The following is a 144,179-nucleotide window of genomic DNA, read 5'->3' as shown; positions in this document are numbered from 1 at the left end:
CAGCATGTCGCCCTTTCCTCTCCTCGCACAACTGTACTACCCTTGCTAGGACCCTGGTTATGTCCAAACTTGACTATTGCAATGCATTGTACCAGGGCACTAATCAGGGTAACCTAGACAAGCTCCAAATCATACAAAATAACGCCATCAGGGCAGCCCTCAATATCCCCAGATCCGCACACATTTTGGAAACCAGGAAGAACCTTCATTGGTTGTCAGTCACCCAAAGGATCTCACTAAAATCGCTTGCCCTTACCTACAAATGCATGAACAACCTGGCCCCCACTTTTCTCTCCTCACGATTCACGTTGTACACTCCAGTTCGCTCACTTAGATCTACCCTCAACCAGAGCCTACTGATACCTAGATACAAGCTCCAAACAGCTGGTGGTTCTAGCTTCCCAGTCCTGGCAGCCAAATTGTGGAACGCTGTCCCCTTGACTATCAGAAACCTCCCCTCCTTCAACCTATTCAAACACAGAGCCAAATGTTGGCTAGTCACTACCAATGCCCAAGCTACATTCTGAAAACGTGATGCAATAACCTATGTATGGATGTACTATTCGACAAACCATGTATCGTTGTACTACTTACCTATGCCTATTTCTATGCTATATTTATTGATTGATATATAATCACTGTATGCATTTTATGTAACCATTGCTCTCAAGATATGCGCCCGGTAGCCTCCGGGCCTGGTCTGCGCTATACAAATAAAATAAATACAAATACAAATACACAAACTATTATCCCGGCGGCTCACATCGTGGGAACCTTGAGTAAACTACATGTGTTTGTGGATGTGCAAAAGGCCATGTCGACCCGGGAGTTGCGTGACTGGTGCACCTCGGATACCCGACACACATTGATGGACAGGCTCCCGTACCACTCTAATGCCCTATCATTTCCCACAGAAATGCTGAGGAAGGAGGCCCTGCATTGGTGCCGCGATTCCTCACTGGCCAGACACCCAGAAACTGCTAAACCACAGAAATTGGTGGCTCAGCACTTCTGATGGCCCACCCTACAATGGATGTGCAACTTTACGTGTCTGACTGTGGGGAGTGTAGCAGGCACAAAGTAGTTATCATAAATCCGCAGGGCTACTTCAACTGCATTCCGGTATACGAAAGAAGGCTATGATCCTTTTGCAGGACAACAACAAGGAAGGCAGAAACAAGGAGGACAGAGACAAGTAAGTTTCGGAAATACGTTGTTCAGCTCTGGTAGTTTGAGTAACAACAGCTTTTCCCACCAAAGAGGTTACAAAGGCTCCCGGAATCGTGGAAGGAATTAAAGAAGAACTGGGCGGAATACACGGAACAGGAGAAATTTCTATTCAAGTAACCAGGGTAGTACAAGTGGAGGTGCACCCCAACAGCAACACTTTTTTTTAGAACAGCGCCAAGACTTGGATAATTGGGACGAGGCACCGAGATTGCTCCGCAGCAACAGACCCTACTAGTAAATTTGTCCTCTCACTCTCTGAATGGGGAAGAAGTGGCTCTAATAAATAGAGGTTTTGGTTTTGGACCAACGGTTCAATACGACAAATTTAGAACTCATGTTGAAATCGAACAATTGTTACGAAAAAGACATCTACAGCAATACTTTTTTTGGAACACTTATGATGATCAGTGTACGAGAGTGGGTTTAGGAAAAAAATCTACATTTGATCCCCGGCAGGAAGTTATACTCCGGAAGCTGTAGTGTTTACCAAAAGAATTTGGCACGATTTACATCAGCTAGAAACACAATATCAGAAACGCCTGTTCCAAAATTTGAATAATTCTGAGAAAGCAGCTGTGAGAAGTCTAGCTTCTAACCCCGATATCATTTTATGTAACGCTGACAAAGGAAGTGCCATGGTAATGTTGAACCGACAAGATTATATAACCGAATGCCTTCTTCAATTGGAAGATAGAGAATTCTATCAACCAATTAAAGAAGATCCGACAAATAGACTGTCTTTACTAATTACCACCAAAGTAGAGAATTCCTTGACAAGGGGATGGATTTGCCAACAAGAGAGTATTACTTAGTGGTAAAGAATCCAAAAATACTGAAGTTCTGTATCCTCCCCAAAATTCATAAGGCATTAGTCAACCCACCAGGTCGTACGATTGTTTTGGGAACAGTAGCGCTTCTAGAACCACTGTCTAAGTTCACAGATAGATATTTGAAACCATATGTGTCAACGATGTACTCTTTTGTACAAGATACCACCAAAATCATCAATATGGTTGAAGACATGCAGTTTGACCCAAATAAACAACTTCTAGTGAGTCTCGATATTGTGTCTCTCTACAGATGTATACCTCAGCAAGAGACTCTACAAGTGTTAGAGGAGATCCTACTCTCTAAAAGAATAGAGGGTAAGACACCAAATAGTTTTATCTTATGGTGTGCCGAGATGGCATTGACCAAAACTTATTTTGTTTTTAATGGCCAATTATACCATAAGTCCCATGGGATAGCAATGGAGTCATCTGTAGCTCCATCAGCAGCGAATTTGTTTGTTGAAAGTTTTGAACGACTGGTAATCTATAGCTCCACAAACCCCTATTTTTTTAAATTGGGTTTGTATCGCCGCTATATCGATGATATATTGATTGTGTGGAATGGCTCTTCCTCTCTATTTAATGAATTTATGGAGTCGATTAATTGCCAAAACCAGTATCTCAAGTTTACCTCCACACAGAGCAATACAGAAATTAGTTTTCTAGATATCACAATTTGGGTTGACACTGGTTCAAATATTCTCCGAGTTAAACCGTTCCACAAACCCACTGACCGCAATTTTCTCTTGGTTTTTGACAGTTGCCATCCATGTCATACTAGGGAGAACCTTCAGTTCGGAAAATGTTTGCACCTGAAATGAAATAGTTCAACACAAAAGATTTTTCAGTCAGAAGCTAAAACCTTAAGTTCTCAACTTAAAGCTGAAGAAAATAATAAGACGGGCACTGAAAAGGTCCACGAACAATAACCGAGAGGCGCTTCTGGAACACCATGACAGAACCGAAGAGAAGAAAAATATTGTTTTTGTAAGCACGTTTACTCCCCTGGCCAATCAAGTTGTTAAAATCATTAGAAAGAACTGGCATATTCTAATGGGTGGAGAATGTCCCTTGGAACCCTCATTATGTGCGCTCAAGAGAGGACCTAATTTAAAAGATCTCCTCACGAGAAACAATGTTTCTAGAGCCATTCCACAACAGAGGAGCGTCACAGAGATGTGAGGCCTACCGAAATTATCAGGACATGCACCCTGTGGGTATTGCATGAATTGACATCTAACAAGAAGAACCACACAAGTGGACCTAGGCTTCGCAAAACTGTGCTCACAAATGACGCTTACCAATTGCAATACCAGCAATGCAATATATGCAATATGGTTCCCATGTAAAACATTGTATTTAGGGATGACAAAATGCAAAATTAAGCTGAGAATTTCGAAGCATAAAAGCTGTATTAAAAACAAGGTGTTGACTGACAGCCCCAATGGTTAATCATTTCTTTCTAATGGTGGACCATGGAATGAACGATTTTAGATGGACAGTGTTACCACATGTGTCACCATCTCGTGATGGTGAGGCTGTAATTATAAGATTACAAGCGAAAGACCTATGGTTGATCTTTTTGTGTAACTCAGCAGTGACAGGGCTGAATGAGGCCATTGATTGGAACTGCTTGGTATGAAATACGTATCCTATAAAACTCTGGGTTATTATCAATGTATCCTCGTGTATGGTATTGATGCAAAGAGGGTAAATAGCTTGTGGCCAAAAGAGACATATGTTTTGCATTTACGGAATATAAGAGAGCCTGATCTAAGTAGTTTGCCCAATTGGACAGCCGAAATTAAACTACAAACGCGTTAGTATGAGGTCTAGTGTTGGAACTTGCTCAGGCTAAACATTGTTTTCTTCTTGATGGCTCCGGCATCAATATAGGGAAGGGACTTAAACACCTGTGCACCCAGCAGGAAAGCTGCTGGGTCGAAACTGATTAGATATGAACGAGTGACTGTCTCACCTGTGTATTTAGCCGGGACACTATCACGACATCACGTGTAAAGCATCATGAAGATCATCTGTCTTAGATAATGATGTTTGTTTAGTTTATGCAATAATCGTGTGCAATGGGGCATACGCCTTCAATTGTAAACAGCTGCACAGGTTTAGTCGCCGTTACAAACACTCCTGCCGCGTTACACCGCATGATCAGGCAGGTGAAAGCGACGTGACACCCGAGAAGCTGTGCCAAGCAAGCATGGAGCCGGTACTCTGCTAGCCAGTACCCTGCTAGCCAGTATCCTGCTAGCCAGTACTCTGCTAGCCAGTACCCTGCTAGCCAGTACTCTGCTAGCCAGTACCCTGCTAGCCAGTACTCTGCTAGCCAGTACACTGCTAGCCAGTACTCTGCTAGCCAGTACCCTGCTAGCCAGTACCCTGCTAGCCTACCCTGCTAGCCAGTACCCTGCTAGCCAGCACCCTGCTAGCCTACCCTGCTAGCCAGTACCCTGCTAGCCAGTACCCTGCTAGCCAGCATCCTGCTAGCCAGTACTCTGCTAGCCAGTACCCTGCTAGCCAGTACCCTGCTAGCCAGTACCCTGCTAGCCAGTATCCTGCTAGCCAGTACTCTGCTAGCCAGTACCCTGCAAGCCAGTACTCTGCTAGCCAGTACCCTGCTAGCCAGTACCCTGCTAGCCAGTACTCTGCTAGCCAGTACCCTGCTAGCCAGTACTCTGCTAGCCAGTATCCTGCTAGCCAGTACTCTGCTAGCCAGTACCCTGCTAGCCAGTATCCTGCTAGCCAGTACTCTGCTAGCCAGTACCCTGCAAGCCAGTACTCTGCTAGCCAGTACTCTGCTAGCCAGTACACTGCTAGCCAGTACTCTGCTAGCCAGTACCCTGCTAGCCAGTACCCTGCTAGCCTACCCTGCTAGCCAGCACCCTGCTAGCCAGCACCCTGCTAGCCAGTACTCTGCTAGCCAGTACCCTGCTAGCCAGTACCCTGCTAGCCAGTATCCTGCTAGCCAGTACTCTGCTAGCCAGTACACTGCTAGCCAGAACCCTGCTAGCCAGTACTCTGCCAGCCAGTACCCTGCTAGCCAGTATCCTGCTAGCCAGTACCCTGCTAGCCAGTACTCTGCTAGCCAGTATCCTGCTAGCCAGTACACTGCTAGCCAGTACCCTGCTAGCCAGTACTCTGCTAGCCAGTACACTGCTAGCCAGTACCCTGCTAGCCAGTAGCCTACCCTGCTAGCCAGTACCCTGCTAGCCAGCACCCTGCTAGCCTACCCTGCTAGCCAGTACCCTGCTAGCCTACCCTGCTAGCCAGTACCCTGCTAGCCAGCACCCTGCTAGCCTACCCTGCTAGCCAGTACCCTGCTAGCCAGTACCCTGCTAGCCAGTACTCTGCTAGTCAGTACCCTGCTAGCCAGTACTCTGCTAGCCAGTACTCTGCTAGCCAGTACCCTGCTAGCCTACCCTGCTAGCCTACCCTGCTAGCCAGTACCCTGCTAGCCAGCACCCTGCTAGCCAGTACTCTGCTAGCCAGTACTCTGCTAGCCAGTACACTGCTAGCCAGTACTCTGCTAGCCAGCACCCTGCTAGCCAGTACCCTGCTAGCCAGTACTCTGCTAGCCAGTACTTTGCTAGCCAGTACACTGCTAGCCAGTACTCTGCTAGCCAGTATCCTGCTAGCCAGCACCCTGCTAGCCTACCCTGCTAGCCAGTACCCTGCGAGCCAGTACTCTGCTAGCCAGTACTCTGCTAGCCAGTATCCTGCTAGCCAGTACTCTGTTAGCCAGTATCCTGCTAGCCAGTACTCTGCTAGCCAGTACACTGCTAGCCAGTATCCTGCTAGCCAGTACTCTGCTAGCCAGTACCCTGCTAGCTAGTACCCTGCTAGCCAGTATCCTGCTAGCCAGTACTCTGCTAGCCAGTACACTGCTAGCCAGTATCCTGCTAGCCAGCACCCTGCTAGCCTACCCTGCTAGCCAGTACCCTGTTAGCCAATACTCTGCTAGCCAGTACTCTGCTAGCCAGTACTCTGCTAGCCAGTATCCTGCTAGCCAGTACTCTGCTAGCTAGTACCCTGCTAGCCAGTATCCTGCTAACCAGTACTCTGCTAGCCAGTACTCTGCTAGCCAGTACACTGCTAGCCAGTATCCTGCTAGCCAGCACCCTGCTAGCCTACCCTGCTAGCCAGTACTCTGCTAGCCAGTATCCTGCTAGCCAGCACCCTGCTAGCCTACCCTGCTAGCCAGTACTCTGCTAGCCAGTATCCTGCTAGCCAGCACCCTGCTAGCCTACCCTGCTAGCCAGTACCTGTCACGACTCGCTCCCTTCGCTCCCGTTCCCACCATTTGGGGGCATGATTTGGGGTTTATTCCCTACTGGACTTTTCCTCCGAACTTTATGCTACAGTGCTGTGATGATTTGGGAGCGCTAAATCCCTATTTTCCCAGCTACTTCCCTTCCGGATCCATTCCAGGTTTTTGGCAGCCAGCATGCTTCTTTAACCAAATGACTATGCTTCCCAGAATGCCTGGCCCACTGCTCCACCTCCACCCTTGCAACACAAGGTTGGGTGGAGGATAGGTAACAGCTGTGGCGGCAGGTGCAGCAATCAGCACACCCGAGGCGTGTGCTCGTTAAGCAGCTTTAAAAGCCTCAGTCTTACTTCAGTCCAGCGCTGGTCATCGATTGCAGTGTTCCTGTTTTTGACTAGTCCCTGGTTCCTGGTTCCTTGCCTTTGTACCTACTTCCTTGTTCCTGTTTTCTTGTTTCCTCCGCCCTGAATTTCGGATTCATGCGCTAATTGATTTCTGCTCCCTTGATTTCCCTTTTTGTCTTCCTCTGTTTGCAGGCAGCTATTCTCAGTGCTTTCCCTTTTTAGATGCAGCCCAGTTTGTCTGTGTTCTATATTTCTTTCACTCTGTCCTTTGCTGCTGTAAACCCGTATGCCTTAGCCTTCCTCTTAGATTAGCTTCCTGTCTTTTCCTTGGAGAGGTAGGGAGAAGTTTGCATTGGTTAGTTCGTTTTTTCCCTGCTCCTGATCCTTACTTTCCATTGGGATCCATTCCATGTTTTCCTTTACACTTCTGCATTTATTTCCCATTTGATTATTAGGTGTGGTGTGCTGTTGTAGCTAGCTCCTGTGTGAATGCTTATGTTTTCCTCTCTAATTTGTAATCACTATTCCAACTTAGGTATTTAGTTTTCTGCGGCGGATCACGCTCTGCTGTCTTCCAGTCTCCGCTCTTGCCCTGCGTACACGCTACATTGCAGCTGATCACGCTCTGCTGCTTTCCTGCCTCAGCCCTTGTCCTCTGGGGCCCCCTGCTCTGCAGTCTACCTCTCTCTGGCAACCTACAGCCCTTGTCCTCTGGACCTTCCTACTTCTCCCATTGCTGTTATAGCCTTTCTGGGTCCCAGTTTCATCAACAGGATTCGTGGGCTAGCTGACATTCAAGAGGTTTATCTCGTCCTTGTGAGTACTGTTCTTTAGTTCCCTTATTTAATACCATCAAGAGTGTTAGTTCACAGATCCTGTCATTGCTTGCCCTCCACGTGGGTTTAGCGCTGTCAGTACCTGTAACAGCAATTGGGGGTAAGGCGCTTGCCGACTTTCCTCGCGGTCAGGTGCTTACCCCACATCTCTTTTCATATATTGGTTTTGTTGTCACACTCTATTTGCACTCCTGGGTTCTAGCATACATGAGTCATTGTTCCTGGGTGCACGTAGTTTAATTCAAAGCTCTTCACTGTGTTATTTAGTGCACATTTCCCTTGCCATATTCGCTGCCTTTGTACTCGCCTGACTAATCCTGACAGTACCCTGCTAGCCAGTACTCTGCTAGCCAGTACACTGCTAGCCAGTATCCTGCTAGCCAGCACCCTGCTAGCCTACCCTGCTAGCCAGTATCCTGCTAGCCAGTACTCTGCTAGCCAGTATCCTGCTAGCCAGTACTCTGCTAGCCAGTACTCTGCTAGCCAGTACACTGCTAGCCAGTACACTGCTAGCCAGTATCCTGCCAGCCAGTACTCTGCTAGCCAGTACACTGCTAGCCAGTATCCTGCTAGCCAGTACTCTGCTAGCCAGTACACTGCTAGCCAGTATCCTGCCAGCCAGTACTCTGCTAGCCAGTACACTGCTAGCCAGTATCCTGCTAGCCAGTACTCTGCTAGCCAGTACCCTGCTAGCCAGTATCCTGCTAGCCAGTACTCTGCTAGCCAGTACACTGCTAGCCAGTACCCTACAAGCCAGTACCCTGCTAGCCAGTACTCTGCTAGCCAGTACCCTGCTAGCTAGCACCCTTGCTAGCCAGTACCCTGCTAGCCAGCACCCTGCTAGCCTACCCTGCTAGCCAGAACCCTGCTAGCAGTACTCTGCTAGCCAGTACTCTGCTAGCCAGTATCCTGCTAGCCAGTACTCTGCTAGCCAGTATCCTGCTAGCCAGTACTCTGCTAGCCAGTACACTGCTAGCCAGTATCCTGCTAGCCAGTACTCTGCTAGCCAGTACACTGCTAGCCAGTATCCTGCTAGCCAGTACTCTGCTAGCCAGTACCCTGCTAGCCTACCCTGCTAGCCAGCACCCTGCCTGCTAGCCTACCCTGCTAGCCAGTACCCTGCTAGCAGTACTCTGCTAGCCAGTACTCTGCTAGCCAGTATCCTGCTAGCCAGTACTCTGCTAGCCAGTATCCTGCTAGCCAGTACTCTGCTAGCCAGTACCCTGCTAGCCTACCCTGCTAGCCAGCACCCTGCCTGCTAGCCTACCCTGCTAGCCAGTACCCTGCTAGCAGTACTCTGCTAGCCAGTACTCTGCTAGCCAGTATCCTGCTAGCCAGTACTCTGCTAGCCAGTATCCTGCTAGCCAGTACTCTGCTAGCCAGTACACTGCTAGCCAGTATCCTGCTAGCCAGTACTCTGCTAGCCAGTACCCTGCTAGCCAGTACTCTGCTAGCCAGCACCCTGCCTGCTAGCCTATTCGCCCCACTCGCTTCCGTCTTTGGGTAGTGCATCTCCTTTAGTCGTGTTTGCCACGTCTCCCACTCCAGTAAAGTTTGAGGTTCGCCGAGCATTATGTCGGAGAACGAATACTGACACTCTCCGTTTGCTTGTATGAAGGTTCGGGCGCTGTGAGGGAGGAAACAGCGCCTTTCACAGCACCCACCGACACAGCATGTACAGCTCTTGAGCACAGACACATCATGACTCGATACCAGCAGGGGCGCCAAGTAGGGGGGGCTCCGGGGCCTGAGCCCCCCACTCCCGGCAAAATCAAGTCGGGGCTGAGCCCCCCCCCCCCCACGCCGGAGAGAAGTGATGCAGCATGGATGGCCCTTTCCATCGATACTGCATCACTTCTCTCCTGCCGGATGTGCGATTAAGCCCCCCCACCCCTCTAGGACTCATATCGGTGTCTGGTCCTGGAGGGGAGGGCTTAGGGCAGCGGTATTCAGACTGTGGGGCACGCCCCTCTTGTGGGCCGCAGCCTCATGCCCAGGGGGGCGTGCATCCACAGTTTGAAAAGAAAAAAAAAAGGATAAATGACCAAAGGGTCGGGCTGTTGCTTCATTAACAAGCAGCGGCCCGATCCACGGCCCCTGCCACACATGCTTAGTGCCAGCAGCCCGATCCACGGCCCCTGCCACACATGCTTAGTGCCAGCAGCCCGATCCACGGCCCCTGCCACACATGCTTAGTGCCAGCAGCCCGATCCACGGCCCCTGCCACACATGCTTAGTGCCAGCAGCCCGACCCACGGCCCCTGCCACACATGCTTAGTGCCAGCAGCCCGACCCACGGCCCCTGCCACACATGCTTAGTGCCAGCAGCCCGATCCACGGCCCCTGCCACACATGCTTAGTGCCAGCAGCCCGATCCACGGCCCCTGCCACACCTGCTTAGTGCCACAGGGGCCGGGCCTTTGTGAGGTCTCAGGCTCCATTAGGAGCCTATTTATGAAGACAAAAGAAAAAGCGCACCCCTTCTTTTGCCTTGATGATGGTCATCGCGCCAAAAGAAGGGGTGTGCTTTTTTTGTCTTCATGAATAGGCTCCTAATGGAGCCTGAGGCCCCACAAAGGCCCGGCCTCTGTCGCTCTATGGGTGGCTGGGCTGAAATCGTCCCTGGGGAGTAAGGGCCGGTTTCAGGCCATGCTTGGGCCGGATTGAAAAAAAGAATTTGGAAAAATTCATTTTTTTCAAAATGTATTTTTTCATTGTTTTTTCTTCAAAAACATTTCATCCTTCTTGGGTAGATACGAGTACCAACACAGGTTGGGTTGTATTGTATGCATATTTGCCTTGGACGTCTACTTGGCAGTATTTTGACAATATGGATCTATACACACAGATATTAATGATACGTATGGTGATCCATTCTTGTATGAAATGTAAATCACCTTAATGAAATCATAACCATATTTTTCGCAGTGTAGTTTATTTAGGAACAATGCTATTTGATGCCACTTCCTATTTTGCCAAGGGGTGAAAGGTTGTGTTTCATCGCTTCCCGGGATGTCACTTTGGTGTAGGGTCAAATTACATCACTTCCGGTGATATCAGAGGTCAAGTGTCGTGAGACAAGGGGTGTGCCACTTTTTTGAGGCGAGGGGTGGGCCACTTTTTTTTGGGTGACCGGGCCCAGTTCTTGTCCCAGTCCGACCCTGGGTGGCAGCAGTGGTGTGGAACTGCCCAAGTGTCACAGAAGTGCTAGAACATATTTGGCAACAGGCACCTACTGTTTTACAAATTAAGCACTTGGTATACACATGCAGTTGCAATTAAATGTTCATTAAAAAATCTATGCCCTCAAGAGTATGCTGTCACAGAGAAACGGGGACCCCAAAGCCAGTTCAACTACCCACTCTCAGGTGTGCTACTGAACAGGTAGAGGTAAGTCGAGAGCCAACCAACCTCTTTCTCCTCTCTGTGCTTGTGTACCATACAAATAAGGGGGAATCGCTCTCCTGCAGCCTCTCTCCCAGTCATCGATTCTTGATGATTTACTGGTGCAGTCACAAAAAAGATTTTTGGGGGGTTCATTTTGTTTACAAAAGTAGGGCATTGCTAAAACCCCCTGGCTGCCAGTTCATTGTCCTTGGAGTGTCCCAGGCTCCCTACCCCCTGAGAGCCATCAACCTTTGGTGCTGTTTTATAACAAATGAAAGACGCAGACAGAACAATAACTGTGTGAGTCAACTGAGAGATGAATGCACTCATGCTCCATTCAGAGAGAGGCTTTAAAAATGTAGCTCTGACAAATCAGAGAATCAGGGGGGCAAAGAAGCACTGCACATCTCCGCTCCCTCTTCATGGGTTTACGGTTGCCACCTGAAAGGTTGCCAGCAGCTAACCTGCCATCCTGTCCCAACTCCATGCCTCGTGTGCTATTCCCTGGTCAACCAAACCCTGTGAACTCATAGGCCGCATAAGACCCACTGAAGTCTTTTTACCGCCCGTCCTGAACGTTTCTTGCACTAGTGCTATAAACGCGTGCAGCTCCAAAGTATAATATTAACAACCAGTGTTTGTGGGTAAAGGGCCGGCATAAAGTCTCTATTTCAGAGCCAGAGACAAATGATAAGGTGCTTGTGGTAGTATGGAGTTCCAGGCCTCTGCTTGGATGCCGGGTTCTGCAACCTTTAGCTCGGCAGATGTGTTGGACTACAATGCTCATCAGCCCCAGCCAGCATAGTCAATGGCGATGGATCATAGGAGTCGTACTCCAAAACATCTGGAGAGCCACATGTTTAAGACCCCTGGCTTTAAGGAACAGGAAGTAAAATAATCCATGAAAGTAACAGGAGTATGACGTTCCTGGATCTACATGGGTAGAATAAAAGTAGACTAGAAGAACAGCCTGGGGGCATCAAGTTTATGTAGGATGGAATGGTGGGGGTCTGAGTCACCTGAGGAGACAGGGGTATTTTACAGGTCTGAAACCTGGTAATCCACTTTACAATAAAAGACAACATGGAGAGAGGTGATGTCTCTGTGTGGCCTGTAAATCTGCCGAGATACCACCAAACTGTACTATCATTACTGCCACTTGGTCTGGCGGTATTACTGCCGGATTACAAGTGGTGTTAGGCACTGTTAGTCCCCATTAATTGGAGTCCATAGGACTCCATGGTGGATTTCAGCAGTATTACTGCTGGTAGTAATTTTGCTGGTGGTAATATCCCAAATTGTTCTATTTTGGGCGGTATGCTGGAGGAAATACCTCCAGCTTCTTGCTGGAAATTTTTCCTCCACCTTTGCCCTCAAACTCATAATTGGGCGGTGCGATAATGTGGCTCTATACAGTATTACCAGTGTTGCCAGTCAGAACTCATTTACCTCAGCAATGTATTCAGTTCTCTGTTTTTTGTCCTGACACTTAAAATGTGTGATTTGCATTACAAGCTGTGTGCCGCAGACTGCTTCCACTCTAAGCGGGGGAGAAGTTAGGACTGTGGGGACTGAGACGGCAGGACTTTTCAACCTTTTTACACGAGGGGCCTTCACTGAGTCTTGGGGGGGCATCACCTCCCACGGGACATGGTACAGTATAATTACCTCATTGCTTTCTATCACTGGTTCATCTACATCAGCCTCTTTCTGACATAGAAGTGTTTACAGCTGTTCAGTGGGCATTCAGTGGTTAAGATCTATGCTGGCCTGCCATCTTGTGATAAACGGCAGCTATTAACCTTAAATTAAGTCACTATTACCCTTTGGGTCTTACTACTTGTGCGAAATAGGCTTTTCAGCATTGGCTTTTTTACTGACTCCTTCATTTATTGACTAAGCGGTGTTTTAAATGAATGTTGAAAACCTGGAAAGTGGGAGTTTTTAAAACATGGAGACAACCATGGCTACAACATTTAGACGCAAGTGCTTCCATCAGTCCCAAACATCACCTGGGAGCAGGGTGAGCCTGGGTAACTGCTTTTTAACATTGTACACTACTTTACCAGAATTACTGGTAAACTACAATGTTAAAAGCAGTTAACACTCTTCCCCCCAAGTCTGAAACCACACTTGATTGCATTATACTTCAGCCAGGATTGCATTATACTTCAGCCAGGAATGCATTATACTTCAGCAGCACATCTGATGTGTCCACTGAAAGGTTTAATATTAAGCTACATCCCTAACTCTATCTGGTTACCCAGAGGTAACATCTTAGCAAATGTCACTTGTGGCTGGCCAACCTACAGCAGCACTATTGTAAGTTTCAATTGTTGATGTTTTACTGAACTATGGCACCACACACGTCTTGCTTGGTAGTTTTTAATCATGAAACATCTTTACTTCTCGTTTCCCTTGAATTGGGAACTTTTCTTTTTTGGTGGTGGTGGTGGTACTCCACCTTGCAGCTGTACCTTCTGTTTAGCAAGCATTTCATTCTCCGATCCTAGTTGTGTTGCTGAACGATTATAGAGCGGTGGAGTAGGGGCAGTGATGTCTTACTGGAATGCAACTCGAAGGCTTAAATCTCCTTCTTTCTTCACTTCAGTATATGCAGTGCATGCTAGCCAATGTTTCCACTGTTCTGCGCTGCGCGCGCCAACCACCAGCCCCCCCGCGCGCCGTTTCACCAAGTTGGCAACTACATGCAAATTTGCGGTCATATAACTGCCAGTGATGTCACTTCCTGCATTTGGGCTCCCCCCCCCGGGAAATTCATAAGTCGGCTCCCCTGTATACCAGGTGCAACTTTTTCCCAATGGTAGAGCGTAGGTTTGCGCATGCCACCAAATAGAGGGTGAGCCTCAGTCTTTAAGTTCCATAACAAGTTCCATAATAAGTTTCATAACAATACTACATCTAAAGAAATTAATTATACGAATGGTTAGTGTTGTTATTGAGCACAGAGATTTCAGTGACATTTAACATGATTACAATTAAGTGCCCAAGTACTCGGTTACTCTGTTATTGTCAATGGGACAGAACAAAGGGGTTTGCTTTTGCATAGACAACAGTCAGTATGAGTGGCAGATGTCACATTCAAATTAAGTCTTAACCACTACAACTGCTAAGTTTATTGCTGAAATTAGTAATAATTTAGCAGGTTTGACGTAGTATTGAGGAAATTAGGACAATTCCTTTATTTTTTGGTTGGAACTAGAACGGCATGGTTGGTTCTGATTGGTGTGTTTATATCTACAGATCACCTGTCTACAGTGAAGACGAGTCTACATATCTGTTGAAGGTGTTAGTAATGAATACCACCACAGTGAGCCAGTAGTAGGAGATTTTTGGTCCCACGTTTTTAAACTTTACTTCATAGTAAACAGCGTTATTAATTGCTGTTGTTTTATGTCGTTTCCCCTAAGGTTTATGAAGAATATCACAGAGAAGACTTGTTTTAAGAGTGTGAAGACCTATTATTGATAAATTGTTTTTTTTTTCCCCTGAAGAAGTTCTTATATATTTTTGTAACCATTGATAAAAAATGAAACATGTTGGGTGTATTAGGCTGTTGTACAGTTGCCAACATGTCTTAATGAATTATTGAGTTTAATTGAACCACATGATTGTACACATGATGATTTGTTTATTAAGGATATTAGATGTTTTAAGAGAGTAACCTGCAAGATAGGAACTGTCTTTTGTACTTAACAGAAGTGTTTATCACTATACGGGGTCTTTGGTAGTTTTAGATAGTAAGGAGGTGAGCAAAGTGGTTCAAATAAAGTTTCTTTAAACTTTATTCTAAGGGATAAGAAGTTAGAATCTCATTTTATAGATTCAATTGCACATTTTGGGATAAAAAGAAAAAGAAACAAATCTCGTTTTGTAACAGAAAAGTATTCAGCAGTTTGGTTTTAAATTGTATGAATTGTGTATATTTTTGATATAATAAAGTGTTACAATTAATTGTTACAGTGTATGACAAAATTGTTTTAAGTGCTGCAATTGTCCAAAGGGTAGTGTTTTTCATTCCTAGGGGGGTAACAACATAGAGGCAACAAGATTCTCTAGTTTAGAAGCTGTCGCAAGCCTTGCTTTGGGGATGAATCTCGGGGCCCTTTAAGTTCTCCCCAGAGTCTTTCTTTTGTTATTTGGTGCTACTTCAACTGCTATCCACACCATCGGCAACTTGACACACGGTCACTATAGATCTTATAGTGGACCTACCTCCTCTACAAAAGCATACCTCCATACTAGTAGTCATTGACTCAATTACTAAAATGAGCCATTTCATTCTGTTCAAGGCTGTCCCTGGGGAAGTCACTGAGCTTTTTCTACAGAACGTGGTGCGATTACACAGCTTTCCGACCCGCATTTTCTCAGACAGAGGTCCACAATTCACATCCTGATTCTGGTGCTGGTTCTGTAAAATGATAGGGATGGATGTTAGTCTTTCCTTGGGTACCATCCGAAGACAGACGGGCAGACAGAGAAGGTGAATCAGGGATTAGAGCAGTATCTGCGATGCTGTGCCACCACCGCAGAATCATCCTGGGTTTAATATGTTTGGCCAGTTGAAATCACATATAATAACGCAGTACAAAGTTCCACAAAACACCCCCCCTTTTACTGCGTGTGTGGGTTCCATCCATGGGTCTTGTCCATTGCTGCAACACCCCCACAACCAGACTTGCCCACATTAGTGGGACAATATGCAAATACTTGAATGGTCTGGTCAGACTTCCAGACCAATTTAAACCAAGCCAAAGCAACCTGTAAGCAATATGCAGACAAACATCGTAAAAGCAGTCCAAAATACAAGGTGGGAGACCGTGTATGGCTATCCACCCAGGACATCCGCACAAAAGGCCTTCCAAAACTACAACCACGCTATCTTGGCACATTCAACATAAATGACAACATTAATCCAGTGGCTGTCTGGCCAAAACTCCCAAGTCAAGTAAAAATACATCTGACTTTCCATGTGTCTTTGTCAAAGCCTGTCTGGTCCACAATCCGCTCTAGCAAACCTCCCCCCATTTTTTTACAAGGTCATCCAGAGTATGAGGTAAGAGCTATCCTTAATTCCCAACTACGAAAACATTGACAAGTGCATTATCTCATTGACTGGGTTGGGTACGGTTCAGAAGACGGGTCCTGGGATCCACCTCACAATATGCATGCCTCCAGATTGGTGCACACCTTTCATAGCAATCATCCATGAACACCCAATCCAAGCCCCTTCCATATAGGGGGAGTACTGTCAGGACTGGGGGCCAGCGTGTGCATGGATTGAGTGTGCTGGGTGGGCATAGAGTGGGTGTAGCAGGGAGAGAGGGCTCAAGAAGCTGACCAAAACAAAAAAGACAAACAAATCAGAGACAAAAGCATTACAAAACCATGAGTCCTTATTGGCCGCTTCTCTTCCCTTATTGCAGGACAAATGCATATAAAACTACATGTCCCAGCAACCTTAGGGCCAAAGACTACACGAATCAAGCCACGCTGGGAGAGGCACGTTGGCATGCATGCACACTGAGCAAAGCGCTGGCTTGTGCTTGAGATCCAGACCAGGCAAGGCACACGTAGAGCTGATCCAGCCACATGGATACATGCAAGGGGCCACGCCCAGCAGGATTATGATCTCGGCCACTTGCAAGGCTAAAATACCTGCTGCAGCACTCATAGAAGCAGTGGGGAAGTGGGGGAAACACACAGGGGGACCAGTCCCGCCCAACTCCAGGCTCCTGCCCCCACCAAGCTAAGTACAGCGCTGGCAGCTGCTGCATACCTAAGCAATGCTGCATTACCCGCGCGCCTAACATAGCCCACATAGACACATCACCAGCAAATCTCAGGATGGAGTACACGCTGTCCTCTGTGAATAACCTCAGCCTGACATACTGAGAACTACAGGCTCACAGACCACTCAGCTGCATGCAAATTAGCCACGTGTGGCTCCTAGAGAATAGTGCATGCAAAAAGCCACATGCACCTGCATGCTCCTGCGTGTTCCTAGCATTCATGTGCCAGTAAACAGACCCTCATAGCCCCCCTCAGCTGCAGACACACACGCTATAAGGCACGTGCTGCCATATTTGGCTATAAGCCACTCTGCCCCAACTTTCAGTGCTATGCGGATGACACTCAGCTCATTTTCAGGCTACCTTCAGCCACCTCCTTTCTGTCCCTCATCTCTGACTGTCTGTCTGCTATCCAGGAGTGGTGTGCCACCAATGACCTCTGCCTTAATGCCAGTAAGACTGAGATTCCCCTCATTGGCACACCTAATCCCTCCTTCCCAGTTGCTCTCTGGCCGGCCTCTCTTGGGCTCTTCCTAATCCCACCTGCAAGGCTAAAAACCTTGAGGTCATCTTCGACTCCATACTCTCCTTCTCTCCTCACACCTCTGACGTCTCTAAAAAGTCACACTACCAGCTGCACCTCCTCAGAGGTATTCTTCCTTTCCTCTCCTTCCCCCAGAAACTCACTGTCTCCAGAGCCCTGGTTCTCTCTAGGCTGGAGTACTGCAACAGCGTATTTCTAAATCTTCCTGCCTCTACTCTCCGCCCTCTGCAACTCATCCAGAACAGGACTGCGAGACTTGTCCTTGGCCTCAAGTCCAGCGATCGTATCTCTCCAGGACCAAAAAAGTCTGCAATGGCTCCCAGTGGCTGCGAGGATTAAGTTCAAAACCCTCTGCATCGTCCACAAGGCCTTCTGGGGCACAGAGCCTCAATACCTTCAGCTCTCTGGTCCTAAATCTCTTCTTTCTCGAGCCCTTTGCTCATCCACCTCCAACTACCTCTGGGTCAGTCCCTTCTCCAAGCAACAAGTTGGTGGTAGATCTTTCTCTTCAGCTGGGGCCTCCCTTTGAAAAGCCTCCCTGCCTCCCTTAATCTTGAGTAGAACCATCTCTGGTTTCGGAAGCACCTCAAAACCTTTCTCTTTGCTTCTGCTTTTTCTCCTCTCCCCTGATGACCATCTGGCTGTAACCAGAACTGCGCTCGGTACCTGGACACCCTCTGAAGTTGTGCCCAGGTCCCCCATCAGTCACACACACTTGCACTGGGGACTGTCTCTGCATCCCTTCTGTCCCCCTACCAGCACTTGACACCTGATGTCAGCACTTACGCTTGCACTTGCCACCTGCTGGCCGATACTGTTACTTATTATACTTATTGTTACTGTTACTTATTGTACTTATTGTTACTGTTACTTATTGTACTTATTGTTACTATCTATTCCCATGTATTGCACTGTCCCTTCCCCCTTCCCTTGCACTTGCGCAATCTGAATGATACCTCGCCTAGCAGAATCGTTGTCTGTCCTCCCTTTGTTCCCCCTCCCTTGCCTCATCGCGCCTTGAAACACTTGTATATAGGCTCGTTATAAATGCCATATCATATCATATTTCATGTGAACTAATAATGGCTCTCTTTCTAGCATTTCAACCTCTCCTGCTGTCCAGTCCAGAGAGCACGCAGGTGGGGAGTTAACAAGGGACACTCCAGCAGCCATACCAACAGCTAAGTGTTTCTTTTTTGTTAAATGTGCTGGTGCATACCAGTATTCCTTGTTAACCACTGCATTGTTTCTTGGTGGCACGTTTGCATGTATGCGTGATGATCAGCCTAGGAGGATGTACTGTATTGTAAGGTTAACCTATCATATGTCCCCTTGCCTATCCAGAACCTCTACCTAATCCTCTTTCCAGATTCTCTCATCCCCCATACATATCCAAGCATTGTTTCCCTAACCCGCCTTCCCTGCTGATGTTGCAGAGGCCTGTGTAAGCACAGACTTGCAGGTACCAAAACTCAGTGGGGATGGTTGGTTTGTGCCACTCCTTCATCTTGGAGCTGTGGATCCTGTCAGATAGATCACGACAGCCTGCGGACGCATCCCACAGTACGGATGACCTAATCCCATACGTGCAGAGGCTTAGGGACCTTCCCAGATGAAGGAAGAGGGAGCCGACAAAGGCCTGTACTGACATTAAAGACACTGCAAGACTGGATCAGCAGATCAGGCTGACACGAGGGGCGAATGGACAGATCGGGTTTACACATTTGCCCGTATTGGAAAAGGAAGGGGGTGACCTCAATACATACCATGGAAGCATTTAGATAAGGAAAACTTGAGGTGTAGGCTACCATTGGTAGCCGCAACTGCGGGGAAATGGACATATAAAATGGAGAGGATGATACCCAGACAGAAATTAGCAGTGGGAGACGTAAAGGGGCAATTAGTGGTGATCATCGTGAAAGCTGATGATGACATATGGAAAAGGGCAGAGTACCCAGGAGTAACCACCCAGTACACAGCGCACAATGGCACGCCATTTTCTATCTGCTGAGTGGCCATATGGCAAGCTCTACGGACACAGTACCCAGACACGTCAGACATTAGTGCAATTATGGCCCGCAAAATGGGTGAAGACGAAGACCCTTACACTACATTCAGACTATTAAAGAGCACTGACACCTTGAAACACAAGAACCGTGGGGCACAACCATGGCATTATTCTATCATATACTATGCCAGGGGCTACGATACAGGTCAAATGGCAGCTGAAGAAGTTGGTGCTGAGGGAAGCAAAACCATGGTCAGAAATACAACCCATTATAGTGCATTACTGCAGATTAATACAAGAGAATGCAAGGAAAAAGCATGAGGAAAGAAATCAGGATAAGGTGAACTTAGTACAGAAGAAGCTATCTAAAGAAGCCTTGGAAGGGGCAGTACTAACAATAACGTGAGGGCTAGGGGCACCACAGATACAGTATGCACCACCACCTGCGGGAGGGGGGTTATAGGGTGGGGGCATGTGCAGCATAGGTTCTGAGTAAAAGGGGGGCCACCATGGGGACATGGGTACGGGCATGAGTTGCAGCAGATCCAAGGTGGATTTCCAGGGGGTTTGAAGGATATGTGCAAGAAATGTAGCAGGGCCCAGAAGGGGTCTCTGGGGCATTTCCAAGGCAAGTAAGAGAACCACCCCAGTGTTGGTTGTGTAGTCAGATAGGGCATATCTGTAGGGTATGCAGATGCAGGGGAGGGACACAACAAAATGGGGGAATGCAATATCAGCCAGCATATCAAAGGGAACTGAATGAATTCTATGTCCAGGACCAAACACAACACCAAGGACAGACACCAAACACATACCCACAGACACACCAGCCCATGACACAGGCAACACAAATACAAGCACCTGTGCAAGAGTATTCGCAGGCACCGCAGATTTCACAGATGCAGGGCAACACACAACATGCATATACGGCACAGCAGATGCCGCAGATGCAGAACAGCACACAACCAAATGATGGGACAGTGGCTCCCACTGACTCCATGACAACAACTCCCATTAGGAAGCTGTGGGGCCACTGTAGTGGGGGCAACCTATTTTTAGGAAACAGAATGTCATTATATCATCAATAGGACAGCCCACAGACAGCCTTGAAGTGTTCCATCTTATCGATTACACCCAACCCTGCGGAGGAACCATGTATAGGGGTGACGATAGGCGACAACACATTTTACTTTCTTGTAGATACAGGGCGACTCAATCCTGCATCCAGGAAGGGAAATGCAGTATGTCAGGTGATGCCATAAATGCTCAAGGGTTCTCTAAGGTTGTTCTTCTTACAGAAGATATTGCACTTTCTATAGGGAAGCATGACTTAGTTCTGCCCCTACTTTATTCCCGATAGACACCTTTTATTTTCCTTGCGAGAGACATCATAAGCAGACTTAACATGACCATTTCATTCCCTGACCAGGGGATAGTGTGTTCCACACCAGGGATACACTTTCTAAATGTGAGGGAAATCATCCAAGCCTATAGTGGACAAAGGGCACAGAGGCAGGTGCCAGTAGACGAGGAGCTGTGCCAGTGTGGGATGGAGATAATAATAGCATGGCTCCCAGGGATACTGGGGAAAATGTGGCGCCTTCCTAATGAGTACTTATTCACATTAGAGATACCATTAGATGAGGAGGAAGGGAAAATAGTGGCACTAGAATTAGAGGCAGTAATAGTGGGGGACGACTGGATAGCAGTGCATGGGACAGATGACACAGGGCGATCATTGTGAGCAGTGATCGCTGTGGCAGAAGGATACAGGTTGACCACAGTCACAGATGAAGAACTATTCAAAGACAACAGATCAGATCATTAGATGGTGTTTGAAATGAGCATCACATATTGTGTGAGGACACAATACAGAGATTACACAGAGGTACCACAGAGAATGGGAATGGCACAGAAAGCACTGCCATCCTTTCTCGAGGAGGACATTACAAAGGTCCCCAGCATCTTATGGACCACAACTTCCTATGATGTGGGGCTTCTGTAGGGGATAAGAGCAGTGAATATAAAGCTGAAACCAGGAGCAATTTGACAACAAGTTAAGCAATACCCACTTTCAAGAGAGGCAGACAAAGATATCTATGAGACCATTGCAGCACTTGTGAAGAAGAGCATCCTATTGTCATCAGAATCACCATGCAACACCGCTGTGTACCCTGTCAAAAAAGTGACAGGGGGGTTGTTGCGTTGTATACAGGACTTCTGCTATCTTAACTATATTGTAGAAGCAGAACATCCTTTAGTTCCGAATCCGGTGACAATTTTGTGTAGCATCCCCATGGAAGCTGCCTACTTCACGGTCATAGATTTGAAGAATGCATTCTTGTCTATACCATTACACCAAGACTCACAGGACTTAACTTCATTTCTATATAGATATAAGAAGTGGAAACATACAGGACTTCCTTAAGGTTACTGTGAATCACCTTCCATATTCAATACGGTCCTCCAAATGAACCTAGGCAACGTAGAGCTGGAGAGCACAGTTATACAGTACGTAGATGACATATTGTTTTGCAGTAAGACACAGGAACAGTGTAGAAATGACTCATGACACATGTTGACAGTACTCACAGAAAAGGGGTAGAAAGTAGACAAAGCCAAGCTACAATATGGTAAGACAGAAGTGCTGTACATTGGACAGATGATATCCTAAAATGGAAGAAGAGTGAGAAAGGGCAGAAGCAATATGCAGGACAGCAAAACCCACAACTATAAGACCAATGCAGCAGTTCCTTGGACTATGTCATTACTGCAGGTCATCAGTATCCGATTACAGCACTTACACTAGGCTCCTATTGAGCGCACTGAATGAAGCACACAGAGGGCAGAAGATAATACAATGGAGAACCGAAATGACTGAGCCATTTGATGAGCTGAAAGAAGCAATATGCACAGCTCCAGTGTTAGGGATCCCAGATTATCAAAAGGAATTCTTCATATTCTCACACTCTGATGGAGTGGTTATGACCACAGTACTGACACAGAAGACAAGCATGGGGCACAAGCCTCTAGCCTTCTCAGTGGGTAATTAGACCCATTCATGAGAGGACACTATCCATACGAACAGGCATTAGCTGCAGTCACATTCGCAGTGGACAAGTCAGCAAGTATTACCATGGGATGCAGCACCACTCTTTACATAATGTTCTCTTTGCAAGGTGTTCTGATGTATTGGGTCAGGAAATGTATGAGTATACAACTTCCTTGATTGCTAGTGCCTCTTTTATTTCTCGCTAGCTTCATAGACAAGAGGAGAGGCCTGAAGCCGGAGAAGGGAGCAATAGTACCAATACCAACAAGGACTTACTTAAGCAGCCACCCTTGTGTCCAGGTGACACAGATCTCCTGCAAAACGTTTCCCGCAATTGGGATGCCCCACTGTTTACCGGCCCGCATGTGTTAGAACTTGTGACTGAGAGAGCAGTGAAATTAGTTGGGAAGACCACTTGGAATCACCTCAGCAACATCAACCCATATAAAGCAGTGATGTGATATTGGAACTCTCCTTTGTACAAATGCGCCAAACTATGTCCAATGGTATCTCCAAAATTAAGATTTATTTATGAATGCCCTTCATGGTAACACGTGTTTCGGCAACACCAAAAAAAGTGCCTTTTTCAAACCAGGGCTATTGAATAAGTTGACAAATTGAACTTAATGTATTATCAAGTGCACAAATAATAGTAAAAAAATAGATAATAAGCATTGAGCAATGATTTCCACATTTTCCAACAACATTATAGTACATGTCACGAGTTTGTAGATAGACAGAGAAGACAAGGGGTGGGTAAAGGGGAGGATATTTGTGGTAGAGAATATGCACAGAGAAAAAGAAAAATGAAAATGAATAAGAATGAATAAGAATCATAATTATGATTGTTAGTTATTGTTAACACATTTTCACTCATCTTTCTAAGCTATTGCCATATACTAAAACTCATATTACAAATGACAGTTTTCAAAAATGTCACACACTGCTACCTTGATTTGCATTTGCGCTTTCTTTGCAATTATTTCACCTGACTTTTAAGTGATAATATATATATTATTCCATTATTGTTTGTGCGTGTCTCAAAGGACACAGGGTACCAATAACTATGTGCAAAACATAATATAAACAGAGAAACATCCAACAGCATTCTCATTTTCTGTTATGGTATTGTTACCTGTTAGCTTGATACAACGTGCTGATAAATTGTCGTCTGTTCTCGATGTATTTATCGGGTTAAATCCCTAAAAAGGAGATAATTCGAATAACTTATTGATATTACTCTATAATTGCTGGCCAATGCTGAGAGGTGCGTGGCATTTTTGTTTTTCTGTGTTTATTTTTCCATGTATCTTTTACCCTAATTAAATCGTAGTGAATGTTTAGTCTCTTTCTCCCACTGATGCTTGGAAGCAGTGAGGGACTGACAAAGTTCCTTAATGTTTTCGCTCTGCTGAACACAATTTGAGGTTTCCTTTGAGTGAAAGATGTCAAGTCTGGGTCTAATTGCAATAAATGCCAATTACGATTTAATATTTGCCTGATCTTGGAGTGGTCATTTGAATAAGAAGTGATGAATCTGACATTTTCAGAATGACTCTCTGTAGCTTGTTTTTAGGGTTTCTGACTGTTTCATCGCTGAAGCTTTGTCAGCTGCTTTTTTGATGTGCTGGATCCTGTAGCCCCTTTGCTTGAATCTTGCTGTCAATAACTCACATTCTCTTTGATACTGCGATTGTTCTTTGCAATTCCGTCTTGCACGTATAAATTCTCCTGCTGGGATGTTATCCTTGACCATTTGTAAGTGGCAACTAGTTGCACACAATGTGGAATTTACTTCTGTTGGTTTCCGAAACGTTTTGGTGTATATTTGATTGTTCTTTATGTAAATTGTAAGATCCAGGAAATTGATTGATACAGTGTCCATTTCTGAGGTGAACTGGATTCCATATTTGTTGGTATTGATCCGTTCTATGAACTGTTCAAGTAGTTCCTTCTCGCCCCTCCAGATCAGGAGAATGTCATCAATATAGCGCGCCCACACAACTACATGCTCGCTATATTGACTGTCACTGTAAATGATGTCGTCTTCCAGCATTCCCATGAATAAATTGGCCAATGCTGGTGCATATTTTGTACCCATTGCCACTCCCTGGCATTGGTGGTAGTAATTGTCCCGGGAGGATAGCTCAGCGGCAGCGTGCGCGTCTTGGAAGCAAGACGACACGAAGCAGCAACAGGTTCGATCCCCGGGTCCGCGCTTAGAAACCTCCGGGTGTTTAAGCGCGTTATAAATACGTAACTAAGACAAAAAAACACAATTACGCAACTAAGAAAAAACAAACAATTCCTGTAACAGCGCCTCGATGCCTGCGGGCTGTGTGAGCGCTTTATAAATGTAAATAAATAAATAAAATAAATAAATAATTGCCATCGAACATGAACATATTCAATTCAAGTGTTGCTTTCAACATTTCTTTTAACATGTGAATTTGCTGAAAATGCGATGCACTGATATCTTTGTACACATGATCTATAGTTTGAATGGCTAAATGGTATTGGATTGAGGTATATAGTGCTCGAACATGAAGCGATGCAAGGATGTTTTCTGGTTGCCACTGAATATTGCTCAAGATCTGTATTGTCTGAGTAGTGTCTTTCAAATATGCTTTGAGTTTGAGTACTTCTGGACTAAGAAGGTTATCGATGTACTCAGATATGTTTTGAGTGGCTCCTCCATTGCCACTAACAATTGGCCTTCCTTCTGGTATGTGTTGGTAAGTTTTATGCACCTTTGGCAAAAAATAAATCGTTGGAATTTGTGTATGTTGAATGAACATGTATTTTCTCTCTTCATCTGTTATATTGCCTTGTTGGTGCCAATTGTTCGATCATTTGCTTTAGTTCAGAGACAATATTTGTATGTGGATTGGATGGTAACTTTTCGTAACAGTCAGGGGTCGATAATTGTTGGTGTGCCATGATTAAATAGTTGTGCTGATTCATGACAATGATGTTACCCCCTTTGTCCGCCTCTTTTATTACTATATTTCTGTCTTTCTTTAGGTTTTCCCATGCTCTTTGTTCAGATGCATTCAAGTTATGAATGCTTTTGATGTTGGTTTTGTTTCTGTGGGCTAATCGTTGAATATCATTAAGAACTGCCTTATGGAATACATCAATAACATTCTCAGGTGCAAATTGAGGGGTGAAATTTGATTAACTCTTAAGTTCTACATCCGTCATGGATCCTGGTACCACTTTCAGTTCTTGCAGCGTGTGGGTAATTTAATATGTTTCTGCCTCCTCAACGGCCCTTAGCAGATGTATATTTTCAATATCCTGCATCGTTAATCGGCTTACCTGTGCTTTCGCTGATCCTGCTAAATGCTTCTTAATTTGTGTGGCAAAAAACTTCCTAAGTTTCAATTTTCGTATATATTTGAACAGGTCTATCTGTAAATCAATAAAGTTGGATCTGCATGTAGGGACAAGCGATAGTCCTTTGTTGAGTATGGCAACTTCTTCACTGGTAAGTTGTTTGTTGGACAAACAGTGGCCTCTCCTAGCACCGACATCGATGGGGCCAACGATCCCCAACAAGAAGAGCAAACCAATAATCTGGAATCAGCACAGCTTAGCAGAGGACACCCAATGGTTACTGGCTCACGGGCTGAAGAGTTAGGGCAAGGACTTTCTACACATCCAGAGTGAGGGCACACTGTTTGTTTGTTATTTTTCTTTCTGCACACATTCAAATGCAACTTTTTTATTGCATTTCTTCCATTCTTCCAGTGATCCTCATCTTGAAAACTTCCAAGGCAAACTTTTCCAATTTGTTAGGAGATCCAACAGCAACCAGAGACGTCAGCCTAATGTGTATTTTCGTGTCTTCATAGCATATCTGGCCCAAGTTTACCCACAAATAGAAAGAGGAAACCCATCTGTCCTTGCAGTACTGCGTGACCCTAGGACTAAAGCTGTGAGGGAGCAATTATTCTTTTTTGCCATGGCTGACTACATGGTCCTCAGGGCTTGAGTTAATAGCATACCAATACTATAACGCTAATTTTTGCGCATTTCAGGTGGCCAACTGATATCTTCAAGCTGCACCGGGATCCAAGCAGCACAGGCAATGGAGATGGTTATTAAAAGTGATTTCCTTTTTTGGTGAATATCCATCTTTGATAGTGGTAATGCTGTATCATCTACTAACACTACCCAAACTCCAGCAGGTGGAACGACCATGATAGTTGGACAGGGGAGCACTGTAAGCACGGTAAGGCGAGGTAAGCACACTGCTGACAAAGACATGGGAGGGTGAACCTATATCTCACTGATACTGCTCGAGTATCTAACAACAGGCGGTACAAACACAAGACCAAAGTAGGCAAAGTAACCACTGGGGATAGCTGCTATGTCTGCTCACTAATCCCCTATGCCATGAGTGCCTCTAGAACATTTAAAGCAACTGAAATACCAGCAGCAATAGCCCAATGCATTATGTACCTATCCATGGTTACACCCCGAGGAAGATTCAAATAGAAAACAGCAACATTGAGATGGATGTCCAAGGCAAAATTTCCCTATGAAGATAGTTATATAAAGACTCTTGACATGATGAACAATTACTGGCAATTAGATCAGGCCATACAATACATGACTGACAGCTCACAGAAAGGAGAGACAAGAACAATAATGCTGAAGGAATTGCGCTGCGCGAAGAGAGGGGTCAAGGAAATAGTAGAAGAACCAGGATGTTGGGAAAGTCCAAACATGCTTGTGTATGGCCAGGTATATACAGCGGAAGGATGGAAGGATGAAGTAATAGGTAGCAAGATTCACACTCTAGTGCAAGCACTGGTAAACACAGTACAAGGAGAAAATGAAAAGTTGCTCACCTGCAATGTCAATGAAGTTGGACCATTGCCCATAATACCACTGCAGAAATCAACATCATGTTGCAAAATTGAGGGTGCAGTAACGGTTGAAGTAAAAGTAGGAGAAACACAGAGTCTAGGTACACAGAAAAGCATCCAGCAATGAAGGTTGGCACAGCAGTATTAATGAATCATTATTGGGCGTGTGGATCCAAGGCATATAAGAAGCTGCCACCCAACTGGGGGGAGTTTGCTTGGGGGTGCACATCAATATGCCAACACTGGTGGTGCCACAAAAGGACATCAAGATGGACGACTTCCTAAAATGGATGACAACAAAAGAAAGAAGAGGTCTGTGGACGTAGCAGAGAAGTAAAGAAAGAAACGGTGAGTAGAAATGAGTAGAGTGAAAAGAGACAACTATTTCTCATCAGAGTCAGAAGCATCACGAGAAGATGTTCCATCTGAGCACAGGTTTCTCAGCAGGACAGAAATGTTTTTTGCGTCAGTGGTTCCAGCTGTACAGACATACACAAATGCAATATGGTTGCAGATAACAATATGGGAGCTTATGCAGACAATAAACTCCACAGTAAATGGCTTCAAAGAGCTCCGAGCAGTAAGGTTGATGGCACTCCAGCACAGATATGTTCTAGACCTCCAAACAGTGATGGAAGGAGGAGTGTGTGCCAAGATCGGGAGTTCCTGTCGCACATTCATGCCTGCAAATGAAGGAGAGAATGGCATACTGACAGAAGCAGTGACAAGATTATCAGAAATGCTTGCCAAAATGGAGGAGGAAGCCAAAGAAACAGGAAAAGACCAGAGCTGGTTGTCATACATATGGTCATGGATGCCAACAGGGTTAGCAGATAGACGGAAGGTATTATTAGGGGTGCTATTATTAGTACTAGTAGGACTGGGTGTGATTAATATCTACATTACACAATATCGCAAAACTACTTAGAAGAAAATAGGGATGAAATTGTTAGTGGATGTAAACATGGAAAAAAAGGACCAGATAGTAGAAGAAAGAAATAACCTGAGAGCAAAGATAAAGGAGTGCAGAATGTTCCCGAATGAGATGATCACATTCACTAATGCCGTTGACAAAAACAGATACTGGGAGAAATGGGTATGGTGCGACCCGGAAGGGGACTGCAGTTATAAGACTTGGAGTTTTGATGACCATGCAAACTACTATGGGGATTTTAGAGGAGTAAGAAAGATATGGCTACCAAAGACTCGGGAGAATAGCTCAGCGGCAACGTGCTCACCTTGGAAGCAAGATGACACAGGGTGACACAGGTTCGATCCCCTGGTCCGCGCTTAGGAACCTCTGGGTATTAAGCACTTTATAAATAGCCGATCATATCATAAAGCAAAAGTGACGAAGTACAGAGGTTTGGTTGACAGGTCACCCAGAAGGGGTCCTGAAGAAAGGGTCCCTGGATTGCTCGCCCTCACCCCCATAAACATGATGGCCTGAAGTTTCAAAAATGCACAAAGCCACTCACTATTAGGACAGCCCCCATGAGGGCCAGTGACATCTATATATGCTGAGAGATATTCCTGTACACAGCCATTCAAACCTTATCCAGTCAATATCTTTATGAATACAGGCATTCCAACATTGGTCATTCACTCAAATGCCTCGATGGATGACATTGACTAATGCTGAGAAACCAATGTCCTGACATCCTTTGTGACAACATGGCCTAGCAACGTTAGTCATGAAGTGCACTCACAGCCATGCACTAAGTTACACAAACATCCACGTGAACACACAAAGAGCATGCTTACACGGTTCTGTGGATAGACGACAGATGAATATACATGCTGTCAAAAGCTTTTATTATTTTCTCATTTGCCAAATACAGAAACAATGAATGCAAGGCGAACAAAGAGATGCAGAGCAAGCTTGCAAATTGGCAACTAACCGTATGGGAGTACAGGATCACATAAGGAGCCCGGCTGGATCAAATACAACTAACCTTTGGGAAACATAGCACGGTATAGAGATGTAGAAATCATACTATAGGTATAAAGAGGATTACATGTGGCCACAAGCTGCAGGATGGTAGATGAGGGAAAGCAGGACCAGGCTGCACAGAACAGCAGGCCAGGGCTCGCGGCCAAGGTCAGAGATGTGCAACACATTCCAAACCTAAAACGAAAAAAAGGGCCATCTGCAGAAAAAGGGAATAGAACCTCATAAATTGCAGACCAGAAGAGCTCAATTTTGTGGTCCTCAACCATGTGATGTAGCCGAGCTAGTCAATGAAGTTTCAATCGCGGAGGGTAGACAAGTGGTTCTCAGCAACACAGACATGAAGCAAAACGTGGAATGGTTAACAATGTTGCAACGTTGAGGGCACTCTCATAGGCAAAAGTTGTACTGCTAACAGATACTTTGGGTACACAGTCATTCTCATCACCTTGAAGAAGTGCACAGAGCGCTGAGAACAGAGCTGGATCCTAGGCATGGGAGACCAGTTTCAGCCAATCGGGGAACAGAAATCCAGGGGTGGGTGGCAGAGGGCAAGGGCCAATGGTAATCCTGTGACCCTGCAAAAATGTAATAGATAGTTTCTTGGGGAAGGTGCAACTACTGCTCTGATCACTGAACCAAAAGGACTGATAGGTTTTTGGGGAACGGCCTATGTTGTGACCCTAGGGGACAACAAAATTGCCCAACAGGGGCTTGGGAGTGGTGACTCTGGGAATATCCAAATGTCCTGTATGATCCATGTCGGGTTGTATAATACACAACAGTTCTAACTTGCCCTTGGCTGACTCCTATGTTTGTTACTGGAGGAGGGTTGTTGGGCCCTGGGAGCGGAACCGCCACACTTATAGTAACCGCAAGACTTTTGGCATACCTAAGCCAACAATACCATCATGGCTGATGACACAGACCTCCCTCCAAAACATGCTGAGATTCTGGCCATTGCATCGGTTTGTCTGGCAGCTATTAGATTTCTTTTTTCCATTTGCTTGTCCCATTTTAGATTTTATGCAAACGTTATCCCCAAATACTCAAAGCTCTCCACCAAATTTGGTGGAGAATTATTGAGATGCAATTTGTATTTGGACCAAAATGGGCCAAATGGGGGACAACACACCATGATCTTTGTTTTTAATGGATTTATCGTCAAGCTTTTGGCTGAACACAGTAACCCAAAGTGTGTCAGCTGTTGTAAACCCTTGGGGGTCTTGGAGAGAATTACAGGTCGTCCCTTGCATTCTATCTTACACAGGCATGATTTCCAGAGTATAGAGACATGATAGTTTTAAGCAGTGACACAGGGACATATAGAGTGATCAGGGCCTTCCATAGTTTGTTCCTAGGAACAGTATTGAATGCTGTCTGGAAGTCGACAAATGCCAGGTAGATGGGCTGGGAATTAAGTGTGACGCATTTTGGCAAAATAATGTCCAGCCTAGAAGCCTGGTCGATAGTCGATACTCCTTTTCTAAAAACTGCCTGTGCATTGAACAAGATGTTATGTTCTTCCGCCTACATTTTGAAGGCACACTCCCTCATATACACGTGTCGTCAGCCAATAAGGACATGAAATAGACAACCCAAAAGGTAATGAGGCTAGGAGACGAGTTGCAAGGATCAACAAACTTTATATAATAGAACTCTGCTGCCTGAGAGCGTCCTGCCAAAAAGTACACGGGCAGCACATTAAAAAGGCATCAAGCGTCATGAGTGACATCATACATAGGTAACACATCAGCAAATTGGATTGGCTGGGTACATATACTAAGCCCAGCTCCATATGGGATGCCTGGGTTCCATTGGTTGGTGTCTTGGTCAGACATGGGGCACATGGTCAGCTGGGCTCATCGTTGCAGTGATGGTCAGGGCAGAGAGACGCTACATGCCTTGTTATCTAAGCTAACCAATAGGAACTGATAATGGAGGAGTAATGACGAACATAAAAATCATGACAAAAATGGGGGTACTTCAGAGAAAGCAGACTAATATAGTGGCATTCCAACCTCTGCCTCTAGGGTTTTAAGGATCCTGGGGTCCCGCTCCCAGGTGTCTTCCCCAGCGGGTTTCGATCTGCCTGGTGGCTCATGATTCACACAGACTTGTGTTAGTCTTAGGGAAAATATACGGCAGAACAGGATTAGCTCTAACATGGGGGTTTTTCAATGGTCAGTGCGAGGGGGTCAGATATTAGATGGTTATCTGCATGAAAGAAGATCGTGGGCTTGGGACCAGTGTTCCGTGGACTGGCAGGGTAGAGACCATGGGGGCATTGGCATGTTAGTGGAGATTGATGGGCAGCCAGGCCTGGGCCTGGCCTGGTCTCACGGTCGGCAGAGAGCAAAGTCACTGGAAATTATACTACACAATTGCAATAATGAGCGGCTGAACTTCCATGTGAACAAGGCTCGCACAGAGCTGACAGCAGGTGCCGGGGGTTTGAACTGTCTGTGCGAGGCACTGGGGAAAAGGGAGAGCTGAGCTTGCCGAGGGATGATTTTTGGGCCTATGGGCAAAGATGGCGTTTGTTGTGGTACAAATTGGAGTCTATGGTGAGGCAGAGAACAACGTTATTAGCATGGATTTCTATGTTATGTCATAACACACTTGTGCCATGTGGGTGGGGTTTTCTCCCCCTATTGGCCTATACATCATCTAGTGACTGTAGGGAGGGCATTAGGAGGGTGGGATAGGACCATTTCCTTCCCAACACTTTCAAGAAAAAGAAGCAAAACGTGTGCATAAATCTTAGCAAGTGAGTAAATTAGGGATATGGGTCTGTAATTTGATGGGTAGCACGTGTGTCCTTTTTATGGATTGGAATTATTGTCGCTCCCTTCTAACTGTAGGGGAGGACAAGCAAACTATGAACTTCATTGAAAAATGGAACCCACTTACTGATATTGCTCTTGAAAAGATCACCTGGGATGACATTAGGTCCTCTAGGGGCCTTGTCAGTACACTGTGAGAGGAGAGCTGCTTCAACCTCAGTCGTGGAAACGTGAAGTGTAGCCTGGGCAAAGGAACCCAGGTGTTTGATTGTCTCTGGCTCAATGGAGCTCATGACCTCCTCCTCCCATTCATGTATGCCTTGGTTTATTGAGTATAGACAACCAAAGTGGTCTACCCGTTCCTCCGGAGGGATGAGGCCCATACTTGGGTTCTTCTTCAAGGTTGGGCCAGATCTAACCAGATGTCAAAACTCCCTGGCTGTTCGCTGGTCCTCCATGTATTTAGAAATGTTGGTGCATAGCAAGGACTTATATTCGTGCCTCAGAAGACTAGCTTCATCGATATTTCTACACTCTTGTTTTTTCATAGCTTTCACAAGAGAGGTTTTTGGCAGTTCTGCATTCTCGGTCAAACCAGACTCACAGAATTTTGTTTCTATGTTTATGGCCCAGATTTCTCTTGGTCAAAAAGGGGGAGAGCAAGTCTACCAATGAGGTATAAAAGTGAATATTGGTAAAACCACTTTTTGAGTTTGCATATTGTTCCAAAACGGGATTTATGGATTGATAAAGTTTCTGGAGGGTTTCATCAACAGAAACTACTGATCATCTAATGGATTTCAAAGCTACGTTATTGCTTGTCTTTGACCAGACTGATCGGGGACATGAGGCTATGGGCGACATCAGTAACCCCCATGAAACTTAAAGACAATGGATTGTGATCTCTCTCAACACGTTCAATTATTTTAAAGTTATCAATTTGGCCCCAGGCGTTGACAGACACCAGGGCATAGTCTATAACACTAGATTTATTTCTGGACTGAAAAGTGGGATGGGCTGGAGAGTTGTCTGCAAATCGCCGATTACATGCCTGAAGACCTAAAGTGCACATAATGAGGAGTATTTCCCCTGAAAAGGGGTGCAGATGATGCAGTGAATGTGGATATAAGGCCTGTATCCCCCAGGCATCACCCTCTAGATCCATATCAGCTGAAGCCACACTATTGTCTTCAAATTGGGCATGTAGGTCTCCCAGCACTATTAGGATACTGTTAGAAGATTTGGCTATAAGTTCGGAGATTTTTGTCAAGGTCAACTGTAAGAAACAAATATATGGTTGTTTTTGTCTGAAACCCTAGTGCTAAGAATGAGTGTGCTTGTTCTAGGTGTAAGGGAATTTACATCATTAGCAGTTTTCTTAGACGCTATGTGTTAAAGTATACATTCAGGACAAAAGCTTTGATAGCCCCCCTGCGACCTAACTCCACACCCACTAGATCCAAGGACTCAATGGGAATCTGTTTACAGGATCACATGGAGCCACATTATGAGTCCACCTTTTGGTCTACCCCTAGACAATCTTGGAGCCAAAAAGTGGAATGGGCCATAGCCCATTCTGTTCATAGGCTCCAGGGACCATGTTCTCTAAAGGTATATTAGCATGTGTTTGTCAATTGTTCCATGCCAATCAGGATTTATATATTTTGTGGATAGTCCATTTATATTCCATGAAGCAAATTCCACTGGTCTTTTATTGGCTACTGGAGAAAGCAAGGAAGGGTCTAGGGAAGCGTGGAGGTTGCCGTGAGATCAAAATCTCATTTAGTCTCTTAATCATGTCTAGCCCTTTTGCAGAGAATCCTTTGTCCTGGGTCGCTCTTGCCAACAAATCACCAACTGGAACTTGGATTTGTTTTTTTGGATTTGATGAACTCTAACTCTTTTGGGTGACACTGTTGTAAGATCCCCTTGGATTTGTCCTGAATCAGCGGGGACAGCTACAGTCACTAGTGTAGGGCGATTGGGTCTCAGGGTAATAGCAGAGTTGAGGGAAGGATACGTTTGATACTCCATGGATAGTACGCCTTGTGTCAAGAAATTTGAGATAAGAGAGACTTCAATATAATTGTATCTCACATTTGCAGGGTCAGGGTACCTGGACACTTTCAATATCTGAGTAAAACACTGACAGGCATCCTTTGATGTGGGCGCATCCAGTGGAGAACTTTGTTTTTAGGAGAGTCCTGTGTTTCTCTCATATGATATGATATGATATGATATGATATGATATGAAGTAGCATTTATAACAAGCCTGTACACAAGAATTTCAAAGAACGAAAAGACAAGGGGAGGACAAAACAAAGATCTGACTTTGACTTGTGTCATTCAGATCGTGCAAGTGCAGGTAAAGAGAGGGGGAGAATCACGATCCTATACAAATGAGTCCCATTTGCTCAGTCCCTCACACATTCTGTGTCCGAGTTTGATGTCTTGTCGAAGTGTCCAAGATTGGTGTGTAAATGGACAACCAATAAGAATCCATCTTGCTATACTGCCCATAGTGAGCAGCACAAACCAGCAAGCTATCAGGGTGCTGATGTAATGACAGTAGTATTTGTAACGGGTTGGGTCCAGGTGGAGCCATCAGATATGTCTAACCCAATCATAGAACTAACACCTATAGACCGTATATGCGATGGTATGATAAGTCATTCATAAAACACCTGTACACAAGTGTTTCTAGGTGTGACAATACAAGGAAGGGAGGACAGAAGGAGCACACAATGATCTTACTGGACCTTGTGCCATCCAGATTGCGCAAGTGTGGGGGAGGCGACAGTGGAGGGGGTAGAATTCAAGTATCTAGTAAGTGCTGCAGGGTGTTGGTGGCTCATAAGTTCAGAGAATCAGGGGACTGTAGGGTTGCAGATACAGTCCCTTAAGTGGTTGGAAGACCCAGAGGCAATGCAAGGGCAACCGGTCGTGCAGGAGCCTGGTCCCATAGGTTCAGTAGGTGGCCAGGTAACCAGTATGCACAGCAGACAGGGACATCAGCAAGGGAGAGAGAATTCAGAAACAAACAGCAAGGTCTTGAGTTGCGTCCAGAACCTTAGGTGGTTCTGCTCAAGTTTGAGAAAGGCAGGGAGGCTGTTCCAGAGGGAGGCCCCAGCCAAGCACAGAGATCTACCCCCCACTCTCTGCCTGAACACGCATCTGACCCTCAGAGAGTTGGAGGTGGATGAGCGGAGGGCTGGAGTAAGAAGATGCGCAGGAAGAGATAGTTAGATGTAGTGGGGTCCCGGCCCCAGAAAGCCTTATGGAAAATGCAGAGGGTCTTGAACTTGATCCTTGCAGACACAGGGAGCCATTGGAGGGATTTCAGGACTGGAGAGATACGATCCCTGGGCTTGAGGCCAAGGGCAGGTCTTGCAGTCCTGTTCTGGATAAGTTGTAGAGGGTGAAGAGTAGAGGGAGGCAGATTTAGAAATAGGCTGTTGGAGCAGTCCAGCATCAGGGTTCTGGAGACAGTGAGCATCTGGGGGAAAGTGAGAAAAGGAAGAATACCCATGAGGAGGTGCAGCTTATATTGTGACTTCTTAGAGACATCGGCGATGTAAGTAGAGAAGGAGAGGGTAGAGTCAAAGATGACCCCAAGGTTCTTAGAGTCACTGGAAGGAGCAGGTAGAGGGCCCAGGTAGCTTGGGGTACTACCCTATTGAGATCCTCATACATTTTGTAATCGATCTTGTAGTATGATGTCATTGATGACGTGTTTTCAATTCATAGACCGCTCACTCTCATTGTAAGAATGAGAGCTTTAAGTATGCTGTACCAGCCGTTTATTCTGTGTTTTGGATAGCGCTGGGTGTTTCTGTGTACTTTGAGTAGTCCATTACTGAGTATTGTGTTTTATGCTATTGCAATACTGGGTCCTCTTTGACAAAAAGTATAGATATCCATGAAAGATCAGCGGCACCCTTGTTTCCAGACCAGCAAACTACGTTTTTGCCTGCCATGACCGCTGCGCCTGACAGGTCTGACCCTGCCGGGTGCAGCGGCCATGATAGCCAGACCCTTCACAGAAGCGCTGGCACCATTAACAGCGGTGCCAGCGCCTCCGAGTCCCCACTCCCATAGGGTCCTATGGGACCTTATAGGAATAGGGACTTAATTTTACCTGTGCCTGACTATCCGGGCCGCCAGACTTGTAATCTCCCGGTGGCACCGGAAAGTCAGGTGCCAGTAAAATTTTACGAGTCTGGTGGCAACCAGCCGGTATCACCGGCAGGGTTACCGTCGGACTTGTAATAAGGCCCATTATCATGAAATAATCTTGAAACCAGTTTTTACTTGTGGAAATTGGCTCAAATGTAAAAAAGGTATCAAGTGCGGAGAGGGTTTTTCTTCTTTCTGTGTGTGGGGCTGTCTTTTCTTGCCACTATCTTTTTCCAAGGTTAGAATTGTCGTTTTTCTAGAGTTAACTTGCAGGTCGTTCTCAGACACATATTCAGATTACCTTTTCAATTGTCTTTGCAGCCCTAGTGCAGTGTGATCCAATAAGACTAAGTTGTCTGCATATAGTGAACGGCTCACATGGGCCCCTCCAATGTTCAATGGAAAACATCTCGATTTTGCCATGAAGGGACCCAGGTCCGAAAGATAGAGGTTGAAGAGGTCTGGCCCTATGGGGCCGGCCTGTTTAACTCCCCTACTATTCTCTATTTCTTCTGTTAGTCTCCCGTCAATGTTTAGACGTACTCTCATGGTAGTGTCTGTATGCAAAGTCTTCAGTTGGGCGACCAGATCTTCCGGACACTTGGAAAGTTGGCAATTTAGTCCACAGGCATTGGCAGTTTATGCTGTCAAATGCCTTGGCTTAATCAACAGAAGCTAAGAAGATTTTACTATTTGTTCTACTGACTGATCCTTTAATAATGAGAGCAACAGATCGGTGGAGTCTTACCGAAACCCCTTACAAAGCCACATGGAAACGAGTCCAGTCGCCCTTCTCTGATGGCCCATTCATTCAGGCATTTCAGTAGAAGCGAGGCATAGATCCTGCCACTGACGTCGAAGAGGGCAATAGGGCGATAGTTCTTTGGGTCATCTCTATTGCTGCTCTTGAACATTGAGATGACATTGGCAGACTTCCATGAACCAGGAACCTTTTGGGTGTCCCTTACGTTTCTATTATCCGAGAGATCATTGTGGCCCATTGTTCCAGGTCTTCTTTTAACATAAAGTTTGAGACACCATCAGGGCCAGGTGCACGAGAAGGATTTGCTTGTTGTATAAGATTCACTATCTCTTTGTGATCTTCTGATACATCCCAAGGAATGTGTGGTTTACTTGATGGGAGGTCGTTTAAGGGAGGGACTATGTATCATTTCTTAAAATGTTCTATCCCTTGAGGATCCCAAGAGGATAGCTCAGCGGCAACGTGCTCCCCTTGGAAACAAGACGACATGGAGCGACACAGATTCGATCCCCGGATACGCACTTAAAAACCTGTGGGTATTAAGCGCGTTATAAATAACCTATCATATCATATCCAATCAGCCTCTGGGACCCCTTTATCTGTACCAGATTTTGAGATGTTCCTGCTGACTTGATTCAGGTCCAGATTTCTGATCAATTCTTTTTGGTGATGGCCCTCATCATTGTTTCTGCATCCTGCTGAATTAAGATACTCTTATGACGTGATTCAGTTCTTATATGGATTTCTGAGGGCTTTGATAATCCTTTCTTTATTTGACTTCCGTTTAGCGTACCTAAATGCAGATCTTATTTCTCGCCTTTTCAAAATGACTCGCTTATGGTAAGCGTGGGGGTGACCCTCATGTCTCAGGCCCGAAAAATGTTTGATCATGAATGGGGCCAAGCTTGGCCTAAGTATAGAATGGCCAATTATCCAGCATCTTTTTCGAGACTTTTTAAAGGCAGCCATTATTAACTCACTCCAGGGGGACAGCCGTTGTTTGTGTTGGGCTTTCATTCCCCTCTAGCCAAACCTTTTTTTGAGTGTTATGGTCACTTGCTCTTGTTGGTGTTATTTCAGAAGACACTATATCGTTAATTAAATCTCTTGAGACAAATATATAATCAATCACCAAGGTTTGACCTCCTCGCTCCCACCTGGGTGGGTACAATCGCCTTTTTCAAAGTGACCATTAAGAATGTGATGGTCTCTTCTGTCCATCAGTTCAATCCACTGTAGGCCCCTCTGTTTCTGAGGGTCTGTCCCACTGACATCCTCTCGAGCTAATATACTATGTGTGCTCATGCATGTTAGGTACATGTCTCTGCATTCAGTAGAGATGGATCTTCATGACTGTACGCACCATCAATCGCCGCTGAGATAGTCTAAGGTGATGTTAGTCAGATATTTCCGTCTCACTTTCTCGCAGATATTGCAGATGGGCTCCAGTATAAGTTGATATTAGTCAGGTATTTCCGTCTCACTTTCTCGTAGATATTGCAGATGGGCTCCAGTATAAGGTGATGTTAGTCAGATATTTCCGTCTCACTTTCTCGCAGATATTGCAGATGGGCTCCAGTATAAGGTGATATTAGTCAGGTATTTCCGTCTCACTTTCTCGCAGATATTGCAGATGGGCTCCAGTATAAGTTGATGTTAGTCAGGTATTTCTGTCTCACTTTCTCGAAGATATTGCAGATGGGCTCCAGTATAAGTTGATGTTAGTCAGGTATTTCCGTCTCACTTTCTCGCAGATATTGCAGATGGGCTCCATTATAAGTTGATGTTAGTCAGGTATTTCCGTCTCACTTTCTCGCAGATATTGCAGATGGGCTCCATTATAAGTTGATGTTAGTCAGGTATTTCCGTCTCACTTTCTCGCAGATATTGCAGATGGGCTCCAGTATAAGGTGATGTTAGTCAGGTATTTCCGTCTCACTTTCTCGCAGATATTGCAGATGGGCTCCAGTATAAGTTGATGTTAGTCAAGTATTTCCGTCTCACTTTCTCGCAGATATTGCAGATGGGCTCCAGTATAAGTTGATATTAGTCAGGTATTTCCGTCTCACTTTCTCGCAGATATTGCAGATGGGCTCCAGTATAAGTTGATATTAGTCAGGTATTTCCGTCTCACTTTCTCGCAGATATTGCAGATGGGCTCCAGTATAGGGTGATGTTAGTCAGATATTTCCGTCTCACTTTCTAGCAGATATTGCAGATGGGCTCCAGTATAAGGTGATGCTAGTCAGGTATTTCCGTCTCACTTTCTCGCAGATATTGCAGATGGGCTCCAGTATAAGGTGATGCTAGTCAGGTATTTCCGTCTCACTTTCTCGCAGATATTGCAGATGGGCTCCAATATAAGTTGATGTTAGTCAGGTATTTCCGTCTCACTTTCTCGCAGATATTGCAGATGGGCTCCAGTATAAGTTGATGTTAGTGAGGTATTTCCGTCTCACTTTCTCGCAGATATTGCAGATGGGCTCCAGTATAAGTTGATGTTAGTGAGGTATTTCCATCTCACTTTCTCGCAGATATTGCAGATGGGCTCCAGTATAAGTTGATGTTAGTCAGGGATGGGCTCCAGTATAAGTTGATGTTAGTCAGGTATTTCCGTCTCACTTTCTAGCAGATATTGCAGATGGGCTCCAGTATGAGGTGATGTTAGTCAGGTATTTCCGTCTCACTTTCTTGCAGATATTGCAGATGGGCTCCAGTATAAGTTGATGTTAGTCAGGTATTTCAGTCTCACTTTCTTGCAGATATTGCAGATGGGCTCCAGTATAAGTTGATGTTAGTCAGGTATTTCCGTCTCACTTTCTTGCAGATATTGCAGATGGGCTCCAGTATAAGGTGATATTAGTCAGGTATTTCCGTCTCACTTTCTTGCAGATATTGCAGATGGACTCCAGTATAAGGTGATATTAGTCAGATATTTCCGTCTCACTTTCTTGCAGATATTGCAGATGGACTCCAGTATAAGGTGATGTTAGTCAGGTATTTCCGTCTCACTTTCTTGCAGATATTGCAGATGGGCTCCAGTATAAGTTGATGTTAGTCAGGTATTTCCATCTCACTTTCTTGCAGATATTGCAGATGGGCTCCAGTATAAGGTGATATTAGTCAGATATTTCCGTCTCACTTTCTTGCAGATATTGCAGATGGACTCCAGTATAACGTGATATTAGTCAGGTATTTCCGTCTCACTTTCTCGCAGATATTGCAGATGGGCTCCATTATAAGTTGATGTTAGTCAGGTATTTCCGTCTCACTTTCTCGCAGATATTGCAGATGGGCTCCAGTATAAGGTGATGTTAGTCAGGTATTTCCGTCTCACTTTCTCGCAGATATTGCAGATGGGCTCCAGTATAAGTTGATGTTAGTCAGGTATTTCCGTCTCACTTTCTCGCAGATATTGCAGATGGGCTCGAGTATAAGGTGATGTTAGTCAGGTATTTCCGTCTCACTTTCTCGCAGATATTTCAGATGGGCTCCAGTATAAGTTGATGTTAGTCAGGTATTTCCGTCTCACTTTCTCGCAGATATTGCAGATGGGCTCCAGTATAAGTTGATGTTAGTCAGGTATTTCCGTCTCACTTTCTCGCAGATATTGCAGATGGGCTCCAGTATAAGTTGATATTAGTCAGGTATTTCCGTCTCACTTTCTCGCAGATATTGCAGATGGGCTCCAGTATAAGTTGATATTAGTCAGGTATTTCCGTCTCACTTTCTCGCAGATATTGCAGATGGGCTCCAGTATAAGGTGATGTTAGTCAGATATTTCCGTCTCACTTTCTCGCAGATATTGCAGATGGGCTCCAGTATAAGGTGATGTTAGTCAGGTATTTCCGTCTCACTTTCTCGCAGATATTGCAGATGGGCTCCAGTATAAGTTGATGTTAGTCAGGTATTTCCGTCTCACTTTCTCACAGATATTGCAGATGGGCTCCAGTATAAGTTGATGTTAGTCAGGTATTTCCGTCTCACTTTCTAGCAGATATTGCAGATGGGCTCCAGTATGAGGTGATGTTAGTCAGGTATTTCCGTCTCACTTTCTTGCAGATATTGCAGATGGGCTCCAGTATAAGTTGATGTTAGTCAGGTATTTCAGTCTCACTTTCTTGCAGATATTGCAGATGGGCTCCAGTATAAGTTGATGTTAGTCAGGTATTTCCGTCTCACTTTCTTGCAGATATTGCAGATGGGCTCCAGTATAAGGTGATATTAGTCAGGTATTTCCGTCTCACTTTCTTGCAGATATTGCAGATAGACTCCAGTATAAGGTGATATTAGTCAGATATTTCCGTCTCACTTTCTTGCAGATATTGCAGATGGACTCCAGTATAAGGTGATGTTAGTCAGGTATTTCCATCTCACTTTCTTGCAGATATTGCAGATGGGCTCCAGTATAAGTTGATGTTAGTCAGGTATTTCCGTCTCACTTTCTTGCAGATATTGCAGATGGGCTCCAGTATAAGGTGATATTAGTCAGATATTTCTGTCTCACTTTCTTGCAGATATTGCAGATGGACTCCAGTATAACGTGATATTAGTCAGGTATTTCCGTCTCACTTTCTCGCAGATATTGCAGATGGGCTCCATTATAAGTTGATGTTAGTCAGGTATTTCCGTCTCACTTTCTCGCAGATATTGCAGATGGGCTCCAGTATAAGGTGATGTTAGTCAGGTATTTCCGTCTCACTTTCTCGCAGATATTGCAGATGGGCTCCAGTATAAGTTGATGTTAGTCAGGTATTTCCGTCTCACTTTCTCGCAGATATTGCAGATGGGCTCCAGTATAAGGTGATGTTAGTCAGGTATTTCCGTCTCACTTTCTCGCAGATATTTCAGATGGGCTCCAGTATAAGTTGATGTTAGTCAGGTATTTCCGTCTCACTTTCTCGCAGATATTGCAGATGGGCTCCAGTATAAGTTGATGTTAGTCAGGTATTTCCGTCTCACTTTCTCGCAGATATTGCAGATGGGCTCCAGTATAAGTTGATGTTAGTCAGGTATTTCCGTCTCACTTTCTCGCAGATATTGCAGATGGGCTCCAGTATAAGTTGATATTAGTCAGGTATTTCCGTCTCACTTTCTCGCAGATATTGCAGATGGGCTCCAGTATAAGTTGATATTAGTCAGGTATTTCCGTCTCACTTTCTCGCAGATATTGCAGATGGGCTCCAGTATAAGGTGATGTTAGTCAGATATTTCCGTCTCACTTTCTAGCAGATATTGCAGATGGGCTCCAGTATAAGGTGATGCTAGTCAGGTATTTCCGTCTCACTTTCTCGCAGATATTGCAGATGGGCTCCAGTATAAGGTGATGTTAGTCAGGTATTTCCGTCTCAATTTCTCGCAGATATTGCAGATGGGCTCCAATATAAGTTGATGTTAGTCAGGTATTTCCGTCTCACTTTCTCGCAGATATTGCAGATGGGCTCTAGTATAAGTTGATGTTAGTGAGGTATTTCCGTCTCACTTTCTCGCAGATATTGCAGATGGGCTCCAGTATAAGTTGATGTTAGTGAGGTATTTCCGTCTCACTTTCTCACAGATATTGCAGATGGGCTCCAGTATAAGTTGATGTTAGACAGGTATTTCCGTCTCACTTTCTCGCAGATATTGCAGATGGGCTCCAGTTTAAGTTGATGTTAGTCAGGTATTTCCGTCTCACTTTCTCGCAGATATTGCAGATGGGCTCCAGTATAAGTTGATGTTAGTCAGGTATTTCCGTCTCACTTTCTCGCAGATATTGCAGATGGGCTCCAGTATAAGTTGATGTTAGTCCGGTATTTCCGTCTCACTTTCTCGCAGATATTGCAGATGGGCTCCAGTATAAGGTGATGTTAGTCAGGTATTTCCGTCTCACTTTCTCGCAGATATTGCAGATGGACTCCAGTATAAGGTGATGTTAGTCAGGTATTTCCGTCTCACTTTCTTGCAGATATTGCAGATGGGCTCCAGTATAAGTTGATGTCAGTCAGGTATTTCCGTCTCACTTTCTCGCATATATTGCAGATGGGCTCCATTGATGTTAGTCAGGTATTTCCGTCTCACTTTCTTGCAGATATTGCAGATGGGCTCCAGTATAAGTTGATGTCAGTCAGGTATTTCCGTCTCACTTTCTTGCAGATATTGCAGATGGACTCCAGTATAACGTGATATTAGTCAGGTATTTCCGTCTCACTTTCTCGCAGATATTGCAGATGGGCTCCATTATAAGTTGATGTTAGTCAGGTATTTCCGTCTCACTTTCTCGCAGATATTGCAGATGGGCTCCAGTATAAGGTGATGTTAGTCAGGTATTTCCGTCTCACTTTCTTGCAGATATTGCAGATGGGCTCCAGTATAAGTTGATGTTAGTCAGGTATTTCCGTCTCACTTTCTCGCAGATATTGCAGATGGGCTCGAGTATAAGGTGATGTTAGTCAGGTATTTCCGTCTCACTTTCTCGCAGATATTTCAGATGGGCTCCAGTATAAGTTGATGTTAGTCAGGTATTTCCGTCTCACTTTCTCGCAGATATTGCAGATGGGCTCCAGTATAAGTTGATGTTAGTCAGGTATTTCCGGCTCACTTTCTCGCAGATATTGCAGATGGGCTCCAGTATAAGTTGATATTAGTCAGGTATTTCCGTCTCACTTTCTCGCAGATATTGCAGATGGGCTCCAGTATAAGTTGATATTAGTCAGGTATTTCCGTCTCACTTTCTCGCAGATATTGCAGATGGGCTCCAGTATAAGGTGATGTTAGTCAGATATTTCCGTCTCACTTTCTCGCAGATATTGCAGATGGGCTCCAGTATAAGGTGATGTTAGTCAGGTATTTCCGTCTCACTTTCTCGCAGATATTGCAGATGGGCTCCAGTATAAGTTGATGTTAGTCAGGTATTTCCGTCTCACTTTCTCACAGATATTGCAGATGGGCTCCAGTATAAGTTGATGTTAGTCAGGTATTTCCGTCTCACTTTCTAGCAGATATTGCAGATGGGCTCCAGTATGAGGTGATGTTAGTCAGGTATTTCCGTCTCACTTTCTTGCAGATATTGCAGATGGGCTCCAGTATAAGTTGATGTTAGTCAGGTATTTCAGTCTCACTTTCTTGCAGATATTGCAGATGGGCTCCAGTATAAGTTGATGTTAGTCAGGTATTTCCGTCTCACTTTCTTGCAGATATTGCAGAGGGGCTCCAGTATAAGGTGATATTAGTCAGGTATTTCCGTCTCACTTTCTTGCAGATATTGCAGATGGACTCCAGTATAAGGTGATATTAGTCAGATATTTCCGTCTCACTTTCTTGCAGATATTGCAGATGGACTCCAGTATAAGGTGATGTTAGTCAGGTATTTCCATCTCACTTTCTTGCAGATATTGCAGATGGGCTCCAGTATAAGTTGATGTTAGTCAGGTATTTCCATCTCACTTTCTTGCAGATATTGCAGATGGGCTCCAGTATAAGGTGATATTAGTCAGATATTTCTGTCTCACTTTCTTGCAGATATTGCAGATGGACTCCAGTATAACGTGATATTAGTCAGGTATTTCCGTCTCACTTTCTCGCAGATATTGCAGATGGGCTCCATTATAAGTTGATGTTAGTCAGGTATTTCCGTCTCACTTTCTCGCAGATATTGCAGATGGGCTCCAGTATAAGGTGATGTTAGTCAGGTATTTCCGTCTCACTTTCTCGCAGATATTGCAGATGGGCTCCAGTATAAGTTGATGTTAGTCAGGTATTTCCGTCTCACTTTCTCGCAGATATTGCAGATGGGCTCCAGTATAAGGTGATGTTAGTCAGGTATTTCCGTCTCACTTTCTCGCAGATATTTCAGATGGGCTCCAGTATAAGTTGATGTTAGTCAGGTATTTCCGTCTCACTTTCTCGCAGATATTGCAGATGGGCTCCAGTATAAGTTGATGTTAGTCAGGTATTTCCGTCTCACTTTCTCGCAGATATTGCAGATGGGCTCCAGTATAAGTTGATATTAGTCAGGTATTTCCGTCTCACTTTCTCGCAGATATTGCAGATGGGCTCCAGTATAAGTTGATATTAGTCAGGTATTTCCGTCTCACTTTCTCGCAGATATTGCAGATGGGCTCCAGTATAAGGTGATGTTAGTCAGATATTTCCGTCTCACTTTCTAGCAGATATTGCAGATGGGCTCCAGTATAAGGTGATGCTAGTCAGGTATTTCCGTCTCACTTTCTCGCAGATATTGCAGATGGGCTCCAGTATAAGGTGATGTTAGTCAGGTATTTCCGTCTCAATTTCTCGCAGATATTGCAGATGGGCTCCAATATAAGTTGATGTTAGTCAGGTATTTCCGTCTCGCTTTCTCGCAGATATTGCAGATGGGCTCTAGTATAAGTTGATGTTAGTGAGGTATTTCCGTCTCGCTTTCTCGCAGATATTGCAGATGGGCTCCAGTATAAGTTGATGTTAGTGAGGTATTTCCGTCTCACTTTCTCGCAGATATTGCAGATGGGCTCCAGTATAAGTTGATGTTAGACAGGTATTTCCGTCTCACTTTCTCGCAGATATTGCAGATGGGCTCCAGTTTAAGTTGATGTTAGTCAGGTATTTCCGTCTCACTTTCTCGCAGATATTGCAGATGGGCTCCAGTATAAGTTGATGTTAGTCAGGTATTTCCGTCTCACTTTCTCGCAGATATTGCAGATGGGCTCCAGTATAAGTTGATGTTAGTCCGGTATTTCCGTCTCACTTTCTCGCAGATATTGCAGATGGGCTCCAGTATAAGGTGATGTTAGTCAGGTATTTCCGTCTCACTTTCTCGCAGATATTGCAGATGGACTCCAGTATAAGGTGATGTTAGTCAGGTATTTCCGTCTCACTTTCTTGCAGATATTGCAGATGGGCTCCAGTATAAGTTGATGTCAGTCAGGTATTTCCGTCTCACTTTCTCGCATATATTGCAGATGGGCTCCATTGATGTTAGTCAGGTATTTCCGTCTCACTTTCTTGCAGATATTGCAGATGGGCTCCAGTATAAGTTGATGTCAGTCAGGTATTTCCATCTCACTTTCTCGCAGATATTGCAGATGGGCTCCATTGATGTTAGTCAGGTATTTCCGTCTCACTTTCTTGCAGATATTGCAGATGGGCTCCAGTATAAGTTGATGTTAGTCAGGTATTTCCGTCTCACTTTCTTGCAGATATTGCAGATGGGCTCCAGTATAAGTTGATATTAGTCAGGTATTTCCGTCTCACTTTCTCGCAGATATTGCAGATGGGCTCCAGTATAAGTTGATGTTAGTCAGGTATTTCCGTCTCACTTTCTCGCAGATATTGCAGATGGGCTCCAGTATAAGGTGATGTTAGTCAGATATTTCCGTCTCACTTTCTCGCAGATATTGCAGATGGGCTCCAGTATAAGGTGATGTTAGTCAGGTATTTCCGTCTCACTTTCTCGCAGATATTGCAGATGGGCTCCAGTATAAGTTGATGTTAGTCAGGTATTTCCGTCTCACTTTCTCACAGATATTGCAGATGGGCTCCAGTATAAGTTGATGTTAGTCAGGTATTTCCGTCTCACTTTCTCGCAGATATTGCAGATGGGCTCCAGTATAAGTTGATGTTAGTGAGGTATTTCCGTCTCACTTTCTCGCAGATATTGCAGATGGGCTCCAGTATAAGGTGATGTTAGTCAGGTATTTCCGTCTCACTTTCTCGCAGATATTGCAGATGGGCTCCAGTATAAGTTGATGTTAGTCAGGTATTTCCGTCTCACTTTCTCACAGATATTGCAGATGGGCTCCAGTATAAGTTGATGTTAGTCAGGTATTTCCGTCTCACTTTCTAGCAGATATTGCAGATGGGCTCCAGTATGAGGTGATGTTAGTCAGGTATTTCCGTCTCACTTTCTTGCAGATATTGCAGATGGGCTCCAGTATAAGTTGATGTTAGTCAGGTATTTCAGTCTCACTTTCTTGCAGATATTGCAGATGCGCTCCAGTATAAGTTGATGTTAGTCAGGTATTTCCGTCTCACTTTCTTGCAGATATTGCAGATGGGCTCCAGTATAAGGTGATATTAGTCAGGTATTTCCGTCTCACTTTCTCGCAGATATTGCAGATGGGCTCCAGTATAACGTGATGTTAGTCAGGTATTTCCGTCTCACTTTCTCGCAGATATTGCAGATGGGCTCCAGTATAAGTTGATGTTAGTCAGGTATTTCCGTCTCACTTTCTCGCAGATATTGCAGATGGGCTCCAGTATAAGGTGATGTTAGTCAGGTATTTCCGTCTCACTTTCTCGCAGATATTTCAGATGGGCTCCAGTATAAGTTGATGTTAGTCAGGTATTTCCGTCTCACTTTCTCGCAGATATTTCAGATGGGCTCCAGTATAAGTTGATGTTAGTCAGGTATTTCCGTCTCACTTTCTCGCAGATATTGCAGATGGGCTCCAGTATAAGTTGATGTTAGTCAGGTATTTCCGTCTCACTTTCTCGCAGATATTGCAGATGGGCTCCAGTATAAGTTGATATTAGTCAGGTATTTCCGTCTCACTTTCTCGCAGATATTGCTGATGGGCTCCAGTATAAGTTGATATTAGTCAGGTATTTCCGTCTCACTTTCTCGCAGATATTGCAGATGGGCTCCAGTATAAGGTGATGTTAGTCAGGTATTTCCGTCTCACTTTCTAGCAGATATTGCAGATGGGCTCCAGTATAAGGTGATGCTAGTCAGGTATTTCCGTCTCACTTTCTCGCAGATATTGCAGATGGGCTCCAGTATAAGGTGATGTTAGTCAGGTATTTCCGTCTCAATTTCTCGCAGATATTGCAGATGGGCTCCAATATAAGTTGATGTTAGTCAGGTATTTCCGTCTCACTTTCTCGCAGATATTGCAGATGGGCTCTAGTATAAGTTGATGTTAGTGAGGTATTTCCGTCTCACTTTCTCGCAGATATTGCAGATGGGCTCCAGTATAAGTTGATGTTAGTCAGGTATTTCCGTCTCACTTTCTCGCAGATATTGCAGATGGGCTCCAGTTTAAGTTGATGTTAGTCAGGTATTTCCGTCTCACTTTCTCGCAGATATTGCAGATGGGCTCCAGTTTAAGTTGATGTTAGTCAGGTATTTCCGTCTCACTTTCTCGCAGATATTGCAGATGGGCTCCAGTATAAGTTGATGTTAGTCCGGTATTTCCGTCTCACTTTCTCGCAGATATTGCAGATGGGCTCCAGTATAAGGTGATGTTAGTCAGGTATTTCCGTCTCACTTTCTCGCAGATATTGCAGATGGACTCCAGTATAAGGTGATGTTAGTCAGGTATTTCCGTCTCACTTTCTTGCAGATATTGCAGATGGGCTCCAGTATAAGTTGATGTCAGTCAGGTATTTCCGTCTCACTTTCTCGCATATATTGCAGATGGGCTCCATTGATGTTAGTCAGGTATTTCCGTCTCACTTTCTTGCAGATATTGCAGATGGGCTCCAGTATAAGTTGATGTCAGTCAGGTATTTCCGTCTCACTTTCTCGCAGATATTGCAGATGGGCTCCATTGATGTTAGTCAGGTATTTCCGTCTCACTTTCTTGCAGATATTGCAGATGGGCTCCAGTATAAGTTGATGTTAGTCAGGTATTTCCGTCTCACTTTCTTGCAGATATTGCAGATGGGCTCCAGTATAAGTTGATATTAGTCAGGTATTTCCGTCTCACTTTCTCGCAGATATTGCAGATGGGCTCCAGTATAAGTTGATATTAGTCAGGTATTTCCGTCTCACTTTCTCGCAGATATTGCAGATGGGCTCCAGTATAAGGTGATGTTAGTCAGATATTTCCGTCTCACTTTCTCGCAGATATTGCAGATGGGCTCCAGTATAAGGTGATGTTAGTCAGGTATTTCCGTCTCACTTTCTCGCAGATATTGCAGATGGGCTCCAGTATAAGTTGATGTTAGTCAGGTATTTCCGTCTCACTTTCTCACAGATATTGCAGATGGGCTCCAGTATAAGTTGATGTTAGTCAGGTATTTCCGTCTCACTTTCTCGCAGATATTGCAGATGGGCTCCAGTATAAGTTGATGTTAGTGAGGTATTTCCGTCTCACTTTCTCGCAGATATTGCAGATGGGCTCCAGTATAAGTTGATGTTAGACAGGTATTTCCGTCTCACTTTCTCGCAGATATTGCAGATGGGCTCCAGTATAAGTTGATGTTAGTGAGGTATTTCCGTCTCACTTTCTCGCAGATATTGCAGATGGGCTCCAGTATAAGTTGATGTTAGACAGGTATTTCCGTCTCACTTTCTCGCAGATATTGCAGATGGGCTCCAGTTTAAGTTGATGTTAGTCAGGTATTTCCGTCTCACTTTCTCGCAGATATTGCAGATGGGCTCCAGTATAAGGTGATGTTAGTCAGATATTTCCGTCTCACTTTCTCGCAGATATTGCAGATGGGCTCCAGTATAAGGTGATGTTAGTCAGGTATTTCCGTCTCACTTTCTCGCAGATATTGCAGATGGGCTCCAGTATAAGTTGATGTTAGTCAGGTATTTCCGTCTCACTTTCTCACAGATATTGCAGATGGGCTCCAGTATAAGTTGATGTTAGTCAGGTATTTCCGTCTCACTTTCTCGCAGATATTGCAGATGGGCTCCAGTATAAGTTGATGTTAGTGAGGTATTTCCGTCTCACTTTCTCGCAGATATTGCAGATGGGCTCCAGTATAAGTTGATGTTAGACAGGTATTTCCGTCTCACTTTCTCGCAGATATTGCAGATGGGCTCCAGTTTAAGTTGATGTTAGTCAGGTATTTCCGTCTCACTTTCTCGCAGATATTGCAGATGGGCTCCAGTATAAGTTGATGTTAGTCAGGTATTTCCGTCTCACTTTCTCGCAGATATTGCAGATGGGCTCCAGTATAAGTTGATGTTAGTCCGGTATTTCCGTCTCACTTTCTCGCAGATATTGCAGATGGGCTCCAGTATAAGGTGATGTTAGTCAGGTATTTCCGTCTCACTTTCTCGCAGATATTGCAGATGGACTCCAGTATAAGGTGATGTTAGTCAGGTATTTCCGTCTCACTTTCTTGCAGATATTGCAGATGGGCTCCAGTATAAGTTGATGTCAGTCAGGTATTTCCGTCTCACTTTCTCGCATATATTGCAGATGGGCTCCATTGATGTTAGTCAGGTATTTCCGTCTCACTTTCTTGCAGATATTGCAGATGGGCTCCAGTATAAGTTGATGTCAGTCAGGTATTTCCGTCTCACTTTCTCGCAGATATTGCAGATGGGCTCCATTGATGTTAGTCAGGTATTTCCGTCTCACTTTCTTGCAGATATTGCAGATGGGCTCCAGTATAAGTTGATGTTAGTCAGGTATTTCCGTCTCACTTTCTTGCAGATATTGCAGATGGGCTCCAGTATAAGTTGATATTAGTCAGGTATTTCCGTCTCACTTTCTCGCAGATATTGCAGATGGGCTCCAGTATAAGTTGATATTAGTCAGGTATTTCCGTCTCACTTTCTCGCAGATATTGCAGATGGGCTCCAGTATAAGGTGATGTTAGTCAGATATTTCCGTCTCACTTTCTCGCAGATATTGCAGATGGGCTCCAGTATAAGGTGATGTTAGTCAGGTATTTCCGTCTCACTTTCTCGCAGATATTGCAGATGGGCTCCAGTATAAGTTGATGTTAGTCAGGTATTTCCGTCTCACTTTCTCACAGATATTGCAGATGGGCTCCAGTATAAGTTGATGTTAGTCAGGTATTTCCGTCTCACTTTCTAGCAGATATTGCAGATGGGCTCCAGTATGAGGTGATGTTAGTCAGGTATTTCCGTCTCACTTTCTTGCAGATATTGCAGATGGGCTCCAGTATAAGTTGATGTTAGTCAGGTATTTCAGTCTCACTTTCTTGCAGATATTGCAGATGGGCTCCAGTATAAGTTGATGTTAGTCAGGTATTTCCATCTCACTTTCTTGCAGATATTGCAGATGGGCTCCAGTATAAGGTGATATTAGTCAGGTATTTCCGTCTCACTTTCTTGCAGATATTGCAGATGGACTCCAGTATAAGGTGATATTAGTCAGATATTTCCGTCTCACTTTCTTGCAGATATTGCAGATGGACTCCAGTATAAGGTGATGTTAGTCAGGTATTTCCGTCTCACTTTCTTGCAGATATTGCAGATGGGCTCCAGTATAAGTTGATGTTAGTCAGGTATTTCCATCTCACTTTCTTGCAGATATTGCAGATGGGCTCCAGTATAAGGTGATATTAGTCAGATATTTCTGTCTCACTTTCTTGCAGATATTGCAGATGGACTCCAGTATAACGTGATATTAGTCAGGTATTTCCGTCTCACTTTCTCGCAGATATTGCAGATGGGCTCCATTATAAGTTGATGTTAGTCAGGTATTTCCGTCTCACTTTCTCGCAGATATTGCAGATGGGCTCCAGTATAAGGTGATGTTAGTCAGGTATTTCCGTCTCACTTTCTCGCAGATATTGCAGATGGGCTCCAGTATAAGTTGATGTTAGTCAGGTATTTCCGTCTCACTTTCTCGCAGATATTGCAGATAGGCTCCAGTATAAGGTGATGTTAGTCAGGTATTTCCGTCTCACTTTCTCGCAGATATTTCAGATGGGCTCCAGTATAAGTTGATGTTAGTCAGGTATTTCCGTCTCACTTTCTCGCAGATATTGCAGATGGGCTCCAATATAAGTTGATGTTAGTCAGGTATTTCCATCTCACTTTCTCGCAGATATTGCAGATGGGCTCCAGTATAAGTTGATATTAGTCAGGTATTTCCGTCTCACTTTCTCGCAGATATTGCAGATGGGCTCCAGTATAAGTTGATATTAGTCAGGTATTTCCGTCTCACTTTCTCGCAGATATTGCAGATGGGCTCCAGTATAAGGTGATGTTAGTCAGATATTTCCGTCTCACTTTCTAGCAGATATTGCAGATGGGCTCCAGTATAAGGTGATGCTAGTCAGGTATTTCCGTCTCACTTTCTCGCAGATATTGCAGATGGGCTCCAGTATAAGGTGATGTTAGTCAGGTATTTCCGTCTCAATTTCTCGCAGATATTGCAGATGGGCTCCAATATAAGTTGATGTTAGTCAGGTATTTCCGTCTCAATTTCTCGCAGATATTGCAGATGGGCTCTAGTATAAGTTGATGTTAGTGAGGTATTTCCGTCTCACTTTCTCGCAGATATTGCAGATGGGCTCCAGTATAAGTTGATGTTAGTCAGGTATTTCCGTCTCACTTTCTCGCAGATATTGCAGATGGGCTCCAGTATAAGTTGATGTTAGTCCTGAATTTCCGTCTCACTTTCGCGCAGATATTGCAGATGGGCTCCAGTATAAGGTGATGTTAGTCAGGTATTTCCGTCTCACTTTCTCACAGATATTGCAGATGGACTCCAGTATAAGGTGATGTTAGTCAGGTATTTCCGTCTCACTTTCTTGCAGATATTGCAGATGGGCTCCAGTATAAGTTGATGTCAGTCAGGTATTTCCGTCTCACTTTCTCGCATATATTGCAGATGGGCTCCATTGATGTTAGTCAGGTATTTCCGTCTCACTTTCTTGCAGATATTGCAGATGGGCTCCAGTATAAGTTGATGTCAGTCAGGTATTTCCGTCTCACTTTCTCGCAGATATTGCAGATGGGCTCCATTGATGTTAGTCAGGTATTTCCGTCTCACTTTCTTGCAGATATTGCAGATGGGCTCCAGTATAAGTTGATGTTAGTCAGGTATTTCCGTCTCACTTTCTTGCAGATATTGCAGATGGGCTCCAGTATAAGTTGAGGTTAGTCAGGTATTTCCGTCTCACTTTCTCGCAGATATTGCAGATGGGCTCTAGTATAAGTTGATGTTAGTCAGGGATTTCCGTCTCACTTTCTCGCAGATAATGCAGATGGGCTCCAGTATAAGTTGATGTTAGTCAGGTATTTCCGTCTCACTTTCTTGCAGATATTGCAGATGGGCTCCAGTATAAGGTGATGTTAGTCAGATATTTCCGTCCGTCTTTCTCGCAGATATTGCAGATGGGCTCCAGTATAAGTTGATGTCAGTCAGGTATTTCCGTCTCACTTTCTCGCAGATATTGCAGATGGGCTCCAGTATAAGTTGATGTCAGTCAGGTATTTCCGTCTCACTTTCTCGCAGATATTGCAGATGGGCTCCAGTATAAGTTGATATTAGTCAGGTATTTCCGTCTCACTCTCTTGCAGATATTGCAGATGGGCTCCAGTATAAGGTGATATTAGTCAGATATTTCTGTCTCACTTTCTTGCAGATATTGCAGATGGACTCCAGTATAAGGTGATATTAGTCAGATATTTCTGTCTCACTTTCTTGCAGATATTGCAGATGGGCTCCAGTATAAGGTGATGTTAGTCAGGTATTTCCGTCTCACTTTCTCGCAGATATTGCAGATGGGCTCCATTGATGTTAGTCAGGTATTTCCGTCTCACTTTCTTGCAGATATTGCAGATGGACTCCAGTATAAGGTGATATTAGTCAGGTATTTCCGTCTCACTTTCTTGCAGATATTGCAGATGGGCTCCATTGATGTTAGTCAGGTATTTCCGTCTCACTTTCTTGCAGATATTGCAGATGGGCTCCAGTATAAGTTGATGTCAGTCAGGTATTTACGTCTCACTTTCTCGCAGATATTGCAGATGGGCTCCAGTATAAGGTGATGTTAGTCAGGTATTTCCGTCTCACTTTCTTGCAGATATTGCAGATGGACTCCAGTATAAGGTGATGTTAGTCAGGTATTTCCGTCTCACTTTCTTGCAGATATTGCAGATGGGCTCCAGTATAAGTTGATGTCAGTCAGGTATTTCCGTCTCACTTTCTTGCAGATATTGCAGATGGGCTCCAGTATAAGTTGATGTCAGTCAGGTATTTCCGTCTCACTTTCTCGCAGATATTGCAGATGGGCTCCAGTATAAGGTGATGTTAGTCAGGTATTTCCGTCTCACTTTCTTGCAGATATTGCAGATGGGCTCCAGTATAAGGTGATGTTAGTCAGGTATTTCCGTCTCACTTTCTTGCAGATATTGCAGATGGGCTCCAGTATAAGTTGATGTCAGTCAGGTATTTCCGTCTCACTTTCTCGCAGATATTGCAGATGGGCTCCAGTATAAGGTGATGTTAGTCAGGTATTTCCGTCTCACTTTCTTGCAGATATTGCAGATGGACTCCAGTATAAGGTCATGTTAGTCAGGTGTTTCCGTCTCACTTTCTTGCAGATATTGCAGATGGGCTCCAGTATAAGTTGATGTCAGTCAGGTATTTCCGTCTCACTTTCTTGCAGATATTGCAGATGGGCTCCAGTATAAGTTGATGTTAGTCAGGTATTTCCGTCTCACTTTCTTGCAGATATTGCAGATGGACTCCAGTATAAGGTCATGTTAGTCAGGTGTTTCCGTCTCACTTTCTTGCAGATATTGCAGATGGGCTCCAGTATAAGTTGATGTCAGTCAGGTATTTCCGTCTCACTTTCTTGCAGATATTGCAGATGGGCTCCAGTATAAGTTGATGTTAGTCAGGTATTTCCGTCTCACTTTCTTGCAGATATTGCAGATGGGCTCAAGTATAAGGTGATGTTAGTCAGGTATTTCCGTCTCACTTTCTTGCAGATATTGCCGATGGGCTCCAGTATAAGTTGATGTTAGTCAGGTATTTCCGTCTCACTTTCTTGCAGATATTGCAGATGGGCTCCAGTATAAGTTGATGTTAGTCAGGTATTTCCGTCTCACTTTCTTGCAGATATTGCAGATGGGCTCCAGTATAAGTTGATGTTAGTCAGGTATTTCCGTCTCACTTTCTTGCAGATATTGCAGATGGGCTCCAGTATAAGTTGATGTTAGTCAGGTATTTCCGTCTCACTTTCTTGCAGATATTGCAGATGGGCTCCAGTATAAGTTGATGTTAGTCAGGTATTTCCGTCTCACTTTCTTGCAGATATTGCAGATGGGCTCCAGTATAAGGTGATGTTAGTCAGGTATTTCCGTCTCACTTTCTCGCAGATATTGCAGATGGGCTCCAGTATAAGTTGATGTTAGTCAGGTATTTCCGTCTCACTTTCTCGCAGATATTGCAGATGGGCTCCAGTATAAGTTGATGTTAGTCAGGTATTTCCGTCTCACTTTCTCGCAGATATTGCAGATGGGCTCCAGTATAAGGTGATGTTAGTCAGGTATTGCCGTCTCACTTTCTCGCAGATATTGCAGATGGGCTCCAGTATAAGGTGATGTTAGTCAGGTATTTCCGTCTCACTTTCTCGCAGATATTGCAGATGGGCTCCAGTATAAGTTGATGTTAGTCAGGTATTTCCGTCTCACTTTCTCGCAGATATTGCAGATGGGCTCCAGTATAAGGTGATGTTAGTCAGGTATTTCCGTCTCACTTTCTCGCAGATATTGCAGATGGGCTCCAGTATAAGTTGATGTTAGTCAGGTATTTCCGTCTCACTTTCTCGCAGATATTGCAGATGGGTTCCAGTATAAGTTGATATTAGTCAGGTATTTCCGTCTCACTTTCTCGCAGATATTGCAGATGGGCTCCAGTATAAGTTGATATTAGTTAGGTATTTCCGTCTCACTTTCTCGCAGATATTGCAGATGGGCTCCAGTATAAGTTCATATTAGTCAGGTATTTCCGTCTCACTTTCTCGCAGATATTGCAGATGGGCTCCAGTATAAGGTGATGTTAGTCAGATATTTCCGTCTCACTTTCTAGCAGATATTGCAGATGGGCTCCAGTATAAGGTGATGCTAGTCATGTATTTCCGTCTCACTTTCTCGCAGATATTGCAGATGGGCTCCAGTATAAGGTGATGTTAGTCAGGTATTTCCGTCTCACTTTCTCGCAGATATTGCAGATGGGCTCCAATATAAGTTGATGTTAGTCAGGTATTTCCGTCTCACTTTCTCGCAGATATTGCAGATGGGCTCCAGTATAAGTTGATGTTAGTGAGGTATTTCCGTCTCACTTTCTCGCAGATATTGCAGATGGGCTCCAGTATAAGTTGATGTTAGTGAGGTATTTCCGTCTCACTTTCTCGCAGATATTGCAGATGGGCTCCAGTATAAGTTGATGTTAGTCAGGTATTTCCGTCTCACTTTCTCGCAGATATTGCAGATGGGCTCCAGTATAAGTTGATGTTAGTCAGGTATTTCCGTCTCACTTTCTCGCAGATATTGCAGATAGGCTCCAGTATAAGTTGATGTTAGTCAGGTATTTCCGTCTCACTTTCTCGCAGATATTGCAGATGGGCTCCAGTATAAGGTGATGTTAGTCAGGTATTTCCGTCTCACTTTCTCGCAGATATTGCAGATGGACTCCAGTATAAGGTGATGTTTGTCAGGTATTTCCGTCTCACTTTCTCGCAGATATTGCAGATGGGCTCCAGTATAAGTTGATGTCAGTCAGGTATTTCCGTCTCACTTTCTCGCAGATATTGCAGATGGGCTCCATTGATGTTAGTCAGGTATTTCCGTCTCACTTTCTTGCAGATATTGCAGATGGGCTCCAGTATAAGTTGATGTCAGTCAGGTATTTCCGTCTCACTTTCTCGCAGATATTGCAGATGGGCTCCATTGATGTTAGTCAGGTATTTCCGTCTCACTTTCTTGCAGATATTGCAGATGGGCTCCAGTATAAGTTGATGTCAGTCAGGTATTTCCGTCTCACTTTCTCGCAGATATTGCAGATGGGCTCCATTGATGTTAGTCAGGTATTTCCGTCTCACTTTCTTGCAGATATTGCAGATGGGCTCCAGTATAAGTTGATGTTAGTCAGGTATTTCCATCTCACTTTCTTGCAGATATTGCAGATGGGCTCCACTATAAGTTGATGTTAGTCAGGTATTTCCGTCTCACTTTCTCGCAGATATTGCAGATGGGCTCCTGTATAAGTTGATGTTAGTCAGGTATTTCCGTCTCACTTTCTCGCAGATATTGCAGATGGGCTCCAGTACAAGTTGATGTTAGTCAGGTATTTCCGTCTCACTTTCTCGCAGATATTGCAGATGGGCTCCAGTATAAGTTGATGTTAGTCAGGTATTTCCGTCTCACTTTCTCGCAGATATTGCAGATGGGCTCCAGTATAAGGTGATATTAGTCAGGTATTTCCGTCTCACTTTCTTGCAGATATTGCAGATGGGCTCCAGTATAAGTTGATGTTAGTCAGGTATTTCCGTCTCACTTTCTCGCAGATATTGCAGATGGGCTCCAGTATAAGTTGATGTTAGTCAGGTATTTCCGTCTCACTTTCTCGCAGATATTGCAGATAGGCTCCAGTATAAGTTGATGTTAGTCAGGTATTTCCGTCTCACTTTCTCGCAGATATTGCAGATGGGCTCCAGTATAAGGTGATGTTAGTCAGGTATTTCCGTCTCACTTTCTCGCAGATATTGCAGATGGACTCCAGTATAAGGTGATGTTTGTCAGGTATTTCCGTCTCACTTTCTCGCAGATATTGCAGATGGGCTCCAGTATAAGTTGATGTCAGTCAGGTATTTCCGTCTCACTTTCTCGCAGATATTGCAGATGGGCTCCATTGATGTTAGTCAGGTATTTCCGTCTCACTTTCTTGCAGATATTGCAGATGGGCTCCAGTATAAGTTGATGTCAGTCAGGTATTTCCGTCTCACTTTCTCGCAGATATTGCAGATGGGCTCCATTGATGTTAGTCAGGTATTTCCGTCTCACTTTCTTGCAGATATTGCAGATGGGCTCCAGTATAAGTTGATGTCAGTCAGGTATTTCCGTCTCACTTTCTCGCAGATATTGCAGATGGGCTCCATTGATGTTAGTCAGGTATTTCCGTCTCACTTTCTTGCAGATGTTGCAGATGGGCTCCAGTATAAGTTGATGTTAGTCAGGTATTTCCGTCTCACTTTCTTGCAGATATTGCAGATGGGCTCCACTATAAATTGATGTTAGTCAGGTATTTCCGTCTCACTTTCTCGCAGATATTGCAGATGGGCTCCAGTATAAGTTGATGTTAGTCAGGTATTTCCGTCTCACTTTCTCGCAGATATTGCAGATGGGTTCCAGTACAAGTTGATGTTAGTCAGGTATTTCCGTCTCACTTTCTCGCAGATATTGCAGATGGGCTCCAGTATAAGTTGATGTTAGTCAGGTATTTCCGTCTCACTTTCTTGCAGATATTGCAGATGGGCTCCAGTATAAGGTGATATTAGTCAGGTATTTCCGTCTCACTTTCTTGCAGATATTGCAGATGGGCTCCAGTATAAGTTGATGTTAGTCAGGTATTTCCGTCTCACTTTCTCGCAGATATTGCAGATGGGCTCCAGTATAAGTTGATGTTAGTCAGGTATTTCCGTCTCACTTTCTCGCAGATATTGCAGATGGACTCCAGTATAAGGTGATGTTAGTCAGGTATTTCCGTCTCACTTTCTTGCAGATATTGCAGATGGACTCCAGTATAAGGTGATGTTAGTCAGGTATTTCCGTCTCACTTTCTCGCAGATATTGCAGATGGGCTCCAGTATGAGTTGATGTCAGTCAGGTATTTCCGTCTCACTTTCTCGCAGATATTGCAGATGGGCTCCATTGATGTTAGTCAGGTATTTCCGTCTCACTTTCTTGCAGATATTGCAGATGGGCTCCAGTATAAGTTGATGTCAGTCAGGTATTTCCGTCTCAGTTTCTCGCAGATATTGCAGATGGACTCCAGTATAAGGTGATGTTAGTCAGGTATTTCCGTCTCACTTTCTTGCAGATATTGCAGATGGGCTCCAGTATAAGTTGATATTAGTCAGGTATTTCCGTTTCACTTTCTCGCAGATATTGCAGATGGGCTCCAGTATAAGGTGATGTTAGTCAGGTATTTCCGTCTCACTTTCTCGCAGATATTGCAGATGGGCTCCAGTATAAGGTGATATTAGTCAGATATTTCTGTCTCACTTTCTTGCAGATATTGCAGATGGACTCCAGTATAAGGTGATATTAGTCAGATATTTCTGTCTCACTTTCTTGCAGATATTGCAGATGGGATCCAGTATAAGGTGATGTTAGTCAGGTATTTCCGTCTCACTTTCTCGCAGATATTGCAGATGGGCTCCATTGATGTTAGTCAGGTATTTCCGTCTCACTTTCTTGCAGATATTGCAGATGGGCTCCAGTATAAGGTGATATTAGTCAGGTATTTCCGTCTCACTTTCTTGCAGATATTGCAGATGGGCTCCAGTATAAGTTGATGTTAGTCAGGTATTTCCGTCTCACTTTCTCGCAGATATTACAGATGGGCTCCAGTATAAGTTGATGTTAGTCAGGTATTTCCGTCTCACTTTCTCGCAGATATTGCAGATGGACTCCAGTATAAGGTGATGTTAGTCAGGTATTTCCGTCTCACTTTCTTGCAGATATTGCAGATGAACTCCAGTATAAGGTGATGTTAGTCAGGTATTTCCGTCTCACTTTCTCGCAGATATTGCAGATGGGCTCCAGTATAAGTTGATGTCAGTCAGGTATTTCCGTCTCACTTTCTCGCAGATATTGCAGATGGGCTCCATTGATGTTAGTCAGGTATTTCCGTCTCACTTTCTTGCAGATATTGCAGATGGACTCCAGTATAAGGTGATGTTAGTCAGGTATTTCCGTCTCACTTTCTTGCAGATATTGCAGATGGGCTCCAGTATAAGTTGATGTTAGTCAGGTATTTCCGTCTCACTTTCTTGCAGATATTGCAGATGGGCTCCAGTATAAGGTGATATTAGTCAGATATTTCTGTCTCACTTTCTTGCAGATATTGCAGATGGACTCCAGTATAAGGTGATATTAGTCAGGTATTTCCGTCTCACTTTCTCGCAGATATTGCAGATGGGCTCCATTATAAGTTGATGTTAGTCAGGTATTTCCGTCTCACTTTCTCGCAGATATTGCAGATGGGCTCCAGTATAAGGTGATGTTAGTCAGGTATTTCCGTCTCACTTTCTTGCAGATATTGCAGATGGGCTCCAGTATAAGTTGATATTAGTCAGGTATTTCCGTCTCACTTTCTCGCAGATATTGCAGATGGACTCCAGTATAAGGTGATGTTAGTCAGGTATTTCCGTCTCACTTTCTCGCAGATATTGCAGATGGGCTCCAGTATAAGTTGATGTTAGTCAGGTATTTCAGTCTCACTTTCTTGCAGATATTGCAGATGGGCTCCAGTATAAGGTGATGTTAGTCAGGTATTTCCGTCTCACTTTCTTGCAGATATTGCAGATGGGCTCCAGTATAAGTTGATATTAGTCAGGTATTTCCGTCTCACTCTCTTGCAGATATTGCAGATGGGCTCCAGTATAAGGTGATATTAGTCAGATATTTCTGTCTCACTTTCTTGCAGATATTGCAGATGGACTCCAGTATAAGGTGATGTTAGTCAGGTATTTCCGTCTCACTCTCTTGCAGATATTGCAGATGGGCTCCAGTATAAGGTGATGTTAGTCAGGTATTTCCGTCTCACTTTCTTGCAGATATTGCAGATGGACTCCAGTATAAGGTGATGTTAGTCAGGTATTTCCGTCTCACTCTCTTGCAGATATTGCAGATGGGCTCCAGTATAAGGTGATATTAGTCAGATATTTCTGTCTCACTTTCTTGCAGATATTGCAGATGGACTCCAGTATAAGGTGATGTTAGTCAGGTATTTCCGTCTCACTTTCTTGCAGATATTGCAGATGGACTCCAGTATAAGGTGATGTTAGTCAGGTATTTCCGTCTCACTCTCTTGCAGATATTGCAGATGGGCTCCAGTATAAGGTGATGTTAGTCAGGTATTTCCGTCTCACTCTCTTGCAGATATTGCAGATGGGCTCCAGTATAAGTTGATATTAGTCAGGTATTTCCGTCTCACTCTCTTGCAGATATTGCAGATGGGCTCCAGTATAAGGTGATATTAGTCAGGTATTTCCGTCTCACTTTCTTGCAGATATTGCAGATGGGCTCCAGTATAAGTTGATATTAGTCAGGTATTTCCGTCTCACTCTCTTGCAGATATTGCAGATGGGCTCCAGTATAAGGTGATGTTAGTCAGGTATTTCCGTCTCACTCTCTTGCAGATATTGCAGATGGGCTCCAGTATAAGGTGATGTTAGTCAGGTATTTCCGTCTCACTCTCTTGCAGATATTGCAGATGGGCTCCAGTATAAGGTGATGTTAGTCAGGTATTTCCGTCTCACTTTCTTGCAGATATTGCAGATGGGCTCCAGTATAAGTTGATATTAGTCAGGTATTTCCGTCTCACTCTCTTGCAGATATTGCAGATGGGCTCCAGTATAAGGTGATGTTAGTCAGGTATTTCCGTCTCACTTTCTTGCAGATATTGCAGATGGGCTCCAGTATAAGTTGATATTAGTCAGGTATTTCCGTCTCACTCTCTTGCAGATATTGCAGATGGGCTCCAGTATAAGGTGATGTTAGTCAGGTATTTCCGTCTCACTCTCTTGCAGATATTGCAGATGGGCTCCAGTATAAGGTGATGTTAGTCAGGTATTTCCGTCTCACTTTCTTGCAGATATTGCAGATGGGCTCCAGTATAAGGTGATATTAGTCAGATATTTCTGTCTCACTTTCTTGCAGATATTGCAGATGGACTCCAGTATAAGGTGATGTTAGTCAGGTATTTCCGTCTCACTTTCTTGCAGATATTGCAGATGGGCTCCAGTATAAGTTGATATTAGTCAGGTATTTCCGTCTCACTCTCTTGCAGATATTGCAGATGGGCTCCAGTATAAGGTGATGTTAGTCAGGTATTTCCGTCTCACTCTCTTGCAGATATTGCAGATGGGCTCCAGTATAAGGTGATGTTAGTCAGGTATTTCCGTCTCACTTTCTTGCAGATATTGCAGATGGGCTCCAGTATAAGGTGATGTTAGTCAGGTATTTCCGTCTCACTCTCTTGCAGATATTGCAGATGGGCTCCAGTATAAGGTGATGTTAGTCAGGTATTTCCGTCTCACTTTCTTGCAGATATTGCAGATGGGCTCCAGTATAAGGTGATGTTAGTCAGGTATTTCCGTCTCACTCTCTTGCAGATATTGCAGATGGGCTCCAGTATAAGGTGATGTTAGTCAGGTATTTCCGTCTCACTTTCTTGCAGATATTGCAGATGGGCTCCAGTATAAGGTGATGTTAGTCAGGTATTTCCGTCTCACTCTCTTGCAGATATTGCAGATGGGCTCCAGTATAAGGTGATGTTAGTCAGGTATTTCCGTCTCACTCTCTTGCAGATATTGCAGATGGGCTCCAGTATAAGGTGATGTTAGTCAGGTATTTCCGTCTCACTTTCTTGCAGATATTGCAGATGGGCTCCAGTATAAGGTGATATTAGTCAGATATTTCTGTCTCACTTTCTTGCAGATATTGCAGATGGACTCCAGTATAAGGTGATATTAGTCAGGTATTTCCCTCTCTCTTTCACCATATTTCATGAGAGGCCTTTTCTCTTTTTATTTAAAGTGTTTGTTGGATGAATGGGCCAACATACTTTGATCTGGCTACTTCAAAATGACTCTCACTCTTAATCAAGGTCTGATTTTTACAGCTGAGTTCAGGAAGGTAACACACCATCCATTGGGGGTTTTGATGTAAGCCAAGTTTCTTGGAGGCATATAAAGTCCAGTGTGATCTGTTTCATGCCCCCCTCTTTTGGGAGGTGTGATCAACCTCTGGTGTTCCATGTGATCAGTGAAAGCTTCAATCTCCTTTTTGTCCTGTAAGCTTAGTCAACGCTTCTTGCCGTTTGATAGTGACGCGGGCAGCCAAGACCACAGTGACGCGGGCAGCCAAGACCATAGTGACGGGGGCAGCCAAAACCATAGTGACGCGGGCAGCCAAAACCATAGTGACGCGGGCAGCCAAGACCACAGTGACGCGGGCAGCCAAGACCATAGTGACGGGGGCAGCCAAAACCATAGTGACGCGGGCAGCCAAAACCATAGTGACGCGGGCAGCCAAGACCACAGTGACGCGGGCAGCCAAGACCATAGTGACGGGGGCAGCCAAAACCATAGTGACACAGGCAGCCAAGACCACAGTGATGCGGGCAGCCAAGACCATAGTGACGCGGGCAGCCAAGACCATAGTGACGCGGGCAGCCAAAACCATAGTGACACAGGCAGCCAAGACCATAGTGACGCGGGCAGCAAAGACCACAGTGATGCGGGCAGCCAAAACCATACTGAGGCGGGCAGCCAAGACCATAGTGACGCGGGCAGCACAGACGACAGTGATGCGGGCAGCCAAGACCATACTGAGGCGGGCAGCCAAGACCATAGTGACGCGGGCAGCACAGACGACAGTGACGCGGGCAGCCAAAACCATAGTGACGCGGGCAGCCAAAACCATAGTGACGTGGGCAGCCAAGACCAAGTGACGCGGGCAGCCAAGACCATAGTGACGCGGGCAGCCAAAACCATATTGACACAGGCAGCCAAGACCATAGTGACGCGGGCAGCAAAGACCACAGTGATGCGGGCAGCCAAGACCATACTGATGCGGGCAGCCAAGACCATAGTGACGTGGGCAGCCAAGACCAAGTGACGCGGGCAGCCAAGACCATAGTGACGCGGGCAGCCAAGACCATAGTGACACAGGCAGCCAAGACCATAGTGACGCGGGCAGCAAAGACCACAGTGATGCGGGCAGCCAAGACCATACTGTTGCGGGCAGCCAAGACCATAGTGACGCGGGCAGCACAGACGACAGTGACGCGGGCAGCCAAGACCATAGGGACGCGGGCAGCCAAAACCATAGTGATGCGTACAGCCAAGACCATAGTGATGCGGGCAGCCAAGACCATAGTGATGCGGGCAGCCAAGACCATAGTGATGCGGGCAGCCAAAACCGTAGATCTTCTTTCTGTGCCTCTGAGGGGCTTTGGTTTTTCTGGAGTATTTTTCTTTGTTTCAGGTCTATTCCTGCACCTTTTATAATTAGGCTAAAGTTCTCTACTATCTGCCTCTCCTCTCTTAGCAGGGACCAGTCGACCGTGCCTGGGTTCGTTGAATCTCCAATTCCCCCAGTGTCATCCTATCAGGTGAGTTTGTGCGGCAGAAGGGGAGGGATCTTCTCTGCTTCAAGGGTCTTACCAGCAAAAGATTGCTCGATTTATAATTTCCAGCCCCTTCTAATTCATCAGCACTGTTAGGTCAAAACCCAAGAGTTGAAAACGTGTGGAATGCGTCAAAGATTAGTTACTTTACTGCCAGTGAACCTAAATGAACACACACAAGGTCCATCTGCTCTTCTTGTGCAAACTCGATTACCAGAATATCTTCAGTAGTTATTTGGCGTAAATTCGGAATTCATTGGAAAAGAGTTAAGACATTGTATTGGTTCAGAATGAAGTCCTCCTCTCTGTCTACAACTCTTTCCAACCTGAGGCATCTCGTGAGGCCCCCTGGCTGGATTAACGTTTCAGGTTCGTGCCCCTACCCCCTCTACCCGCTCCAGATTCCGTTACTCGCTTGTTCTCGTAGCTATTACTACAGTGCCTGCTCCTCATACCACCTTCTAGCGTCGGGCCCCACAGTGTCACTTTCTTCGATGTCAGTTTCTCTGGCAATGCACCCTGTTTATTCGCCTGCTTCTGTCCCATTGGTGGGTGTGTCTTTCTCACCAAGGAGTTGTCTGTCTTCCATGTGGTTCTTCCTCGTAAAATGAGGCCTTTATCCTCCATAGGTTACAGGAGTCATTGTTGTCTCTCTTTTTTCTGTCAAAGTTAGAAATGGTTGCGCAGGTTCCCCACCCCTGAGTAAAACAACTGGGGGAGGTTGGCAAGCTGTTATTGGGGAGCAAAAAGTGTTGTTTTGAGGAGTGTCTAACCGTTCATCCTCCGCATCCAATGATAGGTAGATAAGTTTAGGATTACATCTGAGGAATCCAAAACCAGTTCTGCTTGCACACAATTTAGATTAGTCGTTTTCTTCGACCTCCCTGTCAGGTTTTTTTCACCTTGTCTTTTTTGGCTTTAGGGTCTGTGTTTTCTCCCTCAAAGGAAGTTAATTATTTCCCCAGGAAACTGCTAGAGTCGTTTGACCTAATCCTTGGAGTTAATTTCTTATATTTAGATTGACCAGTCATTTGAAGCTTGCTAGGCTTCTTTTGGCCAAAAAGGGGAAAGAAATGTGTTGTTAATGACACCTTGTTCACACGTGTGTCTAGTGGTATCTTGGCCAGGTGGGGAGAAGGTATTTTGTCCGACGTAGCTATCCCAAGGTCCTCCCCTGGGATCCAAGTTCCTCTGGATCTGGCCATCAGGCGTGATGATTTTAACACAGCAATGCTTTCTTGAACTGCACTATTAACTATGCTCCTACTCTCCAAGGGTCTTGTTATAATAGTGATTGCTCTTCAAGCCGCTCTGGCTGAGGGGGATTTGAGGGGGACTTGGAGTGGTCTTATTTGTTCTTTCCTCATCAACGTCATCTCCTAGGCACTGGCCATCACCGGCACCATTCCTAGCCATGATGAAACCTTCAATGAAAATCGTCTTTGAATGTAGGAAAGCAAGGGTAGCTTTGGGGCAACACGTTTGGAAGCAAGACAATGCAGTAAAACCCAGGTTCGAATCCCGAACGCAGGCTTAGAAACCCCTCGCTGGTATTAAGCGCATTTTAAATCTACAATATGATAAAATAGCATTGCTCTTAATGTTGTTTGATTTTTTAAGGTGTCATTGATACTTTCATATAGTTTCATGAAAGGCGCCATTGTGATGGTAACTACTCACAGCTGACTAAATGGGTCATGTTGGCCTTTTTCCCTTTGTGAAGTCTATTCTCTTTCTCGGTTTTTATTTGTTTGTTTGTTTCTGGAGTGGCACGCCTCAAATTGTGGGACTAAAATAGCAGAGGACAATCTTATAGATAAAGCTGGGAAATTACCACGACCCCTTTCCCGCATTTTTCCTTCCATTTCCACCTGCCATTGCCCAAGCTCAAAAGGCAGATAACTAGATGGCTCAATCTCTGGGGCGAGGCCGCCCGGTTCAACACTGTTTAGCCTGGTGTCGGTCTCAGCACACTCGGCACTCGGCCTGTCATCATGTAGGCCCCGTACATCTAAGGCATCACAGAACTCCTTCATATTGATACTGATAATGTATTTGTATCGCGCTCATACACGCGTTTCAGAGCGCGACGAGGCAAAGGAGGGGAAACAGGGCAGGACAAAAACAACAATCTTACTAGGCCGAGTAAAAGTGAGAACGTGCAAGTGCAAGGGAGAGGAAAGTGCAGGGGGAGGGGATAAGTGGAAAGTGCTAAGCAAGGGATAAAACAACAACAACTGGTAGTGCATCCATCAGGGGGGCAAGTGCATGGTTTAACACGCAGACAAGGGTTGTCTGAAAAGTGCAAGTAAGGGGACTGTAGTGTTACAGATACAGATCCAAGTGCAGGGTTGCAAGGAGGCAGTGCAGGTGAGTGGATGGGTCGGCATGGACTTGGGCCGAGGTCAGAGAGTGACCATGTGCACGGTACCGAGGCAGATAGATTAACAGGGGAGAGGAAGAGCGAAGGCAGAAGAAAGAGGAAGGTCTTGAGGTGCTTCCGGAACCAGAGTTGGTTCTCCTTAAGTTTTAGAGTGGCAGGGAGGCTGTTCCAGAGGGAGGCCCCAGCCGAGGAAAGAGATCTACCCCCAACTTATTTGATCATTTTCCTCAAACTGTCAATCTCTTGTTTTTGTGGAGTAGCTCAGTAGTTCTTGATGGTTCCACATCACCAGAGATCGCTACCTTGCAAATAGAGTCAGCTTTTTCCTTAGAGACTACCATGGGATGTAGTGACCGGGCCTCAGAGATACTGAGCAGGATGTTCTAGGTCTATAGTTGTTACGACTCTTGGATGAGTGTCTTCTTCTGTTGTACCCTCCAGTATTTCAGTGTCTCTCAGTTCTTTTGCGACGACGACTGCACAGTCCCCTTCTCTTTGATTGTTTTTTCTCCAATCAAGAGTGGTACTTTTTCCTCTGCCACCTCTCACCCCCAGATTACAGCCCGGTATGTTCTTTCCTTCCCTGATAAACAGGCTCCCCTCTGCCTCAATTTTAACTACGGGGCTTGCTTCTTTTAAAACTCAATGTTTTGCTTTTCTAGTGTGATATTTCTCATTAATACCTCAGTGAATGGGAACCTTTTTCCACACTCACCTAATCTTTCACTCTTTTATGGGTGTCATTTTTAAGACTCTCCATAGTGTCTTTTTAAAGTTATCATGTCTAACAACCTATTGGCTATAAGTGCCTGTTGTTGCTGGGTTGCCCTAGGGGCTCCCCATTTAACTGTTTTGTGCTAACCTTGAGTGAACTACAGTTCCCAAGGGTAGAAGGATCTTTGGATCCCTTTTACATTTTATTCTGTGAAGCCAACACACCCCACCTTATGTGGAGTGCTGGGGAGATACACTGTATCCCCTTTCACATTAAAACTGTAACAATTCTGTTACAGTGACAATCTTACCTTTAATGGCTGGTGGCAGCGATACCTTTTACTAATTTGGTGCACCTTTACCGCGGGCTGTGATCACAGCGACAGTAAAGGCACCTAAGGGTGTTCATTTTACCAAAATGGCCCCTGTCTTCTTTTTCTGCCATTTTAATGTTTGTTGCCGGTTCAATTTCCTTCCCCTGACATCCAGGGTCAGATATTCCTTTGTGTGAGTTTTGTCTTTAGCGGGGGTCCCCTGCACCCACCCTGGCTCCAGTCAGTCTCTAAGCACAGGAAGTGGGGGAGGAGTCCAAAACTTCCCCATCCTTTGTCTTACGCCTTGCTTCAACTGGGACAAATCCCAGTGGGGGGCTGGCTGTCCTGATTGGACAACCAGACACCCCTTTCTTGTAAAATGCAGGGAGAGAATGCAGAGGTTGTGCTGTAGTTCCTGATAAATACTGGAAACCTGGAATCTGAAGTCATGTCGACCACTGCAACATAAAATCAAAGAAGATGACAAAGCAAAAACGGCAGAGATGATTTCCAGCAACCGGAGAGCCTGCTGTGTAACCCGAGCCTGCTGCAGCCCTTCATTCCAATAAGCCTGGGGTCTCCGAAAATAATGACCCGACCCCAGAGCCTGATGAAACCCACTAAACTCAAGAATTTCTGCATTTTGAGCCATCCAACAGGTTGCTGCGCCCTTGCATTCTTGCAATACCCCAATACCCTGGGACCTCCAGCCACTGTGTGGTGCACCGTCTTCCGAATTCCGAATCTCACTGAAACTTTCGTGGGCATCTTAATGTATCTCGAGAGACACAAATTCAGTCCAAAAAGTCCCCTCACAAGAGTGCTGGACCTTTTAAACGACAAGAATTCCACCGCGATTTTCTGCCTTCTTCTGTGCTCCTTGAAAAGGTGCCAAATCCACAGAACACCATTCAGTCATGAGAATCTTGCCTAGAGCCTTCTTCATCGATCCCTGCTGCAAAGTCCCTTCTGAGGTCTTGTGTTCAGTCTCCAGGACAAGGAATCCACTGACCGGGTATTTGGCTGCAGTGTCTGAAGTTCTCCTGCTGCAATCTCTTCTTCATTACTGAGGTACTGTGTTGGCTTGGGTATATACTTACCTTAAGCCTGTTGGGATTTCTCTGTAGCTTTGGGGTGTTTTCTGTGATTGGGAGGTCCCTCATCCAGCACACCCAGTCCCACTGCTAGAATCCTGCTGGGGTGTCTTCTGTGAAGCCCCTGGACCCTCTTCTAACCCTAGAAGTAAAGTAGTAAAGTATTCACCTGTTTGCCAGTTTTCCTAAGGAACTCTGACTTTTGCTAATAAAGAACTTATTCTAACACTGCCTGTTGGTCACTAGTCCTAGTGACCCCCCTTCTACCACTGAGAACACTCATGCTCTAAGGGAAAGACTTTGAAGGGATTGGGACTTCTGCCTAGAAAAGAAATCAAGTGTTTTACTTACTTGTAAAAAGTTGGTGGGTAACTGTAATTCTAAGAGTGAACAGTTACAAAAGTTCTTACTGATCTTGAATGTGTGATGCACTATTCCTAAGTATGGTTAACATCTTTTCTTCCTTAGCCACTGTTTTACCAGTCTAAAAGAAAGTAGATGTGAAGGTATTTTACTCTCCTGTGATTAGGTCATGCCTCTTTACAAAAGTAATGCGTTAGTAACACCAGATTACCCCTGTGGGGTAATTGTATGAGTGTCCTCCAACTGTTGGAATCACCAGGTTAGTCACCAGGTTAGTCCTGTTAGGATAACTGTATGAGTGTCCCCCAACTGGGTCTTGCTTTCCCTGACTTGCTGCTAGCCTGTCCTTAATAAGTCTACCTTAGGTTGTTACCTACCTGGAATAACTATTCAGTAAAGTGTGACATTTGGTTTTACTTTCCCCTTCATTGTGAAGTTAAAGTAGGTGGGTTTTACTTACCTTGTGTTAGCTGTGTGCCATCCAAAACAAGTTACCAGAATTATTGCTTACCTCAATCTGGGGTTCCATGATTTCAAAAGCATCTGTAATTGTATATTACATCCTTAGGTTTTACTCACCTGGTATAACTGTGTGTTATGACAAAAGTGGTTATAGGTTTTTACTGCACATAGTATAAGTGTTTCACTATTCAAACAAAATATATTGGGCCTCATTAGGACCCTGGCGGAGTGGGTTTCCGCCAGCGCTAATCGCGGCGGACCCGTCCGCCGTACTACGAGTTCCCTTAGCGCCATGGAGGTTTTCTCCGCCTGGTTTTACCGGGCGGAGAAAACCATGGCGCTAAGGGACCTCGTTGTTAATTACGCCGCCGTACTTTACGGCGGCGTAATTAACTCCTTCCCCACTCCCATTATACCCTATGGGGCAAGAATGGGAATGGGGAAGGGTAAAATGGGGATTGGGGATTTACCGCTCCGCCAAGGTCGGCATGGGGTGGTAAATCCGCCAACCCCCATGGCGCTATCGGCGGCTTTCCGCCATGCTCCGCGGTGCATTTAGCACCGCGGATTCCGCCAGGGTCGTAATGAGGGCCATTGTCCAGTTGACTGTTCATGTGATTTGTTCCAAGAGTCACTGTTCAACTGGAAGGGCCTACTGCCCTTGTATTACTGAATGTAATCTGAAAGTAACCATTGTTTTTTTACTCCCAAAGAATAGGCTTGGCCTATACTAAATGTGTATAACAAGGTTTTGACTTTCCTAGCACTACTGTTATGTGTTCCAAATAAGGTCTATACTTGGGTCTGTGGATTTCAAGTATAGTGTTGTGTTTTTATACTGTGATTTCTTATATTGTTTTAGTACTTACTTACCCCTAGATTTATCTGGGCCTACCTGTATTTAAATAATTTAAATAAATCCTTTATTTTTACAATACATAGGCCCTCATTAAAACCCTTAACCCTTAACGCCTGATTCACACTTTAACGCCTGCGTTTTGCAGGCGTTAAAGTCCAAGGCGCTAAGCGACCTTGGTGCTAATTACGGCACCGTAATTTACGGTGCCGTAATTAGCGCCTTCCCCATCCCCATTATGCCCTATGGGGCAAAAATGGGAATGGGGAAGGGCAAATGGTAAATGGGGAATTACCGCCCCACTCACCTTGGAATAATAGCACCATGGTCCACCGCCTGACTTGTAATGAGGGCCATAATGTTTCAGTGTTTCTTTGGATCATTTGTATTACAATTTCACTTGTACTGTGTCTACTGCCCTCTCTCCCTCCTAAGATAAGCCTGGCTGCTCTGTCTACGCTACCCTATACTCAGGTTGTACACCCTTATACTAAGAGTGGAGTCTTTTACTGCCTCAGTTAAATGGTTTTACTAAGCCCTTAGTTGGACTTCAGAAAAACTGTCCTAACAGTTAGCTGTAAGCAAACAACGTTCTTTTTTTATTTTAGCGTTAAAAGCGATAGCACCATTCATGGCCATCTGTCGGAACCCTCAATTCCCACCGGGACTAGAATGCAGGGCCTTTGAGAAATGGGAAGCAGCAGAGTGCAAAATAATTGGGGAAATGTTCCAAGACAAAGAAATAAGATAATTTAAAGAATGTAAAAACATGTGGAACCTGACAGAAGCGGACAGGTATAAATACGAGCAGCTCAGACATTGGCTGGCAACAGCTGAGATTACCCAAGCGGCCACAAGGGATTTAAATCCATTCAAAAAGTACATACTAACCAACTCTAGAACTAAGAAATTAGTCTCCTCACTCTATAACTTTATCAACACACATGACAAAGAAATAAAATGGGCATACATGAAAAGATGGGAGAGAACACTTGGGGAAGACATTCCTACACAGCAGTGGATGGAGCCGTGGGCTGGCATCCCAAAACTCACCCGAGCAGTGCAGATCAGGGAAATGTGGTTGAAAATAGTTGCCCAATGGCACTACACACCAGAGAGGCTCAGCACTATGTATCCTGAGACGTCCGGCCGCGGCTGGAGGGGGTGCATAGAAGCAGGCACGTGGAAACATATCTGGTGGGACTGCAAGGGGGTCAAAGGTTTCTGGACGGAAGTGAAAAAGGAAATGAGAAAGATGTTCCCAGAGGTGGAACAGCTGGGGGAGAAAGTGTGGTTATGCAGAATGAAAGACCAACAGGCCAAGAACTTAAGTAAGGCACATTGGAGGAGCTTTATGGGCCTGATCATCGTGGCATGGGTGACAGTCGCCCAAAACTGGAAAAAGCAAGACCCACCGCTGATATATACATGGCTGCAAAAGGTCTGGTCACAAATGACCATGGAAAAGATCAGACATCACATACAGGCCTCGAATGAATCCTTCACGAAGGAATGGGGGGGGGTTGGATTATTTACAGACTATATGGAACAATGGTGCCCGCACAATATCAGATTAACGGACATATACAGACTTTCCTGAGACCTAATGCAATATGGACCAGTTCTTCCAGGGGGAAGGGTGAGGGAGGGGGAGTCATGTGGGTTGTTATTCCGTTAAATTGCGCTTTGCTTATTTGTGAAAACAATAAAAACATGTTTTTTAAAAAAAAGTAGCAATTTTGAAGGGTTGACACTGTTGAGGGGATGCCTCGCCTCCCACAGGACGACATGCAATATATTGACAGTCTTCTGAACCTGTGGGGGCTCAGGGGTAGCGGGTGAGGCCTGTAAATCCATGCTGCACCCTCTTCCACATCCTGCCCCTACTCCCTGTTTCTCTTAAACCAAAAGAAAAACAGGTGTTAGCGCGCTTTGCAGTGTCTTTAGCGGGATAGAACCGTGGTCCACGGGTTCCTAAAGCTCCCAAGGCTGATTCCCGACCGCCTTCTTGTTCGATGTTTTCATCAGCCCAGTGACGGGAGAAGGGGCTTTCGATGTCTCCCGATTGCCGGTCGATTCCGGTGGCATAACCACGTTTCCTCTCGGTGGGACGGTCTCCACTACACTTGGGTCCCTCCCAGGGGAGTCCCGTCCTCGTCAAGAGCTTGCCCCACACCCACTACCACTGAGCAGTCCACGGTACTCGTGGCCACCGAATCAGCAGCACAGGCCGCGTCCATCAGTGTCACAAAGTGAAGCGGACATAAGGACTTCCAGTGTGCGCTGCATCCTGCTCTCCACCTAGAACTCAGAGCACGCTGCTCGTGCACCCTTCGGCTAACACGCATCATATAGTTCGAGCTCACTACCGAGTATTCCTAGTGTGACGCACTTCATATATAACAGTTCCTGTTATCGCACAGCTTGGCGCTCCGCAATATTAACCACAATATCTCAACGAACCTGCTAGTACACGCTCGAGGTGTCGCACCATGGCTGTAGCCCATGACCATAACCTGCCCTGTAGCTTGTCAAACGTACAGGCAACCACCTACAGCCATCTCATTGAACATATGATGCCTTAACTACTGCCCTGCATGGCAGGCACCTGCACCCAGTTTGGCAATGGCCTTGCCCGACTTTGGTTTCACTGGCACCACCCTCTCCCCTGCCCAACTCCCTTTTTACTGAAAACTTCCCCCTTCCCATCTGCAGTAACTTGGCACTGCAACACCACCACAATCTTCCTGCCTATAGAAATACTAGGCCACAAACACCCAACCAAACTCATGGGGAACCCTCCAATTAGCAACCCCGCAAGCCTTCCAAGGACCAACACTCCATGCCTAGGATTAGCACGTTACGAGCACCTCAGCTCAAGAACACTAGTAATCTTACTCTCCACCACCCGCCCCAGTCTGGGGACTACAAGGGGATCCAGACTATCCACACGGACTGGTCCTCATCACCCCTGCCAGTTTAACGTGAACCTATCACACCTCACCCCTCCCTGCACCATTTCTCACCCCACAAAACTGCCTCACCCTAGCGCGCGCCCTCAGACTATCAAAACTGGATTATTGCAATATCCTCCTTCTAGGCACCACAAATACTAACCTGGCCAAATTATAAATGTTAGCATTAACAAGGCCTTAAGGGCTGCCTATGGACTAACAAGAAGAGCCCATATCTCTCACATTAGGAGAGAAGCCCACTGGCTCCCCATCCAAGCCAGAATCCCATTCAAGGCCCTTATCATCACACATCAATGTATCACCATGGATGCCCCTGCATACCTCAATAACAGTGTCACCCAAAAAAGGTCAACCAGATCCCTCAGATCGAGCTCTAGCACACACCTATTCGTCCTAAGGTTGAAGAGCGGCAGGGCTGGGGGTGGCAGCTTTCCAGTTGCTACACCCAAGATTTGGTACGCCCTCCCATGTACATTAGAAATGAGCCCTCTCACCAGCACTACAAGAGCCTTATCAAAACATGGCTATTCAACAAATTCTAATCAGCATCACTAGAGCCTGAAATGCGTCTCCTGACCTGTGTGACTGTTGCTAACTAATTATGCTACTAATCCTGCCTGTAACCAGACATACTCTCCTAAGTAACCTGCGCTATGATATATAAATAAGGGGGATGATAGAAGAGGGGAGGAGGGGATAGAAGCAACACCAACTGAGGCCGTCTGCACTGATTCTCTACGTTCCTTGCAGTATTAGTGGTACTCTAGGGTCCGCCAGCTCAACCACCTCTGCTACCGGTACTGCTTCTGGGGATAGGCGAGAGCTTCTGAGGGTTCTGACCCACTGCTCCTGGTCTCTCCACTGACTTCCTACACTCTCACTGCCTCAGCCACTCGCCTGTTTGGCCTCTGTCGGGTGACTGGCGAGTGACTGGATTCAGCGCTGGACTCTCCGCGCAGGCCTTCCGCACTGTCAGTTAACAGTTATAGTTTCTCTTAAAGGAACAGCAGCAGCAGTAGAAAGAGACTTCTTGCAGAAGAGAAATTATCAGAAGCTACTAAGGAAGAAACGTGAGGAAGGGGTGTGGGAGAATGAAAGACTTGTCCATTGGTCAGAGAGTAAAATAATACAATAATTGAGGCCAGAGAAACATTTTAGAGTGAGAAAAGAAAGACTGATGCTTGTGTAAGACTCAACAATGAGGCAATTCAATGTGAGTTCAATTCAGGATCATGGGCGTTGTCTAGAACTCTGGGGTCAAGGATCGAATTTACATCCCGAAGTGCAACCTTCATTGTGTATTTGGTGCTTGCACACACCCGGACACAGACTCTACATACAAACAGAAAAGAAATGAGCCAACATCCCTGCAAAGTCCCGGCACAGCAGAGAGAGTTAATGCACCCTCAAAACTTTCTTTGAGAGGAAGACTGCACAAACCAACCAACTCAAAGCAAAAGCCTCCCCTCCAAACAAAAAGGAGCCGAGGGAGTTCCATCTCCTACAGAACTCGCTCACTGGTGACTCCTCCCAAATCCGTGATGGGCCCACGCTCAGTGGGACTAAAGGCCTCGCCCTGGCGATACATGTTAAGAGCCAGAGGTAGAAAGATGCGGAAGGGACTTCATGGTGATATTCTGGTGCGATGCAAAACACTAACAATAATAACACAATAATGAAAAGAATAACATTTAATGGCAGCATAGACCTAACAGTGTAAAGAAATGCATATAACGAAGCAATTAAAAAGGAATGTAAGAAAACTTATTCTTTTTGGATTTGTTTTATTTTTTCATTTACTTGAAAGCTGTCTTCTGCATTATGTGTTGCCTGGTATTCAGATCTGACCTACAGAGGATAATATAACACTTCGGAATGAAGATACAGCCCAGAAGTCCAGCACCTGAAGACAAGATGGTGAAAATCTCCACGGCCACCATGTACTTCCCCTGCGTGCTCAGGTAAGCCGGGATGAAGGAGATCCAGACGGCCAGGAACACAAGCATACTGAAGGTCAGGAACTTGGCCTCGTTAAAGCTCTGGGGCAAATTCCGGGCATGAAAAGCAACCACAAAGCTGACGGTGGCCAACAATCCCAGATACCCCAACATCAAGTAGAAGAAGAGAACAGAGCCCTCGTCACACTGGAGGATGGTGGTGTCCCCCATCTGTATCTTCACTGGGAATGGGGGGTCAAGAAGCAGCCAGGCCGTGCATATGACGATTGGAAACAATGAACATAGAAAGACCACCCCATAAGGCAGTCTGGGGCCCAGCCATCTCGAAGAGCGCATGCTGGGGTCCCGGGCATTGAACGCTATAATCACAGTGATGGTCTTTGCCAGAACAGTGGAGATGCTGATGGCAAAGCAGATGCCAAAGGAGTTTTGCCGGATCATGCAGGTCACCCTCAGGGGATGGCCAATGAAGGTGTAGGAGGAGAGGAAGCAGAGCATGAGGGCGATGAGGAGCAGGTAGCTCAGTCCTCGGTTGTTTGCTTTGACGATTGGTGTGTCCTGGTACCTCCTGAAGACCCAGAGAACAGACAGAGCGCTTAGGAAGAGGAGGCCGGCCAGGCATGATACAGCTGCACCCAATGCATCGTGGAGGCTCAGGAACTGAAGAGTTGTTGGATTGCATTGGTTCTGTCCTTTATTTGGCCAGGAGTTTTCAGGACAATTCCAGCAGTCAGATGAATCTACAAAGGAAAGAAAGACCTTCATTAGCGCGCAGGCATGAGATTCACACTAATTTACAGTCAGCCACACAGGAGGACTTGAATTGTAATTAACTCCTATGGCGGCCGGCATAAACCGCTCGTAAAGAGCACGTTCTTGGCTTCTTGCGCCTTCCCAGGGTTCACCTCACTTCTCTCTATTCACAATAAACTCCCTGATAAATAATTCCACCTACCTCTCCCAAGGCATGCTGCCTCACAGGCCCCCTCCTCTCCTGCTGTCTGCCCCTCCCCAGCCCTCTAGACCACCATGGAACTGAAAGAGAGGCTTTCTCCTGGAGCTCGACTGTCATTCCCAGACTGGACATCTTGTTTCTAGTTCATTTTTTGTTTCAAAAATGGGCCACGTGCTCCCTGCAGCCTGGGCCTAGCACCCTAGCTGTTACTGGGGGGCTAATAGCAGTAGAGTTCATGGGGCAGGATGTACCTTCCGGTACTTTACCCTGGGAGCAAAAGGCATCACCAGCCAGTACATCTTACACATTTGTATTAAGTATTAATTCTTTAGCTCCTCCTGTGCAGTCAACACACTTGAGGGGCTTGCTGACTCCATGCTATAGGTGGCGGCCCTTGGGATTGGTCAGGGAAGCTATAGAGGAAATTCATTTATTTTATTCCAGAAGTCACAGTGAAGCATCACCAGTGGCTGAGTGTGGGCTGCCTGCATGCTCAGAAGACCATTTCAAATTCTTGAATTCCCGGACCTGGCAGAGGCAGGAGACATGGAGCACAGGCAGGGCTCTCATCTGGAGATAAAGAGAAGAGCGCAGCTTCACTGCAGATCACCCGGTTACTCAAGATCAAGATCAAGGTCAAGGTGGGAAATCAAACCATCAAAGTGCTCTACATAGAATATACAATTATTATCTCGCTTATTGACCTCGACAGGAGGAAGGGCCGAGCTGGCCATGCCAGGATTCGAACCTGCAACCTGCAGAACCCATACATTAGTGCTCAACATGCTGAGCAAACTCTCCGGCTAAGTAGTCAATTTATTTGTCAGGTGCAAAAAGACGGCAAGGCTACTTGCAAAAATGATGGAAAGAACAAATTGTAAAGGAAATGAACATTGATAAAAGAGAGATTAAGGAATGAACTGGGGATTAGTTGAAAGGGATAGGAGAACTACCTACTCCTGCATGTATACGAGGGTATTATATGCCTTTAATCATCTGGAAGACTATGACCACCCCAGAATAACCAGCTGCCTTGCCTGGTTCCCAGCTCCAGTCTGAAGTATGGGGAGGCAGAAGGTGAATGGAAGTCGCCTGGTCTGGTCCCCAGCTCCAGTTTGAAGTATGGGGATGTAGAAGGTGAATGGAAGCTGTCTGGTTTGGTCCCCAGCTCCACTCTGAAGTATGGGGATGAAGAAGGTGAATGGAAGCTGCCTTGCCTGGCCCCAGCTCCAGTCTGAAGTATGGGGATGAAGAAGGTGAATGGAAGCTGCCTGGCCTAGTCCCCAGCTCCAGGCTGAAGTATGGGGCGGCAGAAGGTGAATGCAAGCTGCCTTGCCTGGTCCCCAGCTCCAGTCTGAAGTATGGGGATGAAGAAGGTGAATGGAAGCTGCCTGGCCTGGTCCCCAGCTCCAGTCCGAAGTATGGGGGGTCAGAAGGTGAATGGAAACTGCCTAGTCTGGTCCCCATCTTCAGTCTGAAGTATGGGGAGAAAGAAGGTGAATGGAAACGGCCTTGCCTGGTCCCCAGCTCCAGTCTGAAGTATGAGGAGGCAGAAGGAGAATGGAAACTGCCTTGCCTGGTCCCCAGCTCCAGTCTGAAGTATGGGGAGTCAGAAGGTGAATGGAAACTGCCTTGCCTGGGCCCCAGCTCCTGTCTGAAGTATGGGGAGGCAGAAGGTGAATGGAAGCTGCCTGGTCTGGTCCCCAGCTCCAGTCTGAAGTATGGGGAAGCAGAAGGATAATGGAAGCTGCCTGGTCTGGTCCCCAGCTCCAGTCTGAAGTATGGGGAAGAAGAAGGTGAATGGAAGTTTCCTGGTCTGGTCCCCAGCTCCAGTCTGAAGTATGGGGATGAATAAGGTGAATGGAAGCTGCCTGGTCTGGTCCCCAGCTCCAGTTAGAAGTATGGGGAGTCAGAAGGTGAATGGAAACTGCCTTGACTGGTCCCCAGCTCCAGTCCGAAGTATGGGGAGTCAGAAGGTGAATGGAAACTGCCTTGCCTGGTCCCCAGCTCCAGTCTGAAGTATGGGGAGGAAGAAGGTGAATGGAAGCTGCCTGGTCTGGTCCCCAGCTCCAGGCTGAAGTATGGGGAGGAAGAAGGAGAATGGAAACTGCCTTGCCTGGTCCCCAGCTCCAGTCGAAGTATGGGGAGGCAGAAGGTGAATGGAAACTGCCTTGCCTGGTCCCCAGCTCCAGTCCGAAGTATGGGGGGTCAGAAGGTGAATGTAAGCTGCCTGGTCTGGTCCCCAGCTCTAGTCTGAAGTATGGGGATGAAGAAGGTGAATGGAAGTTGCCTGGTCTGGTCCCCAGCTCCAGTCTGAAGTATGGGGAGGAAGAAGGTGAATGGAAGCTGCCTGGTCTGGTCCCCAGCTCCAGTCTGAAGTAAGGGGATGAAGAAGGTGAATGGAAGTTGCCTGGTCTGGTCCCCAGCTCCAGTCTGAAGTATGGGGAGGAAGAAGGTGAATGGAAGCTGCCTGGTCTGGTCCCCAGCTCCAGTCTGAATTATTGGGATGAAGAAGGTGAATGGAAGCTGCCTTGCCTGGTCTCCAGCTCCAGTCTGAAGTATGGGGAGGAAGAAGGTGAATGGAAGCTGCCTGGTCTGGTCCCCAGCTCCAGTCTGAATTATGGGGAAGAAGAAGGTGAATGGAAGCTGCCTGGTCTGGTCCCCAGCTCCAGTCTGAAGTATGGGGAAGCAGAAGGTGAATGGAAACTGCCTGGTCTGGTCCCCAGCTCCAGTTAGAAGTATGGGGAGTCAAAAGGTGAATGGAAACTGCCCTGCCTGGTCCCCAGCTCCAGTCTGAAGTATGGGGAGGCAGAAGGTGAATGTAAGCTGCCTGGTCTGGTCCCCAGCTCCAGTCTGAAGTATGGGGATGAAGAAGGTGAATGGAAGTTGCCTGGTCTGGTCCCCAGCTCCATTCTGAAGTATGGGGAGGCAGAAGGTGAATGTAAGCTGCCTGGTCTGGTCCCCAGCTCCAGTATGAAGTATGGGGAGGAAGAAGGTGAATGTAAGCTGCCTGGTCTGGTCCCCAGCTCCAGTCTGAAGTATGGGGATGAAGAAGGTGAATGGAAGTTGCCTGGTCTGGTCCCCAGCTCCAGTCTGAAGTATGGGGAGGAAGAAGGTGAATGGAAGCTGCCTGGTTTAGTCCCCAGCTCCAGTCTGAAGTATGGTGAGGAAGAAGGTGAATGGAAGCTGCCTGGTTTAGTCCCCAGCTCCAGTCTGAAGTATGGGGAGGCAGAAGAAAATGGAAGCTGCCTGGTCTGGTCTCCAGCTCCAGGCTGAAGTATGGGGATGAAGAAGGTGAATGGAAGCTGCCTGGTCTGGTCCCCAGATCCAGTCTGAAGTATGGGGAGTCAGAAGGTGAATGGAAGCTGCCTGGTCTGGTCCCCAGCTCCAGTCTGAAGTATGGGGATGAAGAAGGTGAATGGAAGCTGCCTGGTCTGGTCCCCAGCTCCAGTCTGAAGTATGGGGAGTCAGAAGGAGAATGGAAACTGCGTTGCCTGGTCCCCAGCTCCAGTCTGAAGTATGGGGAGTCAGAAGGTGAATGGAAACTGCCTTGCCTGGTCCCCAGCTCCAGTCTGAAGTATGGGGGGTCAGAAGGTGAATGGAAACTGCCTTGCCTGGTCCCCAGCTCCAGTCTGAAGTATGGGGAGGCAGAAGGTGAATGGAAGCTGCCTGGTCTGGTCCCCAGCTCCAGTCTGAAGTATAGGGATGAAGAAGGTGAATGGAAGCTGCCTGGTCTGGTCCCCAGCTCCAGTCTTAAGTATGGGGAAGAAGAAGGTGAATGGAAGCTGCATGGTCTGGTCCCCAGCTCCGTCTGAAGTATTGGGAGGCAGAAGGTGAGTGGAGGCTGCCTGGTCCGGTCCCCAGCTCCAGTCTGAATTATGGGGAGGAAGAAGGTGAATGGAAGCTGCCTGGTCCGGTCCCCAGCTCCAGTCTGAAGTATTGGGAGGCAGAAGGTGAATGGAAGCTGCCTGGTCTGGTCCCCAGCTCCAGTCTTAAGTATGGGGAAGAAGAAGGTGAATGGAAGCTGCCTGGTATGGTCCCCAGCTCCAGTCTGAAGTATTGGGAGGCAGAAGGTGAATGGAAGCTGCCTGGTCTGGTCCCCAGCTCCAGTCTGAAGTATTGGGAGGAAGAAGGTGAATGGAAGCTGCCTGGTCTGGTCCCCAGCTCCAGTCTGAAGTATGGGGAGGAAGAAGGAGAATGGAAGCTGCCTGGTCTGGTCCCCAGCTCCAGTCTGAAGTATGGGGAGGAAGAAGGTGAATGGAAGCTGCCTGGTCTGGTCACCAGCTCCAGTCTGAAGTATGGGGATGAAGAAGGTGAATGGAAACTGCCTGGTCTGGTCCCCAGCTCCAGTCTGAAGTATGGGGAGGAAGAAGGTGAATGGAAACTGCCTGGTCTGGTCCCCAGCTCCAGTCTGAAGTATGGGAAGGAAGAAGGTGAATGGAAACTGCCTGGTCTGGTCCCCAGCTCCAGTCTGAAGTATTGGGAGGCAGAAGGTGAATGGAAGCTGCCTGGTCTGGTCCCCAGCTCCAGTCTGAAGTATGGGGAGGCAGAAGGTGAATGGAAGCTGCCTGGCCTGGTCCCCAGCTCCAGTCTGAAGTATGGGGATGAAGAAGGTGAATGGAAGCTGCCTGGTCTGGTCCCCAGCTCCAGTCTGAATTATGGGGAAGAAGAAGGTGAATGGAAGCTGCCTGGTCTGGTCCCCAGCTCCAGTCTGAAGTATGGGGAGGCAGAAGGTGAATGGAAGCTGCCTGGTTTGGTCCCCAGCTCCAGTCTGAAGTATAGGGAGGCAGAAGGTGAATGGAAGCTGCCTGGTCCGGTCCCCAGCTCCAGTCTGAAGTATTGGGAGGCAGAAGGTGAATGGAAGCTGCCTGGTCTGGTCCCCAGCTCCAGTCTTAAGTATGGGGAAGAAGAAGGTGAATGGAAGCTGCCTGGTCTGGTCCCCAGCTCCAGTCTGAAGTATTGGGAGGCAGAAGGTGAATGGAAGCTGCCTGGTCTGGTCCCCAGCTCCAGTCTGAAGTATGGGGAGGAAGAAGGAGAATGGAAGCTGCCTGGTCTGGTCCCCAGCTCCAGTCTGAAGTATGGGGATGAAGAAAGTGAATGGAAGCTGCCTGGTCTGGTCCCCAGCTCCAGTCTGAAGTATGGGGAGGAAGAAGGTGAATGGAAACTGCCTGGTCTGGTCCCCAGCTCCAGTCTGAAGTATTGGGAGGAAGAAGGTGAATGGAAACTGCCTGGTCTGGTCCCCAGCTCCAGTCTGAAGTATTGGGAGGCGGAAGGTGAATGGAAACTGCCTGGTCTGGTTCCCAGCTCCAGTCTGAAGTATGGGGAGGCAGAAGGTGAATGGAAGCTACCTGGTCTGGTCCCCAGCTCCAGTCTGAAGTATGGGGAGGCAGAAGGTGAATGGAAGCTGCCTGGCCTGGTCCCCAGCTCCAGTCTGAAGTATGGGGATGAAGAAGGTGAATGGAAGGTGCCTGGTCTGGTCCCCAGCTCCAGTTTGAATTATGGGGAAGAAGAAGGTGAATGGAAGCTGCCTGGTCTGGTCCCCAGCTCCAGTCTGAAGTATGGGGAGGCAGAAGGTGAATGGAAGCTGCCTGGTTTGGTCCCCAGCTCCAGTCTGAAGTATGGGGAGGCAGAAGGTGAATGGAAGCTGCCTGGTGGTCCGGTCCCCAGCTCCAGTCTTAAGTATGGGGAGGCAGAAGGTGAATGGAAGCTGCCTGGTCCGATCCCCATCTCCAGTCTGAAGTATGGGGATGAAGAAGGTGAATGGAAGCTGCCTGGTCTGGTCCCCAGCTCCAGTGTGAAGTATGGGGAGGGAGGCAGAAGGTGAATGGAGGCTGCCTGGTCTGATCCCCAGCTCCAGTCTGAAGTATGGGGATGAAGAAGGTGAATGGAAGCTGCCTGGTCTGGTCCCCAGCTCCAGTCTGAAGTATGGGGAGGCACAAGGTGAATGGAAGCTGCCTGGTCTGGTCCCCAGCTCCAGTCTGAAGTATGGGGAGGCAGAAGGTGAATGGAAGCTGCCTGGTCTGGTCCCCAGCTCCAGTCTGAAGTATGGTGAGGCAGAAGGTGAATGGAAGCTGCCTGGTCTGGTCCCCAGCTCCAGTCTGAAGTATGCGGAGGCAGAAGGTGAATGGAAGCTGTCTGGTCTGGTCCCCAGCTCCAGTCTGAAGTATGGGGAGGAAGACAGTGAATGGAAACTGCCTTGCCTGGGCCCCAGCTCCTGTCTGAAGTATGGGGAGGCAGAAGGTGAATGGAAGCTGCCTGGTCTGGTCCCCAGCTCCAGTCTGAAGTATGGGGAGGCAGAAGGTGAATGGAAGCTGCCTGGTCTGGTCCCCAGCTCCAGTCGAAGTATGGGGAGGCAGAAGGTGAATGGAAACTGCCTTGCCTGGTCCCCAGCTCCAGTCCGAAGTATTGGGAGGCAGAAGGTGAATGGAAGCTGCCTGGTCTGGTCCCCAGCTCCAGTCTGAAGTATGGGGATTAAGAAGGTGAATGGAAGCTGCCTGGTCTGGTCCCCAGCTCCAGTCTTAAGTATGGGGAAGAAGAAGGTGAATGGAAGCTGCCTGGTCTGGTCCCCAGCTCCAGTCTGAAGTATTGGGAGGCAGAAGGTGAGTGGAGGCTGCCTGGTCCGGTCCCCAGCTCCAGTCTGAATTATGGGGAGGAAGAAGGTGAATGGAAGCTGCCTGGTCTGGTCCCCAGCTCCAGTCTGAAGTATTGGGAGGCAGAAGGTGAATGGAAGCTGCCTGGTCTGGTCCCCAGCTCCAGTCTTAAGTATGGGGAAGAAGAAGGTGAATGGAAGCTGCCTGGTCTGGTCCCCAGCTCCAGTCTGAAGTATTGGGAGGCAGAAGGTAAATGGAAGCTGCCTGGTCTGGTCCCCAGCTCCAGTCTGAAGTATGGGGAGGAAGAAGGAGAATGGAAGCTGCCTGGTCTGGTCCCCAGCTCCAGTCTGAAGTATGGGGATGAAGAAAGTGAATGGAAGCTGCCTGGTCTGGTCCCCAGCTCCAGTCTGAAGTATTGGGAGGCAGAAGGTGAATGGAAGCTGCCTGGTCTGGTCCCCAGCTCCAGTCTTAAGTATGGGGAAGAAGAAGGTGAATAGAAGCTGCCTGGTCTGGTCCCCAGCTCCAGTCTGAAGTATTGGGAGGCAGAAGGTGAATGGAAGCTGCCTGGTCTGGTCCCCAGCTCCAGTCTGAAGTATGGGGAGGAAGAAGGAGAATGGAAGCTGCCTGGTCTGGTCCCCAGCTCCAGTCTGAAGTATGGGGATGAAGAAAGTGAATGGAAGCTGCCTGGTCTGGTCCCCAGCTCCAGTCTGAAGTATGGGGATGAAGAAGGTGAATGGAAACTGCCTGGTCTGGTCCCCAGCTCCAGTCTGAAGTATGGGGAGGAAGAAGGTGAATGGAAACTGCCTGGTCTGGTCCCCAGCTCCAGTCTGAAGTATTGGGAGGAAGAAGGTGAATGGAAACTGCCTGGTCTGGTCCCCAGCTCCAGTCTGAAGTATTGGGAGGCAGAAGGTGAATGGAAGCTGCCTGGTCTGGTCCCCAGCTCCAGTCTGAAGTATGGGGAGGCAGAAGGTGAATGGAAGCTGCCTGGTCTGGTCCCCGGCTCCAGTCTGAAGTATGGGGAGGCAGAAGGTGAATGGAAGCTGTCTGGCCTGGTCCCCAGCTCCAGTCTGAAGTATGGGGATGAGGAAGGTGAATGGAAGCTGCCTGGTCTGGTCCCCAGCTCCAGTCTGAATTATGGGGAAGAAGAAGGTGAATGGAAGCTGCCTGGTCTGGTCCCCAGCTCCAGTCTGAAGTATGGGGAGGCAGAAGGTGAATGGAAGCTGCCTGGTTTGGTCCCCAGCTCCAGTCTGAAGTATGGGGAGGCAGAAGGTGAATGGAAGCTGCCTGGTCCGGTCCCCAGCTCCAGTCTTAAGTATGGGGAGGCAGAAGATGAATGGAAGCTGCCTGGTCTGATCCCCATCTCCAGTCTGAAGTATGGGGATGAAGAACGTGAATGGAAGCTGCCTGGTCTGGTCCCCAGCTCCAGTGTGAAGTATGGGGAGGGAGGCAGAAGGTGAATGGAGGCTGCCTGGTCTGATCCCCAGCTCCAGTCTGAAGTATGGGGATGAAGAAGGTGAATGGAAGCTGCCTGGTCTGGTCCCCAGCTCCAGTCTGAAGTATGGGGAGGCAGAAGGTGAATGGAAGCTGCCTGTTCTGGTCCCCAGCTCCATTCTGAAGTATGGGGAGGCAGAAGGTGAATGGAAGCTGCCTGGTCTGGTCCCCAGCTCCAGTCTGAAGTATGGTGAGGCAGAAGGTGAATGGAAGCTGCCTGGTCTGGTCCCCAGCTCCAGTCTGAAGTATGGGGAGGCAGAAGGTGAATGGAAGCTGTCTGGTCTGGTCCCCAGCTCCAGTCTGAAGTATGGGGAGGAAGACAGTGAATGGAAACTGCCTTGCCTGGGCCCCAGCTCCTGTCTGAAGTATGGGGAGGCAGAAGGTGAATGGAAGCTGCCTGGTCTGGTCCCCAGCTCCAGTCTGAAGTATGGGGAGGCAGAAGGTGAATGGAAGCTGCCTGGTCTGGTCCCCAGCTCCAGTCTGAAGTATGGGGAGGCAGAAGGTGAATGGAAGCTGCCTGGTCTGGTCCCCAGCTCCAGTCTGAAGTATGGGGAGGCAGAAGGTGAATGGAAGCTGTCTGGTCTGGTCCGCTGCTCCAGTCTGAAGTATGGGGCGGCAGAAGGTGAATGGAAGCTGCCTGGCCTGGTCCACTGCTCCACTCTGAAGTATGGGGAGTCAGAAGGTGAATGGAAGCTGCCTGGTCTGGTCCCCAGCTCCAGTCTGAAGTAACGGGAGGAAGAAGGTTTATGGAAGCTGCCTGGTCTGGTCCCCAGCTCCAGTCTGAAGTATGGGGAGTCAGAAGGTGAATGGAAGCTGTCTGGTCTTGTCCGCTGCTCCAGTCTGAAGTATGGGGCGGCGGAAGGTGAATGGAAGCTGCCTGACCTGGTCCACTGCTCCACTCTGAAGTATGGGGAGTCAGAAGGTGAATGGAAGCTGCCTGGTCTGGTCCCCAGCTCCAGTCTGAAGTAACGGGAGGAAGAAGGTTAATGGAAGCTGCCTGGTCTGGTCCCCAGCTCCAGTCTGAAGTAACGGGAGGAAGAAGGTTAATGGAAGCTGCCTGGTCTGGTCCCCAGCTCCAGTCTGAAGTATGGGGAAGAAGAAGGTGAAAGGAAGCTGCCTGGTCTGGTCCCCAGCTCCAGTCTGAAGTATAGGGGAGAAGGTTTATGGAAGCTGCCTGGTCTGGTCCCCAGCTCCAGTCTGAAGTATGGGGAGGCAGAAGGTGAATGGAAGCTGCCTGGCCTGGTCCCCAGCTCCAGTCTGAAGTATGGGGAGGAAGGTGAATGGAAGCTGCCTGGTCTGGTCCCCAGCTCCAGTCTGAAGTATGGGGAGGCAGAAGGTGAATGGAAGCTGCCTGGTCCGGTCCCCAGCTCCAGTCTGAAGTATGGGGAGGCAGAAGGTGAATGGAAGCTGCCTGGTCTGGTCCCCAGCTCCAGTCTGAAGTAACGGGAGGAAGAAGGAGAATGGAAGCTGCCTGGTCCGGTCCCAAGCTCCAGTCTTAAGTATGGGGAGGCAGAAGGTGAATGGAAGCTGCCTGGTCTGGTCCCCAGCTCCAGTCTGAAGCATAGGGGAGAAGGTTTATGGAAGCTGCCTGGTCTGGTCCCCAGCTCCAGTCTGAAGTATGGGGAGGCAGAAGGTGAATGGAAGCTGCCTGGCCTGGTCCCCAGCTCCAGTCTGAAGTATGGGGAGGAAGGTGAATGGAAGCTGCCTTGTTTGGACCCCAGCTCCAGTCTGAAGTATGGGGAGGAAGGTGAATGGAAGCTGCCTGGTCTGGTCCCCAGCTCCAGTCTGAAGTATGGGGAGGCAGAAGGTGAATGGAGGCTGCCTGGTCTGCTCCCCAGCTCCAGTCTGAAGTATGGGGCGGCAGAAGGTGAATGGAAGCTGCCTGGTCTGGTCCCCAGCTCCAGTCTGAAGTTTGGGGAGGAAGAAGGTGAATGGAAGCTGCCTGGTCTGGTCCCCAGCTCCAGTCTGAAGTAACGGGAGGAAGAAGGAGAATGGAAGCTGCCTGGTCCGGTCCCAAGCTCCAGTCTTAAGTATAGGGGAGAAGGTTTATGGAAGCTGCCTGGTCTGGTCCCCAGCTCCAGTCTGAAGTATGGGGAGGCAGAAGGTGAATGGAAGCTGCCTGGTCTGGTCCCCAGCTCCAGTCTGAAGTATAGGGGAGAAGGTTTATGGAAGCTGCCTGGTCTGGTCCCCAGCTCCAGTCTGAAGTATGGGGAGGCAGAAGGTGAATGGAAGCTGCCTGGCCTGGTCCCCAGCTCCAGTCTGAAATATGGGGAGGCAGAAGGTGAATGGAAGCTGCCTGGTCTGGTCCCCAGCTCCAGTTAGAAGTATGGGGAGTCAAAAGGTGAATGGAAACTGCCTTGCCTGGTCCCCAGCTCCAGTCCGAAGTATGGGGGGTCAGAAGGTGAATGGAAACTGCCTTGCCTGGTCCCCAGCTCCAGTCTGAAGTATGGGGGGTCAGAAGGTGAATGGAGGCTGCCTGGTCTGCTCCCCAGCTCCAGTCTGAAGTATGGGGAGGCAGAAGGTGAATGGAGGCTGCCTGGTCTGCTCCCCAGCTCCAGTCTGAAGTATGGGGAGGCAGAAGGTGAATGGAAGCTGCCTGGTCTGGTCCCCAGCTCCAGTCTGAAGTATAGGGGAGAAGGTTTATGGAAGCTGCCTGGTCTGGTCCCCAGCTCCAGTCTGAAGTATGGGGAGGAAGGTGAATGGAAGCTGCCTTGTTTGGTCCCCAGCTCCAGTCTGAAGTATGGGGAGGAAGGTGAATGGAAGCTGCCTGGTCTGGTCCCCAGCTCCAGTCTGAAGTATGGGGAGGCAGAAGGTGAATGGAGGCTGCCTGGTCTGCTCCCCAGCTCCAGTCTGAAGTATGGGGAGGCAGAAGGTGAATGGAAGCTGCCTGGCCTGGACCCCTGCTCCAGTCTGAAGTATGGGGAGGCAGAAGGTGAATGGAAGCTGCCTGGTCTGGTCCCCAGCTCCAGTCTGAAGTATGGGGAGGCAGAAGGTGAATGGAAGCTGCCTGGCCTGGACCCCTGCTCCAGTCTGAAGTATGGGGAAGAAGAAGGTGAATGGAAGCTGCCTAGCCTGGTCCCCAGCTCCAGTCTGAAGTATGGGGATGAAGAAGGTGAATGGAAGCTGCCTGGCCTGGTCCCCAGCTCCAGTCTGAAGTATGGGGAAGAAGAAGGTGAATGGAAGCTGACTGGACTAGTCCCGAGTCCTTAGGGTTAGTAACGACATGAGGATTTAGTTTAGATTGGTTGGAGGGCACGTTAGGTAGGAACTACACACTTGGTAACGATAAACATGAAAGTTATGGTGTATAATAACGTAGTATCTGATTGTGTGATGTACTGAGTAGGGGAGTCTTCAGGTGTGAGACACCTTCAAAACCGCAGGTTCGGATAACCCAGCTCTCACACCTAGCACAAAGCCCAATAACCTAGGTTGTTACAGCACCATTGGTGTTCCCTATGCCAAATGCTATACCCCACCGCACACAAGTGACAAAGTCTCTATCAACTCAACAGCTAGCTAGCAGCAACACCCATCTTCTACAACATCAACCAAAGGACCCAAAAGAAAGACAAAAAGAGAAAAAAAACACATCTGAGACAGAAAGGAAATACCTGCAAACAACCGAACTGTGAGGGTATACTACCCCTGGTACAACAGGCATAACCAAAAGGACCACAAGATAAACAGCAAAAACCAAATCGGAAACAAAAAGAAAATATCAGTAAATAACCAAATCAAGAGGACCTACAAGCCCTGATTCAACAACCACAAACCTACTAAATTAATAGATCCCAAAGAATCACAATATCTCATGACACAGAACGGGAAGATGCTAGAGAAAACTCGAAGAAAGAATAAACCAATTGGAACTACACTGTGGCACCCCACCAATAAACGCAGACACGCCAAGGCAGCACACACCTACAAGCATGACATAAAATAGAACAAACTCCAAGAGAAGGGGAAAATCTTTATGCCTAACACTATACCTCTGGGCAGACCTCAAACCGGAACACTTCACAACCACTAATGATTCTAGATGCTCCAGCAAGATAACAAGACCGCACTGGAAAAGACCAGAAACACCCAGAAGGAATAAAATGGGAAACAACACCCTCACTCCATACATCACCAAAATGCTAGGGCACCTACAACAACTGCATTGAGATACAGAGGAGGACCCAGAAGAGGTGGAGAACAATCCAATACAAAACCTAGCAGATCTACTCAATGAAGAAACAGACTCTACTGAGCACAACGCACATCACGAGAAAAACACAGACAACTGCCAACAAGACCACCATTTGGAGAAACCTGAAACAAAATAAAACACTGCTGTAAAAATACACTTCAATCTAATCAAGACTAGATCAATGTCCAAACATGCTAAAGAGAACTACAATCAACTCTACAATGGTGGAATAGATATCTTATTTGTCACAGAGACCTGATTAGATGACAATTACAAAGTCACATTATTCAGCTGTCTACCCAACAACTTCAAATGCACACAGGTAAACAGAAAAGGAAAAAGAGGAGGACTTGCAATAGCCTACAAAGAACACCTGAAAATAAAAACAGACGACCCGCTAAATATCAGAAACTGTTAATCACTTATCCTTCAACTGACTGCTAACACAAAAACAAACCTCACATTCATACTCATCTGTAGACCACCGACCTACGACACAACCTTTATAAACATATTCTTATAAGCCATTTTTTATTGCGCATTTATTAGGTGCTTATACAGTAAGACAATTCTGTTTCAAAGTGCTCACAGGGCAACAGGGAGGGAACACGAGATTGGAAAACAATGAATAAAGTTGAAGATAAAGACCATCCTACTATGCCTTGTGAGTATGCAGAATATGCAAGTGCAGCAAGCAAGAGGGGAAGTGGGAGTGAGGCTAAGTGCTGGAATGTCCGTGCTCTTGGGTGAGCAGCAGATGAAGTGCATAGTAAGGTAAGTGATATGTGGCCTAGGGCCGCATTAGGTAGAAAGTGCAGCCCTTCAGGATTCAGGCTGGTGGGTGCGGAGGCAAGTGCTGAGTGGTAGACAGAGGCTGGGGTGATTGGGTATGGGATGCCAGGTCTCCGAGGGATGCATAAGGGCTCTGGACACCAATAACAGTGATTTCGAGATTAGCAGAGGAGGGACGAAGGGAAGGAGGAGGTGAAGATGAAAGTCCTGCTCAAGATGGAGAGGGAGGGCCAGGTGATCAGCCACCGGCCCTCTGTTTAGGGAAATGCTTTACACACAGAACGTTGGTACCAGAGGACCACAGAGGTCTAGCAAGAGAGTATTTAGTAAGAGAAAGTTGCAAATAGCAAGGCCGTAGACAGCTTTGTGGATGATGCAGAGGGATTTGAATTTAATCTGTGCCGCAACCGGGAGACAGTGTTTAGGGCAGGAGAGATGCAGTCCTTGAGCCTAAGGCCAAGAATAAATCATGCTGCCCTATTCTGGATTTGCTGCAGGGGTCATAAGGTGGAAGAAGGTAGATTCAGGAGAAGGATACTGCAGTAGTTAAGCCTAGAAAGAACCAGGGCTCGGGTAACATTGAGCTTCTGGGGTGAAGTGAGAACAGGGTGAATTCCTTTGAGAAGGAAGAGTTGAAAGTGGGACTTCTTGGCAATGTCCTGAATATGAGGGAGGATGGAGAGAGAGAAGTTGAAGATTACTCCAAGGTTTCTGGCTTCCGAAGAAGGAGCCGGTGGGGGCGGGACCCTATAAAGGATGGCCAGAGTGAGAGGAATAAAGACAGAGCAGGGACCCCAATCAGAATGATTTCAGTCTTGCTGGCATTGAGGCAGAGATTGTTGGTATAACACAACGACTGGATGGCAGATAGGTAGTCAGGGATGATGGAAGATTCAAGAGGGTCAGCAGGGAGTTTGAAAAAGAGGTGTGTGTCATGTGCACAGCACTAGAAGTTGGCAGAGAAGGAGGACATGAGGAGTGCTAGCTGAGCAAGGTACGTGTTAAATAGGCAGGGGGAGAGATTTGAGCCCTGGGCGACGCCACAGTTGGTGAAGGAAGTAGGTGAGGAGAAGGTGCCGAAAATGACTTGGGATGAATGGTCAGATAAGAAGGAGATGAGGTCATCCAGTGCCAAGATGGTTCACACCACATCTCAGCACAATGAAGAAAACAAACCAGAAACTTGAACTAGAATGGAGGAAAAACTACGACCAGGCAAAAAAAGAAAAAACTATCAAAAACAAATCCGAGCATACGAAAAGGAAATTCTCAAAGCCAAAACGAAACACTAAGACAACCGAATCACAATAGCGACCAACACCCACACATAACTATTCAATGTCATAAATGAGATGAGAAACCCACCTGGATGCAATGACACACCAGTACCCTCGCAAAATCTATGCCACGACCTTGCAGACCACTTAAAAAATAAATCACCAGCATACATCGGATCATGACATGATATAATGTGACATTAATAACATGCAGAACAAGCAAGCAGACCTTGCACCAGCCCCTGCCGACCTTGGAAACACAGAATAACCTGCAATTCTTCACACAAATATCAGTAGAGAAATTCATCAAACTGGTGAAACTTGTTTGTTTGTTTATTGATTTGTACAGCGCTCCGAACCCAGGGGTATATGGGCGCTCAAGGATATGGTTACAGGCAATAGATTAGGGCAGTTGTGCAAAATATAGACAATTACAGAAATAATGTGCAGAAATGTATACAGTTTACAAAAATACAGTTAGTGTAGATAGCAAGCAGACAGTATAATGATGGTGTAGAGCCATTAAAATGACAAATACACAGAGATACAGGAGCTGTATTAGCTGGTAGCGTCAAATGCAAGGTGGTGGTGAGTGAGAGCTAGTGTAGGATCCCTGAATAACTTATTTAGTAGCCAGGTGATGACCTGGGTTCTGAAGGGTTGAAAGGTGGGGATGGATTTGATGTTCAGTGGAATAGTGTTCCAAAGTTGGGCGGCTAGAACCGGGAAGCTAGTTCTGCCGGCTCTTTTGAGGGTGTATTTGGGCACCAACAGGTGTAGTGTGTTGGAGGATCTGGTGATTCTGGTAGCAGGTTTTAAGGTGGTTTTGTTGGTTAGGTACAGCGGGGCGTGGTGATTTAGGGATTTGTAGGTGAGGCAGATAGTTTTTAGATCGATTTGTTGTTGGCTGGAAAGCCATTTGCATGATATTCTAGTGGCCGAGATATGTTCTCTCCTAGGAATATTGAGAGCAGCTCGGAGTGCATTATTTTGGAGGACCTGCAGTTTGTTGATTACAGATTTATTTGCACCTACATATAAGCCATTGCAGTAGTCCAATTTAGACTGTATAAGTGCTCTGGCTAATGTGGGGCAACTACTGGGGGATAGCAGGGGTCTACAGGCCCTGATCAGCTTACCTGTGTAGGCAGTGGCTGAGGCGGTCATGTTGACTTGTTTGGAAAGTTTGGTGTTGGTGTCTAGATAGAAGGCAAAGGATTTTACACTTTTTGCAATGGGAATAGTGTGTCCATCAATAGTGAAACTGGTGTAGCTGGGGCTGAGCTTCAGGATAGTGTTAGGGGAGCCGACAAGGAGCAATTCCGTCTTGTCATTCAGGCAGAGGCCATGTGTGGCCATCCATGCCTGAATGATGGAGAAGACTTCATTGATCCGGCTGATGTCCGAGTTGCAGTTACCGGATAGAGTTATGAGTATCTGGGTGTCATCTGCGTAGTTGGTGTAGGTGACACCCAGATGGTCCAACTTGTTGAATAAAGGCTTTGTAAATATATTGTACAAAGTGGGCGAAACACAAGATCCTTGTGGGACACCGCAGGAGATGGGAATCGTGTCGGCCGCTGCGGTGAGAAGACGCACATGGTCCTGTTATCAAGGAAGGATTGGATTCACGTGACCGCGGAGTGGGAGAAATGTGCTGCCAATGACAGGTGGTTGCATAGGATTTTATGATCCACCAAGTCAAAGGCAGTGGAGAGGTCTAGGAGAAGAAGGATGGCAGCCTTTCCTTTATCTTTGAGTTCGTCGATCTGGCTTTTGAGGTCAACACGGGCACTTTCTGTTCCATTTTGAGGACGAAAGCCAGATTGACAAATTCCCAATAGTTGTTTTTTCTCGAGGTAATCTTGAATTTGTACATAGGCCACTCTGTCAATAATTTTTAGTAAGAATGGTACGGTGGTGATAGGTCTATAATTGGTAGGTATAGACGGGTCAAGTGTCTGTTTTTTTTAAAATGGTAGAACCCAGGATTGTTTCAGGCTGCTTGGGACTGCATTGCTAGTGAATGATAGGTTTATTAATTTGGTAATGAAAGGGGAAAGATCCCTGGCTGAGTCTTTTATGATATGGGCAGGGCAGCTTTCCCCCTTACAGTTCGATGGTTTCAAGGAGGCTATAATTTTTTGTGCTTCTAGTATAGTTACCTTTTTGAAGGTGAAGCCTGAGTTATTGGCAATGGGCATGGGTAAGGTTGGGCTGGAAGTAGTGCCATTTGTGAGTTGTTGTCGTTTATTTTCAATTTTAGTTTGGAGTGCCGTGATTTTGTTGGCGAGGGCATTCTGGATACCTGTGCACCAGGGTTTATCCTTAGTACAGGTATCTGTGGGAGGATTAGGGTTTTCTAAATGTTGAATAGCTCTCTCGTGCTAGAACCTGACTGAGTTTTCCTGGAGTTGAAAGATTCTTTTTTAGCACATAAAATCTCATTTTTGTAGAGAGTGGTGATATTTGTAAGATTAGTTCTATTTTCTAATGAGGGAGCTGTCTTCCACAGTTTACTTTTTTGTTGTCTAAGTAGTTTGAGCTCAGGGGTTTACCAAGAGTTCAGGTGAGCTTTCGGTTTCCCTATGCGCATTTTTAATGGGGCAATGCTGTCAATAGCTTTAGTCATGGAATCGTTGTAGGTATTGACCAACAGGTTCAAGTCAGCTGTGGCTGGTAGTGCATTCAGAATGGGGACTACCAAGGGTATTAATGCACAGCTGTGATATTACTCTTGTTCCTAGTTGGGCAGGATGGTGCAATAAAAGGCTTTTTAGGGACTAGGTTACTGATATTAATATCTAATGGGAGGAAGTGGTGATCCATCCAGACAAGAGGTAGGGGGTCCCTAAGGGTAATGTTGTAGTTAAGAGCAGCTACCCATTTGAGAGTCCTACCTTTCAAATGGGTAGGTTGGGAACAGAGTTGTGAGAGGCCATGCTCAGCTAGTGCAGTAGCCAGGGAGGTAGCTGAGGTGTCATGAGGGTCGTTAAACCCAAGGTTGAAATCCCCAAGTATGATGGTTTGAGCTGAGGGTTTCGAATTTTCAATAAACAACTGCTTAACAATAAAGCAGGATCACCATTGGACCCCTACCCTCCAGACATCTATAAATCAATACTCGAAAAAGGCATGCCAATAGAATGCCACAGATACCTCTTCAACCAATCACCCTCGATGGAGAGAGTAACACGGTCTTTTAGATCTGCATACATCAAACCACTCCTCAAGGATATTACAGGCGATGTGGAAGACCTCTCTAACTACAGACTGATATCAAACATTCCCTATCCAACAAAACTGCTAGAAACCTATGTCTACAAACAAACACTGGAACACCTATAAACACACCAACTGTTGGACCAGACACAAGTTGGCTTCAGACCCATGAGAGCGACGAAAACAGCACTTCACTCTATCTGGGATGACCTAAAGACCAATGCAGATTTGATGTATGTAAATGTATGATATATGTCTATTTTTGTAAAGGTTTGTTTGAACCATAAACAAAATAAAAATAAAAATAATAAGTAATAAGAAAAGACCAACGCAGACTCCAACACAAACTGTGCATTGATACTACTTGACCTCTCTGCAGCGTCCGACACAGCCAGCCACAACATCCTAATCAGGAGACTGGAAGAAACAGGGATCACCGACACAACACTGATCTTGATTAAATCATTCCTATCTGAAAGAACAGAAACATTATGGATAAAACCATCCAAATCACTGCCACGAGACACCACCTGTGGAGTACCGTAAGGATCATCCCTATTGCCAATCCTCTTCAACATCTACTTGACCCAGTAATCAACCTCATCAAAAGGCCACAACTATGCAGATGGTACCCAAATCATCTACAAAATCGAAGATGTGAAAGAGGAGAACACAACGCTAGTAAACTGTCTAAAAGAACTCTACGATTGGATGAACATAAACAGCCGCAGGCTCAACCCGGGCAAGACAGAAATCATGATCATATCCAAAAATCAGGAAAGCAACCAATAAATCCGTTGGCCAACAGAAGTAGGAACATCGCCCACGGCATTAAAAATAGTCAAAAAACTTGGAAAGACAATGAGCTATGACTAGAACCGCATGGAAACACAATAATCAAGAAATGCTTCTTCCATCTACACACAATCAAAATGATTCGTCCATTCCTCACCTTGATGCACAAAACACTGGTCATCATCTCCCTCATCATGCCCAGGATAGATTACGCCAACAGCCTATACCTCGGAATGCCAGATTATCTACTGATAAAACTGCAACATATACAGAAAACAGTGGCCAGATGTTACGCTCATCTGGCTCCCACAGGGGCGTCGATCTGAACTGGACAGCTGCGGTCTCCACCAATGTGTCGCGTAGTGCCGAGATGACGGACTGGACTGGCCCACCTAGCTTTGTTTGCTTGGCCCGTAGGAATATTCTTCTGCAAATGGAGAAAGGGAATTAACCACCCGTGGAGTTGAGCGTTAACCCTCCCCCACTCCCGCTGTTCTCCCCACTGATCACCTTTGATGTCCCCTCTTATAGTCTCACCTGATGGTTTGGAAAGATGAGCTCTCCATCCTGCATTGAGCGCTGGGGCGCGTAGATAACCAGTTGCTTCACTGGCTGGAAGGAATTGGTGAGTTCCAGAACAATATTGACTCTGAGATTCCCGGCAAGACGCCGTAAGTATGTAGTTCGTAAGAGTTCAAATGTCTGACTTTCACTCTTGTCCGATTCCTTGCAGGTTGCAGCTTGACCCTAGCAAAGAGTTCCTCGTGGCAAACGCTAATATTCAGGTAAGGATTTATATTATCCAACACAGTTCGATAAAATAATGTCAATATGTAACCTGTTGCTTTCTCCCTTATTCAGGCGCTGAGAAAAAGTATGAAGTCTCAGGGAATAATGCCTCCGGCGGTAAAATCAGGTAAGTCTATTGTGGTTAGGAGGTTTCCCCTTGTTTGTCCCTTTGTTTCACCTTGCTGTCCTTTTGTTTCCCCTTAGGGACCGGGGTTCGGTGAGGATGCAGTGGAAGATGCGCTGACCCGTGAAGAGGAATAGTACCCCCGCTGGTAAAATCAGGTAAGTCTATGGGGGGTAACTAATATTGCCTCTGTGTATTCCCTTGGCTCACCTTGCTGTTCTTGTCTTCCCCTTAGGTTCCGGAGTGCGGCGGGAACATGCACGAGGATGCGGTGGAATGTGAAGATGCTGCGAAGGCCGGTGAATTCAGGTAAGGATCAAAGGTATTGCTCTTGTTCTAACGTTTTCTCCTTCTTTCTCCCTTTTTCTAGGAGCTCCAGACTCGAGGCGGGCGTGGCAGAAGACTGGATGCAGACTTACAGGCACGGTGAGCGTTACGCTGCTGGATGTAGAATAACGCGAAGCGTGTGCTGCTCTTCGGGCATGGTTCAAATAGCCTCCAAAGTAGTCCCAGGTAAGTATTCCTCCCCAGCCCCACCCGAGTAAAAAATAGTCCCTAGGTAAAGTAGTCCCTTCCAACCCTCTTTTGGCTTGGAGCTCTTGCAGCATGGTCTGCATCAGGTAAGTTTGCAGCATGGTCTGCATCAGGTAAGTTTTAATCTATGGCGGCAGGATTGACTCTCCATATGAGCCTGGCGCCATAGATGCCAGGACTGCATCCAAATAGCCCCTAGCGGGGGTTGTTGGGCTTGCTTGGAATAACTTGATGGCATTACCTCTAAATAGCCCTGCAGACAACCCACAAACCCTTCATGGAATTAAGAAGGGCGACCCTCCTCCCCCCTAGAGCACCACAATACGTGACACTAACAGGCACGCATCTCACAGATTGACATAGCGTAGGAGTTACTATAGAGCGCCACTACTAACCAAACCTACTAAAAATCTCATCCCTCTGCTCACACCTCCTAAATTAATAACACAACCATACCTATACTGCACAACAAACCACACACACTCCAGTACACTGCAACAATGAAACAAACCACACAGGGCCTCACACAACGGTACAACAGCTACCGACCGAAAAGAAAATCACACCCACGCTCAGCGAACAGTGTATAAGTGCATTATCTTGTTACCCCTTCCCATCGCACTAGACCAAGTGGTGGCCTCGCAATTGGAACTCGATTAGTGCACTCATTGGAAGTGTTTTCTTCCACTAGCCTTTCCCCTTATGTTTTACCCGCTGTACTTAGTTTGAGGACAGCACTAGTTCTATCCTTGTGATCAATGTGTATGACCCACCTGGTGGTTGCCAAAACTTAAAATATCATAACTACTGACGAAGATATTATACTGCAATGGTGTGTAACTTCTTATCCTGGCCTTGTTGTTATTGCTGGTGATCTTGATGACAAAAATGACCATCTTTCGTCTTTCCGAAAAAGGACAAGAATGTTAGTGAATAGGCCATTTTTCTGGCTCGACACAATTTAGTTTTCTTGCCTTTCAGGGTAACGGACGGCACAGTGCCCAGCCATAAATGGACGAACGGCATCGCAAAAACCCACATCGATTACATAATTACTGATTCAGTAACCAAAACAAGGTGCAGCGAGGAGAGGATTCATTTTAACAACTTGAGTGACCACGCTGCACTTAAATGGAACTTTAATACCTCTGTATTTGATAGAAAAAGATCTGTGGTAGACAACGTCAGCTCACACCCAAAGGGTAACCGTATTACCTGGTCAGCAAAAATATTGCGATCTTCAGTATTGCGTTCTGGCTGGATCGTAACAGAATCCAGGCTGCTCTGGTTAATGCAAATTGGGACCACAAACGTTTGGTTCAGATTTACACTCATTCAATAAGGAAAAGGTTCAGCATAGCAACGAATTGTAACAGCACTCAAAAAATAGATGAAAAAAAGAAAACCTATCGCAAAGCTAGAAGTGAGATTAAAAATAATAATTTGCTTTGCCCTGATGATAAACGGTCACGTATAAATAAATTAGCAACTAAATATAGGAACTGGCATAAACATCACAAGTTATTAATTGCAAACACAAACTGGCTCCAAATGTTTGGGTGGTTGAAATCGCACTATAGGCAAAGTTTTATGAATATAAGGAGGGTGTACCTTCTATCGAACTCAATCCTGTATCGGAAAATAAATGGTTGGAGTATATTGACAAACTATATGACGACATGAGGCCTCTTTGGAATGCTCAAAACCAGAGGTGGCAGAATTTAGTTTGGCCAATTTAGATATTGACAAGGAACTACTGTTGATCATTATTAAGAAATTAAAGAACACTCATGCCTTATCCCCCGATGGTACACCCAATGTAGTATAGGCCGGATACTTGGTTACTTGCTTAAGCACATTGAAACAACAGGACTCATACCTCATCGTTAGCATAAATCTATCTTGGTTCCCATATTTAAGAAAGAGGATAGGCTAAAAACTATATGTTACTTGTAATGATGGATACAAGCCAAGAGATCTTTGCCTCAATTCTCCTGCGTAAATTAATGAGGTGGGCTGATGACAATGCAATATTTAGCCCTTTTCAGACAGGCTGTAGGAACCATGATAGTACTGTCACTGATGTATGCGCATTACAATACCTTACTCCTGAAACCACCAACCCTGACAGACCATATTTATGTGGCTGTCTTGTGGACTTTAATAAGGCTTTTGACCTCATATCTCGCACATTGCTTTGGAGAAAACGTTCTTCTTGGGGCATGGTTGCCAGTCTTTTATATTACATCCAGCAATTGTATACCAACACATCAATCACAGTGAGACTGAACCTTTATGTTCTTTGTATTAAAAAGAAACAGACAAATAGCGGCCTCAAGCAAGGGTGTGTGTTGGACCCAATACTATATAATCTCTTTACAGCGGATCTGAGTTTAGTTTTTAGATCACTTAACAACTTTCCACCCAGAATAAATGGTGTACAGATATCTTGGTTGTCCTATGCTGATGATATAATAATGTTTGATCTTACCCCCATAGGTTCACAGCGTTCCATAAACACTTTAGCAGATTATGCAAGTGCCAAGAGTATGGTCATTAAAACAATCAAAAATGTTCTGCTTGAGCAAAAAAAGCATAGACAAGGGGAAGTTTATATGGCATATCGATGACGATCACCCCGAAAAAGTAACTGAATATAATTTTGGGGGTTTTCCGATAACCTCTAATCCCAGTTCAACATAATATCAGGAAAAGATTATTACCAAAGCCTGGAGAAAATGGCTCGCTATAAACCACTATATCAAGTTGCTTATAATGTCGAGGGGCTCGTGGAGGATTACCAAGTAAGTATGGTACCCTCCATACACTATTGTTTGGTAGCCTTGAATTCCAGGCAGATTTCTTGGCTAAAACAATTTGAAGGCAAACTCTTGATGTCTGTCATGAATCTGCCAAATTCAGTACCCGTCGAGGCTTTGCGGCTTGAGTTTGGGGTCACTTCACTCACGACACTATGGTATGTGCTAAGAACTCTCTTATATGCCAAACTCTTGGATTGTAGCTGAGTCTCTAACAATTTACTGTTATTACTGGGCAGAAGAGTTGTACACGCCAAAACTACAAAATTAAAAGAAAAAAGAAAGCCAGGGGTTGGGACATTTACAAAAAACATTGGCAAGTTGCATGGTAAGGTCAGTTATGGTGAAATGTCTCGACAAAGTTTTAACAACCATTCTCCGCCTTCCTACCTGACTAAGTTGTACTCTATAGAACTGAAACATTTTATAATGTATTTGCAGTTTACTTTATTGCATACCAATGATCTTATCGGTGCGTGGAAAAAAAAAGCCTCATGAGCACCGGTTATCTAGACTTTGTCAGGTTCATATAGAAACTTGTTGACACATTCTGACCAATTTTGTGTCTTTGCACAACCTTTATATACATGGCTATACCAAATTTGTAAGCAATATCAATAATTGTTCAAGTGATCAATTCGGTCCACTTTATTTAGTGCATCATCAATTGTTATTGTTGTTGCTGCTTTTAATATATAGAAGGAAGCATTGAAGACATTTTAAATGTATTAATTGTGATTTCTTTTTGGTTTGATTTGATTTGATACAAACTGATTTAAAATGTATGGTGATTAATTGATTTTGATTCTTGTTTTGTCTTAGGCGAATTTTATACATTCATTGTATCTATCAATTTATTGTATTAATGTTCACTTTGAATCTCGTTTTTGATAGGCCTAAAGCTGTGTATTTAATTAAGTGCACAATATATTTGAGTACACACAATGGGAATCACACATTACACTTATACAGTATGTATACAAATACATTTATTTATTTATTTATGGCCAAAAATCACTATGACTACTAACAGGTAGAAGTATCACACAACACTTATAACAGAATACATATATACAGTCGCTAGAGTAGGGCATAATACAAATCAAAACCCTGTCAAAAAAGTATAGATTCGTTTTTGCACGACAGGTCCACAGAGAGTAAACCCTAACTTCAAAAGTCCTTCCCCAAGTTTTCTGGGGCCTTATGCCCAAAGGTTCAGGAAAAGTTCTGACATTGTTTGCGATGCTGGAAAAAATTAACTTAGGGTTCCTCGTGTCCAGTGAACAGTTCCAAGGGTTAGAGGACAGTTTATTTTTACTAACAAAGGGTCCCCAACATTCGGAAGGCTTGCACGAGCAAGCAGTGGCAAAGCCAAAGTATAATTAAAGTTTAATAAAAGTTAACAAAACCTTTAAAGGGAGTTTACGGAAAGGTAAGTACCACTGTAACTTACCCCTGTACTCTGATTCTTCACAGGACTTGGCAGGTCAATGGAAGAAGGTCTGAGGTCACTTTTCCCGGTGTCAGCCTCAGTCCTTGATCCGATCAGTGTATTTATCTTGTGCAAGGCCTCTCGGATGAAGAATGCCAAGAAACATGATTCAGGACCCATCTCAGGACTGGACTCGACTCTGGTAAGCAGTTTCGGACGGGATCACTGCAGCACAGCGACACAAAGGGACTCACTTGTTGCAGTCAGACTTTCCTTCTTATCTCGGGCACCCTTGATGCTAGGACCCCTAAATTTCGCTGAGGTAATTCTTGTGGGACATTCTGAGGATACCTCAGGTTCCAGGCCTAGATGCAGAATGCCGATGTTGGCAGCACGGTAGCCCAAACTCAGAGTTGTTCAGCCACAGGACGGTCCTGGGACACTTCTGACGGCTCTTCTTCGCAGGGTAACAAGCAGAAGTCAGTAATCAATGTACCCTCCAATCCACCGGGCACAGCTCCCTTGCAGGACTTCTAAAGATTGACAGCAAGACAGAGCTCCTCCAGGACAGCAGCAGAAGTTGAGGCCTCCTTCAGGCTGGTCTCCAGTCTCTTTGCTGGCTGTGGTTAGTGGTGTAACCAATAAGCCTGTGGAACAACATAAGACACCGAGATCCACGCTGGGTTCCAGACCCATTTCTGGACAACGGGCTACAGACCATTACTTTATCAAGGCTGCCACTACCAAAACTCAAATCATTTCCAGCAATGAAGGGCAAAGCGATGCTAGACCATTTAGTCATTGAATTGTTGTGGACTTAAGGACCTTACGGACATCAGCGATCAGGCAGAAGAACAGGAGACAAATGATGGTCCACCTGTGGGTAATCATACTGAAAGTGTGGTACAGCAAATATGGGATGCCTCACTATTGGACTCACCAACAGCCCTCACCAACCTGATTCACAGGTCTAATATTAGCCACGAGCAAGACTCTGACGCCCAATCTCATACCTCTGAGGCCTTTGGTGCTCAGAGTGATTCTCCGGCCCTTCATCATAGACTGAGGGGAATTGACAAATGCATTTGTCTGACTCATCCCACCGTATCTGCACTGAACATGGTCCTGAGTAATTTTTTTTCCCTGTTTGATAACATTTGGGCAGAATTTCCAGATGTGACTATCAAAGTAGAGGAGATTGGGGCTGAAATACAGTTTGGGTATGGTGGCCAGGCTTAAAGAAGGTGGGTGCTGTAGTGGGGGGGGCAGTTTATCAACCCCCCACAACCCATTGTGACTGTGGATATAATTGAAATCTCTGACAATGTGCCTACGGAGGATTTGCCTAGCCACCCCACTTCCAATCTGGGGCTTAGATCGAGCCCATCCTCAATAAGTTCCAGTCCCATTGGTGTCTTGGGTCTCCCCCCCAGTAATTAATCGAACTAATGAACTACCTTTGGAGGGGGGAGGGACTGTGGGGGTAGTGAGTGATCTGGTGGCTGCATTCGCTCCTGTGGCTCTCCTGCCATCCCCCAAATACAGAAGGAACTGTATTCTTAGCATCAGAGCGACCCACAGAACCTTATTCCGCTTCAGATTGTCTCCGGTCGTTGAACATGGACCCTTAAATCTAGAGGCCCCATCCAAAGCCATGTCTGTTGACTCCACGGCTCAAACAGACCCAGATCCTATGGGTCATCTGAGTGGTGTTAATCCTGGTGTAACCCAGGTGGACTCTGCCCCCTTGGCCAAGGCTCCTATGAATATAGGTCATAGCGGGACCTGTTCCCTGCGCATTGGATAAAAGGGCGGGGGATCGATCTGGACCCAAGGGATAAGCATGTATTTTCACAACCCTCCAGATTCTTGGGTGTGGATTCTGAGACAACGCGTACATCTGGGGTCATCTCTGCTCATATTGAGTCCATCTAGGGTACACCTGAGGGTGCGTCTACCTCGGCTCACCCGGGGTAAAAATCTGGTGAATGGAATTTTCTGCCCCGGGGGTGGGGGGAATCGAGGGGATGAAACAACCTGTACAGAGACCTATTTGGGAAAGATCAGTGGCTGTACCTAGCTGGCCAGATTTAACAAAGGGTATGCGGGCGGGTAATTCTCTAAAACCTATCGCCAATGTAAACATCGGGGTGGGTTGTGTGAACTTTGGAGTGGGTTGTGGTAGTGGCAAGTCAAAGGTATTGGAGGAGTTAGCAGACATTCCACCAAGGTCTAACTACCCCAGAGTAGCCTCGTGAATGAAGGACCTGCAACAGAGTTTATACTTCCCCACTACCTATGTCCTGAAGGACACCCTTAATGAACAGCCACCAACTGTAGGTGGGCCTCGCATGACTCCACTAAATCCACAAATGGGTGACCCACACAGTGTAAAAATGAGGGGAGCAATCGGTTGATGGATAAACGTGTTAATCAGGGGCTCCGTAGAATTTAAATGACCTGCATGTTGGGCCCTAACTACCAGGTATGCCTCAATCGCTCACATATTTGATCTATTTTTTCTCAAATTGCCACTCTGGCATTGGTGGCCTCGACTGATATTGGGAGTGTATACTTCCCTGAGAGTGACCGCCTGGACATTTGCACTAACTAAATTCTCTACTGGTGAAGGAGTTGATCCTCACACAAGGTGAAGGCTTACTGAACCTTGGATTTGAAGTAGAGCTGCTGAAAGGGGAGAAGGGGAGCTCTTGCTCTAATGGGGATAAGCAGAGTACTGTGCATTTTCAAGTAGACACTGACAAGGTGGGTTTTGGTAATGGAAAAAATGGTGGGAAAGAAATTGATTGGCTTACCATAATCTCCTCCTTGTGGCAGAAATTGGTCCCGTAGAGTAACAGAGCGGGTAGGCACTACATGGGGTGATGTGTGGTTGTGCCTAAAATCATGGAACACTCAGGGAAATATCTACCTTTTCTCCAACACACTTTGTTTGGACAACCTGTGATTAGCCAACTGCATATGCCTTCAAGAAATCTGGTTGACCTCTATACCCATCTTGGACGGTTATAGTATTTTTACCCAACAGGCCAAAGAAAGTGTGGGAGGAAGGCCCTCAGGGGGTCTGCTTATTGCGATGGAAAATACCTTGGGTCTGAGTGGACTAATTATCAATAATTCGCCATTTAGTGTCTTGGGGGTGGATTTCTAGTCTATAGACGGCACAGTGAAAATCTTGGTTATCAATATCTATTGGCAAAAGGGCATCGCCCTGGTGAATGCATTTGTGGAGAAAGTATGCCATATTATTGACGACTGATCTGGTAGGTTCTTGAATGGGAGAATTATATTGGTGCGTGACCTGAATGCAGACTGTGATTTCCAATACTCTCCTTGGGATCTTGATGGGATTACCGCTGGTCTAACAGAGAAGCGGCAGTTGGGGCTAGTTTGGTATGTGGGTCTAGGGGGACAAGGCCTTCAGCCATTAGTGGGGAGGAGGCTTGATCACCTACCTGAAATTGATTGGCACACTTGGCATAGGGGCAATAGTTCCTCCATTTTGGATTACATCTACTTAGACTCGTTTTTAATGAACTGCAGTGTGTCGTTTGATGGATGTATTGACTAATGCTTGGAGTGACCACTCTAACCTAACGGCAAACTTGATTTTGAACTACAGGGAATCTCGTCTCCATCCCCAGGTAATTGCCAATGTGACTGGTAATGCAGTAAGATGAACAGACATCAATATATATTACTTACATCAGAAACTAAGGGATGCACTCAATTTATCCACTTTAGAGTGGAAACTACATAACATCAATGCGAGTGAGTTTCAGCTAATTATCAGTTCCCTTGTCTCTGGGTTTCCAACTCGGATTAGCACCAGGGGGAAGGCAACAGAGATATGCCCATTGTTATAATGAGGAGTTGGCTGCTGCAAAACACATCACAAGGAGGGAACTGAGCTCCTTCCATTATACCAACTTGGTTGAGGGTTCTTGCTATGAGCAGTCAAGGAAGATCAAGCAGACCTATAAAATTACTGTGAGTTATTGAAGCACAACCTCTTACAACGACACCCTGAGATGATGTTGGGGATTCTGATTAATGCTGAGATCAGTGCCTTTTGGCACCTGGTGAATGGGCAGGATCCTAACCATGTAGTTTCCCAACTCAATTCAATTGCAGAGCAAGAAGGGGTACAGTTCTTCGAAAGTAGGTTTGGGCCTCCTACTATCACCTCAGAGGAGGTAGTTGGTTTGGTTGATGGCCCTATCTGCGATCTCCACTTGGATATTAATGCCATCTACTCCCTGATTTCTAAATGTAAAAGATCTAGAGCCCTAGGCCCTAATGGCCTAACTAATAACAATTTTAAGGAAGATTCAAAATCTGGGCAAATTTATTATACTTGGAATTTAAGGACATTTTTGCCAATGGGGTAACACCTGATTCCTGGAGTACCGCTCATGTTCTACATGTTATGGAACCTTTGGCATTGCCGTGCATCAGGTAAGCCACAGGGCTTAACCTACATTATAATTGCACCGATGCTTTGCTGAGCTGAATATGATCTGGACTGTGCCCATTTCCTTCGTTTTCAAGCCGTGAAGGCTGTGCCACCATTGTCCTTAATTTGGCACTTCACCACCTAAAGATGGCCGCCCCACCAGTGTGAGCTGCCTCCTAGCTCTCGAGGGAATCTCACACCGATCAAAGCAGCCGTGTGATTGGCTGTTCTGCTTTTTATTTACTACGACGGCGAACCGTGAGGCGTGAGACGTCCCACGCACAAAGGACCACGCAACAAGGACTATACCTGTCCTGTGCCTGCCCTAAGCCGCCTACGCCGCTAGCCAAACCCCTGGCCAGACATCCCCAGACTCACTCATATAAGGTAACTCGCCATAAGAGTGATATCCATACTTTAAAACCTTAAAGACTACCGTACCGTGATACTGCCATGCTTCGTATTCCACTCTCTACTCGTGATATGTAACCACCTGTATTGATGGGTATTGATGTCCGCTCCTATGAGTGCCTCGTTTAGTTATTAAAAAGTGTGTGCACCACTCTCTACATACAGCCTATTACATCTACCCACCCGCATCATTGCTGCACACTATCGTATAGCACAGTAGTCTGCACGGTCTCCTACCGCGACCGTAACTGCAGACCTAGCCCGTCGCAAAATACTGCCTTCTGATTACTGTCTAATGATGATGTATACTTACCACCTGAACATATTCATGATTGATGTGCCCATATATTTGTATACAGCATACTCCTGCTTATAAACGCGAGCATTCCACACTCACAGTCACACTGCTGATTTGCTAAACTACTACATTTATTGACCTCCTGCAGTATTGCCTGAATCTGTGTTGCATGCAGTGGTGCACCTAACAAGCTGCATATGATCATGTGTACTCACCCTGATTACAATGACGTTGGTACTGTTTACTTAGATGCATATTACAAATTTTGCTGTGCGTAAATCTGGGCGTTCAAAATCCACAGCTACAGTGCTAAAGTGCCCAGAGATGGTATCTAGAATTTTATCCACTTGTAACCTGCCATTTTGGTTCTCCCTATTCCACCTGATCTAACTAGACCCCACCAGCCTAACCTGGTAAGGACCCCTACTGCCTCTCCATTGCCCGCACTAGCACACCCTGTCTGCCTGCAGAAGATGCTACGCACAATAATCCCCTTCTGCGCAATGGCCATATCCCTGTCACCGGACATTCTATGCCAGGATATCCACATCAGGGCTCCCCCTTAGAGACAGCCCCCAATGCTCCAGACACAGCTACTCATCTTTCTGACCCCGCCTGTGCCAAACTCTTTTGCAGGCCAGGACCAGTCACCTACGCCTCCCTACCCAGCCCTATTACCGATAGAAACAACAAACTTTGCGCTAGACTCTCAAAACTGCATGAGCCGCCTAGAAGACTCTTCTCCACTGCCAAATATAAAACCAAAGGCCACCATACTAGAGAACACAGTGCCCCCACCACCAGACCACCCCCCTAGCCACTAAAGTCACTACTACTCCTAGAACTAAGACAAAGCCACTTATTTCTATGAATCTCAGCATTGAAACTGATGCTCATTCCTACACAGGAGCACTCCTCAACCCAAGATCTCTAGTCGCCCATGTCCTAGAAATAGCAGATCTTATCACTGAAGCTAAATTAGACTTCATCGCCTTAACGAAACATGGCTAAACGATGCTGCAGGACCATCTCTTATGCTGGCTATCCCAGATGGCTATACCATATCTAGGCAGGACCGTGCAGGCACCACCCGCGGCGGCGGTATCGGCATCATATCCAGAGAAAAGCTAGCCCTACGGTTAGTTGCCACCCAAACTCTGCAATCGTGTGAATCCCTCAATGCCAAACTCCCCATAAATAACACCCAATCACTTACCATCCACTTAGTCCACAGACCTCCTGGCTCTCTTGGGACCTTCGAAGAGGATCTGCACAGCTTATTAACCAATAATGCCAAAACCACATCACACATGCTATTACTAGGCGATTTTAACCTTGGTCTTAATGACCCCACAGACTCACATGCACTAACAATAGCTAATACTATCACCTCCCTAGGACTATCCCAAAAAGTCAACTCTTCCACCCATTTGAAGGGAAGAACCTTAGACTGGGTTGCCGATGCTAACTGCTCGGCGGTCATCTCGTCCATCTCTCCTCTACCCTGGACTGACCACTCTCTGATCTCCTTTAATATATTGACCTCCAGACCACCCACTATAGCCGTGCCACTAGCACCACCTTGCCTAACAAGAAATAAGAAAAATTTAACAGTGGAAAAAATGATTCCAGCCATCCTCCCAACTCTTAATGCATTGCCAGACAATCTAGACCCTAACACTCTGGTTCATGAATATAATCAAATTATGTTGGACACCATGGACAAAATAGCTCCACTAAAACTCCGCACTAGTAAGCCCAAAACCCATCTAAACAATTGGTTTACACCTGAACTTAAGGCCCTTGCTTAAAAAAGAGAAAATGTGAATCCGCCTGGAAATCATGCCCACCCAACGAAAAGATGGGTAAGAAAGCTACTCTCCCCACTATCTCACGACATTATAAAAGAATTCCTACAATGACCGCATTGCCAATTCCAACTCAAGCATGAAGGAACTCTTCTCCATATTGAAGGAACTTGAGTCTCCCATTGACACACCTGATACCTGCACTAAGGATCAAACTTGGTGTGCAGATATCCAACAGGCACTAGCTAATAAAATAAACACCCTACAAAACAAAGTCCAACTAAAAAAAGATTCCTTGAATCTTCCCAGTCCTCCTAAACCCCTGCCTGACGCTACACCTAGCGCACACACCAACATTCTCCTTTACGAAAACCACCTTGGAAGTTGAGAAAATTATACTATCACTCAAACCCTCTAATTGCAAAGGTGACATCTGCCCTGCTCACATAATCAAAGACGCAGCCAGAGACTTATCACCATTTATCACCAAACTTATAAATGCTTCTTTCTCCTCAGGCAACATCCCGTCCAACTTTAAACAATCCTGGGCGCTCCCCCTCCTCAAGAAGCAGACATTAGACCCTGTCATCCCCACGAACTATCGACCCATCACCACAGTACCTTTTCTACTGAAGATCTTGGACAAAATGGCATACGTCCAGATCCAAAAACACCTGATCTCCATAAACTACTAGGATCTAGATAATCGGATTTCCGCCCCCTACACGGGACGGAAACAGCCCTTATCGATCTAAAGACCCAAATAGATGAATTGAGGGATAAGGGAAAGACAGCTCTCCTCCTCTTACTCAACCTTTCTGTAGCATTCGACCTTGTGGATCACAAGGTCTTATGCAGACACTTGGATTCAGCAGCCCATTTCTCAAGCGAAGCAATCAGATGGATTGAATCTTTCTTGAGTGAGAGAATGATGAAAGTTGTCTCCTCCTCAGCAGCAGCTGACCCCTCTCCTATCACCTGTGGTGTCCATCAGGGCTCCTGCGTCTCCCGAACTCTATACAACATCTTCACCAAACCTCTGTTCGACGATTTGGACCTTCTGGGTATCACCTACACCAACTATGCAGATGATACTCAGATTCTCCTCCCACTTTTAGGGGATCATAGCAAGGACAGAGAGTTGGTGAACAGGGTGTATCTCATCATTCAGGAATGGATGGCATCCCTTGGCCTATGCCTGAATGATGATAAGACAAAGCTAATCATCCTGGGTACGCATGCCAACATTAACAAACTAGGCTGTGAATACGCCTCGTTCAACATAGTTGGCAACATCATCAAAGTGTCAAGCGAGGTAAAAACTCTCGGCTTCTATCTGGATTCCACTATGTCATTCAATAAACAGGTCAACTCACTAGCATCCACCTCCGCGTACACCTGCAAACTAATCAGAGCAGGCAGGCCATTCCTATCCAATGATAGTTGCCTGATCCTGGCGAGAGCCCTCATACTCTCCAGACTCGATTACTGCAATGCTCTCTATAGTCGTGCCAATAAATCACTTACCCAAAGGCTGCAAATTGTACAAAACAATGCCCTTAGAGCCACGCTCGGCATAAATAAAAGAGAACACATCACTGCCACTACATGCCAACATAAATGGCTCTCCACTGAGAACAAAATCCTACTGAAAATGGCCTCCCTAACACACAAAGCCCTCAATAATGCTGCACCCAGCTACTTGATGGACAAACTCAAGAGGAAACTATCCATTAGACAGACCAGAACCGTGAATTCTAACTGCCTGATAATTCCAAGATTTAACCTCTCCACTATTGGAGGTAATAGCTTCCCCGTGAAAGCTGCCACCCTTTGGAATTCCCTACCACATAACTTGAGAGCTGACCAACCCTACTCACACTTTAGAAGGAACCTCATCAAACACCTGAACACCAATAACCCCTAGCCGTCCTACTTAAGTATAGGACATTGAACAACTACTGTACCTGACATCCCATCTGTCCATAGTAATCCACACATCTGCTCACATTGAAACACACAGATCTTCGTTTCACTGCATCTTGCTACTGTATCAACTATTATACTGTATAGGATGCTGCATATTGTATATTTCTGCAACAATGTAAGCTTTGCATTTTCTTTCCTGCTGCGCCCTGCTGCCTCTGGGTATGGAACGCATTACAAATAAAGAAAGAAAGAAACAAACAAACATCATCAAGTGTGGGAGCAGGAGGATCCAACCAATCATCGACCTATACAGGTGGGATGCTCGCTAAACTAGCTACTATTGAATTTGATCAAAATGGAGGTGATAAAATCGAATACGAAGGTCTATTTGGCTTTCATTGACTTTTCGTATTTGTTCGACACCATCGACAGGTCACTCTTGTGGTTCAAACTCCGAAGCTGGGGATGCCCAGCGGATCTAATAGCCGCTATTTGAGAACTTCACACTGAACTTAAATAAAAATCCCGCTAGATCAATCAGGAACATTGTCTGCACCAATTAAAACCTTTAAAGGTGTAAAACAAGGCTGTCCCTTAGCTGCTGCAATATTCAGTTTGTTCATATTGGATATAGGTCTATCAATGTACTCAGTAAACGCATTTCCACCAAAAGTAGCTAACTCACACCTAAGCTAGCTTTTGTATGCCGATGACTTGGTCCTGATGGACGTAACACCTGTCGGCCTACAAAGAAAAGTGAATGTTGTCTGTCAATACGTTGCATCCAACTAACTCTTGATAAACACAAAAAAAAATTGAAATTCTTGTGCTCAAGAACTTGAACGTTCAAAGTGCGAAAAAAAACGAAAAAACTGAAATGGTTCCTGGGTCAGGACCTAATCCAGACATCCCAGAGTGTAAAATACCTTGGAATGTTAATAAACTCATCCATCAATGATGGTCAATGGATTGCTGAAACCCAAAGGAAATGCAGACAACTGGCGAGTCAAGCCATGATCATGCAAAAGAAATTCGGGAAATTTACAATAAAACCATTGTTGGCTTTTTACCAACAAAAAGTAATCCCAGTCTTCCTATATGGCGCTGAAAACGCATTGGGCTGCTCCCATGAAATATGGTCGTCACTAGAGAACTGTTTCTGGTCTAAGACAATGGCTCTCCGAAAGGGAATCATGACAGCGTGTGTGAGGTATGAACTGTCGCTCATATCGCTCCACGCTAGGATATGTTTGAGCTTGTTGGGTTTGTTTCGCAAAACTCGACACCGCAAGCAAATACCACAATTTTACATTTTTCATTGTCCGACACCGGCGAACAGGAGCATGGTGTCATTGTGGAACAAGAGATGCGAAGGGATCCTGAAAGAACACCGAATCAGTCTGGATATGCTTCACGACAATCTGAATGCCGCTGAACTAAAAATCTGGCATGCTGACTGGGATCAAACCTGTACACAACGAGCTGCCGCAAAAATGATGAGTGAGGTGCCTCTTGAAACCCGGGCATTTAATATGCCACAACGCTATATCAAGCTGTTTCCAGAGCCTCAAGCATAAAGGTTGTTTAGGATGTTGCATTTAATTCAAAACTAAGGAACGGCTGTGCGCATGGAAATGTAACAAAACTTTAAACCCAATGTGCAGGTTTTGTACTCAAGACAAGGAAACCCTTAAGCACTTGGTGCTATTTTGCACTAAGCTCCGATCAGAAAGGACAATCCACCTGAGACCTTGGAGCCTAAATCACCCCTCCCTCTGTGCAGATGATTGGTGGGCCTACATGTTTCAGGGTTCTGACATGAAACTGTTACTGCCACTGACCCGCTTTTTAATGATAATAGAAAATCGTTTAAGCTTGCCTTTAGTTGATGGGCAATGAAGGTAGTGATTTGGTAATAAAAATCGGATGGAGGGGCTTCTTAGGAGAGTGTATACGGCAAAACTGTTTTGTTATGTGTATTATCTGTAATATTTTAAAGGTTTGTGATAAACCGATAAAATAAAATTACATTTTTTTTTTTTTTAAATGATCAACCTATTTCGCTGATTGACGCTGATTGCAAGATCGTTTCGGCTTTGCTGCTCACACATCTTGAAGAATGGTCTTGGATGGGGCATCCTGTTGAGCAATTCCTGAGCGGATTTAGGAAGGGCCATTCCACCAACATTAACAGTCTTGTCCTCAAGTGCGTGCAGGAAGAGGCCTGGTGGGAACCTAAGGGTTACACCTATATGGCCTGGATTGATCTCTCAGCTGCATTTGATTGCCTGGACCGGGGTAGATTATGGGCTAAATTGGCTAACTGGGGCCTACCAGGGGGACTCTTGAGACGCATCAGTGGAGTCTATGAGAATTGCGGGATTCAAGTCTGCCTTATTCAAAGGGGTGATGTTACCCGGAGAGTTCGATCTTCCTGGGCAGTCAGACAGGGATGTGTTTTGGCCCCCTGGCGGTTCAACCGATACTTCTCGGATGTTGCACTGTCCTTTGCGAAGGAAGGGTTAATTGCATCAAAGGTGGGCCAAGTGAAAATCGTTTGGCTTGCATATGCAGACGACCTTTTGATCTTCGACCTAACCAGGGTCGTTCTGCAGAGGTCATTAAATAACTTTGAGAGCAATGTCAAAAATAATGGGCTTATTGTTAACCCTAACAAAACTAAAATTCTTTCTTTTAGAAAAGCGAGGGTGAAGATCAGCGGGCACGTTTGTAGTGTTGATGGAATGCACTTGAAACTCTCTGAAAGTGTCAGATATCTGGGCTTCAATTTTGCCGCTTATTAAGGGTTCAATATAGCCACTGAGACCCTGCTCCATAAGGCCAAGCTTTTGGAAGCTCAGATCGACCGTAAATTCAGTAGATTCCCCCTTAAAACTTCCCTAATGTTTTTTGAGTGGAATTTCGTACCAAAACTGACATATGGTCTGGAATTAAAATCGGACAAAATGCACTAAATCTTAGAAAAAATCGAGGTCAGAATGTGGATAAGAATTCTCGGTGTCCCTAATACAGTCCCGTTACCAGCCATACAATTTGAATTTGGTATTGCATCCCTTTGGGTAAAGGTACAATGGGCCTGTTTGTCCTTATTTCCGAAAATATGGCTCCTATCCCTGATTCCTTGTACCAACTAATGGGGAGAAATGTGATCTACTCTACTGTGTTAACTTCCCTAAGGGAAAGATCAGAGTTCAATCTTTCTGATATTGGTGTGAATTTGGAGACCTTGGTCTGTAATCCGATGAAGGTCAAAAAGGACCTACTTAATTTTGATCGGATGCAGACTACTGATGCCTTCCATTCTTATCCTTCTCTGAACCATTTGGTGCATGAACATAGATGTAGAGGCTCTCCAGCTAAGATTCTGGCCTTATTCCCGAATAAATTCAATCAGGGAATTCTACTTATGGCAGGATGAAACCTTCTACTTACTAGGGAAATCCAACTAAGGAGGTTGCAAATAACGAAAGATGCTGCTAGTTACCGGTTCTGTATGGGGAAATTAGAGTCCCTACGGCACCTGGTTCTGGAATGTGGCCCATTATATGGCCCTAGAGCTAAATATCTTGAACCTCTAGATGTGAACCCTTTATGCTTCAATGAAGAGGTGGCCTGGCAGCGATGTCTCAGTATCCTTAGTGCACATGAGGGTTTGGCTCTATCTGGCTTTATTAAAAGTCTGAAATTGTAGACTCCGGGCTGCTGAGGGTATCTGCGAAGGACCTGTGAAGGACTAATTGCTGGTCTGGCCCCTAATGATAAACTGTGTACATGGAATTTAAATTGTTGATATTATTTATCTCGTCCTCACTTCAGGTGTGATAGGGGTCAAGTAATACTATTTGCATTAGTTGCACTATTTGGTCTCCCATGTACTGGTTCCTTATGCTTTTTTTCTTATATTAGGACAGGATGAATGTACTGATTGAATTGTACCTTTAATTGGCTCTGCACTATTGTCTCACCGCCTTGGTTGAGTTTTTAACATTACCATTGTTTTATTATTCCATCTATGATGGTTAAGTGAGTTTCTTTCTTTATCTTTTTCCTTGTTTTAAAAAATGACTGTTTCTTTTAATACGATTGTGTTCGATATTTGTTCTGATTATTTTTTATTATTCTGAATTTGTAAAGGTTTAATTAAATCAATTGCAATAATTTTTTTTTTTTTTTAAAAGAGCCGACCTGGGCGCGGATTCTAGTAGATCACTGGCAACTCATTTTGCCATTCATATAAATATCACAATCTAGAGACCACAAACAATAATCACACAAATAATACTTAAAAAAATAGAAAAACAATAAAAGACCTGCCTTACCTCAATTCAAAATAAGGCAAAGGCACCTCTGTGTCCACGTGAGAAAGCTGTAATGAAAGGCAGGTGTTACAATACTGCAGTGCAGGCAAGCTGCCAGCTGAGCCACCAACACCACGAGCAGTACAAAGGAAGCCAAAGGTATGTCCAGCACGTGTTCCACCAATAAAGCAGTGACCTCCCTCTGCCAACTGCACTTGAGCACACTTGCCCGTGCGCACTCTACGTACAAAACATTTACTTGTAGGCAGGTGTTAGAATCCTGCAGTGCAGTCAAGGTGCCAGCCGAGCCACCTGTAAAGGACCGGAGGGGGGTGTCTGTACTCCTGCCCTCTGTATGGTAGAGGACATGCACAGAGAACCCCAGCCAAGATTCTCAATTGTTGGTAGCAATGGATGAGCAATCAAGGCCTTGCATCTCAGGAGGTGATGCAGGCTGGTTCTTAAGTACAGTGTAGGCCCCAAGCACCCACAATGGAATGTCCACACTCTGTATTAGTGAAAACACGGTCTTTATATAATTAAGGTTCAAGGTTATATACACAATCGCAATAACTAATTTTGTGCTCTGTTAATCTAAAATTGCAAATATATACAGTTCTAAGTGGTACCACAATTTTTATCCGATTTCAGTAAAGTGCATCAACTGTACTCTGGTCAAAAGTCACACAAATCAATTAATAAAGGTAACCAACAATAGACATAGGAGGAAAACAGTTGGTTAGAACAGTTAGACATAGTTCTGTGTGGAGATCCCCCCACCTGGGCAACCAGTAAAAATAAAGATACACTACAAGCCCAGTCCATATATTGTTCAGTAAGTCTTATTTCCTTCTAAAATGTTTCTACCACCCCAATGTACCTGGAATAGCACAGTTCGACTAAGAGTCGTCAGCGGATCCTTCTTGAGCGGCTCGCCTTTAAGGCAGAAGCCATGGATCGTTGAGATCCTACGAAGAAAAGGGTGAACAACGGCAGTGAGGCTGCAGCTTCGGTCCTGGCGGTGCTTGTCGACAGTCGGTCGTGGCCATCCTGTGAGGATAAGGCGTGCGGGGCACCTCAGTGAAGATAGTTCGTGACCTTAAAGAGTCTATGAAGAACTTTGGTCCAGCAAAGGTGTTGGGTCGTTGGCATCTGGCATCAAAGAGCAGAATGGGACCACAGCTGGCTCTTAGTAGCTTCGTAGGCGTCTCTGAGGTCTTCGGGTGGCGGGAAACCGACCGGCGGATTCTCCTCGGTTGTCGACGGCTTGAATTTTCTCCGGCGGGACGTAAGCAGTCACCGATGATGAACAAGGGAGTCCTTGGATTAAAATTTTCTTAGGCAAGGGGTGCACTGCGGCTCGGGTCGGCGACAGCAGTCATCGACAGTGGACGGCTCTCCGGCGTGTTTCTTCGTGATTTCGCGTCAGTCCCGTCTCCGGTCGGCAGCCTTTCGTAGGTCTGTCTACCAGGGAGCTTTGGCAAAGATCAGCTGGTGCAGGATGGTCCCTCGTAGCTCGGAAAGAGGGTGCCTAATCAGGTCCTTGCTTGGATCAGTTCTTGGAGGCACAACACCTTTCAGATCTGCAAAGTAGAACAGCAGCAATTCTTCTCTTGCAGCAGGGCTTCTAGATTAAGCTTCTGTTTCAATGTCAGTTTGAACTTCAGCTTCTGAACGAATTCAGGCTGTGAGAGGCCCCCAGATATACTGTCGATCTCCCATTCATTCTGCTGGGTCACATTCAGGCAACCAATCACTCAGAAGGGCATTCAGGCAGCCAATCAGGCGCACAGTGCATTCAGGCATTCTCCTCCCTCTCAGACACTCACAATAAGGAATGTTTATTGTTACAAGTGCCCAGCCATTCAACACTACACACTGCATTCATGCCAGTTTCGGGTATGGCTGTCTCAGTCATTGTGTTTCATACCAGAAACCAGACATCCACAACAAGAAGTGCATATTGGTCACCCACTCCATTCACCCAGGTCCCACTCACAGGTTGTACCCACAACATACAGTCACTGGGAAGGCTCCAGCCAGTCTGGCCTGGACTTCACAACACCACCATATATGGAACTTCCACCCAACAGCCAGTCAGGGGGAAGGGACAGAGTCAGGGCTTCCCAGGTCTTTGGGAAAACAAGGTAACAGGCAATAGAAAGCAAGAGGCCACAGGGGCCATCTTGTGTCACGAATAGTCTCTGCCTTCTCAAACTCCTCCTCACCTGTCTGTTCCAGTATTTCTTCCGTCTTTATTACAGCTTTCTTCTTCTTAATCTTTTCTCCTTCGGCGGGTTTCTTCTCTTTTTTTTGTCGAAGGTAGGGACGCGCTCCCTCGGTAGCCTCCGTGATCTAGCTGATAACAGACCAAGGGAATACCTGAGGAGCGCGCCCTAAAGAATGGGGAAAAAGCCTCCTGGCAAAAAACCCCTATCAGTATTCAGGTGTCCGTGGAATACCAATGTCCGAAAATAACTTGGAGATCTTGATAACTGTTAGTAGCCGAGCTCCGGATACATAGTATGAATATCCACACCTTGCTCAACTATCGTGCCGGCTGAGCTGTGGTTGAGAGAGGACTCGAACTCGGTCCGTCGGAAACACCGGAGAGGCGTTACGAACGGAACAACAAAAGAAAAGAAAGAGGAAAAGAAATAGGTAAGTAAAAGGACAGAAAAGTAAGCACAGTCGAATACGCTCACAGCGAAGATACACTAACGCTGAAGCGCCGGCTGAGAGAGAAAGACGGGAAAAATACTTACACGGAAGACGCCGAATAGAGCGCGTCGTGTAAGAAAGGACAGAGGACAAAGACCCTAATCACCTTACCTGAAAACCTGAAATCACCTCCAGTGTAGGGAAAGAATAGGAGGTAAGTAAGCATAGGAGGGTAAGTAACGGACTTGAAAGCAAAGGTAAGTTGAATAGTTAGATGCTGAGAGCAACTTGCTGGGCACGTAACGGGAACGATACAACGCGCAGAGCGTTGCTATGGCCGCTAGTTATAGAGTACGTCGGCCATCTTGGAATAGACTAGACCAACAGAATGGAACAGGCCGCCATCTTAGTAGTACTTCCAACGACTAGCGATTCTCCAGGGCTGGTGCATGACATCTTGTCTCCTATCAGGAATCAACTGATTCCAATGCCAGGGCCTGGGTATCCCCAAATTGGAGGATACTCAGAGCACCTGTCAAATTCAGCATGGAGCTGCCACCAGCCCATACCCTGCTCTATGGGCCACTCAGAGGTGCACAGGGGCACAGGTTTGCACCCCCACCCATGGGTGCCATAAGGGTATCCCATGGGTCTGTACACCAAACCAAGAATAGGAAGAGCTGCACTGCCAGGAGTGCTACATGGACTCCTGGGCAGAAAACAATACAGGACACAAATGGGGGCCCTGTCCCTCCAATGCATTTCCAGCATCACACTACCAACAACACGAGCAGTAAAAAGTAGCTGCGTATGGAATACACCTTCCAGGTAGGGTAAGTTCTAACTGCATGTGTTCCACCAGTCAAGCAGTGGCCTCCCTCTGCCAACTGCACTTGACCGCACTTGTCTGCACGTGCTCTGCACACAAAACATGTAATTGAAGGTAGGTGATACAATACTGCAGTGCAGGCAACCTGCCAGCTGAGCCACGAACAATACAAGCAGTAAAAAGTAGTTAAGCACTTTAGGGTAAATTCCAACAGTACGTGTTCCACCAGTAAAGCAGTGGCCTCCCTCTGCAAACTGCACTTGAGCGCACTTGTCCGTGCATTCTCTGCACACAAAATGTGAAATGGAAGGCTGGTGTTACAATCCTGCAGTGTAGTCAAGGTGCCAGCTGAGCCACCAACAACACGAGCAGTAAAAAGTAGCTGAGTACAGAATACACCTTCCAGGTAGGGTTAGTTCCTACAGCACGTGTTCCACCAGTAAAGCACTGTCCTCCTTCTGCCAACTGCACTTGAGTACACTTGCCAACACAAGCTCTGCACGCCAAATGTGTAATGGAAGGCATGTGTTACAATACTGCAGTGCAGGCAACCTGCCAGCTGAGCCACCAACAACGCAAGCAGTAAAAAGTAGCTAAGCACAGAATACACCTTCCAGGCTGTGTAAGTTCCAACAGCACGTCTTTCACCAGTAGTTACAAGATTACTTTTGTATTTTACTTAGTTTATGGTGGAGGCTACACGACTTTTACGTATTACAAGATTTGTCTAGTGATCACAACTGTGTTGAAGTTGTTGATGCGCCCCAAGGTGGGAGATCAGAATTGCATAGCACATTCAGTTCCCCGATGTAACAGGATATCTTGGTCAGCCAGAGACGAGCTCCAATTCCATAACATGATTGTAAGTAGTAACAGGGAGTGCATCAATCGTCTTTTGTCTAATGAAGTTGTCACATCAGAGGTACGCATGGAGGCCTTAAGTGGCCTGATGTTTTTTTCAGATAATGTGCCTGAATGGTTATCTAAAGGGCAGGCATGATTCATTCGGAATGTACTGTGGCTAGGAAGCTTTGGGTGCCCACCAAAAGTGACATTGCAACAGCCCGGGTGCTTTACAGAATGGCCATTAAAGGACGGAAACAGCAACGAGACCAGGAGGGCTGCAATACATGACTTGATGCTGTCACCACTATCGGTGCCTGGAAAGTCAATAATGGCCGCCATAAAGACGCAGTAACACCGCTATGGTGTTTCTCTGGAGGATTCTGAATATGTAAGGCCTTGTTCCACTCTTTGCAATTCGTGGTACCCTGTTTCTTTAGTAGGTTACCCAAATATTTGTTTTATCTCCGATCACTGAAGGCGATCCCCCAACAATAATCAGGTTGTATTTTTAATAGACAAGATTTGTTTAGCTATCTTGAAGCAAGCTGCTGATAGATGCCCCTGTCCCGATGATAAACCAGTTGTACCTGTACAGGGATCGTCCTGAATTATGGGCACTGATTTCATGATCTTCCGGAATTATGGGCACTGATTTCACAGATAGGCTTTAATCTATTTCTGAACCAATGCTCGCTACCAATTACTTGGAGGTGGGCAGTGATATGTACCATTTTCAAAAAAGTTAATAGAACGAGCCCAGCTGCATATAGACCCCTGTCATTGGCTGATACAGAATTCAGAACCTTCATGATAGCCTCGCTTAGGAAGATCGAACAGTGGGTTGAACAATGTCATCGAATATCCAATTATATCAGGCCAGGGTTTGGGACTTCAAACAGATTTGAAATCCGTATCTTTTGCTGGAAAACTCACTCTTATTAAATGTAGTAGCATTTATTTAGCGTGTATGGACCCATCCAGTGCTTTTGACTATGTCAACCATGCCAAGCTATGGGATGGACTCAGAACACTCAGTTGCCAAAATGACTTAATAATAGCCTTGGAAAAGATTCACATGGGCACGATGGCCTGAGTAAGGAGAGGAGGAGGGGGTCAGTGGACAAGCTATTTTCCGGTTGGTATTGGCGTTAGGCACCCCTGCTGTTCTCCTTTCATATCAACGATTCACACAAAGTTCTTACACAACTAGGAACTGATGTCCCCAGACTGGGAAAAAAACGGTTCCCAGCGCTACTTTACTGTAATGACCTGCTTCGAATCGCTCGTGCCCCCAGTGCACTTAATGTACCAATGTCTACTCTAGTTTTCTGAGGGGTATGGATTTGGAAGTCAATGCTGCAGAATCTGCGTACTAGAGTGCCACAGACCGGGAAAATATATCAAACTGCACTCTTCATCTTGCAATGGATCCAGGATCCCACGTGGGAAGGAATTTGATTATTTGGTAATTGCCTTTAATAGTACACTAACCGCGGTGAGCCACTGCAAGAAGGCCACCGACAGAAGACCAGAGGATATTGGTGGTATTTTATTATTTTCCAAAATGTGCAGCCTTCAAGTTTCCGAAAAATTTCATCGAGGATTTGTTTTGATGATGACCTATTTCTGCAACCAGTATTTCATTGGTTAGGAATTTGGAACAATCCTAAAGGTAGTTCATCTCGACACAATGTTAGACCATTGTTTTCAGCATATTAAACATGTCCTTGCTGACATCAATGCACAACAGCACTATGAATCTTCTCAAATGAGCAGTCGTACCAATTTTAAGACAACAGTTAGTGCCCAATTCAAGGGACATGTGGGAATCTAGACAATTGACAAAACCTTTTAACCAGAGATATTTGGCTGTCTCTTTAAATTTGATACAGCGTTCCCTAATCTGGTCTAACAACTCAATTTTAACCAGAGCTAGATGTAACTGCTTATCACTCAGAGCGATTGCAGCTGTCTGGACAGGTGATCTGGAGGGTAATACTCGCCTACTCCAAGGGGCTTTCAAGGAGTACCTCCTATATTTTGTATTTTATTGCACGGTATAGGACCACATCAGAGCAGCTGCATTTGTTCTCCTCCTGAGAGCCAAGAAGTTCGATCAATGCCAGGTGGCATTGATCTATTTATTATGGCAGATTGGCCTCTGGTGGGACAGACTATGTTAACCTTTCTCCAGTGTGCCATGCAGTGCAGGAAAAGCGTTATGGTGTTTATGCAGTTAAAATCCCTCTTTTCCAAACTCTTAATATGATTGGATGTTTGAATGTATTTTTATTTCGGTATCATTGTAGTATTGCCTGTAATGACTGCTGCTGGTCTTATGGATATTTGTATCTGAATGAACGTATCACTGACTGACTGACTGGCCTGCCACAGCCTACCTGTTCTGCATCCTGTCCTCCATTTCACCTTCCCCAGCTGATGTTCATATCACCTCCTCGTCTATACCATTGTCGCTTTCTGTTGTTACTCTGCCCTTTTTCCAGCCTTGATAATAACACCTGGCTGGTGCCTGCTCCTCTAACTGATATCCCCGCCTTCATATAGCCACCTTCTCCCCTTGGAACTTTTACTTCCAGCCTTCCAAATCTCTCCCTGATGTTTCCACGTCCACCTCCTCTATATCACTTTTGCCCCCAGATGTTACCATCTCATCTTGCTTCCTCTGTCTTACGACCCGTCCTCCTGATATTAGCAACTGCTCCTGAAACCAATATCTTACCTCCTCCTTTTCACTACCAATCTCTCCTCTTTCTCGTATACCCTCCAACTGCACCTACATTCCATTAGAGTAATAAGCAAAATGTGTTTCATTCATTTAATGTTTTCGCTACTATAATTTCAGCAGGCCACGGCCTGATAACCTTTGGCAAATCTAGTAAGTAGTTTTTCCATTTCCTTTCAATGCTTTTGTTATAATGCAAGGGATTAGGAGTCTTTTCCTTAGAGGATTTGGCTAGTCAAAGAGCTAAAGTATCCAGAGAACCCAAGTGGCTCCCAAGATACTTTTTCAATAGGTTCATCTACATTAGGGATTCGAATTTCCAAATCTGAGAGGGCCTAATGAAACCTCATTGAGAGCTAAGGAGAAACATGTCTATTTCCAATCTTGTTAATTTCTGTCTACACCCTTAATAGAAGCAACTTCAGTTGAAACCTAAAAAGGGACCACAAATTGGCCAGACAAGTCTACTAGAAAGGGTATAATACAATCTAACATAGAGGAAACGAGTATCACAAAGTTAGGAATGTTGCCTTTCTTGTAATTGTGTGTGAAAATGTATTAAATCAGCAGAAAAGATATATACCCAATGTGCTGACCAAATTTGATGCTGCCCTGTTAGAAGGCAGTTGTACTATTAAGGGAAACTCTGAAAATATCTGCTACTCCGACACCCCCATGGAGATCCCACCCTAGTCAATTTAATAATATATGTTTGAATGGGAAAAGATACCCCTCAGATCCAGAAAATGTGCATGTCTTTGTGAAGCTCTGAGCCTCTTAGAAAACATGACAGATTGGTTTCAATTGAAATATTAATCTGCCATTTTCTTTTCAAAACAAGACCCTGAAAATGAGAACATATAATTATTTATTTGCATCAAGTACATTTTATCCCACACCTCTAAAACTTTAGGTTTGGAATGTGTCAATGCTGAGCTAAGCTGCAGACATTTGAAGGTACAAGGAAACAGCAACAAAAGGTAGAAGTTGAGCTCACCCGTCTTATTGGAAATCTCGCCCACTGGGCAGGGGACACAGTCGAAGCAGCAGTTGGGCTCCCCTTTCCTTGGGGACTGCCGGTACCCGGGGAGGCAGCTCTCACTGCAGACGGATCTGGGGACCTGATGGAGAAACAGGGAACTGAGCCACGGCTTAGAATGTTTTGCTTGAAAACAAACCAACAATGATTTATCTGTGTTCTTATCTTGTATCTAAATATGTATTCAAATGATTATAAATAGCGAATGTTTGACTGGGTCTAATGCTTATCACCTGTAAAATTATTGCCAAAATATAGGGCAGAATTGGGACTTCATCAAGATGAAGATGTATTCGGGCCAACGGGTAGTCTCTTCCCCTCTCCATAGTCCAGGCATTCACCCATTGAAAAGAAACCATGGAGACTAAGGAGGACAGTGCGCAGAAAATGCCTCACCTCAGTGTTCAGCTGCAGTGAATTGAAAGAGCAAAATCTAAATTGAATGTGGAATGGTACCGATGTCTCCTGCCATGAGTGTGGGTGTGGGAGTAGGGGGACATCAGATAAGTGCTTAGGCTCCTGTCTCCTGATGCTAGTGTGATCATTAAAGGAGCTCAGGAATGCAGCCATCATAAAACATGCCGAGAGAGAACAGAATAGGGAAAGAGGCTATTTGCAAATATGCAGTCACGTTCACTTGCGTGGCCATGTGCAGAATGCAGGACTGTGGGGGTGGGTAGAGCCGCTATGTTGGCCAACAGAGACCTACGTCCTGCCCTAGAATTGTGTATGTATATGTAAGTTTGGCATTGCACAACTCTTTTTCTTCTGTAAAATAATTGCAAATGCAACTAATTAATTCAAAGAGGCATTATGAAGTCAACCGCACATAGACAATTCTCAAGCTCCTATCTTAAAGACTTCAATGTGTGGCAAACATAGGAAACAGCCATTTGCCTGCTTTGCATCCTGAACCTTGGACATCTCATCAATGGATATCAAACTGTCCCCCTCTCTACTGCACTTCAAGGAAAATATGAAGACCCTTCTGAGTGTGGAGTCTTTCTATAGCCCAACCTGACCCTCCTTACTCTGCTGCCTCCTCCTCTCCCTGCACTGAGCCATCCGCGTGTAAAGCTCTCATTCCTCTTCCAGGTAGGCGGGCCCTACAGAAATCCCTCCATTGCTATGTGAATAACAGACGTTAATGCACACTGACAGTATTCCTCATTTCAAAGCTTGTATTTATATTCTCACAAGGAAGCATCGTTAATAGTGTCAGGACAGTGTTTCAGCTCATGAAAGCCTATTGTCATCTTCTTTGGGAAATTGTCCTTATTTCCCCAGATGTATGGCTGAAGCGTGCAGCTCCGTTTGCAAAATGTCTCTTAAAATCATATTAATTCATCTCCCCGAATCCAATGCTTGCCTGTTCCTTCATCACTACAGACTTTGATAGGATGACCATTATTCCCTGAATCCAGTATCCTACTGTCCCATTATAACAGTCTGTTTTACACACTCGGTACTTTGCCCATAATTGCCTGTAACCAGAGTCCAGAGTACTCCTCTATCACAGTCTTTAGTGCATGCTTTAGTGCTTTGGCCATCATTCCCTCCATTCAGTGTCTGAGTTTTCCTTTATGACAGTTTTTACTACACACTTAGGTACTTTTACCATCATTCCCTGGATCCAGTGTCTGAGTACTCTTCTATCACAGTCTTTAGTGCATGCTTTAGTGCTTTGGCCATCATTCCCTCCATTCAGTGTCTGAGTTTTCCTTTATGACAGTTTTTAGTACACACTTAGGTACTTTTACCATCATTCCCTGGATCCAGTGTCTGAGTACTCTTCTATCACAGTCTTTAGTACACACTTTAGTGCTTTGGCCATCATTCCCTCCATTCAGTGTCTGAGTTTTCCTTTATAACAGTTTTTAGTACACACTTAGGTACTTTTACCATCATTCCCTGGATCCAGTGTCTGAGTACTCTTCTATCACAGTCTTTAGTACACACTTTAGTGCTTTGACCATCATTCCCTCGATTCAGTGTCTGACTGTTCCTGTATTACACACTTTGGTACCTTTACCATCATTCCCTGGATCCAGTGTCTGAGTACTCTTCTATCACAGTCTTTAGTACACACTTTAGTGCTTTGACAATCATTCCCTCCATTTAGTGTCTGACTGTTCCTGTATTACACACTTTGGTACTTTTACCATCATTCCCTGGATCCAGTGTCTGAGTACTCTTCGATCACAGTCTTTAGTACACACTTTAGTGCTTTGACCATCATTCCCTCCATTCAGTGTCTGACTGTTCCTGTTTTACACACTTAGGTACTTTTACCATAATTCCCTGGATCCACTGTCTGAGTGCTCCTATATCTTTTTTTACATTTTTTTTATTTGTTTAGTCGTAAGATACAACTTTTCAAATATTGTATACAAAACAATGGTAAAATACAATTCATTGAATGCTACACATAACTTAGAATTAACAAATAAAATTAACAATTGAAACTGAAAATAATATTGAGGAAAGAGAGAAAAAAAACGTATATCACATCACATTAAAATAAATTAGGATAATCAGGCAGAAGATTTCCCCTTACTCTTCATTCCCCTCATTTTTTTTTTAACCAAATTGCAATCTGGTGCTGTTGCTTCTAAAAAGTGGACAATTGCCACTTTTACCGCTAATCTTGGGCATGCAAAAACCAATTGCCATATTTCATGATGGTTTAGCTGGGAGTTAAGATCAGACAAATGCTGAATAAATTGTTTACGAATTCCAGAGAGGCCATGACATGTCACTACTAGATGTTGCAAAGATTCAAGCTCTTGTTCATCTAAGCAATATCAGCATTGCCTTTGGGTTCTAGGAATTAGTTTCCTCCTGAACAATATCTCACGGGTATGCTACAGGTTGAGCCTGAAGCGCATGTTTTGACTACAAATATGCGGTCAAGAGCATTTGGTGAGGTATTCCGCCATTTACCCATATCGTTTCCTCCCAAACAGTATTATGTCAAAATCTTTAAAGCGGGCACATACAGTCATGTTATATATCCAATCAAAAAGACTTTAGCTCGCCTGGGGTTATTGATTAATAGGTCCACATCAATGGAAACCTCTGCCATGGCAATGATTATGATTTTACACCAATTTCTAGAGACTGCATTAGAATTTGCTAAGAGATGTTGAGCTACTATGCTCAGAATGTTAGGGGTTTGTACTCCCAATAAACATTTGTGGAGTAATGAGCACATCTTCCACAGGAGTTGTGAATATAGGGAGAGAGATCACAACTCATAGCGTATCATGAGCAGCGGAGTACATTTGGGTAGCAGTAAAACTTGCTTCCAAAATTTGGATTCTAATTTGTCCCATTCCTCTCCTTTCTCAGGGAAAAAGGCTTCCATGCCATATATCAATATCAGTGTTACTTTCATCTGATAAAATGATAAGACATGTTTAAGTGAATATTTTCCAAATCTACGGGCCAACAGTTTTGCCTGTGAAGTTAAAGCCTTTAATTTGGATTGCAATTCCCACTTGTGACACGCCAAATTATTTGAGTTTGAGAACATGATTCCTAGCTATTTATATGCGTCTACAACTGTCAGATTTATATTTTGTAGCCTCCGCCTGTATATATGTTTCTTGTGTTCTATGCTGTTCTTACACACTACCATACTATTTTCTTTGGTAGACATGTCCAGGGTATGTAACAGATTTTGTAGACCACTTGGGGTTTGGGACAGTATCACCAAATCATCGGCATATAACAGATGTCTTATTTTCTGATTATCCAATTTTGGCGCATTGCACACTGTATTGACAAACATTTCACCACCCATGTCAAATATTGTCATGAGTCGATCAAGCCGGTCAAGTGGCACAGCGAATAGAGCGCTCGCTTTGACATCCATGCAGAGCCTGCTGACGCAGGTTCGAATCCCTGCGGGGCCAAACTCAGCCTTTCATCCTTCTGAGGTCGATAAATGAGCACCACACACTGTGGGTAATAATACGCAGCGCTCAGATACCTGAGGGTTTGTAGCGCTATATAAAATGCCAAATGCCAAATTATTCGAGCTGTGGAACGATGGAGGAGGAAATGAGTTGAGTACGCTTCTGGCGAAGTCGGTGTAACGTTCTAGTGTTTCACCCTGACTTTGCGATGACGTGTTTAAAGATGCGTCGAAGCTAGCACTTGGCGCGTTGCATCCCTGCTTTCACCGTCGGGTTTACACACTGCTCGAGTGTTCCGCTTTTTGCCTTCAGTTGAACTTTCCCCTCTAGGCTTTTCGCCTTTCTTTTTCTCCTTCTGCGTTACTCTTAACGCTCCTCTGGCATTTCTGCTGCCGTCTCGTCGGTGGTTCGGTGCCGGTCTCCTGGTTTCCTCCTCTCCTCTTCCGCCCTTTTGCCTCTGAGTATTTCCTACCTTTTCCACGGCTATTCCTGTTCCTACCTGAAGTTTCATCGGAAACTGGTTAATCTTTCTCCCGGGTCCGGTGCATTCTGGGTATCGTAGTATCTACGCTCTCAAGATCTACGCTCTCAAGTTCTACCAACAGGAAAAGAAGAGTATTTACCCGGTCATTCCATTATCAACCATCAGAGGATCGACATCAGGGTTTTTCTGCAAAGGCTTTTCCCTGAAGTGGGGTGGACTCCCTGGGAGCCCCTACTGCCAGCTTATCGCTAATAGGCAGTGTGGCTTCCAGAGGAGCATACCCTAAAATCTGCAAATAAAAGCCTAACAACTCCTGGCGAGAAAGACGACAGATTTCCTCCGGAAGTTCCTCAGACGAAGAATCCACAGGTGAGGAGGCGGAGGAGGTGGGTGACTTGGAGGTTGAGAATATATTTACTATCAAACCTGAGAGTTTGCAACGCAAAAGATGGCTAGTCTAGAACAATACCAGGAGTTGGTGAACGCTATCCAAGGGATCAATGTTGAGGTACAGAACCTCAAGACTGATAATGCTGCTCTCAGAGCAGATAATACCGCCATGAGACAACAGTTACTTCAGAGGGAGGAAGTAAGAGGAGATCTCCCCCCGTTACCACTATCATGTGGCAAATATGACGGGAACCCAAGGAAGGTCAAGGAGTACTTGGATGCATGTTTGATATACTTTACATTCCGCCCTAAGGCATTTGAACAGGATAAGGCCAAGGTTGGCTTTCTTATATCTAATATGGTGGGTAATGCTCTAGCATGGGCCACCCCATTGGTGATAGGTTCCGATCCTGTGTTGAATGACTATGGTCAGTTTGTTCAGCTGTTCCGTACCCGCTTTGAGAAACCCGAAGTACAGTATTCTTCCTATGAGAACTTGTTGGATACCAAACAAGGGACTTCGGACGTACAATCTTATGTATCCACATTTTAAAGACTGGCGCAAGAAACCGGATGGCCGGATACTGCTAAACAAACCTTATTCCGGAGAGGATTACAAGAGGATATAAAAGACGAACTGGCCAGAGTTGCCAGACCCTCCACATTTCAGGATTTGGTCACACTAGCTCTACAGATTGAGTTTCGCCTGTCAGAAAGGTGAGCAGAAAAGAAAAGACCCAAGTCTTATCCTCTGTTACCTCCTAATCTCCCAATCCTTTCTGAGAAGACATCCGTAACATCCTGTTCCGAAGAACCTATGCAGATCGGATCAGCCAGAGGACCATTAACAGCAGCAGAAAGAAAGCGAAGGAAAGACCTGAATCTCTGTTTGTATTGTGGTTCGGAGAGGCACTTACTCCGAGACTGCCCTGAAGTTCCTCCCAGAAAAGCGGGAAACGACAGACCCCGACCCTGAACAGGGACAAGGAAGGGTTCAAACTGCTAATCCCTGTCTTCCTACCCCTTCAGTCACTTTGGACGCATCCCATCATTTAATGGTGTTTAAAATATTTCTCAAATGGGTGAACCACCCTGGAGTGGAGTGTCTTGCCATGTTAGACTGTGGGGCTGCAGGTAATTTTATGGACGACCAATGGGCCAGAAGTCAGTCCATACCGAGGAAGGTAAAAACCCAGCCCATTCCAGTTGAATGTGTAGACGGCACTCCCTTGACATCAGGACCCATCATTGAAGAAACTCTGGAATTGTCGGTACAGATGCATTTCCACCAAGAACGACTGGGTTTCGATCTCATAAAGGCTGCACATTTTCCAGCTATACTGGGTATACCTTGGCTCAGAAAACATAATCCGTGTATTGACTGGAAGGCTAATACAGTGGAATTCCATTCCGAATATTGTTCTGGTTCTTGTTTTACACAAACGGAAAAGACCATAACTCAAGAAAGACCAGTACCTATACTTAGTTTGAACATCGTGCCTCCACAATACAAAGATTACACGGATATCTTTTTGGACGTGCAACCCCGGCCTTTACCTCCTCACAGACCAGAAGACTGTAAGATTGATTTACTGCCAGGGGCGGTGGTTCCATTCGGGCGTATGTTCCCGTTATCCCTCCCAGAAAAATAAGCTTTGAGGGAATACCTAAATACAAACCTTCAGAATGGATTAATTCAGACATCCACTTCCTCTGCGGGAGCATCGCTGTTCTTCATTTCTAAAAAAGGGACCACAGAACTTAGGCCATGTATAGATTACAGAGGTCTAAACAGCTATACTATCAGAGATAGATATCCCATGCCTCTTATCAAGGATATCATGGCAGCAGTTCAGGGGGCCAAATGGTTCACCAAATTGGACCTGAGAGGCGCCCATCACCTGCTCAGAATAAAAAAGGGGGACGAGTGGAAGGCGGCATTCAGGACACCTCTGGGGCATTAGGAGTATTGTGTTATGCCTTTTGGTTTGGTCAACGCTCCTGCTCAGTTCCAACGATTTATGGACAAGATCTTTGCGGATTTACTCTTCACATCAGTTATTGTATACTTAGACGATATACTGATCTTTTCAAACACCCTGGAAACCCATTGTCAACATGTCAAAGAAGTGTTACAAAGACTTCGTCAAAACAACCTTCTTGCCAAACCAGAAAAATGCATATTTGAAGGTACTACTGTCCCATATTTAGGCTTTATCCTAAGCGCTAATCTAATAGAGATGGACCCACACAAGACGGAAGCCATAAACAAATGGCCTATTCCTGAGTCAGTCAAGGATGTTCAACGTTTTTGGGCTTAGCAAACTTCTATAGAAAGTTTATCGGCAGGTTCTCATAAATGGTTTTACCCATCACTGCGCTATTAAAGAAGGGAGTGAAGTTTACATGGAGCCCAGAGGCTGATTTGGCATTCAATCAACTGAAAAGAGCCTTTACTTCAGCACTTGTACTCAGACAACCGGACCAGTCATTACCTTTCATTCTGGAAACCGACGCCTCCCAAGGAGCGATAGGTGCTGTCCTTTTACAGAAAAAGGAAGATCAATTGGAACACCCCATAGCCTACTATTCGAAGACATTAACCTCAAGTGAAAGAAACTCTTCGGTACTCGAAAAAGAACTGCTCGCTATCAAAAGAGCCTGTGAGGAATGGAGGCATCTGTTACAAGGGGCTCAACATCCCTTTTGTGTACGTACAGATCACCGAAACCTAAGTATACTACAACAAATGGAATGTCGAAACTCACGTCACACAAGGTGGGCTTATTTTTTTTCTCAGTTCGATTTTGAACTCACCTATCTACCTGGGAAGGACAATCAATTAGCAGACGCTCTATCCAGAAGTTATGGAGAAGACTCTGGGAAGTACATTGGACAAGAGCTTTTGTTATCAGGAAAGAGATTCGTGTGCACCGTTAACCTGTTTCTACAACAGGTGTACGATGCCCAAAAAGACAACCCCATTCCCCTTGAGGAATCATTAAACAAGAAATGAAAATACTGGTTTAAGGAGAACCAGTTGTACCTACCGACTCAAGAACTTCAATCTAAGGCCTTATCATGGTGTCATGATACACCTACGGAAGGACACATGGGTCAAGCAGCCTCTCTTGAGCTAATCAGAAGACACTTTTGGTGGCCTACTGTCGTCAGTGATGTCAAAGGATATGTTTCCTCTTGTCCCACATGTGCTCGGAACAAATACAGCACAGCCAAACCATTGGGCCTTCTACAACAAGAGGAACCTCCAACCGGACCCTGGCAACACATATCAATGGACTTCATAGTGGAATTACCTGATTCTATGGGTCATACGGCCATTATGGTGGTAGTGGATTCATTCAGTAAATTGGCTCACTTTGCCGCCTTAAAAGGAACACCCTCTGCCCCCATAACAGCAGAAGTATTCCTCCGAGAAGTAGTCCGACTCCATGGAGTCCCTGTTACTATTGTGTCCGACAGAGGAACACAATTTACCTCCAAGTTCTGGGCTTCTCTTTGTAAGCAACTCCACATCCAGCGGGCCATGTCCTCTGGATTTCACCCAGAGAGTAACGGTCAAACAGAACGTCTCAACGGTACCCTGGAACAGTACCTAAGGTGTTTCTGTAATCAAGCACAAGACAACTGGTATCAACTCCTGTCAGTTGCTGAATTTTCGTACAACACCTTTCACTCAGCCATTGGTATGAGCCCGTTCCATTGTACCTAAGGGTACAACGCCAGGCATTTACCTTTTTCCGTATTCCAACCTACCAAAGCACCCACACTTGATCAGGTTTTAAGCATCCTGAAAGATACCCATAAAAAGGCTCAAGAGGCTCTGAGACACAGTCGACAAAGATACAAAAGGTGGGCCGATCCAGGAAGAAGACCTAATCCAGAATGTCAGATTGGAACCAAGGTTTGGCTTTCTACCAAGTTTCTACCTAGGTGGGTTCATCCCGGGAAATTTGCCCCAAGATACATAGGTCCGTTTACCATCACAGAATGCATCAATCCAGTAGCGTTCAAGCTGTTGTTGCCTCAGTCATTACGAAGGATTCATCCTGTATTTCACTCATCACTACTCAAGAGATATATATCTGATCCCCATCAAAGGAGATACAAAAAGGAAATCACAAAGACAATCCTTCCACAAGAATATGAAGTATCCCGTGTTCTTGATTCCAGATACAAGAATGGAACATTGCAGTACCTGATACTCTGGAAAGGATATCCCTGGTCAGAAAGGACCTGGGAACCAGCAGGGAATCTTAAGGCTCCTCGACTCCTATGTCTTTTTCATAGACAGCACCCTGGAAAACCTGGAGGGATGCCATTGAAAAGGGGTCATACTGTCATGATTCGAGCCCCCTGGAAGCTGTGGGAACGATGGAGGAGGAAATGAGTTGAGTACGCTTCTGGCGAAGTCGGTGTAACGTTCTAGTGTTTCACCCTGACTTCGCAATGACGTGTTTAAAGATGCGTCGAAGCTAGCACTCGGCGCGTTGCAACCCTGCTTTCACCGTCGGGTTTACACGCTGCTCGAGTGTTCCGCTTTTTGCCTTCAGTTGAACTTTCCCCTCTAGGCTTTTCGCCTTTGTTTTTCTCCTTCTGCGTTACTCTTAACGCTCCTCTGCCATTTCTGCCGCCGTCTCGTCGGTGGTTCGGTGCCGGTCTCCTGGTTTCCTCCTCTCCTCTTCCGCCCTTTTGCCTCTGAGTATTTCCTACCTTTTCCACGGCTATTCCTGTTCCTACCTGAAGTTTCATCGGCAACTGGTTAATCTTTCTCCCGGGTCCGGTGCATTCTGGGTATCGTAGTATCTACACTCTCAAGATCTACGCTCTCAAGATCTACGCTCTCAAGTTCTACCAACAGGAAAAGAAGAGTATTTACCCGGTCATTCCATTATCAACCATCAGAGGATCGACATCAGGGTTTTTCTGCAAAGGCTTTTCCCTGAAGTGGGGTGGACTCCCTGGGAGCCTCTACTGCCAGCTTATCACTAATAGGCAGTGTGGCTTCCAGAGGAGCATACCCTAAAATCTGCAAACAAAAGCCTAACATTTCCTGGCGAGAAAGACGACAGATTTCCTCCGGAAGTTCCTCAGACGAAGAATCCACAGGTGAGGAGGCGGAGAAGGTGGGTGACTTGGAGGTTGAGAATATATTTACTATCAAACCTGAGAAATATAAAGAAATTAAACAAAAATGATGCAAGTGAGCACCCTTGATTCAGGCCCCTTTCGGTGACTATCGGGGCAGACAGGATGCCCTAGCATTTTAATCGCACTTGCATCGTTGTTTCTGTATGAAGTAACATGACTAGGGTTAATACAGATGATAGACAGTTATGTTTTTTCAATTTGTTATATAGCATGACTTGGTCGATTTAATCAAACTCTGCCTGAAAGTCAATGAACGCCAGATATAATGATTGACCCTGTGCATCGTTATGCTCTTTAATTAGATTTAAACAAGATATTTGGAACAGTCCCCATTCCTGACACAAATATTGCTTGGAATGGATCTTATAAATGATATTCTGTGATCCATTGGTTTAGTTCTTTTAGCAATAACCTCCCATAGATTTTTCCCGGGACATCTAACAATGAGATGGGTCGGTAACTGCTAGGTGACTGGCATTCTCCCTTTTTGAATATTGGTAGTGTGATTGCGTGTGTCCAACATTTTGGCAATGCTTGGGCTAGATTTATGGCCAAAAATATCTTGAATAATATGGAGGCACAAAGAGCAGGATGCGATTTCAACAGTTGGTTCGACAACCGACCAGAGCCCGAAGCCCCCAAGTTGCTTGCTGTTTTAATGAGACACAGTAGGTCACTTTGATCAAACTCAAGATGGAATTGTTGCATGAACGGGCTAAGATCTAAACTTGCACTGCCCTGGGGTACAGCATAAAGATCAGTGAAGTGTTGTATCCACTTTTGTTCATCCACTGCATTAGCTTGAATCGCGATCTGTGAACCCACTGCCACCTGATTTATTATCGACCACATCTTTGCTGTGTTCTTGGTTGCGAGAATGCTCAGCATGTTAGCACCATCATTTTGATAAGATCAGGCTCAATGTTATTTTATCCAATTTACATCGAGATTTCTAATCTTCCTTAGATGATTCGCTTTCAGGTCCGGGGTAGTGAGCAACTTAGCTCACTTTGTCACAATATATTGTTTTCCTCATTCCGACAGCCTGATCAAATGAGTGGAGGTGGAATTTAGCTTCTGGTGTATTGTATGTTACTCTATGCTGCCGGAATAGTTGCATTGTATTGCTATACTCTATTCCTAGGCAGCCCCTTCCCCTGTATTCTCAGTATGCGTATTCGCCAAAAATTGATTAAAGTGCTTTAAACCCTCCTCCGACTATCAGAGTCGATCCAACCCTGGATTGACAAATAGATAGCTTTCTTGCTGAGCATTTGCACATTCTAGGCTTTGATCTTCTCTCTCCCATGTCATCGCTAAGATATTATGGTCACTTAGCTTGGAGTCTCGAACCTCAAAGTCCAGTACAGCTTGTAACAGATTATCATTCACATATATGTAGTCATTTACAGAATGGTTGTTCCCTCGTTTCCATGTTGCATGGGGCGGTATGTCCACTTTAAACATGCCATTTAACATGTGAAGGTTACCATACTTAGTGAACATATTCCATCGGTATGATCTTGCTTTGTCTCCTTGTGTTTTAATCCCACAGCAGTTGATAGTCAAGTCCCCTGCTAGTATTAGGACATTTACCATTGGATCGAGCTCTACTAGATCTAAAAGCATCGTCAAATCCTTATAGAATTTGTTCTCTGCTATTGCGATTGCATTCCAATATATATTCAAAATGGCATAGCCCGATGTTTGAATCATTACCTTCACCATAATCATATGGATGTTCGGCATTGCTCACAATTCTGATGATGTTCCCTTCATTGATTTGATAGCGATGAGCAGCCCAGAAGAGGGTCTCCCAGATACAGGTTAATGAGCAGGGTTTAGATTGATATCATCTTTGTCCCAAACTGGAGCAGACGTGAACCAAATTTCTTGTAATAATATTATGTCACCCGCTCCCAAATTGCTACTATCATTGTTGAGTAGATGGGTGACGCCTCTTGTATTCCAGCTCAGCAGCGTGGTGACCTTTTTTTGACTTGTTAAGCCTAGTTATCATATCACCTCACTACATTTGCATTGACATTAACTGGGTTTTTGTTGTGACACTTTTTCCATTGTATTCTGGGCCATGCTTGCCTTGAGTTCATTTTTGTCATTTTTATCTAATATGTGATTTATGACTGGTGTTGTCTCTGGTTTTAGGTCAAATCCCATATCATATAGAGCCCTTTTGCTGACCAAATTACATTTTTTATGACCCGTGAGTTCAACCATAGTCTGACTGAATTCAGCCTACCGTCATTGGTGAATTCCACACAGTCGATGTCTGATGAAGTTATATCCTCCAACTGTGCTACATCAGAAAAGATCGGCATTACCGATCTCCTATTGAGATCGTATTGCACACATGGGGGTGGTCGGCATGCCAATGTCAAAGAGTGCATTGCTAGGCGTCTACACTCTGACCTAGTTGTAAGGGTAGGTTTATCATTTTTGTCCACCTTCAGTACATTACTCAAAGGTGGAGGTTTATTTATGGATTCAATGGTCCTTAATTAAAGCTATTTCAATTTGTTTGAGTACTTCTGCTGTTATGTTTCAGTCATCGCTTTTACCACTGCTGTTCCTCAAATTAACATCCTGTTGTATGTTCACTGCTGTGGCTGGCTCCCTATTCAATTTGAGAGGAATGGGTAATGCCTCACCAAGATGAGTGACTTGCCAGTGCTCCACATCCTCAGATCAAGTTTTTTTTTTCTAAGGATGTTTGTAGTTCTACTCCTCGAATCGATTTGCCTTTGCAAAAAGGCATCGTAATGGGACTCCTGTACCAAAATTGACTGCCCCTTTGCCCCACTCACACCAAATAAATCTGGGATCATATGTAGGCATCTACGGCTTTCCGTATCTCTTGTCTATGATTGTTAATTGCTTCTTGGTCTCTTGCTTGCGCCAGCGCAACATTTGCCGCTGTGGGGAATTCAGTGGATACATAAGCCCTTGTTTTTGGACAGTTTTCGATGTTACCATTATTCACTTGTCGGACTAAATCATCTAGGGGGGCATAGTCCAGTTGCTTCGGGCCATTGTTTACCTGACCCTCATTATCCCTGAGTAGTGATTGCTGCTGACGCAATTGTGACACTCTTCTGTGGTTTACTAATAGCCTTGAAAAACTGCTTGCTGCCCGATCCCACCCCGCTTCTTACTGTCTTCTGATTTCTGGATAACTTACTAGGGAAGTTGTTTCTGGGTTGCCCCTCTCTGCCTGCATTTAAGATGGTGCTATTGTGTGGACCAGACTGGGAATATCCTTTAGTACAGGCTCCTTTATGAGAGTTTCCTGTACCGGATCCGTTGTATCATAGTTTACTTTGTCTATGCACGGCAGTGCTGGACTTGCTTTTTTTACTTAGTTTGTGGCTGTGTGTCACTGTATTTCAGTGTTTGGCATGCCACTGTTGTCAAAGTTGTTTTTACAGTTTCACAATGTGTCTGAGAAAGGATTTTAGTGCTTAGTTGTTGCCCAAACGTCTCCTGCCAGATTCGCATATTCTCCAAGACTCCCATCTGACTGTTTAGTTTGGCGTCTATGGATTCATATAATTTGCCCAACCCTTGTATGGCCAAGTTCATAGCTTGGAGGTTACTTCTAGCAACCTAACGTTATGTGAGCTGTTATTCGGCTCAGTCACATTGGATTGTGAATTGTGTGCTCTCCTGGGTGTTGGGCACATGAACAAGATGCTTAGTCCAGAGCTGCTATTCGCAGCTTCTGAAGAATCAAACATCACAGGCGAGTTAGACAGGTTGTCTGGTAGAATTTGTATAGAAAATGCTGAACCTTCAGGGTCTACATCAATGATTGCTGCATCAGTGTTGGAACATCCCACCGTTTCAGGTATAACCAAGTTCGCCGTCGGCGGAAGCGCCTTTAGCATAATGCTGTCTGATAATAAATCAACTCCCGTAGCAGGGTTGAGTTAGACAGAGAGTCAGGATTAGGTATTGTTGCAACACCAGGGTTAATTACCATCCGTGTTGTCATTGGCTCCTGCGTTCCCTGCGATGTATCTGTGATTGCCGTTAAGGGCGGTAAGATTGCTATGGCTTTCCCAGTATGTGGAATGCCCGCCCCCATCCCTGAGCCAACGTCTGTTACAATTCTTTCACAAGCCTCTTTCCAAAAGGCTTGTATGTCTTTGCAATTGCCAATAATTGGGGACGCCGCCACCCTTTGAGAGGAATTCCGCATGCGCAGTGTTGAACATGCCATGCTTGTCACAAGAATCCTCTCGCCCCGAACTGCTCAATTACCAATAATTGCCGGTATATCTGTTTTAAGCGTGCGCGGCTGCATATTACTAGGCAATATAAAGCTGGAAGCACCGTGAAGTTCCTCTCTTCCTCTGCACCTCAGCAAAGAGGTCAAGAGGTACTTCACTGGTACTTCCGCTTGGTGCACGCGCGCTGGTGTGCGTGCACAGATGGTTAAATGGCCTCATGACCGAGAGGGGTCCCCTCGAAGGACAACGCTGTACAATGGCCCCAAAGCAGCGTTTTCTCAACAGTAAGTGTTTTCTAGAGAGAACAAATAAAGTAAGATTCGAACAGATTGTGAGGAAATACCGAAAAGTCCTCTGAAAGTCTTTGTGGAGGAGCTCTGTTGAGCTGTACTTCCAAATTTGTCACAGTGAATCTCTCACAACTCCAACAGCCTGCCAGGTCAAGAGGTACTTCACTGGTACTTCCGCTTGGTGCGCTAGCTAGTGCGCACGCACAGATTGATAAATGGCCTTGTGAGCGAGGGGGCGTGGCCTTGAAGGACAACACTGAACAATGGCCCCAAAGCAGCGTTTTCTCAACAGTAAGTGTTTTTTCCAAATTTGTCACAGTGAATCTCTCACAACTCCAACAGCCTGCCAGGTCAAGAGGTACTTTACTGGTACTTCCGCTTGGTACATGCCTATATCCCAGTCTTTAGTACACACCTTGGTACTTTTACCAAAATCCCCTGGATCCAGTGTCAGAGTGTTCCTTTATCATAGTTTTTCTTACACATGTTGACACTTTGATCATAATTCCCTGGATCCAGTGTCTGAGTCTTCCTTATCTCCATCTTTAGTACACACTTTGGTTCTTTGAACATCATTCCCTCGTTTCTGTGCCTGAGTGTTCCTTTATCACAGTCTTTAGTGCTCACTTTGGTACTTTTACCGTAATTCCCTGGATCCAGTGTCTGAGTCTTCCTTATCTCCATCTTTAGTACACACTTTGGTTCTTTGAACATCATTCCCTCGTTTCTGTGCCTGAGTGTTCCTTTATCACAGTCTTTAGTGCTCACTTTGGTACTTTTACCGTAATTCCCTGGATCCAGTGTCTGAGTCTTCCTTATCTCCATCTTTAGTACACACTTTGGTTCTTTGAACATCATTCCCTCGTTTCTGTGTCTGAGTGTTCCTTTATCACAGTCTTTAGTGCTCACTTTGGTACTTTTACCGTAATTCCCTGGATCCAGTGTCTGAGTGTTCCTTTATCACAGTCTTTTGTACACACTTTGGCGTGCATCCAGCGAGTGCTGCAGGAGTGCCGTTCGGTGTCGTTTGGCTGGCAGAATCTATCAAGTTCCTGCCAGTGTTTGGACTATACTTTCTACAGGATCCAGCACATCTTCCTTTTGGTCTTTAATCCTACTTAAAGCACAATTGGCACGCCCCCCAAAACCGGAAGCAGCACATATGGAGTGTGCTCCATATGAAAATGCAAATTCTCATGGTTTATAAATAATGTTAAAATCCAAGCGCAAGGGAGCATGATGAAAGGTGTGAGAGGTCATGCAAGAGCTAAAGATATATCACAATGTATATGAATTATATTGTGAGAATAAGCTGGGGTATAGTGAGAAGGAGGAAAGTAGTCCACACCCAAATCCAAGCGGGAGCAAGAGGATGCACACGGCCAATGAGAAGTAGAAGTGAAAGTATCAGTGTGTGTGTTTAACTGACGCTATATATTGGATCCTTATGAAGCCATTATGGGCAGGAAAGTATTACTCCATTTACAAAGGTGTGTCAGCTTTGCAGCCATTAGATATGAACTGGGGCTGCAATTCTTGGCTAGCTGGGCTGAATGGAAAAAGTTGACTCTTTCCCGCAAAACTTATTGCAACATACAACACTGTGTCGCAGCTGCCCTGCAACATGGGTTTAGACTCCATATATGTGCTCACTTTGAACTTTTTTTGCACTTTAACATGTGATATAATTACCTCTGTGTGTCTCTCTATGATGTAATCACTTCCTGTGCTTTATTTTGTGTAAACAGAAGCACTGTAACCAATCTCTTAAGCATAAGAGCCTTGATACCTTTGGGTTTTGTACGCTAAATAAAAACTAAAAACAACTTGTACACTGTACTGGGAAAAGAAGGAATGGAGTGCTCTTCCCCTAAGGGATTTCTACCTGATCTCTATTTACAATGTATGATATTGTGGAAGAAATTGGGACAACATCAGAGACACTTAGGAATAATATGCATTCTGTAAAAATGAAAAAAACATTAATTTGATTGGTCTATGACCATCGATGAGGTAATTAGAGCTAAATTATACTCTCAGATTGTATCATAAGGAAAACTGTGGGAACAACAGAAACATACCTAAAACATTTTCCTGAAAAAAAGGCAAGGAACGATTGATTATATGTGCTTCAGAATAAACATCCTATCAACTAATGAAATCCAATCTATTGGGGAAGGTTCTGTTCAAATCAAGCAGATAAAGAATCACTGCCGCACTTCTTACTGTTCTGTGCAGTCCTAAAAATTCAAGGAGTGGAATACTTTGGAAAATTTAGTACAAACCTTAGCTGGGAGCCTTTAGACTGTCTGTGGTTAGATATGATGCATGGTAAAAGTGTTCAACTGAAATTAACTTTTCTTAGGTTCTTGAAGAATGTTTCAATTAATTAATTAACTAATCAAGCACAATAACCGCTTAAAAAGGTCATACAACGAGAATAGTAATGTATAACATGCCTTCATAATGCCCAGACCTATAGAAATGTTCTATCGCTATTTTGATGCTTTAAGTATGCTCGTTTACATTGTGTAATCTTAAGGCTTTCAGAACAACATGTGTACTTTGCTTATTCTTCTGGATGCTTTGTACATTTTGTATATTTTGTAATTTTAAGCCCCTTTTATCAGTTTCTTTTATCTAGTATCCTGTATTTTTTGTATCATGTGTGATTTGATATGTATTTGTATGAACTTATTTATGTAATTCTGTAAAAATGTGTCTAGAATTATATCAATCCTACAAACATCGCGCCTGTCCGTAACTGTCCGTGTCACGTGTGTCACACTTTTAATTAGTTTGAGGACCCAAACACTGTCAGTAGAACATCCGTGCGCATGCGCACAACCGTTCCCACGCATTTGATGTTCTGCTGACACCTATCTCATTCACGGACGTGTTCGCAACATCATCATGTGACTGCACCCACGCTGAGCGTGTGTCCTGATTTGCGGACACTGTCCAGGTCCCCAAACATTTCAAAAGTAATTTTTGGGACATTCCAAAGTATTTTACAGTAGAAATTCACCATTGCACATGTCCCAGACAATAACCCTGGCTTTCTACATACTTTTTGGAACATTTTGAGCCTTTTTGGGGTGTTCGATCTGTCTGAGGAGAGCGCGGCTGTCCGTGAAGGGCGCACCTGCACCCCTATAAAAGGCCACACCCCAGAGCTCATCCTCATTGTGCTTCGGGCTACCTGACAGAGCATTGTCTATTTTGGATTTTGCTGATCTTCCTGCTCTTGCTGCTTCTCATCATCTAACCTGATGGCATCTATGGTTGCTGCTGCTCCCGATGGTGCTACGGCAGGCTCAGCAGCACCCCCAAACCCTCTACCACCACCACCTCCCCAAGGGCCTGCCGAGGGGAACAGGTGTGAGGATGTAGAGGATGCAGAGGAGGAGGATGAAGAGGATGAGGTAGTGGAAGTCCTTACTAACAGCACTCACCGTGAGTCTTGGGTGTGGCGGTTGTTTACCATTCAGGTTGGAGTACCAAAAGCACGTGTGAACAAGGTCACCTGCAACCAGTGCAAAATGGTGCTGAGTCGTGGGAGGCCTGGTTCGTACAGCTTTGGTGTGACATCCATGAAGCGACACCTAAGGTCATTCCACGGTGGGGCTATTCGCAAGGATGTACCTTGTGATAAACGTAGTAGGTTGAATTCCTCTACAACATATTCCATTTCCACTCCTTTCACCACAAGAGACACTCCTGTGGGACAGCGCATCCCTCCAGCTGCCTCACAATCCATCCATGATGCTGTTGACCCTTACCTTTTGAGGGTCACAATATTGTGTATGTACTGTGACGCAGTACTCTGCAGGGGGGAGAGTCTTTGGAGTGCTTTCGAGACTGCGGTCACGGAGCATGAGAAGGTCTGCTACCTACCTAAATAAGGCCCACCCTACATCTTCCTCTCTCCACCTGCCCTTTCTTATCCCTGTGGTTGGTGTCCCTTCCTTACCCTCCTTTCCCCTCCTTTCCTAGTGTGTCGTGCGTAAAAAAGCAAAAAATATAAAACAACAAACCCCCCACCCCCAAAAAGGCTTTTTTCGGAGCTGCCTTTCACAGTTTAAAAATAGAAGCGACAAATAAATAGTGCAGGGCCCTGTGCATTTTTTAGAAGTCCGTAGACAGTTCAACAACATCTTAAATTTTGGGGTGCTGCCCTATCATAACCATTGCACTTTTCTATGGGAGGAAGTGGTGGCTCTGAAAAGAGCCTTTTGATGGTGTGTTTTTGTGTTTGAAAAACTTCAAATGGTCCACACCTACTGCAAAATGGATGGCTGTAATTCCAAAAAAGGTTGCAATGCATTTTGTACATTTCTCAGAAAAATCTGATTGCCAGCATAAGTAAGATGGACACCATCCCTGCGGAAAAAATGTATGTGCTACGAAACATAATATTTTCATTGTGCAAAGAGGACATGCCAACATCTCTTAAAAAGGCACACACAGCCTTATTGGCATTGCACCTCCCTGTCTCCATTTGTGGACCAAATGAAGAAGAACGCAGCCATATTTGTCTCTGTGCATTACAAGAAAAAATTACTTGGGAATTTGGAAACATGTCTATTACCTTCCCAAGTCCTTCTTTCATTGCAAATTGCAAAGAAATTCCAGACACATGTCCTAAACTGTTCCCTCCACAATGAATTAGAATTATGTCTGGATGATGCTGTGTCTCCAAAGTAGCAGAAAGAGGTACCAAGTCCACCCACTTCATTCCACGCACTCCATGCCAGTGCACTTCCACATGAGGGAATCCAAGATGTGCAACTACTCCACAGCGTTCTGCATGCACCTTCAACCAATGTATCCATGAGTCTCCAAACATTCAGATAATCTGTTTTCTGAAACACACAGCCATAGCTATCTGTTCTTCTCTCAGGAAAAAGACTTTCTGACAAACTCTCTCCTTACACAACACACCCAGTAAACTTTATTGACCAATCCCTTGCTCTACTCATTCCCATTTGCATGCCTCCCCTCCCCAAAATCCCCACATGTAATATGCGATGTCTGCAGACTACCGCCATGTCTGTGGACATATCAAAAATCTGAGCGTGGTGAATGTAAATTTAAATAGTTTGCCCCATTTCCCCTTTGAGGTTGGCTCTGAAAAGAGCTGTTTATTTTGTTTTTTTGCAGATGCTTGACAGACACCTGTTATTTTGTATTTATTTTTTTTTTTTTTTACTTCACTCTTAAAATCTTCACATAACCTTCTCCAAAGCAACCCTTATATTCCAGAACAGCATGGCATTTCCCATAAAAGATAAAGAAATGCCATCTTCTTTAAAATAAACAGCATTACTGGAAGCAATATTCTCATTATTACAGAAGAACATACCAGCTCTAAGCATGAAAGCACACATACCTCGGTTGATTGCACACCTAGCAATGTTTTGCTGACAACAAAAAACAGAACTATTGTCCCATATTGCCCTAGGTACTAATACAGAAAAAATATGTTTGGCATTTGGAAGGATGTTCATTACTGCTTGAACCAAGTGTTCCAAATCTGCCAACAACATAGGGGCACTGACGTAGCCAAAATGGAAAGCGCCACAGTGCAAAACTACCACATGGGGACTGTTCATCCTGCCCATACCTTCACAAACTTGTATAATTCCCTGTAAATTGCACACAAGCACAGTGCTCCACACCACCTCCACTCCTTTAACATCAAAATTGTTTGCCACATGCCTGCATTGAGCATACTGCTGAAAACCATGCACAAACATATCTCCAAGCACCAACACCCTAACTTTCTCCACCTCTGCCATCTTCACTACACACAGACTCTTTCGACACAAATGCACAACCTCAACACATGATCGGCTAATCCCTACAGTCCCCTTTCCATGCTGGATTTGTTGGAAAACCCCAGATGTGGCACGCCCTACCCACGGACAGCCACGATGTCCGCGGACCGTGTAACCTTTAGACAGCCCTTCTACCCTTTCCACTTCACTCTCTGTGCCATTCCCTCATTGGATACAGCTAAGCAGTCACACAACCATCCGCCAGTCACATCCAAGACCTCTACATCTAACTCCATCATCAGAGTTCAGCACTTCAAATGTACTGTTGATCACTCTGAGTACAAGTCTCATATCATTGGAAAGCACCGACTACAACAACTACTCTACAAGTCTCCAAGATTTCTACTTGCAGCTGCATGCATATCCACATGCATGAATAAAAAACACAGGTATGCACATTTTACGCACAGTACATATACAACTCTCATAAATGCATACACACAGAGTAACTACCACTTAACCTGTATAACCTATAAAATTAACTTTCTATTATTTTTACCATCTGCTATAATCAACTGTCACTTCCAAACCTGTTTGGTATCTAAATTCTTTTTTTACACACACACAAATATCTAAAAAATTATAATATTAAAAGATGGGAGAAATAACAGTATAATTGTAGAAAAACACTTAGTAGTGTATTACACAATTCCACACAGCCAGGATAAGGTCATGCATCTCTATACACTCACACAGATAGACACTATCATTGAAAAGCTCCCAGCTGCAATAACACCACTGCCTGTGCATCAGATCCTTCTGCTTTATTACCCACACCTTCACAAACGCATACATGCACTGCTTTTATATACAGTTCCTACCATTTACCCTACAAAAATTGCAAAACAAATACACCATTATTTCTCCTAACATGCAATAATACAGCCTTAAGAAACCAAGTGAGTTTCATATACTTAGTATTCTACTCATTTGCAAAGCATGTCGAACTAACATAGTGTATGTAGGTTATCAAACAACAATACTACTTCAAAAACATAAAAATCAACGTCTAAATTAACATCAGTGCTATGAACACACACAGCTACTAACTTATTTCTTTTACAATTTGCTTTGAAGACAACTATCCTGAAAAGCAACAGCAACTGAAGTACAAACAACAACTCAGAAGAAACCTGCTCATTCCAAACAAAAAAAGCAAGTACAATACTACCATAATATTCTTACAGTTACTGAAACACACTATGGGGTTGATTCATGGAATTTGTGCTCCGGAAAACAGGGATTTGTGCACCATTCAGCCCACAAATCCCCATTTGTTAAACAGAGAGTTGCAGGCAGATTGGCACACAAATCCCCATTTTTCAGCACACAAATTCCATAAATCAACTTCTAGAATGTTAGTATTGCAGAACAAATAACTGTTTTAATTCTACACCATTAGATTTAATATTAGTGTTTCTCCTCACCCCTTAGCTTACTTTGTACTGTCATCTGAACCCCAGTATAGTAACACACAAATACAAGAATAGCCTTCCCAACTAGTTGTAGCTGCCCAATGCACAATCACACATCAACACATACATCCTTACCATCAGACTCAGACACTCATGCACACAGCACACATACATTGCAGAACAGCCCAACCCATACCTTGTTTTTTTTAACAGACCCCAAAGAATGCCTACCAAAAAGCAAGTCCGTAGAAAGCAACGCAGAAGTAGAGCAAATGAAAATAAAAGTGTCCAAAATAAGCATCCATGTCTAGCAGAATTTGTACAAAAAGTTCAAACAAAAGATTTAATCGGATCATTAAGCGAAACAAGTTTCCAGTGCCTCCTCTTTCAAAATGTAAAACAAAACAGAAAGTGATTAACAAGAATTCAGCCACCACTACTGCTAATAGTGCTCCTATAAATCTTGATGTAGTGGCAAGTAACCATACCAAAAAAAGTATTTTACAAAAAATGTTCCACCACAGAGTCCTTCAGAATTTTATTAAAACAGGAAAGAAATCATGCACAACCCTTAAAACCTACCGTAGAAAATTAATCTTAGAAGCACTCATAGACAGTGCAATCCTTCTCAAAATGAAGTTATTTCTTTTAGTTTTAAACAGAATGAAACCACTAACAAAACTAACTACTAAGGGGCTGATTCATGGAACAAATGAGCGCCGAAAAAAGTGGCGCAAGCTGGCGCAAGCAGGTGCAAGCGTAAAAAAGGAAGCGCACGCGCACGCATGCAATTCATGGAAGTCTATGCGCGTGTTTTTCTCGGCATGTGCGCCAAACCCGTGCGTGACGCACACGGGCGCACACCTCATTGCAACATCCCGAACGCTGTGCGCGACGCACACAGGGAAAGCGCACAATGTCTGCGCACATACCAAAAAGGGGGCTGGACACGGGGCGTAACGCACGGAATGGGGAACAAC

General features: G+C 45.3%; 1 protein-coding gene across 1 annotated transcript; it reads right to left on the bottom strand.

The window, feature by feature from the left end:
- Positions 1-74,891: 74,891 nt before the first annotated feature.
- Positions 74,892-122,988, bottom strand: LOC138481607 (vomeronasal type-2 receptor 26-like). Its single transcript, XM_069613804.1, has 3 exons — positions 122,908-122,988; positions 121,397-121,520; positions 74,892-75,803 (listed from the first exon to the last, which is right to left on the bottom strand). Exons 1-3 carry the CDS (start codon positions 122,986-122,988, stop codon positions 74,902-74,904), a joined length of 1,107 nt encoding a protein of 368 aa, XP_069469905.1. The 3' UTR covers positions 74,892-74,901.
- Positions 122,989-144,179: the final 21,191 nt, after the last annotated feature.

This window comes from Ambystoma mexicanum, chromosome 5p (assembly GCF_040938575.1).
Source record: "Ambystoma mexicanum isolate Mex_15411 chromosome 5p, UKY_AmexF1_1, whole genome shotgun sequence".
In the NCBI taxonomy this organism is placed as follows: domain Eukaryota; kingdom Metazoa; phylum Chordata; class Amphibia; order Caudata; family Ambystomatidae; genus Ambystoma; species Ambystoma mexicanum.
This window is presented reverse-complemented; position numbering and strand designations above follow the sequence as displayed.

Coding starts and splice junctions, on each gene's coding strand:
- LOC138481607 (XM_069613804.1), bottom strand. CDS start 122,988: ATGGCCAAAGCACTAAAGCATGCACTAAAGACTGTGATAGAGGAGTAC. Junction 121,521..122,907: donor TACAGGCAATTATGGGCAAA/GTACCGAGTGTG, acceptor TTTCTCCATCAG/GTCCCCAGATCCGTCTGCAG. Junction 75,804..121,396: donor CGAGATTTCCAATAAGACGG/GTGAGCTCAACT, acceptor TTTCCTTTGTAG/ATTCATCTGACTGCTGGAAT.